The following is a 144,179-nucleotide window of genomic DNA, read 5'->3' as shown; positions in this document are numbered from 1 at the left end:
GTCCCTTCCAACCCAAACCTGTCTCTCCCTCCGGCTCTCACTATTCAAGACTGAAATAATTTTATACCTCTCTCTTCTTCATGCTCTATGGTTTGTCTGTATCTTTAAAAATGTTTAAAAGCAGAAGTCCATTCCATACACGGGATCTGCACTTCTTGTGTCTAGAATACTTTCTATTTGCACTAGATCTAAAATTGGAGACTAACGACTACTTTTTGCTTCCCTACTAAAGTGATGCTTGATGTTTTGTAAGGTAAAATGCTAAACTGTCATGTAATAATCCCTGAATCATTTGGGTTTGAAGAGACTGTGCTGGTCATTTAGCCCGATTCTGCTCAAAGCAAGGCTGATGTGTTTTATTTTCCTAGTTGATTTATTTTCTTACTCTGTGAGCTTTTTTGTTGGCCCTAATTCCATTTTAAATCTTAACCATGGTATGGGTAGCAGTGGCACCACAAGAAAGGGAAAAAATAAAAGCTATTAAGTTTTACTGTGTACTTTTAGAGAAAGAATTAGTTGCATTTGAAGTCTTGAGATTAGGGGAGATATTTTAAAATCTGAGGAATTAATCTCAGGAGGCCAACAGCACCCTGGCTTGTATCAGAAATAATGTGGACAGCAGGATCAGGAAAGTGATCATGGCCCTATGCTCAGCGCTGGTGAGGCTGCACCATGAGTACTGTGTTCAGTTTTGGGGCACTCACTGCAAGAAGGGCATTGAGGTGCTGGAGCGTGGCCAAAGACGGGCAACAAAGTGGGTGAAGCTTCATCAAGTCCAACCATCATCCCAGCACCTCCATGTCTAGTAAACCATGTCCCAAAGTACAAAGTCTGCCTATTTTTTGAGCACCTCCAGGGATGGTGACTCCACTACCTCTCTAGGCGGCTTGTTCCAGTGCTTGACGGCTCTTTCGGTGAAGAATTTTTTCTTAATGTTCAATCTAAACCTCCTTGATACAACTTGAGGAAATTCCTCTTGTCCTTTCAAATGGTTGTGCTTGATGATCTTAAAGGGGCTTTCTAGCCTGAATGACTCTGTGATTCTAGGTACTAATTTTGAGTTGGCTTTAGGATAGAAAAATCATTCATTTTGAAAGTTTTTATGTTAGAAAAGGACTTCAAACACCTTTTCTGGTATAATCTGCTAAAGCTAATGACAAAGACACAATTCATTAGAGTCTTGTGACTGTGTAGAAGAGCTTTTATGTAGTAAGTGTATTAATCCTATGAAAACCAAATGGAACAAATACTTTAATTTTTACAACAAGATGACTAGTTACAGCATTTTACTACCTATAGCTGTGCTCTGTTTTCTGGAACCAAATCTTGTGTAACTGTATCTTTGTTAGCGTAATTCCCAAACAAAAACAAATATAGAAAATAATTACTTACAGCAGGACTTAGTCCAGCAGAGCTGTACCAGTTCACCAGTGACACTGTAATAAGCTTGTGTGGATAAGTATTTAAAGCATTTAAATGTATATGCTGAAATCTCTGTTGTGAAGATAAGGTTGATTTAATAGTTGTGTATTCTATTGCTTTGCTTCTTTTGCCTTCTAGACACGTCCCTTTGACTTCTCAACAGTTCTTGTTATAGTGTTGAGTACTTTTCATTAAGCTGTGTAACATTTTTGCTGTCTCAGGATTTTATGTTCTTTCTTGGACTTCACAGTCTTAATAAGCACACCAGCATTTCCACTGAGAGAGATGCATGCTTTAGAACAGCTTTTGAGGACATCGGTGACTTTCAACAGGCGAATTACTAGTTTATTTGGGTTTTTGTCTGCTGGCCTGCTTAAATCCTGACTATTGGAATGAATAAACTGATTTGAGAGAGCTAGTAGAAGTTAAATGCAAATTTCGTAAGCCAAATAGACTATTAAGTAGTGCTCAAACATGGTGATGTGTCTAGCTGCTGGATCAGACAAATAATTGTTAATCTTATTTTAAATATGAAAAAATAACCTGAGTGATTAAGATATTTGCTATAGTTTTTCAGGAAATCTGTCACATTCTCTGAGACCAGGCCCATGCCATTTGCTGTAAGGTTCTACTGTTCAAGAAATAATTAATTTTGAAATATGTTTTTGCTGATTCTCCTAAGCATTGATCTGCAAATTTATTACATACTGATACATAGTTCAAGAAATAATTTAACCAAAGAAAGTACTTTACTGGACCTGAATGTTAAGTAATCAAGGAAGCAGTAACCAAAAATAGTTAATTGGTGTTTCATGTTCTGCTCTCCGTTATGAGTGCTTTATATACTGAATGCATGTATTTAAGTATATTTGGAGCAGCTAAGAATCTTATGCAGATTTTGCTGATTGCTATAATTTACATGAATTTGAGGATTTATTTAAATGGAAGTTTTATGAGTTCATACACAGTTACAGTTTTAGTCTGTCAATAAGTTCATTGCTTGCTGGTACATTTTCAAATCTTCTAGGTTGTTCATACAGCTGTGGGTTTTTTACTTAGTGAGATTTACCTTTTTGTAGACGAGTAGCCAAAGTACCTCTATTCTTCCTCCAAGTATAGTCCTTGAAAACATATATGATTAACTTGATGAGAGTATGCTTGCATAGTCCAACGTTGCTTTTACAGCAATACTAGCTTTGAAGATAGACCATATTTAACTTCAACTACAAGAAAAAAATTATAGGTGATACATAGAATAAAAATTTAGCTCCAGCTACAAGAAAAAATGTAAACAATGTATAGAATAGAATAGTTCTGCTGGAAGTGACCTATAATAATCACCTAGTCCAACTGCAATAGCTAGCCTTCATTTATTTTAATCTGAATTTAAGAGGTTCTACCTGTGTTTATCTAGGAGTATTTTTAACACATGCACTGTCAACAGTATTTGCTGTTAGTGGTTCTATTCTCTGTCCTTTTTCTGTGAACTAATTACGTATAGGACAGATCTCAAAGTAGTGTTATGATTGGGTTCCATTTAGGTAACTGCTGGTAACAGGCCAGAAAGATGAAACCTCTGAATTGATCAAATATTTTTCAAGTGTATTATGTTCCTTTAAAATTCGTTCACTGCTAAGCTTCAGGGCTTAAATCAGGAACATTTAAGCAATTGTTGTTTTTACTGGATGTGACTTGGATTAATTTTGTTCCAGTAATCATTAAGACTAATAACGAAAATGTCTTATGCAGCAAATTTGCCTCCTTTGGTTTACATGGAAAAATCTTTTAGCATCTTTCATGCACAGGATTGTCTCTGATAAGATGAGTCAAAAGGCAAGAATCACGAATCATAAAGACTGTACACTTAACAGATCTTACTTAATTCTCATGTTTTTCCTTGACATAATTATACTTAAAATTAATTTCTCGGACTGGCATCTGGTCTTCATCTTGTATCACTGGCGTCAGTGGCAGTTTTAGTATTTGCTTTACTTGGTATGACACTGAAGCCATAGAGAATATTTTATTGTTTTTACCATAAAGGACTATATTTAATGATTATTTTTAAAAATTAAATAATTTTCATTGAAATAGTTCTTTGAATTTAGGGATTCCTGTTCTCTGCAGTATTTGAGTAACTGGGCAAGATGGGAACCGACATTCACTCCCCTCCATCTTTGAAGGATCTTTTGTTACATGTTATCTGTCCTTCAGGGTTAGACCAAAGTAAGAAAGTTTATATTTGTTACAAAATGTGTTTCTGAAGATCTGAAAGCCAAAAATGCAATTTAGTTTTGTGTTGATTGTTAAAAGTGCAGCCAAGAAACAAGCTGCAGCAGATTCTTTACTAAATACAGAGACTCTTGATGTGGAAGACCAGTGTGCCCAGGCTGGAAAGGAAGGCATTCAGGTGGGGGCTCCGAAGCATTGAAAATGTCTCTTGTTGCAGTTACACAGTTATTTACATTACAAATGCTATATTGTACTGAAACTATAGCTTGTATAGTCTTTCAAATTTAAAAAGAGTCTAACACAAAAAGAAAAGAAAAAATGAAAAATTGAGATCACGACTCTCTGCTTTAGTGGGTACCTAACTTGTACATACATCTTTTTTTAACATCCTTGCTTTACATAGGTATATATGTAGTCTCAAATTGCATTTCTTTTAAACTTTATTGTCACTGATTCATAACAGAGTTTTTATTCTTAAAACTAAAAAATTACTTTCTACTTCATGTAAATGCAAAAAATTAAAATTAATTTTTAATTTTTTAATTAATTTAATTAAAAAAATTAATTAATTTTTTAAATTTTTTTCATCTTGATCAAAAGACTCAAATATTGCAACCAGGTCTGAGATTCTTGCCCTCCTGTTTAACCATGGGATATTTCTCCACGGCAGACTTCACTCAAAGTTGTGTGTGTTTTATTTCAGTTTTGTTCTGTCAGTGCACAGAAACTTCTGCTTTGGTTTTGGATGCGCTTTGTAACAGTTTTTGTGGGTGAGGTTTAAGCTTGGGCTCTGCTTTAACTCAGACAGTAACTTGTTCATTTTGCAGTGAGAATTGTACAGATCTTTTTCTAGAACACTCTTTTCTTCCAAAGTCAACACATAAATCTTCCCTTTTGACCATTTCTTTCTTATGTGCTGGAATTTATCTGGTAATTTATATATACATTTATTTAGCATTTGAACTTAACATTCTTTCTGCTATGCTGTATTTATATTCAGTATTTTAAGAGGTCTTGAATACAGACACTGCATAGAGAATACTCCTGTTTGTGTGTTGCTTGAGTCAAGATTCTGGTAGACTACCACTGTGACAGCTGGTAGGAGAAAGATTAGTGACATTTATGTGAACGTGGAATATTTCTGAAAACATTTCCAGGAGATTGGCAGAGGAGGGCAGGGGGTTGTTAGGTGGATTTTTCAGTACAGGAAAATAATGAAAAACCTGAAAGCAGTTCAATAGCAGGTGTGATGGTATCACATCTTTACAGCCTTTCCACATTTTCACTGTGGTATAAAGGTGTAGATTTACATGTCAGCCGTTATTTCCCTTAATTCCTTCACCCAATCTTCCCCATGATAATTGCCTCTGAAGCAATACAATCTTGTGTTTGCTCTTGCATAGTGCAGGCAGCAGCATGCAAGAAGTGTTGGTATCAGACCACTTTTGAGATCTAATTTTCAACCAGCTGATGAAACACTTAATATCTACCATATTTATAATTAAACCTTCTTCTGGCAGGTGTGCTAACATCAGGATATAGTTTCACGAACTATAGCAGTAGGTGAAGGTCCCCTAAAATAGCAGGGCCCAAGTGGTCCATTGCCAAACCCATAGAGTGGAAGCATTAAGGTTGTTTTCTGACTAAACTTGTAGATGGTGTCTCTCTTCAGACTTCTGGCAATACGTGCTGCTGATTCATCTCTCCTTAATATCTATGAACATGTCTATGTTCAGCCAAACCTTGCATAACACTGGGTGCCCTTTGTAGCTGAGGTATCCATTTGCTACTGTGGTAGCCTTGGGGTCATTTGTTAAGGCACTGCCCTCAAAGCAGGTGCAGAAGAAATGTTTGCTGTCTGAGGTTAACCCTCAATATCACACTGATTCTTATGCAGATATTCTGGAGGCATTGTTAATCATCCTGTGTCTGCATGATGATGTGGTCCCAGCTCTTTGCTAGTCACTCTGAAACGGAATCAGGAAACCAGCTTTATATTGGATAAATTTTGTTCTGAGATCTGCTGCTGTTTTGGCAGAGCACTGTTACAGTGCTACTGTCTACAGCTTGCTTTTTTTGAGAATATAGCCAGAAGCAAACCCAACAGATGAATTTATTATAGACAGGTCTGTGATTTGTTCCTATCAGCTGTACCCAGCACCAGCCAAACTGCACACGGAGCAGGAAATGGTTGGTTAAATGTGTTGACAGTATATGGTAATTCAGAGACAAGCAGCCAAATTCTTCTTTTGTACACTGCAAAATATTTCCGTGAATGACTCAGGCTAGTGGAGTGGTAAAAGCTCTGGGATACACTGCCAGAAATCTGAGCAGCAGTGGAGATGTAATTACACAGAGTAGTGTGTAGTGTGTAGCTGTACGCTGGGGAGGATGGGAGGCAGGCATGGCAGCCTCAGGTGTCTTGAAACATGGTGACACTTTAAATTCCTTCAAAATATTACATCAGTGCTCATATATACAGTTTAAAATCAGCATCTTCTGAATCCACCCACAAACAAGGTTTGAATGGGTGTTCAAGTTCATACTTAGGGTACAAACTTCTGTAAAATGTAAGGATTGCTCTGTTACTATTGATTTACAGATAATGTATTAATAAATTCTTCATCTTGATGTTCTTCAGCTCAGCTTTAAAATCTAAATGGAAGTTTCTCTGTGCCTGATCATTACTCTCAGAAAGTGTTTATTCACAACTTTTGAGGTAAAAATAAATCACAGAATCACAGAATTGTAGGGGTTGGAAGGGACCTTGAGAGATCATCGGGTCCAACCCCCCTGCCAAAGCAGCTCTCTAGCTCATATTGCACAGACAGGCATCCAGACAGGTCTTGAATGATGGAGACTCCACCACCTCCCCGGGCAGCCTGTCCCAGGGCTCTGTCACCCTCACTGTGCGGAACTTCCTGTGCTCCAATTTGCAGCCATTGCCCCTTGTCCTGTCTCCACAGACCACTGGAAAGGGGCTGGCCATTTCCCCCTGCATTCCGTGCTTAAGACATTTATAAACATTAATTAGGTCCCCCCTTAGTCTTCTTTTCTCTAGACTGAACAGTCCCAGCTCACTCAGCCTTTCCTCATAGGGGAGATGCTCCAGGCCTTTAATCATCTTCATAGCCCTTCTCTCGACTCTCTCCAGGAGTTCCCTGTCTTTTTTTATACCAGGGAGCCCAGAACTGGACACAATATTCCAGGTGGAGCCTGACCAGGGCAGAGTAGAGGGGGAGGATCACCTCCTTTGACCTGCTGGCCACACTCCTCCGGATGCACCCCAGGATCCCATTGGCTCTCTTAGCCACCAGGGCACACTGCTGGCTCATGGCCAACCTGTCATCAACCAGGACCCCCAGGTCCTTCTCCACAGAGCTTCTCTCCAGTAGGTCATCCCCCAGCCTGTACTGAAACGAATGGTTATTCCTTCCCAGGTGCAAGACTCTCCACTTGCTTTTGTTGAATTGCATCTGGTTTCTCCCTGCCCAGCTCTCCAGCCTGTCCAGGTCTCTCTGGATGGCAGCGCAGTGTTCCTGCGTGTCAGCCACTCCTCCCAGCTTTGTATCATTGGCGTACTTGCTGAGGGTGGATGCTATTCCCTATAAATAAATTCTTTCCCATGCATATATTCAATTTGTTTCCAGTCAGAAGCAATATAGGCAGACTGTATCTCTAAGTATACAGTACTATACAGGATTTAATTTAGCTGATGCTATAATTGTAAAAGATAAAAAAGAGTTTAGAGTTAACCAGAGTTAGAATCTGGTTTTCAAAGAGGAACCCTTTGCCATTTCCTAAGGCAAGGCATCATTTCAGGAGTAAGGTGTTGTTACAAGCATTCCATGTCTGTTTGCTGAATTCCACTATGCCGGTTGTTCGTAAGTCAGGATTTTGTGGTATATAATCATAATTTAATTCAATTATACCTCAACATGATTGCTGCCTTTTAAAACAATACTCTCCAGAGGTTTCGTAACTCTTATTCAATAAAATTTCTGTGTGTGTGTGTTACAGTTTCATAATGATCTCTTTCCTGGAAAATTTCATTTTATAGGTGATGTTTTCCTTTTTTCCTTTGTGTGTAGAAACTATTGTTCTTTTCACCTGGTCCATTTCTCTACCAGAGAAATATTTTGCTATTACCAAATTACGCTCAAAGTAGGTATTCTCAAACTAACTGTGAAGTTTGCTGTTTCTATTCCAAACCTGAAAAAGATTACATGTCCCCAGAGTGTGTCTGTAGTATTACTTGGTCTAACAAAAAATTTTGCTCTGTGCAGCCAGTTTAAATTAATGAATAAATTAAATGAATAGTCAGGGTTCTTCTTCAAGTCATCACTTGGGAATCTTCCTTTCCTTGGGATATTATCTTCTGCTTACAGATGCTCAGATCATAATGAACTCTGATTTTATTTAGTGCAAGTACCCTATAGCTCCAGAGCTCACCTGCTAATAATTTGCTGATAGGCACTTTGAAGAGGTAGCTCTAGATTTAGGGATATATAGAGAGAACATGTGCGTGTTCTGATTTTTTGATTACTTGACTCGTAAATACTTTGAAGAAGAAATGGAATCTATTGATTTCAATGGTTTCTATGGTGAAATTGAACTTGAACTTGATCTTGTCCTGTGGCAAGCTTCCCACTCAGTTTAATATCAGGCTCTTTGATACTGAAGTGAGTTGTTTGCAGTCAAAATTGATAATAGTGAATTTATGCTCATTAAAAGAGAGAGATGTTTCTAATTACAGAGAAGAGGAACAGGAAATTAACAGGAGCTTGTTGGTTTGATTATTCAGGGACAGATATGACGCATCCAAGGGACATCGGAACAATGCGATCTCAGTTATGTTGATCTGTATCTTCAAGCTGGTGTTCAGTTAAACTGCCCTATGTTATGTGCATAAGTGTCTTCTGTTTGGGGGACAGCGGGGGAGTTGTATTTTCCTACTTTCTTTGAACAGAACAGTTCTACGTTATCGCTATTAACAGTGAATCACCTGTGGCTCTCTTTAAGTTTTTATTATGGTTTGCCTTTATTTTCTCACTGTAAACATAATCCATATGTTCTCTTAGAGCATACAAATGGTTTGGATTATGTCTGTATCATTGCTTGTTAGAAAGGCTTCTATTATCCATTTATTGCATTACCTTTTAATGCCAGCTGAGAAAACTATTCTCCTAAAACTTTTGTGTAATTTCAGTCACAGTAGTATACTTTCATGGAAATAAAGTTTCTTATTGAAAAAACCCAAACTGATTTATGTTATAATAGGTTGAATAATTGCTTTTATTCTTACAACTGTTGAAATCTGTTTTCTGCTTTAGAACATGCAGTTTGTCATAATCACAGGATCTTCCTCCAGTAGCCTTCTAGAGAGTGAGCACTTTTCTACTGTTTGTACTTTTCACTTTACTGCTCTTGAACTGCTGTTTGTGGAATATATAGAAAGAATAGTTTCTTTCTCAAAGAGTAGAAAGAAAAGCAACCTAGAAATGAAACTAAGATACTAAGCCTATTATCTGATTTGTCCATCCTTGGTCACAACTAATGGAAAGGAATGTCATTGTGTCAAAGTACAAATTGCATGGTTTGCAAGTGGAATTCTACTCAGGATTTAGCACCTTTGACATAGGTGTGATTGCAGTGAGGACTATATTAATTTTCCTTCTGTCTTTGTATGAATTCCTCTTGTTTTGCTCAAACTGAATCCTGAATTTCTGCTTAAAGAGAACTGATGGCAGCAGCCTGACATATATATATGTAAAAGTCAGAAGCAGAAATATAATAAACGTACAGATGGTTTTGCTCCTATAGTTAGGAAGTATCACATATATAACTACTGTGCTTAGAACATACAAATAGGGAAAAATTATATGAATGATTACAAATAATTAACACTAGCCTTCTAGCAGTATTTTAATGGTTTTACTTGTAAAATTTCCTTTTCATTTTTTAAAAGTGAACTCCCTGTTTTTCATACCAAAAAAATATGGTGAACTCCCTGTTTTTCATACTAAAAAAATATGGAATCAACCTCTTTCTAATGTAGCAAAGACCAACATAATACGATTCAGTAGAGAAAAGCACCTGAAAAAGTTTTCCAAGGTACTCTTGAAACATTTTTCTATACACACACAAAGATGCACACTCAATTTTCATACTTATATACTTGAAATCTGTTTACTCAGTACAGCTTTTATACCTGTGTGACATGAATAGAAATTCTTAGTATTATAGTAATAAAGGTTATATTAATCTGAAATTAATCTGTTGGTAGAAGGACTCCTTAATAAATCCTTTAGAAAAGAAAACAGAAATGAGTAATTCTTGATACATTGTTTTTTGAGGTTGTGACAAGCTTAGGCAGAGTAGTATCTTGAAGCAGGCATTCTATGTTTTTCTCCTGTTACTCTTTTGTTAGACAAAAGGAGGCCTTTCTTTTCCCATCTGTATCAGCAATGATTAAGCCAACTCCTAAGTCCTTTTTTAAAGCTAGGCAGAGGTTATCTTGTATGGATAAATAAAAGCAGTGCTTGCTATTTAAAAGATTATCTTCTCTGGCTCTTTATCAGAAGAGTAAGCAAAGCTATCAATTCCAGCTTTAAACAACTTGCAAATGAATAATCAGGGTTCTCATTTTCTTCTACTAGTTGTAGCGTTAACTTGATGTTGTTGAGCACTTCTTGAGTAATACAGTTTACTGCAGCAGCTATTTCTTGTGAGGATTGTATCCTGTTTTAACTAATAGTAAAATCCACTCTACAAGTTAATCTAAGGACCTGGTCTTTCTTTGAAGCACAGATAGTTATCTATTTCCTGAAGAATGTAAACTGACAATACAAAGCTAGAAGACTTCTGGGTGAGACTGGTTAGAGAGTTTTATAGCAGAAACAGGGAAGTACAGATCAGTTTCTGGCATGAAAAAAGATAAAAGTTTTATACACAAAAAAGAAACAAAAAAGTAGTCCAGAAAAAAAGCCTAGTATAGAACAGACAAAGAAGAAGAGAGAAAGAAAAGGACAAAAAGAAGTATGAGTAGACTTTTGTGCAGAGTGTAAATCATGGAAGGTGGTGAAGATGAGAATGAGCTTACTAGATGACCTTTAAAGGTCCCTTCCAACCTAATGCATCCTGTGATGCTATGATTCTATGTTAACTGGATATTGTAATGGAGGAGTTGAATTCTTGAGAATGCAGCCCTAAGCCTCAACAGAACTCTTAAGCATGGGGTCAATGAGGCACTGTGACTTGAGGGAGCAAATGGGTGGTAGTGGGTGTTTGTGTTATGCCTTTCATATCATCCTCTTTCCGAGACAGGGCTGGTTGTGACAGTGACAGATTAGTCCATATATGCAAAGCACTGTGCAAATATACAACCTCTGTAATATAAAGTGAAAACTATTTTTTGCATTCTTTTTATTTTAGTGTAAGCTTATTTTCTGTTGCAAAGTCAAGAACAGTGCAAATGAGCTTTTGGAGCTTTTTGTTATGAAACAGTTCACAATTGTTCTGCACAGATTGGCATAGAAAACAGGATTGGAGTCTTACGTAGAATCAAAGCAAGCAGGACTGAAGAGAAGCCCAGAAGCTCACTGTGCTCATTTGCTGCCCAAAACAGGATTGACATGTCAATATGGTGTTCTTAACTGTCCTTTTTCCAATCTTTCTTTCAGGACTTTGTGACAGAGATTTCTTGGTATCTGCAGATACTATATAGAAATACTTTACTATCCCTGAAGTTGTACCTGTTCCCTACTATGTAACTAGGGTATTGCTTGTTGCAAATTAAGTCCATTGCTACTTGCCCATGTCAGTCTAGATACAGCAACAATTACTTTTTGCTCTTTCAGAAGCCTTTTATGTATTTGAAAATTCCACATCAGGTTCTGTTGGCCTAAAGGCTTTATTTAGGGCTGCTATAATTTTATATTTATGTAGAATATATTAAGAAAAGGCAATTTTGAAGTAAAAGATCTGGAGTGTACCTCCACTGTGTGTTCAAAAAAATCTCTGAAAATAGTTTTGAAGATAGTTTCCTCCTGAGAGGGAAGGAGACTGCAGAATATACTACTATGATTGTTTATACTTTTAAGTGATTCTTGAAAAATTATTGTTCAGAGAACCTGTTCTAAATTTAACTAGTCAGAAGTCTCATACTCGTTCTGGAATCATTGTGTTGATGTTTCAGGCTTCCCACATGGTCTTACAAAGCTTGTCTTCTTCTGTCTTAGGAACAGTTTTATTTTTCAAGGGGCATCACTGCTGGGATATTATGAAACTACCGTGAATCTTTTGCAATAATGGATAAAGCATGCATACTCCCAAATCCATGCATTTTCCCAGGGGAATGAAGAATGTTTTGTAACTTCAGACACTTGGTTTCACTATGCAGTGAGCTCAGATAAGTTGAATCTTACAGCAGGAGGAATACAAAGAAAAATGCTGACCAAATGGGTTTATGTGATCCTTATTCATTATTTCTTGTGACAGTAGAGTCTTGATGCCCCAGTCAAGGCCTGCAGCCCCTCTGTGCTGTGGCCTCATATGGAGGCAAAACAGGCCCACACTCTGCCCAGATGAGCTTTTTATTTGAAGTTCTGACAAGACTACAGGTGACTGAACCAGGCATTTGGGTAACTCGGGAAACAAGCATCTTTTGTCAGTTAGCTTAACAGTCTCAGAAGCCCCAGTCACCAGCTATCAAGCTAACATCCCATGCCATTTTATAGATGTATGCAAAGAGACCCCAACTAAAAGAACATGTTTAAATATAAAGTTGTTAGTGCCGCAGAATAAATGAATAAACAGTTTAATGGTACAAAAAGAACACACTGTTTTGCTTTTGCACAGCTTGGTCCAAGAGTGAAAAGGCAAAACCTAATAAATGTTTTGTTTGTTTTGTTTTAGAACGTCAAGCGTGTACATCTATGGCTGGCTCCAGCCTCCTTCCCTCCAATGTGGCTGGTATCAGCAAAGAACTGATTGAACTGCAACACCTCATCCAGTTCCCCGAGGAGGTTGCCAGCATTCTGACTGAGCAGGAGCAGGAGCTCTACCGAAAAGTCTTACCCATTGACTACCTCTGCTTTTTAACCAGGGATTTGGGTAATGCTGAATGTCAGAGCAAGCTGCCGTCGATTAAAGCTTCCATATCTGCTACTATTCTTTCTTCCCCCAACGGTGAACATAATGCTATAGAAGATCTTGTGACGAGGTTTAATGAGGTAAGACAAAACTTTTCATAAGGATTATTACCTGATTTGTGGGTTAGTTATTTCCTTTATCTCCCAGGGCTGAATTTAATGGCAAATTTTTAAAATGTAAGTTAAGATGAGCAGAGGATTTAGCTGAATAACTTACACTGAATGTAATAGGAGTTATGTGACCCATTTGCTCAGTGAGTTTGGAAAACTGCAACCCGAGTTTATCTTGCATACTGTAAAGTAAACAGGAAGAAAAAAAATTACTGACTTGTATTTCTTTGTATTTATGCTGACAGCATGGGGTATACTTTCAAGTAAGTTTATTATTTTGTTTGGGAGCTGGAGTTTTATTTATTTGTTTTGGATTTTTGTAGACTAAGCATGATCTTAGGAATCAGCACAGATGTATTATAAACTAGAAGTTTATACCTTATTCTGTATAATATAACTAAATTAATCTGCAGTATTTATATACAAAGACATGTCATTCAGTGCGATACGTTTCCATAAGTCAAATTGTGAGTTCTTTACTAAGATTTCACTTTATTTTCAGTAAGGGAATCATCTGATAAGTTTAATAGAAAATAAATATTAAGAGCTGTAAAAAAAATCTACCCCAAGAAAACAACCCAAAACAAACCCAACAACTCTCCTCTGCCCCTGCCCTCCCCCCGCCTCCCCAATATAACCATGGGTTTAGCTGCAGAAAAATGGAACACTTTTTTTTCTTTCCTTTTCTTGTGTGAAACATGTAATGTTAGCATTATCTAGATTTGTAGAAGTGGACTAAAATGAAGATTGTCTTCACTTATGCTCTTTTAGATTGTTATCCACTGCATCCTTATGCTTTAATAAGAGATGAAAGTTGTGCAGATATTAAAAAGACAGCACAAAATTAACTAGATAGAGCAGAATATGTATTAACTCCTGGTGAACGTCCTGCTTCCTGGGTAAATAAGTCAGTGACTGAATATTTGGCATATTTGAAGTGTTCCTCTTTCTTGCATGTTATTGAGATTTAGAAACTCTAATAGTGTAAATATATTGGCTTCCCTCACCCATTGCTATTATGGGAACATAAATAAATATTACAATTGCAGTATTCAGTCTGTAGACAGAGCCTAGGAATTGTTTAAATTAGCCCTAGTTACTGTTATTAGGAAAACACTGTGGCTGGTGCCTAGCTGGAGAGGAATCTAGCTCCTGACCCAGCTAGGGTCCATGTTCATTCTCTTAGGATGAGCACCATACTGAGAGCAGTGGGAAAAACTAGTATGACCTGTTGAGACACAATAGCAGAGGAGTTTGTTTGGAGATTTTGCATTTACCTGTACAAATTGTGTGTTCTGACACTGAACAGTTACAGGATCAAAGGGCAAGTAGACATTGAAGAAGTGTTGTCAGAAATGAACGAGACTATTCTACGTCAATGAGAATTTTAACATTAAAATTGCCTTTTGGATAATAATCAACATTATCTTTTCATGTCAGGGGTTTGTGACTTTGCAGTTTTTTTAGTCAAGGATTACTTGTTTGGTAATGCTACAGGATAACTTTTCATATAATTTGAATTAAGTTCTGAATGTCTGGTGCATAGAATATATATTTAGTGCAGCGGGTTATTTTCAGTATAATCTGAAATAACTCTTTTTAAACATAGATGTTATATGTTTAAATGCAGTTATTGTAAAATATTTACTGCTTGTAGTAAATCACTATTTTGCTATCTGCTTTATCTTATGGTGTATATCAGTTGCCATAGCCAGTCACAAGCGTGAACTTTCAAAATGTCTTTGTTTACAAATGACAAGAAAATTCTTGTGCAAAGAGTCATGCTTTTGTTGACAAAAGTCAGTGAGCACTTGCTGATTTTTTTTGGCATTGCCTATAGAAATACTGAAGTGTATTTATAATGTGGGAGCCAGAATGACTTTTAGGATGACAGGCTGCTGATACGTAATGGGAAAAAAATCATTTCATGCCATTGTTCTGTTAAATGAGCAATTATAGTATATGGAGGTTTTTTCATAGCAAAATACATTTTAGTAATTTTTCTTACACTTAATACATATTAATGAGAAACCGTTTATCACCCTTGTTTAAAATGACAGTCAATAATTTCTGGTTTGTGACTCAAAGGAACTTCTTGAATAGAAAAATACTGTCATTTTGATGAGATCTTTGATTGAATGAGGGCTGCAGGAGTATTATAAAATATTAAAATAATGAAGATTAAAATGTTTTCAAATTAGTAAAGTATCTTATAAAAAGTGTGTTTAAGTGGAAAAGCAGGTGGAACATTTGGTCTTAGTGATGTAAATTTTACCAGCATTATTTACTGTGTGAATTCCAGTAACTCACAGAAAACGTTCATGAACTGAAGTTGTAAAATTCCATTGACTGCAGACTGCAAGATGAAGTGGTAGATATTGGGAAACTCCCCATGGTTCTCTTTAAATATTTTTGCTGTTACAAAATTGCTTTTATACTACATGTGAATGATTTAAATATTTTTACTGATGAGGTACGTAGAGTATGATTATCTTCTAGTCACTTCTTTAAACCTTTATTACTGATCAGTGTTGCGTAACAGGAGTTGCAGTATTTAGACCTCAATGGGTCAAAAAAAGTGAGTGGTTAGCCTTAAGCTTTTGTCATCAAAGTGGTCTGTGAAGAACTGCAGAACTGAATCAGAAATTATTTACACTCCGCAGTGGATAAAATCAATTCTTGTAGGCAATTAACATGCCTGAATGTGCAATAAATAACTGCTGTTATTTTTCTTACTCAGTTCTCATTTGTGCAAAAGAGTAATAGCAGGCATACTGTTTAGCACTGGATGAAGCCTGTAATGTGCATTTTCTTTTGCAAGAAATGTCTTGCAAGATTTCTGAAAATTACTGGGTCTCTTAGTGTGACAGTGGAAATATGTTTCTGTCAGATACTCTTGTTCTGAGATCACAACACTGTGAGCCTGATGAAGGCAGCTGAAAAGTGTACAAATAATTAAAGTAAATTGGGAAACCAAGTTAAGAAGCATAAAGCGAGAAATCTGCATCGCTAGTAACATGCAAGGAGAAAAGTTGTGGTTGTGCTTCAGGCTGAAAGGACTTTGCATTGAAGTGGGATGAGTGAGCCCATTCCTCGATGAAGGTTGAATAGATTTTTGGCCAGCCAAACATTACCCAGTATCTTAGTGTACCTAGTGACAATGCTAAAATTAAGCAAGGATAGGTGGTATAAATTTAATTTGTGGACCTTGCCTGATTTTTTAAATAAGAGTTGTGGCCCTGCTTTAAGGCAAAGTAACTAAAAGGTTGAGAAGCACTTCTCTTTTACTGTCTTTGTGGCAGAGTTGCCGCAGCCTGCTTGCATCTTGCCTCAAGAGCCACACAATTTGTTTTTAAGCTGCAACAATCTGAACATAATTGTCATGTCAGTGTCTGCTCTGGGTATCAGTGAACCGAGTCCTCTGTCTTATGGAAGAGGCACAATTAATTTACCTGTGGGACCTGTGATAGCCCCTCACCTTGTCCCTTTTTGTGTAGCTCTAGTGGGTACTTTGACCTTAACTGCAGGGGTACAGCACAGAACTCAACTGCAGCTGGAGGGACCTTTATTTGTCACAGATGCTGGATGAAAGTAATCACTGAGTGACTTTTGTTTCTGGTATATGAAGTTCTTTAATAAACAATGAAGATTGGAGACAGAGACTACCCTTATTAATATTCACAATAGATGGAAATGATAGCACTCCAGATTATCCTCATGTATATGTTTTGTTTTCTTTACACTGTCAAGAATGGTAGGGGAAAAAAAGGAGGAGTAAGTAGTGTAGAGACATGAAAGATGGATAGCATGGATTAAAGCTACTGTCAAGCACTCCACAAATAGTAGCAGAAACATGCGACTGGCAAATCCTGTGCTGCTGAGGCTGGGAAACAGAAACTGCCTTTGTCTAAGAGAGCACAGTAATGGCTTAGACCCGACATGAAGTTGCTGGAGGGGATTGAGGCATAATGTATTTCCCTGTGTCTTTTCTTGTCATGGGTTTCCATGTATTGGGTTATTCCCTGCAGTGTTAATCAAGGTGACTAACATGACAGGGAGCTTGAACACTCAATAACATGTTTCAAAAACATGTTCTGAGAAGGGACAGTAAGGGATGATCTTCTTCAGTCCCACAAAATGGAATGGAATACATTCTCAGCTTGTGTTTTCATTTGTATTTTAAAAGTTTTGGGTCATTCCAGTTCTCAAGTCTGTACAGAAATTCATAGGAAAATAAATGTTCATGTGATATATAGTCCAGTCACAATAGATTTGTAATATTTACATATATTGACATGATTACTCAGACTTCATTTCCCTAGAGGTACTATGGAAAGATGATAGTCGTGGTAGAGATTGCCACTGAAGTTTAAATAACTTCTATAATACTAATGTTTAAGAAATAGTTCATAAAACTAAAATTAAAAAAAATAATCAAAGAATTAGAGGACTCTTCAACATATGGAGTAGACTTATAGGAATAACCACAGAAGAAATGCAGATGAAAGGTATTACCAAATCACTATGATTACATACTATGCTGCAGAAAGAATATAGATTACTGTGCAGTAATCATCAGGTATTTAATGGGGAGAACAGAATGGAGAGAAATGATGCCATGATCCAAATGGATTTGAAAAAAGGGTATTTCGGAATTAATGAAAATAAATAAATAACTTTGTCTTCTGAAGAAGAAATTAATCCTGGTGTTCTGCAATTAGCAAAGTGCTATTTCCCGTGGAAAGAACAGATCCAGTCAGTCACTTTGTTGCAGTAATATAATTGTGGGCTCAAACACTGAAAACCAGAAAAATAATTTCGTCGTATTTAGAAAAGTTAAATTGTGTTCACCTGCATCTGCAGTTCTTCTAGGCATGCACTACCTTACACATCTAAATGTGGCTAAAATTAAAACTGCATTTTTTGGCAATGTTCTTTTGTAATACTGTGATTAAAACACAGCCTTTTTCAGTCGTTCCTTAATCCTGAAGTTTAGATCAGATTTAACAAATATACAAAGTCCAAGGAGAAATTAAATTACTAAGAGGAAAAGTTTAACTACTATGTTTTTAGCCTCCGAATATGATACGTTCCTAAACGTTTGCTGCTCCAGTGGTCATCCTGATTTCCTGGGATGGCAGACTGTACTCTCAGCTGTAATAAAGTTTCTGTGTTTTGATCTCTTGTCTCGTAAAGGATAAACTGAAAAAGTAGGAAGTAGTACTGGTTTTTATGTATTGTAGAGGTTTGGGCTCTAGAATGAACGGATCCCATTGGTTTTCCTGTCACTTTCTTCTCAGAGAAGGGAAATATTTTTGTCCCTTTAACCTATTTGACCTATTTGTGTTATATATCTTGTTCCTAGGGGTTGTCTGTTTCTTTACCTGTTAGTTTCAGTAGTTCTGTTACTTCTTTATAAATATTTTGAAGAAAATATTGTTTCAGATATTCTGAATGCATTTGGTTCAAAGTTTCAGCAGCAGGTCACTAACAGAAATTTTTATGAAATAGGATTGGTAGAATTTATTCCAGTTCTGGTTTTATTGCCAGAAGACAGTAAGACAAGGCTTCTTGAAAACTATGAATTTTTCCTGTTGTTTTAAAAGTGTACAGCTCCAAACTTGGAAGTGTTGTAAGATAGGAATTATCATATCTTTAAACCTTTTTCAGGTAGAGAAGAATCTTTCTGTATACTTTAAGGATGCATAGTATCCCTATACAAATAAAGATAAACATTTTGCTAAGCCAGTTGTATTTGAGACAAAAACTGTGGGTCTATTGCATCTGTGAATTTATACCATGTAACTTGGATTCAGTAATTAATTCAGATTTATGAGAGTGGAAGAAGCAAATCCACCTGTAGATATTTCAAATATTCTGAATATTTTAGCTTTTTAGTTTGTTGAGTTTTGTTTCATTTTGGTTTGTTTTTTCTTTTACTGCTAGCAGGATTTAAAGCTGTAAGCTATATTGTAGCCCATGCCACATGTAAGCAGATAATTAAAGAAGGTATTTTGCTATTTGGGTTTTATTTCTAGTGAAGAATGTGGCCTACATGCATTCAGCACTGCCAGCTATAAATAAAAGTTATAGTCTTTAAGAGTTTGATTAAAACTGTAGTTATATGACAGTGTAGACTCAGGCACAACATGTACTCATCAACGAGGCACGGCATTTGCTTGTAGTAATATCAAATTGATCATGGAGTCTTGTAAGAGCAATGCAGTGGATCAAGGTAAAGGCAGTTATTCTTTCCTGATACTAAGTGTAATTAAACAATGTGAGTTTAGTGGCTAGTGTGTGAGGAGGCAATTGAAATATAGTAACATCTAGCTTTCCAAAACTATTGGCTTTTGGATTCTTTAAGGCTGTGCACACAAAACCAACAATAATAATATATTTTCCTGGTTTGATGGAGCACTGACTACCAGAAGTTTAGTTTTAATGGGTGTATAGAACTGTGGGAGAAAACTACTGAGGAGATTCTGCAGTTGGCAGTGCCCTGGTAGCTGGAAAGAGATTAGGAAAATGGCACCTGAGTGTGTTTGAGGACTCTGAGAACTGCCACAACATACTTTTTTCCATCTCTCCTTGTTGCCTGCTGTGCCTTTCTTTTCTCATCTAGCTCTTTTCTGAGATTCCTGTTTGGTATTCTGAGTTCACCCTGCTTCTTTAGCTCGAGCACCATGTGGTCCTGACTTGGCATCGTACCGTAATGATCTTCCAGTCTTCCTGGATACCTGTTTCTTTCTCTGTATCTTTACCCTTACAGACTCTTGAATGTTTTGGGGTTTTTTTTAAACGCCCAGCCACTCTCCTGCCTCTCACCAGCCAAGCAACCACAGAAACACAAGTTGAATATAAATGTTGTAATCATTTATGTTTATGTACACATTTGAAATAATTTCAAGCATTGCTTTATATAAAAACGAAAAGAGATGTCTTAGATTGGGAGTTGCACCATACTGGAGGATCATTCAAACAGCTGTCTGAAGGTAGTCAAATTATGGAACTGAAAATGCAAAATAAGAACTTCAATATATAAGGGGATTTTTTTTTCTTTTTTGAAAGACTGAGTTGCCAAAAAATAAGTGAAGAAGGTAAAAATGTTTGAACTGCTCCAGCATAGCACTGCTACTGCAGAGGTTTCATCATTCACTAGGTCAGTCTATTCAGTAAAGTTAATTAAAAATACAACTATTTAGGACACTAAATGAGAATGGTGGCTTTATTTTTCGTGGTTTAAATTTGTAAGTTTTCCTCATTGTTCATTCAAAACACAAATTTAAACCCTTGCTAGCAAAACAGAGACATATCATTTTACTGAAATAATGGAATGTAAATAAATATTGCTCTCTGTCTCTTAGTTCAGCATTTTTTTGCAATGCCTAAATGGGTTTGCATAATACTTTTAAAAAGATTGTGCTTGCACAAATATCAAACTGTTTCCAGTCCTTGTTTGGAATAGTGTTTAATCAGATTTAAAATGGTAAATGTTCTTTGTAAGGTTATATAATTTCACTCTACCATGTAAAGTGAACCATCTGCTCATAAGATAATGCAATTTAAAATACATTCAAAAAAGAAAGGATCAGAAAATTATATTGCATACTATATAAAAAGCCTAAAAATCTTCATAATGAAACTTTAGTGAAACCCATGTGAAATAAACCAAAATTGTGTTATATGGTGTGATCCTGATCAGTATGCACGGGTGGGTTTGTGAAGTTAGCAGTGCAAAGGAACTCATGGTAGGCAGCTATTGGTGCTCGTGCTGCATACTGCTAGTGTTTTTAAAAGCCTCACAAATATCAATCTGCTCCTTATAGCTTTATAAGAATAATATCCCTCTGCAATACTTGTCTGGAAAGACCTTGAAATGTGAAAGATGGATTTAACTTTTTAAAAATTATATTTAACTTTATTTTTTAAGAGGCATAAATCACAGCACACTGATAGACCAAGAATTTTGCTTTTAAACAAGACAATGGGTTTTTCCTTCTTGCCATAAATACTGCATCCTATCTGTTGAGGGTTATTGTTTTGCACGGATTATTTGTGTTCTTCAGATTTTCTCTAAATTTCTTGAATTTGTAAAAAAAAAAAAAGATCATTCACAAAAGAGTGGCTTCCATTGGATACCTGTGTAGTATCAAAACAACCTGAAAAAGCAGCTTGTTTTTGTCTTCAGAGACTTCTCATACACAAACTTTATTTTGACAGTATTAAAATCACTTGCTTTCTTGCTACAGTGTAGGCAGTAGTTAAATCACATTTATTATAGGAAGATATCCATGGCTAATTTATATACATTAGGTGTTAGAGAAGGCGTGTACTGTAATCTACTTTTGTGGTAAGCCAAAGGATTTTATTCTACTTGCTGGCAATGGTAAGTGTAAAACTTCATGTAGACAGCTGTGTTTGCTGATTTACCTCTGAAAGCTTCATCTCTCAAGTATTATGGAGTTCTTAAAGAATGTAATATAAAAATAGAAGACATAATTTCTTCCATGCAGAGTAACCCACTGAGGTATGTAGCTTGGGAATTGCTTAAAAGCCTTGTAAACATAAGAGTGGGGGGAATAAGCGTAAAGCAATACAAATAACAAAACCCTGGGCTTTGCAGGTGGAGATTCTTAATCATTTCCTCCCTCAATACCACTCCTGTGTTTTCATTCTGAGAAAAGATAAACAATAAATTCATTCCCATTCAAAAATACAGAACACATTTTCTAGCATCTATATAAAGAATAGTAAGCAATTTATATATTTATTATTATAATTTTGTGTATTAGAAGACTAAAAGATGAAAAGGAGTAGAGTAAATCTGTGGCAAATTTAGGGATACAGTTAATAATTCAACATGCATTATGCACTGTTCCATCCTGTGAGCTGTATGGAGCAGGATTCCCATATGGTAAACAATTCCTGTAGTTCATACTTGTAAGGGCCTTAAGGTTATGTGCCATACTTTGAGGGTCAAGTTCCATCACGGGTGTCTCTCTTACATCTTTCGTATTCAATTAGTAAAAGCAGTAATAAGCTGTATCCTGCTCCTGACAAATTGGGAGATTTTTGCCTTCATATAAACGTGACATCAGTGGTAGTTCAGTGATTAGGTGGTCAAAAACGTAGTCTTCTGGTAAATCTTGAACGACTGATATAGATTACCCAAGTTTAAAAGTTTAGGGCAGGTTTATTTTTTGTTAATAATTTTTGTTTTAACTTAAAAAAAATATTCCTACAATTAATTCTGTCTGTTGAGTTGTAGGAACGTTTCTGTCTGTTTAATTGCCTTTTTTAAAAAAACACAAATGAAAAGGAAATTCTGAACATCAGAAATCTCTGGAGCCTTTAGTAATGCCATGTCCTCTAAAAGGAAGGTTTGTCTATTTTAAATAAAGGTCTGTCACTGCTACAGTTGTGGAAAATTCCAAATTAATTGAATTAAAACATTAAATGAGACTTAGTCACTGACTTTAAAATATTCACACTATATTTGAAGATTAATGCTGAGTTACAAATGCCTTTCCCAAATTCATTAGCAATATTGCACTTGAATTAATTTGAAAGCTTAATCAAATTAAAATAAGCATAAAAACCTTTTAAAAATGTTGTTGTAAACAAAGGGTTTAGTGCAGTTTAAATAGGAAGAAGTGATATAAATGTAATTTAAAAAAAGCTAAAATTATGCAGATCTTAATGTACTACTGTGCTTGAAATCATTGCTCAGCTGAAAACTGCACTGCCAAGATATCTGCTGTAGATCCCATGTGCTTTAGAGTAAGATTTTGAGGAGGCTCCTGTGCCCCTGAAAATTTCCAAATGAAGCTACTTTACAATATATTCAAAATTAATTTGACACAACTTTGTCAGAGCTTGTCTGTATCAGGTCACTACAAGATATTTAAATCTCAACTAAAGATCTGCTTGACTTGATTTTGTTTGTTTACTACTTAATAAATCCTGAAGGACGCTGAATGAGAAGACAGATGTTGTTACCAACTTGAGTGGACCATGTTTCAATTGATGACTTTTCTTGTGTCTTGCAATCTTGTGGATTGTAGTAGTGAAGCCAGGACACATTTTCTCATACTTTTCAGACTCATCAGCAGCGCAGCGGAAATCTAATTATAGGTTTGCTGTGATGATTTCTGTTCTGAAAGGAGTTTGCAACGAGTTACATAAACAGAACTATGTAAGTCGAGTGTGAAAAGAAATAAGTGAAGGAAATAGTGATTAGCATGTTGATGTGTAGATTGCAATCTCATGTTAAAATGTTACCTAACACAAAAACTTGGTCCAAAAAGTGTCAGGCTCATGCTGACGAATACTGGCAATGTATTTTGATCTTCTTGGCAAGGCTACTACTGTGCACTCTTTTGGCTGGGAAGTTCTGTCTCTGATCCCAGATCTAGCTCGTTCAGCAGCAAAACCCTCACGCTGATGTAGTGGCAGTCTGGTAACTAGGCAGCTGACTACCTGAGGGTACTTCATCCTTGGGTTGGTGTTCCTCAAGTGTGATCCAGCTGGGGAGGTAGCTCTGCAAGCCACCCATGAATGAACTGCCGGAAGAGAACGTGCCATTCTGCATCCAGCTGGGTGAAGTATCCAGAAGTCAGCAACAGCTTCTGGCCAGGAGCATGGAGCCTCCCTTGTTCTGTTAACACTGCTGGAAACCCCATCCTGGAGGTAGAGATCACACCTGGGTTTAGTGACAGGGAAACTGTGCCTACTCCAGAAGACTGTCTGTGCTACTTGCTTGCCAAAGTGCAAACCTCGGTTTTCAGTTCCCTTTCCAGGTGATTTCCATAGTCATCAATAAATATAAATGCAGAATTGTTCTCTGCTTTTGTGTGCAGTGCATCTAGTTCAGGTGCGAACTGACCACAGACACCACCTGAGGAATCCCAGTCTGAGCTTTTATTTGAATGAAGGTCTTGAAAACTTTTCATTTACTGAACACCATCTGTGCAGAGGAAGCTTTATGCATCCCAGGCACCGGCAATGTAGTACATACATTGTCAGGTATTTTGGGGATCCAGTGGCAGCTCTACATCTACAGTCTTCTGAGAACATTGATGATTCCTATGGAGGCTGTCCTTTGAGGATGCACTCTGGACTGTTCATATCTTTATCAGTAAATCACAAAATTCTTGAGTATGCTTAGTGAGTGTTGTTTAACGACTGTGTACATCTTAATTAACTTGTTTCCTCTAAGCTGTTGTACATGACACTTATCCCGAAGATTGCAATACTTTCAACTTACCTGCACTTGAGTGTTCTTTGTACACTGTTCATTTTAGCTATGGCCATTATGAACAACCATCTGAAATTAATGCCATACCCAAACTAATTCAGTATGCATTTATTTAAAAGCTTCAGAATAATGTTCTTCATGATAAAATTCTTGGATCCATCAGTTCAGTGTATCTGGGCAGAATAAAATCTTCAGGGAGTTCAGAGTGACCTCAGTCAGCAGAAGTTCAGCTTTGATTTTCTTAGATTTTTTTTCTTTAGATTCTTCTCCCTTTCTAGCTGTCTTCAGTAAAAAGCTAGGAGTAGAAACGTTTTGCAGATGTTAGGCACAGCACTCAGCAATAACTTCACTGAATGAAAGGAGACAGCCTTTGTTGACTGCTCCTTTCCTCTGCTCCAAATGTTCCGATCATACTGTTGGATTTTAATCATCCCTGTTCTAGTCTCAGACTGATGAAACCTTCCAAGAGACAAATTTTGGGGTACCAGGCTATTATGCTTCTTGAGAAGCCCATAATCCCCCTTTCTGGGAGCTCTATGATGCATTCAGATTAACCAACAGTGTCTGAATAATTCATAGAACAAATTTATGAAGACATGATGCTATTCAGACCCACCAGAAAGATCAATTTATACTCCTGGCTACTGCTGGGTAGGACACAAAAGAACCATACGTGGGAACAGTCTGTAGTCTGTAGCATATGTTTAGGAACAATTACGTTTCATTATAATTTTGTCAACACATAAAATTATGTGAATGACATTTTCCATTATCTGCATCTGACTGAAATATCCCAGCAAGCTCCTCACATTTTTCCTGATCTCGAGGAAATCTGAAAATACCAACGTTCTTAAAGCAGGCAAGTTCGTTATTTTGCAGGACCGGGTTGTGTCTTTAGGTGCTCGGCTCTGTCCCCTGGTTCTACCCAATGCATTATATCTGCCATTGCTCATCCTGTTTTAATATTTAGGGATTCAGACATACTTCTTTTTTTCTTCCTGTAAATCTGTTCTTGTCCTGCAGAAGGAGTGAGCTTAAACTTCATGGGAGACATCTGCCTTTTGCACCCTTACTTTGCTCTTATATATACATCTGCCATCTCAAGACTGCAAAGTCTTGTTGATGCTGACCTCTATGATTTTTTGTTTGCTTTTACATAGTGTTTGTGAGAGTTCTTTGTAACTGTTCATAGCAGTCCTAAACTCTCTATTAAATAAAATTTCAACAAGTGGCTGTCATAGTTTCAAGGTGCGGGTAGCTTCAAAGGCTTCATAGCAGGGAGTCTGAATTCAGTATCAATGAATTCTTTATCAATTTCAATACTGTTTTCTTCTGACAATTACATCTTTACTACTTCAGATTAAAATAAAATTGCTTTATATTATTCTTTAAAATATTTGAACATGTTTTAATCAAACTGTATTAATCAAACTGCCACACTTGGTATTTCATAACAAACAAATACTATTGTTTAATGTGAGATTGCATGTTTAGCCATTTGCATTCCCTAAGTGGGGAATGGGAATGGTATCCAAACCCAATACATACTTTGGTTCTGGCATACACAAACCAACCTATGCTCATCTTGAATCACAGATTCAAACAAACTGGTTTGTTTCACAATTTGTGATATTTTGGTGCATTTACTTTACTACCTTTTTTTCTGTATTTGCCCTCACTTGACCCCCATGTCATGCACTGCTCTGTTTGATTTTCTTTTAATTTTCCACTCCTTCATAGTGTTCAGCATTTTGTTGCTTCACTTTTTACCTACTTGGAACAATCAATGGAGAACTTCAAATAAATTTCAGCTAAATTCAAATTCTCATTCAGAGCTGTTGCAGTGATTAGATATATCTTGTGTAGGGCATCCAATATGAATAGTCGTTATTTATTTGTTTGTTTGTTTGTTTGTTTGTTTTTGTACTGTGGCCTCTACAGCAACAGTGCATGAAGGCTGGGAAAGCTGCTTGAGCATGGTGTACAGCTTTGGTCTCCGATACTTGTTCTACCGTTTTTGGAAGCTCTGCACCCATTATTGCTCTTACTGTCTTCTGTGGTTACATGTTGGCATAAAAACACATGGGAATTACTGAAACAGTCATTAACATGATTTCTTACACTTACATTGTGTTGCTTCCAGCTCTTGCCTTCCATACCTAAATTGTTCAATGAGGGCTAGAACAAGTGGAACACTGATTCTTCACAGGTCCATTGTCCTCTGATGCTCACATCCCATCAGAGCATCCCTATCCCCTTGGTGCACACTCCTGAGTATGGCCTCATTGCATGAAAGACACAATGATTTTATAACCTCTTCAGAGATTCAATCTTAAAAATCTGATATTTTTTTTTTACACATATATATTCATTGCAGATATTGGAGCTATGGCTTGTCTGCTCATCCTTTTGTTTGTAATTGATTAAAATCAGAAAAAAAAATTAAATCGTAACTTAGATTTTTTTGTATTCTTTACCTGTTTTCCTTCAGAAGCAAGAGGCTCAGAACACTGTGTCTGTATAGACTTGTGTGAATAGAAGCCCTATATATTTTTAGTGGATTTTTTTCTGTTAGCACTAAAGCATTTATATCTTGTTTCTCATGCTTCATTTTTTAAATAAAAGTCTGTGCCCCTGAGGGGTGAAATAACATTTTCTGATTTTTCTAAGGCTCTCCTCACACTGGTATTGTCTGTAAACACTTGAATCCTTCAGGACCAAAGAATGGAACTCAGTGTCAGTAAACAAATCACGTTTATTGCTTCTTAAGTGTTTACACAATGACAAAAATCAGAACCCCAGGGAATCATATTGTAAAAAGGAACATTTGGTTTAAATTAGGTTTCCATGTGAAATATAGCTACTTTTTATGGATGTTGTGGGAATATAAACTAGAAAGAAAATCTGCAAGCTGATAAAATGAAGAGAGTTTGAGGGGGGGTTGTTGTTTGTATTTTTTTTAATACAAACAGAATCATGGTGTAATTTCTGATTCTGGCATTAATCATAAAAGAAGTTGATAGTATAGTCACACTTAAGAAGATGGGATATTTATTGGTTTTACTTAATTTGTGGTCTTCCAAATAGATAATGTGATTTATTCTAAATGTTCAGTGCAGATAGGAATTAGTAAACTTGTATATTAAATATGACCACCAACTATGTGAAATTAAGCAAAAATAAAAATTCCAAGTTATCAACTTTCACTGACTGTATTGCAAGAATAAGGATTATTCAGTGTGAGGCTGAGATTTGTTAGCTATGTTAGTGAGAATTTCCATTGCAGACCTCTGGCAGCTTTAGAAATCAGCACTAGTTTAAGCTGTCCAGTTTCTTCCATGGCCTGAATGACTATTGAGTATATCTTCTAATAAGATACAGTAGGTTTTGTTTAATATGAGTATTTTTAGAGTAGTTAATGATTTAATTGTTGTAACTTGGTTGTGTCTGTAAGTTGTGTGTGCAGCTCATATGTGATACGACCACGATTTTGACCAGTACTCTCCAGATGGACAAAAATAAACTCCTGGCATTGTCCATCAAGTATGCATGAATGCTCCAGGTGACGTTGCTTTGGCTGACTGTGCTGTCCATTTTATTTTGCAAGGTGAGCTCGTGGGTTACCTGGCTGATCCTGACTGCAGGTTCTATGGAGGAGAAACGAGAAGTCTTCTCATATTTAGTACATGTGGCAAAATGCTGCTGGAATATGGGCAACTACAATGCTGTAATGGAATTTCTGGCAGGGCTAAGGTACTGGCAACTCTTTTTTTAAAAAAAATAGATTTTCGGTGATAGATTGCACTGCACCTTCTATTAAGCAGATGTCTCTGGAGAACAATGGACTAAACAGAAATCTGTGGCTAAATCACATCATCTCACTCTGTGACACTCTAATAATCCTTTTTGGAAAAATGAAGAATGCTAAAAGCGTTTTTTTCTAAATGCTCTGGAGACACCATTGGTTTTCCTGGTACATGCTAAATAAGTTACATTAGAAAAAGTTGCAATGTAATTCTGGTAACATTCTGAAAGAGTCAGTCTTAAACGGTTTAAAAACCCTACCAACCCAAGCCAACAAAAAACCCTAACAAAACCAACAGTACCTTCTGAGGTACTGACAGGCTGAATCCTGTTCTTACCTCTGCCATCAGATTGGTTCTAAAGAATGTTTATCAATATGGTGATAGGCACTTTATATATATAAATATATATATATTTTAAATATATATACCTCTTTTTTATTTTTTTACCCCCTCCAATTTACTTATACTGACTGATGTTGGGACCTTCTGCTGTCATGGTCTTTATCGCCAGTCCTGCAGTGTCTCCAGGAGAAAGAGGGAGTATGGGGTTTAGGACTGCAGGAAAGCAGTGCCTTTGCATGGGCAGTTTCGGGGGCAGGAAAGTGGACTGAACAGGCAAGGGTTAAGATCAGATTTCCAATCTCTTAGCTTTGGCCCTCTTTATATATCTTGTTTGTGTAACAAAGTTTTAAAGTGTTCTTATTGTCACTCTTTGTGGTTTAGTGGAGATTCTCAATCAGCGATTTGTTTACATTTTTGGTATATAAAGCACATTTGAAACACTCATAGGCGCAGGGAGTCTTTTTGAGCACAATGCATCCACAGTCTCCAAGCCAAGCCAACTAAGTTGTGAAGGAAAATGCAAAGCCAATTAAGGGCTTAAATTTATCTCTAACGCACATCACAGGAGAGAGAAAGGAGAGGAAGGCTAGCAATGATTAGCAGTGTTTCTGGGACAGGGACAGAAGCTGTACAACAGAAGTTGTACTGTTAGCATTTCTACAGACCTTTTGGTGTGGCTAGGGCCAGGGCTGAGAAGAAGGGCCATACCTTCACATAGACAAACAGCTCAGAAGGTGAGAGACCTCCCAGCAGTACTCACAGCCCTCAGGGAGCAACAGGGGCTATTTCTTTTCATCTACAGCACTGCATTTGTGCCTCAGAACTGGAACATGCTCCTGATTTATTTCCATGAAAATGAATAACTTATTTTGTGAGTGAAATGGGGGGGAATCAATGTAAATTTTTAAACATAAATTTAATTTAAAAAAAAAGGAAGAAAACCCAAAACCCATACCCCCCTTTTGCTTAGTTATGGATTGTTCATAACACAGCTAAAGGAATTTGTAATAAACTGCCTGGTTATCTTTATGCCATTTCCTTAATCTTCTCTTATTTCTTCCCATGCCCTTTTAAATTTAAGGCAATGACACAATGAGAATGCTAGAAAGCCTGCTTGTATGCCCTGTGTGGCTGGGCTTTTATTGAAATGTCAAATGCTACTCCAGTAGATCAGACTGCCTGTTTCTCCTTTTCAGCTTTGTTCCTTAATAATTCAAAGGAGGGGAAATGGTCCACAAACCAAAATTTTCATAAAACTAATGATCTTGATTTCATTTCCAAGTAATGATGATGATTTCCTCTATTAAATGTATGCTGCAAGCATTGAACTTAAATTTAAAAGAAAAAATGAATTCAATAAATTCTGTGATCTCTTTGCAATAGGTCAAGAAAAGTTTTAAAAATGTGGCAATTTATGGACCAGTCTGATATTGAAACCATGCGAAGTCTCAAAGATGCTATGGCACAACATGAATCATCATCTGAGTACAGGAAAGTGGTCAACCGGGCACTCAATATCCCAGGCTGTAAAGTTGTTCCTTTCTGTGGGGTATTTTTAAAAGAACTTTGTGAAGTTTTGGATGGAACATCAAGCCTTATCAGACTCTGTCCACGATACAACTCCCAGAATGAAACATTAGAGGTAAATGAGATTGCTGTTCTGAGAGGTTATGTCCATAGACATCCAGTATTTTATGTTACTTATCATTTTAGACAAAGGCATTATCTAATTAAAGTTTTATAAACCAGACTGTAACCAAACTGGTCAGTTACGTGGATCTCAATTCAATTCCCATACTTACTGTAACAATTTAGATTCAGTTGTTTATAACTAGTTCAGTATTGGAGTACTGAAAAATAAACTTTCGTACCAAAAGATCATGTTTATACTTCAAGTTAAGTAAGGATGTAAGTCCTTAAGGATGTAACCATTTTCTGTTAAGTGATCTGACCTTCCACTTAACTCACTGGGAATTGAAAGATTTTAAGTTCCTTAAAACAGAATTCAGACATTCAGTAGATGAAGCTTTTCCTCTGAAAAGAAGCACTTTATTTGAGTTTTATCATTTCATTCTAAAATAAAAAGTCCGTGTTACATGAAAAGAAAAAGACTGAGGCTTTTTAAATTTTGTGGGAGTTATTCTAACAATATGATTTCCTTTATGCAGTGATTTGGTCTGTTTATGATTGGAAGTAGGTACAGGTTCCCATTAGAAGGTAATAGGAAATACATGCTAAATATTCTTAATTTTTGTTAAAATTTCTCCAGTGGGAGGTAGATGACACAATATTCTATTTGTTGCTATGCTAATCTTTCAAATATCTCTAGTTTGTTTCAGATTACAGCGGACAAGATAATTTCTTGCAACGAGTAGGCCAAGATGGTTTAAATAATCCAGAAAAGGAATCAACAGCAAACAATATCTTCCAAACTATTCGGAGCTGCAATCGCAGTTTGGAGTCTGAAGAGAGTGAAGATAATTTTAGTGAAGGGAGCAATTCAAGAAAAAACTCTTTGAAGGACAAAACCCGATATCAGTATGTCTCATTTTGTTTTCTATCACCACCTGTATGTGTCATCTTTTTAATCTTTAATTTCCGTTTACTAAGGCTCACTTTTAGAAATAAGTGTGACTTTAACATCTTCCTTTTTATTTGTGTTCTTACAATTTGGAATGTTTCCCCACTAGAGATATTCTAACTATCTCATACTCAAGTGCTTGGAAAGTCTCTGTATAGTTATATTTTCCCTCATGATGCAATTACTTCCTCTCACGATAAGGGTAAATCCTTTTCGTCTTACACACAGAGCTTTAAAAATCCACAGTTACGATTACAATTTTGATCTGCAGTGACAGGAATAGCATCAGGACATATCTGTTATCAGAGCTCAGAACATTATATTCTGCACACTCAGGCAGTGTTCTGCCCTCGTCAAAATAGAGGTTATTTATTATCCTTCAAAAGACTTCTTCTTTTAAGGACGTGTTCATTTGGGGCATTTAAATTCTGCCCAGAAGCATTTGAAAATGAGTACACATGTTGAATTTTCAGGTTGCTGTAGTCCTGCTATTTTGTGTAGAACTTTACTTAATGGTGCCCCATGAAAAAGCCCACTTTGTTCATCTCATATTGTAACTTCAGAGACCTGGTATATTCTATGTGATTCACCAGCAAGGAATATGGTAAATGCAGAATTTAGGACATCACTTGACCTTCTAGAGCATTGCTTTGCAGTGAAGTTGCAACCCATATAGAGGTAGAAGGGTCAGCTTTAAACTAACCATGTTAGAGTGACATCAAAGTAAGCGACAGCACTGTACTGTTCAGAGGTGAAGTGCTGTAAGCTTACATGGGGGTTTGCATAAAAAAGCATGCTTAGGTCACTGCTTGAGGTATTTTGTTGCTAATGTTTATCAGAAACATCCATATGTTCATAAGTATCCAACATATTTCAGCTACTTAGACAAAATCTAATAAGTAACTGCCTGAGAAGGAACTAACATCTTCCTGTTTTAAATGCATTTATTTCATTAACATGCATTTCCAAATTTCATTTCAAATAAATAATCATTATTTCCTGAAAGAATGGTTTCTAATAGAATTATTCACATCTGGCTTTAGTTGCTGCTGGAAAGTGGAGTAGTAAATTAAGCCAAGAAAGACAGTCCCACTTCTCTGTCCATTTATGTTGTGTCTTGAATTACTTCAGTTCAAAAGCTTTCTTCCAGGAATTATTTTTGTTAATTAATACGCTTTGAAATCTGCCTGCATCTCACAGTCACAATCAACATTTTACTTGGATGAACAAAATAGAATTTAAATACAGGACAACAATATGGTGAAAATTAAGTTCTCTTTGTTATCTGTTTATGAAATCAATTATTGGTAAATGCATTAGTTATGCTTCATATTGAAATATACTCTAGTAAATTCTACTCTAATTAAAGTTGAAATTAAATAGAAAATTTTAAAAAAAAAAGCCTCTAGTACTTCTGAAAGTTAATTTAGCTCAAGTACCCCAGACTTTGGAAATTCCTTTTTCACCTGCTCTTTCTTCCATGTGTGTTCAGAGGGCTGGGTGAGGCACAGGATCAAATTGCTGCAGAGGCAGAAGGGCCATTTTCTGTTGTTCCCATTATATGGAGGCTGTGACGTTAGCCTGACTGATTTTTGATGCTAGGAACAACTGCAGAATTCCAAGTAAGAAATTTGGGTCTCCTTGTCAGACCTAAGTCATATATGCATACAGTATTATAAAATACAAGTTATATGATAATTGTACATTACCCAACAATTGTAGTACTGTGGTCATAAAGGCAGAAAAGCACACTGTGTAACATGTTGCTCTTTACTTTAAAATTGCAAGGAAGACTTTCAGTTAGTTTGGCTTTTGCTGATTTGGCTTAGTCTTGTGGAACATGAACTCACCAAAGCTAGTCAGTTAGCTTCACTTCAAGATAATGAAAGGCGTCTAATAAAATCAGTGGGTCGTGGGTGTATTTTCCTAATTCTGTTAGCAAATAAACTCTTATCACTCTGTAGTCAGTAACCTGTCTGATCACCTTGAATTTCTGTACATGCCAGAAAAAGATCAAACTTTAATCTTTATTAGAACTCTGTCTCGACAGTTCTCAAATAAATATAGATGGGAAAAGGCACAAATTTCACGTTTGAAGTACAGTTTTTATAGAATTGTTAATGAAATGACCTATTAAGAGACTCTAAGCTTTGATGTGTTGCTTTATTAGCTTGATCTCATCTTCACTTTTAAGCTTTCCTAATTACAGTAAATAAATAATAATATCCAATGCAATTTTCCCCTTTAAAACTGCAATCTGTTTTAATGTTTCCTTTATCCTTTCCGTTTCCTTGCATCTCAGTGCAGCACATGTACAGAAAGCTTCTGATTCCACCCGAGTTCTGTAAGTGTGTTCTCAATAATTGATAGCCGTGTCACTTCTGGCAGCTCAACTCAGAGGCTGCGTTTCTGTATATGTGTGCTTGGCTTACCTGCTGCTCATACATTTTAATCTGCAGCATGCCAGTGCTTTCAAATGTGAAATAAGGCATAAATGAAGCTTTGCTATTTCTGTCTCCACTATATTAGACTCCTCCAGCCATGCACATCCAGTCTCAGATTACATTTTCTAGAATTTTTGCAGACTTACTTGTTTTGAGGGCATGGGTGGAAAAGAGCTGCATTAGTTGTTTGTTTAATTTTGAATATCTTAATCTTCTATAATGCAGGTGAATAATTTAATGTACCTGGATCTGGTAAGATTCTGGTGAAACAGCTTATACCAGCTCAGTTATAATGCATGGCTTTTATTTTTAGGAAGATTTCTTAAGGAAATAGAGCTACATTAAAGGCTGATAGTTTTTCTGCCTTTGTCATTCTCCTCACCACAAGCCATAAATCCTCAGCTTGCTGGCCACTCCTTGATAAATTTGGCAGAGAGGTGGAGATCTCACAGATTAATAAATTCATAGAAGAATTATTAGGTTTGATTTATGGAATAAGGAAAGAATTCAAATTAATTAGTGCACTCAGTAGAGATGAAATAGAGGAAAAGCTGTGGTTATCTGTGCTGTTTAGCTTAGGGATACAGTATATGTGTCTTGGGACAAGTCACAACATGAATCATCTTTTGCTCATCTGGTGCGACATGAGTGGGAGCTGAAAGTACCATAGCAACGTCCAGGGGAGGCACTGAGGTTATTAGGGCAAGATGGCCCTGAAGAAAATGCAGAGAAAGCTGGTTTGGATTTTATTGGCTGGATATCCTTAGGAAAATGTGCTTCATCAGTTCTGCTGCACGAGAACAGTTTGCTCTTTTTTGTGTTCCTTAAAGCAGCATCAAAATATTGAATATCAGTGCATTCATACGTGTTAGAAGCTTCTGCAGGGAAGAAACTTTATTTAAATTACCTCATTTATTAGTTCAGCATTGTTGCTCTGTATCTACTGTGTCTAATTATGGTAAAATATTTCAAAAATTTTGGTTGCTGCGTGCAAGTTTCATGTTAATATTTTTCTTAAGTAAAATTGAATTTTCTAATGGAAAGTATCTGATAAAATTCTTGCTGCATTCTTATGAGGAAGGTATGTATTTTAACCATTACTTTACAAGAGAATTATTTAGTATGAAAACTCTGCACATTAAATAAGTGAACAGAGATTAGAAGTCCTGTATTCAGTGAACTCAATCCTTCTAACAGTTTCCACATACTTGATATCTCAACTGAAGTGATCTCTTGCTGTGGATTTAGAAACTGGAATCACTTGTCTTTAAGACCCAGATGGACATTTTTATTATTAACCTAATATTTGGCAAGTTTTAAGAAAATATAATTGTGTTGTTACAGGAGTTAGAATTAATCATAGCAGCAGCTATTATTTCATTTTAAATATTGATAACATAAACTGTAATACTATAAAAGCTGCAGATGTTCCTGTAGGTCCAAATTATGTAGTGATTATAGTCTTCTTTTTAATTAAACTGCGGCAGGAAATACACTCGTCAATTGTAGCATAAATCAGCACATGTATCACTAAATACAGGTGTCTCTGTTCCCATACAGATTTATAATTGGAGATCTTTCAGATTCTGAAAGTGATATATTTGAGCAGCTGAAGGAGTGGGACACAAATTCAACGGAAGAGCAGCAGAAGGCGTTCTGCCATGGGATAGAACTCATTCCCTGGTATGTGTTATCTATCAGGGCTGATGTCCATCAGTTCCTGCAGCAAGGCGCAACCGTCATTCATTACGACCAGGAGACACGTCTCTCGGCACGTTGCTTTCTCCAGCTTCAGCCTGACAATAGCACTTTGACTTGGACAAAACCCACAACGGTTTGCCCTGCAAATGCCAAGGCAAAACTGAGTGTGCTCAGTAACACTGCTGAGCTTGGTAAATACCAGTTTCTTGGTAATCCTGGACTAGTGGAAGGTTTTTTGGACCTGTTTTCAGCCAAGGCTGTATATATGGGACACTCTGGTATTGATATGCACACCGTGTGTGTTCAAAATAAACTTTGTAATATGTCCCATGAAGAAAATGGTATAACACTACTTTATGGACTTCAAACTACTGATAATAAGTTGCTGCACTTTGTTGCTCCAAAATATACTGCCAGAATGCTGTACGATGGATTGCTGGAATTGACTAAAGCTGTAAGAAAAATGAGGAGATTCCCTGATCAAAGACTACAGTGGCTACGGAAACAGTATGTGAGCCTTTACCAGGTAAAAGATGTCAACAACTTAATGCAATGCAATTAGTTTTTAAGTAAGCTAAGATTAGAGATGATCACCAAATCTCCAACTCTCTAACACGGCTTAAGCCAATAAGATCTAATTGTCCACATAATGTTCTGTCAAACCTTCCATGTTTTCAATACACTGAAGTTAAATCCTTTTTTTATTATTAATATCTCCATATATTTTTAGTTTTGGAAAAAGTATTGTATTAAAGAAAAAGCAATAATTGTACTTGAAAAGGGTGTTGAAACACTGAGTGATGAGAACTAGGGCCAAAAACCCCCCAAAATAGCAAACAAAATAGCCCTTTGGTATTCAAGCAATAATTAAAAATTGCCTCGTCTTGATGTTTTGTCTTTCACAGGTTCCTTAGAGATGTCTATATTATTGCTTAAGGGATTGTGTCTGTTCTTATTCTCGTTGTTTTGTTAACACTGAGAATTTTTGTAGGAGGATGGAAGGTTTGAAGGCCCAACCTTGGCTCAGGCTGTTGAACTGTTTGGAGGCAGACGATGGAGTGCAAGAAATACAAGCACGGGAACGCTCACCAAAAGCATTGAGAAACCTAGTGTACAGAGAAACAACACTCTGGGAATAAGTGCAGCTAAGAAAAAGAAGAAAGTACTTATGAGGGTAGAATATTTTGTTATTCATGCATTTTGTTGCTTTTCTGGCTATCTCCTTCTTAGTTACTGTGTAGCTAATTGTATTCTGAACCAGAGAAAATAAGTCAGATGATAATTTTAAAACTGCTTATTGCAGTTTCAGCTTTTGGGCTTATTGTTTGCCAATAGTTTGGGTTTCTTTTCTCATACTTGAAGATTCTCAGGACATGTGGGTGCTGGGGCTAGCAGAAGGGGACAGAATCGTATGACACCTTTAGGACCTACCTCGGTATAAAGGTAAAATATTAGCAATAATAAAAATATTAACATGCAAAGTGATGTTTGGAGGCTGGTGTGAGTTTCTCTGCTCTTTTTTGTTTTCATGTTCCCAAAACCATCACCACAGTTATTCGGCCTCAGGTTATTACATGCTTTCATCTTATGCGGGTGACACAAACAGTAGATTTCATCTGGCAGTCTCCTCTCTTTCCCTCGGCTCGACCAGTTTTAGCAATAACCAGGAGAGAGGAGAATGTGGGGACTAGGAGCTCTATGCTATTCTCATGTTCTAGTGGGCAGGTAGGGGAGGTCCTCAAATGACAAGATCCATCCTCTGTAGTGCTCCTGTGCACCAGCAGAATAGTGTAAGCTGCACCACTTCAAAGAGGTGTGATCATTGTCATCTTCTGTGTGATGCCTGAAGTAACACCTAATGGTCCCACACTTAATTACATATCCTGTCTCTTTTCTGTTGGTATTGGCCTTACAAGAATCTGTCTGTAAGGGATGGCTGACTTATATTGCATATGGCACTGATAAAGAATGGGAAAAGTGGTGTGTTCAGGATGTTTATTGTGGTGCTCATTTTTTCTAGGGTGAAAGTGGAGAGGCCACTGATGATGAAATGGCAACTCGGAAGGCAAAAAGCTGTAAGGAGTATCGTAATAGAAGTGGTTCGGATCCTCAAGATATTGATGAACAAGAAGAAGCAGGTAGAGAAAAAGCTTCAGTATTAAAAGTCCCTAAAGGGTTTTCCTCAGTCTTTTTATACAGACATTTTTTTATGGTGTTAAAAATATATTCATAATATAAAACTACTTGAAACTCCAAATTCTGTAAACTTCTAAATTAATTTCTGTAGCTGTTGATGATTGTTATTTTCATTTAGTTTCAGTAGCACTTCCTTTCAGTTCAGATTAACTTGGTATAAGCATTGCTCCGAATGCCTTGGGACAACTGTAGAATCCCTTTAGTGTCTTACTACACATTAATAAATTATCATATGGGTCTCTTGGAAAAAAGTATTTTTATTGGGCCAGATGTTCTAATTGTGCTGCAAACCTTTGTTTTCTCCGTAGATCAAAACATTATGAGTAATGCTTCTCCATCTAACAACCTGCCATCAAGAAGAGCTCACTCTCTGACAGCATCTGGATCTCCTAATTTAGGAACTACATCATCTTCACCAGCAAGACCAGTCTCCTCTCCTGTAATGTCTTCAAGCAAGAGTCAGTCTAGGTAAGGATTAAATCAGTGCTTTGATTTAAAAAGAAGGAAAAAAAAAGTTACTGTTAGTTAAATTTTATCAAACATAGTTTTGTGACAAACTGATAAAATCTGATAAAAACAATGCCAGCAATATCATTAGCCTTTTGATACACATCAAAACCATATTGTAGACCAAGATAGAACATTTAAGCTGAAATACCATGAATCTGAGGATGGCTTTGTGGCAAGTCCCTGAGTAGCGTGCTTCAGTTTATGTCTGTTACAGAACCAGATTGGAATGCTGTTTCAAAACTACAGAAATATGGAGTTAACTCTTTCTCTGTATCTTCTCCAAAACATAGTTATAGATGTCTTCTCTATATTGAAAATCAACAGAAAAGTTCCACATGCGAGTGGGAATTCTGAGGTTTCTCAGCACAAATCATTTTTATGTGGGGCATATTAACTTTTGCTGATGTTCCTGGTGAAGATTGCAGGAAAATTGAGGAACAGATTTGAAATCTTTATATTACAGTCCTCTCCTCTGTGAACATTATTGGGTTTTTTGTCACTTAGGCAGTGCAAAAGGTCATGCTGTGGTTGTGCAGTGACATAGTGCAGTAATGTTTTCTTTCTGTGAATGGTAATAATCGTGGTGGTGATTGTTGTAATAATAATAATATAAAAATGATAATATGTCAGGGATATGGATGGTACTTCAGAACATGCAAGGAGACAGTCTCAACAGGGGCCTCCCAGTGCCTCTTAACAGAATGAATACTGAGGTATGGTTATAAGTATGAAACTTGGGGTTTCCAGAACAGCAATGGAAGAGATTACTGCTGCTGGTAGAATGTTATTTTTGAAGAGTTGTGCCTTATGTAATGGTTTACGTTGTTTATTTCTTGGGGATTTTTTTTTTTTTGCGCTTAAAACGGTGGGGTTTGGCAGTAGATGTGAGTAGTAGAGCCACCCGTGGACATCTGCATTTCTCTGTTTTCCTTTTAACATGGCTTTCTGTGACTTCTATGATGTTCTTTACTTTTTGTTCTTTGATGTCATTCACAACCACAGGATTAGCATGCCAGACCAGGATTTATCTCTGTAGGACGTTTCTTTATTTATTTATTACATATCAGAACACCTTTCTTTTACATTAAACTGAAGAAATACTGCTTTACTACCTCAGGAAAATACTTCTCTGTTTTGCAAATCCACTTTTTTGCTTTTATGCCAAAATAATTATTGTTCTCTAAATGAGATTAAAAGGCTCAACGGAGAACTTGAATTCCTGGGGAAAGGACAGCTAATGTTCCTTTAAATCCTCTCAGCCCTGGGTTTCTGTACAGATCCGTGCACAGCTTAGCACTGTGGGCCTCCCCAAGTTATGGCAGGTTTTCCCTGGCAAAGTTGTCTGGAAATTCCACAGCATTGCTTGGTAGAGCCCTCCCCAAGTTGATATGACCCTTCCTGCTAGAATTTGCTCAGGATACAGCTGTACAGCTGTTTTATCTTTTTCAGTCTTCCTCAGACCAGTTACATGTTTTAGCCACTATTTTGACCCAATTTTCATGAGCCATTAAGAGACTTTAAGCAGTGAAGAGTTTTATTCTTGGTATTTACCCTTTGGACCTTTGACAGATCTGCATTGTGTTTGCCAGTTCTCATGTGTGTGGACACTTTGTGTGTGCTAAAAGAAATATCAATGGTGCCTCAACTGTGGACAGTAACAGAGGATGCTCTGCTTTGCTGCAGAGTCCTGTGGTCATCCACCCTGTATGATTCCCTCCTGGGATCTCTTTTAGACGAAACCAGCTGGTTGCCTGCAAGATGGAATTTAGGTGAAGTTCTGGGAATATTTGCTTCAGAGACTTCTGTGATCAGATATCATTCATGCAGAGCTTAGTCTCAAACCATGTACGATACGCTGTCTTACCGGACACACTCCCAGCAAGGACTGTACCTTCAGACAATCCACCTGCAATCATGGCATGGCCAGTTACTTGGTGCCACATGAAATAAACAGCAGTCTGTCAGGCAATACAATGCGCCATGGAATAGTTCAACCACTTCATATACAACATGCACTTGTCTTAGAGACTGGCAAGCACTATGGGGGAACCAAACCAGACCGGTACCAATGCTGGAGCAGTGCAGAGAAACATGAACATGAGCCTTTCTGCCCCACTCAGAAGTGGCAGGAGGGATGCCTTTAGTACAGATGTAACTGATGGAGGAGCAGACTGGGGCAGTGATCCACAAACTGTGGTATGTAGAGCCTGGGAGCTCTAAGGTTCTTCCTGGAATCAGCCAGCTGTAACAGCAGAGATACACAGGAAAAGTAAGTTTCGGAACCCACACAGGCTGAACACAGACATCTTTTGTTTCTTTTTGCGCCATTTTTGTTGTTCATTCTACAGTCTCATAACAATCAAGTTATATATTTAGTTATGCCCAACCATTTTTGTCAGTAGCATCATAAAGATAAAATGAAGTATCTGTTTTCCAAAGTAACAGAAATTTGGAATGACCTAGAAAATGTAATAAACTACAGGATCCACTGGGAGTGCTTGAATGTACTTTTATTGCTCTGCACAGATTAGATCCATCAGACTTTATTAATTAGACTCAAACACTGACAAGGCTTTGTAGTTGGAGGCAGTGTTGGACATGAGTTCGTTGTGCATGTTAAGTGAGGGCATGATCACAGAACCCCGCACTTAGGAGAGGAGGGAGCAGAGGGTCACACAAGGCAGCACAGAAAGCTGAGCTGGTGGCAAGTGATTGTTAGCTGCAGTGTAGCAGCTAGGAGGAGAACAGCAATAGAGATTTCTAGTTCTTTTTCTGTTTCTCTTGCCATACAATATGTGCGTTAACTTTACCTGACTGGTAAATTAGATCATCTCCACCAAATGAGAAGTGCTAAATAAAGTAAAATTTCTTAAACTGAAAAAATAAATACCTGAATGTAATGATAACAGTTTAAAAAAGGAGGACCTGGCTGTCTTTGTTGTACATTTTAAATAATAGTAATTCTTATAGGTAGAGAATGAAAATCAGTATTTTTACAGATCGAACTCACAACTGTAGCATTCCTGACCTCCTTACAAATATTTTATCCTCGTACAATCCAGAGGCCCAGACAATTTTCAAACACAGGTAGTCTACAGCTGCCATCTTTTATTCTTGCAAAGCAGATGTGCATCCAGCAAATCCCCAAGTTCTTTGGAAATCTAGTGCTGCCTGTAAGGTGGAGGAAGCAAAGGAAAGGGTGTAACACCACTGGAAAACAGATTACAGGACATGGGAAGTTAGAGATGGGGCCTTTTTTTGAGAAGAGAGAGTAAACTGCCTCTCATTAACTGTATTATGGGTATAATTCAGACTGCTACTAATTAAAGTTTTGGTTGTGGGTTGTATGGGGTTTTGGGGGGAAGTTTTGCCTTTTTAACAACCTGTATTTATTGCACATGGAACAATTGTGGAAGATACTCAAGTGATCAGATACAGTGAAATGCTGAGCATTTTCATCTGCTGATGTCTTCCATTTGGTATGCTACAGTTCCAGTCTGTTTTCTAGAGTTGAAAGACTTTCCTCATCATGGTTTATTTTTCTTGTCTGATAAAAATGTTAGGAATTGTATTAGCCAAAAAGATACATGCACTATATCAGTACTTGCCATAGTGATGTCAAACAAATTGAACATTTTCAGCTAAAGTAGATGGTATTTTTTTAATACTTTATGTCACATTCTGTTTTCACTTGCATGCATCCATCTCGGGCCAGGAGTGAATTGAGGAACCTGGTTCTAGTTTGTTTATGTAAAAAAGTCGCCTGTGTGCAGCAGATGACTGCAAATGTATTTACAGACCCTGGGCAACAAGCTGGTCCTGTTTTTCCATCACAGCTGTTGGAACTATTTGTACTGAACCTGATGGCAGAATTCGTAGATTAATGAGTTTCTAGCTTTGAGCATTACAGAGCAATAAAGTCTGATGCACTATCACCTAGTCTGGTATTTTGAAACAAATACTGGCTTCTGGAGTTAGTTATGGGCAATTTGTGATATCTGTGCTGGCTGCTTAGATCTCTCCCTTTTCAGGATGCTGGTGCTAGTGGATCTCATTTCTGCAGTGTGTGTTCAGTGGTGTTTAGGCCCAGGAAGGGTGTCAAGAGCTCATCATTGCAAATCAGTGCATGAAATTCCCTAAGGACTTGTTTGTACTGCTGAAAGGATAGCTCACTTTCTAGTGTAAATCCCATAGCTACCTAAAGATTTTGGGATGTGGCTTTTGGAAATGTAGTGATTCTGCTTCAAAAACTTTGTTCAGCTGCACAACTTGGATTAACAATTGCAGTTACAATGAAATTACCTGGGCTTGGTATTACTCTAAAATAATAAGCACCAAACAGCTCGTCGTTTCTGTGATCATTTTCTGCCTTTGCTCTCAAGAAAAGCCAGTCTGCTTTCCTTCCCTCAGCCCACAAAGCTGAAAGGAGGAAAACATTAGAATCTCATTTCTAGAAGGAAATGGCCTCTAGAGGCTACTGTCCAAGCCTAAAAGAAGAGGACTGTACCTTGACCTGTCTTTGAAGGTTGAGTGCCAGGAAAGGGGAAGGATTATGCTTCTTAAAATCTGCACCTTTAATGCTCCCAGGTACAGGAAACCCCAGGTGCATAAGGAAAGTACTTGCTTTTCTCACCTATCCGGTCAGAGTATTGCTGGTTTATGTTGACAGCGCAAAGCTTTAAGGAATTCTACAGCCGTTCTATTTTTTTCCCTTAGCAAATCTTCAACAAATCTCATAAACAGACCCCACTACAAGAATACTGCCATTGTTTTCTTTAAAAGGAACATAAGAGTGCTTTCATTCATGCCTTTTGCATCAGGCCTTTTTGTACATGGGAAAGTTTTAAATAGCATGCATATACATTGTCTATTTGGCAAACTCTGCACTTGTCTTGAGGGAAAAGAATAGCTGCTGTAAACCAAGAAGGTACAAGCTGTTATGCATCTTATAAGATACTGCTTTACATGCTTCTTCCAGATATTGGTAATAAATGCTTCAAGGAAAGCATAAATAAAGTGTTAATGCAGTAATGTGTAATATTTCAACTAGCAAAAATTTACCTTAACCAAACTACAGCAGTCTCTTTCTGATTTAGCACATGGAGCAGCAGTAGCTGGCATGGCCGTGTTAAAGGAGGAATGAAGGGGTTTCAGAACTTCATGGTGTCTGATAGTAACATGACTTTTGTGGAATTTGTAGAGCTCTTCAAATCTTTCAGGTAAAATATGGGGGTTTTATTTTCCTGATCTTGTTCATCCAAGCTTATAAAAAGAGCAGAAATGTAACTTTTCAACATTTTTCACAGTGTCCGTAGCCGCAAGGACCTGAAAGACCTTTTCGATGTCTATGCTGTGCCTTGCAATCGATCTGGTTTAGAGCCTGCTCCACTTTACACTAATTTGAAGATTGATGAAAACAGCAGCGGACTCCAGCCTGATTTAGGTTTGTTAAAGGGCCAAATACAGCTGTTAGACTGCTGAACAGCTTCAGTTATTGGTCTTAAGAAAAACGTCCCAGTCAGTCTCATAAATAACTATCGACTATAACTTGAAGTAGAGGGTTGCTGCCCTACCTCCACTAATACCTAGTTAGCAGGATGTAAGACAAGTTTTTAGGTCAGAAATGAAGGGGAGAAAAATTATTCCTGCTTTACTTTAGCCAGATATATTTGTAACTGGTATGGCAGAGGTATAAAATTTGTTGCTGAGCAGCTGGGCCCAACATGGGGATGTGTATCTGATTGCAGGAGCTCTGGCATCTGCTGCAAGGATAAAGCAGTGAGCAAATGTAAGGAGGAGAAATGAGGAAGCTGTGCCCGGTGTCTCATTTGGTTGTTTTTTCCCTGTCTGGCTTCCTAGTAGATCTGCTTTATGTAGGACAAGGAGGAAGGAAACCTCTGTCCCCCTTTACATTACCCAGTTACTGTTATCTAAGGCTGGAGCTTTGCCCATGTTTAAAGAAAACAGCCTTCCTGTGAAGCAGCCTGTGGGGAGGGTAAAGTATGATTGGCATATGGGACTGGAAGAAGATAAATGGTGACAGCACAGGAAGGGTTTTGGGATGTACACAGCAAAGGAAAGGCTTTGAGGCTGTAGGTGGTTGGTGGTGAGAGGAAGCAGGAGGGTCCTGGGTGTCAGTGTGTGAGAGCGTGTGAATCCATGGAAGAAGTTCCAGGATTTTGTGTGTGGTAATTAAACACTTAAAAGTCTGCTCCCACAGTTTTCATACACGCTTGATACTCTTTCTTCTATTAACGAACGGTTTTAATTTACTATGTCAGTGCTACAATATTCAGTCAGATATTCATGTATATTATATATTACATTATATTCTATATGGTATATAGAATACACATATAGCTTATATTTATATTTCCTTTGTTTTCTTCTAAGATTTGTTGACTAGGAATGTTTCAGACCTTGGTTTGTTCATTAAGAGCAGGCAGCAACTATCAGACAACCAGAGACAAATATCTGATGCTATTGCTGCTGCCAGTATTGTAACCAATGGTACAGGAGTGGAAAGCACATCACTGGGAATATTTGGAGTGGGAATCCAGCAGCTAAACGACTTCCTAGTGAATTGCCAAGGAGAGCACTGCACCTATGATGAAATCCTCAGTATTATCCAGGTCTGTAAATACAAACATCTTGCAATTCCTTTTACTTGATCTCTTACTAGTTCCATTTTCCCCACCGGCGTTGCCTGCCTTACAGTCAGAATAGCGTGTCTGTGTGGACATCTCCTTTCACACTGATGTTGTTGCTACAGTTTACTTGAATCTAAAATGCAATACTATCTTTTTTCTGGTGTATACAATTGTGCAGTTGTCCAGAAATATGTACACAAAAAGGAAACAATAAATATTGCGAATAACAGTTCTACTGATTGTGTGTGCTTTATCTGGAAAGGGATGTCACCACTTGGGAAAAGTATTCATGACCATGTCCTTGTCTGTGACTACCTTTCTTAGAGTTATCCCTAATTTGGAACTTAAAACCTTACTACTTCCATATAGTTTTATTTTGTTACAAAAAAAATTTCCAGGGGAAAGATGGATGTTTTATTCTTTTACCTACAATGGGTGAAGTGATTAGCAAGTATGCAGAAAAATTTCAATCCCTTCAAATGTGCATAAATAATAGACTCCAAAGTCAGGCCCCCACTTAGCAGTTAACAGTAGCTAAAAACTGTATATTTCATCTATCAACATGTCATATAAAGCTCTAAAAGACAGAAATTCTAAAGAAACATCAAGTTAGCATCCACAAATCTCTCTAATTTGAGATAGTGGTATGCTCTGTTAAAGCACAAGAGGTAGGAGAAGGATGCCTAATTATAGATCCTTTATAATTTCAGCATAAGTACTACCTCTGCTTTGAACAGGAGGTTGGCTTAGAGGACCTCCCAACATCCTCTCCAAGTGGGATGATTCTGTGGTTTACAATTATGAGCATGCTTGTTTAGTGATATGTAAAACAAACACGAGCATACTGTAGTACCTAATTTCTTTTCCACAAAGAGAATAGTTTTAGGTACTAACTGATTAGCTCAATGAGCAGACTACACTATGAAAATATGAAAAAAGCCATGTTTCTGAGAAATATTATATATTTCTTTAATTTCTTCTTCTTTATAGAAATTTGAACCCAGTGTGAATATGTGCCAGCAGGGGCTGCTATCTTTTGAAGGATTTGCAAGGTAATTATGTGGTATTATATTTTTATATGTGTATATATATACACATATATGTATTGAATATGTATTTAAAAAATTACACCAGTGTATTGATGTTTGCATGACAGTCACAGTATATTCAACACAGCATAAAATACCCTTGCATCTTTCCACCTCTAGATTTTTGATGGATAAAGACAACTTTGCCTCTAGAAATGATGAGTCACAAGAGAATGCTGAGGACTTGCACTTCCCACTGTCATATTACTACATTGAATCTTCACACAATACTTACCTTACTGGCCATCAGCTTAAAGGGGAGTCCTCAGTAGAGCTCTACAGCCAGGTATGCAGAATGGGATCCCTGTGTAGTTTTCAACTGAACTTGTTTGTTTAACTGGCAAGTCACAGAAACATGACCTTTTTGCTTTGAAAATCTAAATGTCCTAAACCCCTGCTTGCAAAATGTTGGAAAACATGATGTGTGGGAAAGCTGCCTGTAAGCACAGTTGTGCTCAAATGCCTTTTCTAAGGCAAAAAAATGGGTTTAGTTTGAGATTCATAGCATTTAGACACCAGTCGGTCTGACCCAACCTACTAAAATTAGACTTTCCCACAGGAAAGACTGATCTAATATTTTAGTTCATTCAGATGTCAGAAACACTACTCAAATACTGTACATTGCACTACAAAGATAAATTTCAAATGGAACTCTAAAAACATAACTTCTAGGAATATTCTACGGATTTTAAGACTTTATGCCTGGTTGGTGGTTAACAGGAAAAGAAGACTTTCTCTCTAGGGCTTTTGGTTCTCTGTGTGTTTGCATATATATATATTTGTGTGACTGTGTGTTTACCAAATGCTAGAGAAAGTATCGAACTTCCTGTGAGTAATATTTTCATTACTCTAAATATTAATGTCTTGCCATTGAGAAGGGCTCATCTGGCATCCCATGTGCTACTTTGCTTGGGGTTATAAGACAGAGAGGTGAGGCTGTGTTAGGAAAGCCCAAGTAACATCATTGCATTAAATAATGCAGTCGCAAAGGATGTTCCAGTAGTAGCACTGCACAGTATGTCAGTATTGAGTGGGTAATAGATGGGAAGTCAGATGGAGTGGCTCCAACATTTGCATGATGCAGAAAAGCTTATTCCTGTCCTTAAAGTAGTTCTCACCAGAAGAGAAGGGGCACTTTGTTCTGACTCAGGCTGTCTGGCTCTCACAGAAGTGGTTTTGTGCCAGCTGTGGACACAACTGTCTGATATCTAATTACTGGCGTTTGAATAGGAGAAGTGATTTTTTTCCTCGTTCATAAATATTTTTGCTGGAAATGGTTCTGATTGTCAAGATCTTTGTTTTCAGTAAAAAAAAAATGATTGCAGTACAGATAACTCTTTCAATGATAGGCATGCTAAATATTGATATCAATAATAACCTGGGCTACCAACGGATGAGTTAGCTTATGTTTCCCTCCATCCTTCCTCTTTGCTTTCTTCCATGGTCTTCCAGCAAGTAGGGCTTTTTAATATAAAGAAATGAATAAATGATGGCTGGCTGGCTGTAAATTAGCTTAATACCAGTAAATAAGATGGTCTGGCACATTTCTAACTATACTCGTTGAAGTTGTTTATGTGACATTATATTCAGACCTCTATGTAAATAGTGCTAGCAACAACAAAAAGAACCAACAAAGAAACTGCAGGTGCCATGACCATAAGTTGTTGTGGTAGCAACCCAGAATAAATTGCTCTTACTTTATACCTGCTTTTGCAGGTAGAAACAGGGAAATTTTTCTCTCCCTCAGAACACTAAGCTATACATTAAGAACCTCTTTCTGCAAACACATTCCACATCCTGTAAGGTACCACAAATTTCAAAGCTTTATGGTACTTCTCCTAAGAACGTAAATGCTTTCTTAATTTTCCACTGTTTCTCAACCTAGGGAATGCAGTTAGCTGGGGACTGGAGCTCATGTGAGCTATGTTTGCTCCACAGAGATTAGTCTCTTCAGCACTTTTGCTGAATCACTGGGCTTTTGTTTAGATCTGCAATGACTGTCTTCTGCTTTGATGGCATATGAGACTGTGGCTTACACTGTTCAATTGCATTGTAGGTTCTTTTACAAGGCTGCAGAAGTGTAGAATTAGACTGCTGGGATGGCGATGATGGGATGCCTATCATTTATCATGGGCACACTCTTACCACTAAGATCTCTTTTAAGGTATGTTGGTAATTGCACATAGAAAGAAAAAATTAAAATGAAGTAACTGTTACCAGTTCAGTTGTACCAAGATGCTGAGTTGGTCTGTAGAAGCCTGTCTTGAAAGTAAATTGTGGAAGAGGGGAAAACAGATGCCTGCCTTTCTTCCCTTTCTGCTCAATAATTTAACTGAATGCTGCAACATAGTCATATGTTCTTTCTATGACCTTTCTTTCTCACAGGAGGTAGTTGAGGCTATTGATCGCAATGCGTTTATCACCTCTGACATGCCGATTATCATATCAATAGAAAACCACTGTTCATTGCCTCAGCAACGAAAGATGGCTGAAATTTTCAAGGTAGGCCATAAACTCTGGTAAAATGCTTTAAACACATACCTTGGGTTTCTCCATAATATATCACATGTTCTCAATATTTCAGAATGTATTTGGAGATAAGCTGGTAACAAAGTTTTTATTTGAGAGTGACTTTTCTGATGATCCCATGCTTCCTTCACCTGGCCAACTGAAAAGAAAAATCCTGCTTAAAAACAAGAAGCTAAAAGCCCATCAAACACCAGTGGATATATTGAAACAGAAGGTAAAGACCATCCTTAATAGCAGGGAGCCCTAAATTTTGTTAGAAATAATTCATTTTTCATTTGATGTTTCTGCCATTCCAATATGTACAGTACAGTGTCTAATGCTTGGAAGACATAGTGGTTTGCAACACTTTAAGTAGACATGACATATAGTAAAGTATAGATACAGCATTACAAAATGTCAGAGTATTTTAATTTTACAATACTTCATAATATTATGAATTAACCCTATGTGATAAATGTAAATGAAGTTTGAGTCTGAGACTATAACATCTACTATTTGTGTTTGTTGGGAAATAGTGATATGCATTGAGTATGTGTGTGTATATATGCACTTTGTAGTAATTTGTAGTAGAATTCTGCTTTGTTTCTTTTTTTCATGCTCAAGCCTGCCAAATACTCTCTTTCTTATTCCCTTTTGGGGGGGAACTCTACTATTCAAGTAATGTTATACCTAGATGAGATTTTTTTTGTTTTCTAAAAATTAGGGCTGCATCTTTGGTAACCTCAATTTAACAAAGTCTGTGGTTAGTCAGCAATTTGATTAAATCCTTGGAAACTAATTGCTTTTACCCAAAATTTAAACACAATTGAATTAGAATTGGATTCTTGCATAAGAGTATGTAAATCATACTGATCCTACCAGTATATGGAAATTCTCCATCCTTTAAAGAAGTTTTAAACTGTTTCCAAACCAGCATAACCTCAGACTGGAATAAGGCATTCTTGCTCTCAGTAATGTGTAAAGTAGACGTTTTCCCATAATTAATCAGTTTTCATATCTTACTGGGTGTTTTTCTACCAATACAAGTTTTCTTTATATTCAAACCCTTAAAATCTTATTTTAGGTTGATCTTAACAATCTCACATCTCATTTTATATATATACAGTACTTTCATATAAATAAAATAAGATGCAAACAATTGTGAAAACACTTTTGCTTTTTGAAAAATGCTGGTAATGTAATAAGTGGTTCTGTTGCTGTAGGCTCACCAGTTAGCACATATGCAAGCACAAGCTAGCAATGGTCCTAGCAACCCCACACCTACCAATGAAGAGGAAGAAGATGAAGAGGATGAATATGACTATGACTATGAATCTCTTTCTGATGGTAACAACATTTATTTATTTGGTTTTTGTTTGTTTGTTTATTACAGTGTTGTTGTTATAACTGTAGCAATAAGGCATGTAAATATTGTGGTTCAGGAGTGATGTAGGTAAGTTGATCTTGGAGAGGAAGATGTAGTAAATGCCCAGTGGCACTTTGGCACAGTAGTCTGTAATACTGTGAAGAGTTTGACTGTGTAGAGGACTTGAGTGTGACCTTAACTGCAACCAATAGATGTTTTAACTGTGCAGTCCATGATAAATTGTAGTGTTTCGAAATTCTATTTTGTTTTATTTATATTATGCAAAAAATTACTGTGTTCATATTGTACTTTTATCTCCTTTTGACTGTATGGTCTTTCCTAAGGAGTTTAGATACCTTGAAAGCTCAAGCTTCACAGCATGGTTATTCACCCTTGCATCTGCGTGACTGTCTAAGATGCAGATTCTCCCAAGTCCTCCTTAGCTGCAGTCTGTAGTTGCTATCTAATCCTGGAGACCCTTGAAGTACCTATTTTAGTTACACTTTCAGCACCAGCTGTTCATTTCATGCATAAAGGTAGAGAAGCCACGGAGTGCCTGGCTTGTACAATAAAGATGGATTTGTTAAAGCTTTACCTGCGTGGTGAAAAAATGGCAGGGCATTGCCTTACTGACCTGCTGTCTACACTTCAGCTATTCTAGCCTTCAGGAACTGTCTGTTCAACACACACCACGTTTGTCAAAACTTTCATGCATGGATTGAACAAGCTAGATGCATCTAAATGGGTTACTCATTATTTTTCATTGGAATTTTTCCGAGAATGTATCAAAGTAGATCACAGCACATCTACCCAACAACGCAGCAGTGAGAGTACCAGTGATACCAAGCTCTTAGGGTAGTTAAAGGCTGCACCGTTATTAAACTCCATTAATGGGGCACATAACTGTCCAAAGGGACAAAAAAGATGCACTTCAGCTTAATACATTTAGGGGAAAAAACTTAAACCTCGCTTATGTAAGTCTAAGCTCAACAAAGCCAGGAATGATTTGGGAGATTGTGGAATTAGTTTAAATTCACTGAAATTCTCAGCTCAGTGTGCGTCCCAAAAGATGGGGATCAGAAGGAACAGAATGGTTTTACTTCTGTATAAAACTATAATGTGTGACAGCTTGAGTTGTGTGTCCAGTTCCTGCCTTCAGATCTCAAGAAGCATATGATGAAGTTGAGGAAGTTAGAGAGAAGGGCAACCAAACAAGTAAAGGGAGTGTGGTGGTGGCCTTGTTTGAGTCTGAAAAAACTGTTCTCCAGCTGATACAGAAGTGAACTGAGGAGTGAATTTGAAGTAGGTTTAGTAAATCATAAAGTGGTGGATAAGAGTAGTACAGAACTGTTAGTCATTAGATCAAGGAGGTGCTCAGTACAACAAGTGGGAAGATCACTATGAAACAGGCAAAATATTTCTGCCTGCAGCTGGTTGTAGACTTCTGGAGTTAGCTGCCATGGGAAATTGTGGAGGTAAATGCTGTCAGCAGATTGAAAAAAGGGATTGGACAAAGCAAGGGACAGGTTTATAAGAAAATGTTACAGATAGAAATGTACGATTCAACATCCCTCGCATTTGGCAGTTGAGGATGTTGAGGTGGTGCAAGGGAAGTGGGTCATGACTACTGGATGGATACTCTCTTTCAGCAACTTTTCCCATTGCCAGTCTCTGAAAAAGAATGCCAAGCTAAAGGCACCACTGGTCTGACGCATGTTCTCTTAGGTAAAGTCCTTCACTCATTGAGCCTTTAAGCCTAATGGGTACCTGTTTCAGCTCTAAGTTCAGAGAAGATGTAAGGCTCAAGCATGCCCTGCAGCACAGGACTTCTTTCCAGCTGGTCTCTTACATGACTTGTTTTTGTGTTAATGACACTGCTTGTGGACTAGCAGTATTATTCATGTTAATAGGAAAATTTATGAGTTTGGTACCAGTGATGCCTTCAGTTTTGTTTTCCTAGAAAGTTGGTCTAACTGGCTACTTGAGAAAACTCCTTGTGTGGGTCAGAGTGGACATAGTTTAGAAGTCAATTACTGTGAAAAACTTTATTCTTTGTTAACAGACTTGCCGAGTAAATATTGCAAGCTAACTGCAGTGATGTCTGAGCAATATTCTAGTTAAGAGAAGGTTTGAGAAATCTGAACCTAACAAGAAACATTCACACCTTCCAGTACACAAAGGGATCTGTGGCATGGTTTACTGCTTTATTATAATGATTATTCTTTGGGATCTTTAAGTACGTTAATATTTTTGCAAAACTAATCTAAATAATGGTCTGTAAATTTTCTAAAAGATTTTAAGTTTTATTTTCCTTACTGATACATTAGGTTTGCATAAGGCTAATAGTTTTACAACTGACACTTAATTTTCATTTCTCTGGCTGTAAATCTTAATTTCCTTTACTCTTATTCCCTCTCTGACTCCGTTTCCCTGTAGCTGATGTCCTTAATGCTTCTCCTGCTCCTAACAGCCAGGAAGGTAAAGGCCATTTGGTTGAGCATTTTAACTGCATGAAATCAGCACTGCATCTGCAGCCTGTTAAATGTGGCAGTGTGGATATATGGTGTCTACTTCATATTAAAAATGCAATCAGATGTTTTTATGTGGCATTGTTTACTGGTCAGGAACAATTAGAAGGCTGCATGGGGGACACTGATTATGCATAAAAAGAACATGGTCAAAGCATTAGGACTATCAGGAATGAAATAAAACCATTCCTTTTGTGACAGTTACAATGTCTTGGTCCACAAAGATCAAATTAGCAGGGGAATTATTCTCTGGTAAATATGGACCTTTGAAGAGGAATTTCTGTGGATGTAAAAAACATTTGGTGAATGTAAGGAGAGGAAGCCAGAACTTGCTGTACAAAGATGTGTACGTGTTTGATGCGGTTAACTGTGTTTGGGCTTGAGCAGTTCTCTGCTGTTCAGGAAGATCATTGCTTTCAGATGCCAAACTTCATTCATGAGATTATTTTGTTTTAAACGTCTTCTGAGCACAAAAGGATGGGCTTTAAAAGGAGTGCAACAAATTAACCAAAGCCAAGCATTAGATTTTTAAATTTTTAATTTTTCTACTAAAAGAGAATGCTTTGACCAATAAACGCTTTATTTTGGCATCTGGTTATCCAGATAACCTTTACAGCATTGTCCACAAATATTGGTAATTCAAATTAAATATCCAGTTGAAAATTTTTGGCTTTATGTTTATTAAAATCCCATTAATTTTTAGATAACATTCTTGAAGACCGACCTGAGAATAAATTATCAAGTGATAAACTGCAGTTTGAATATAATGAAGAGACTGCCAAACGAATAAAGAAGGCTGATTGTGCTACTTACAATAATAAAGGAAAGGTAGTTCTGCTTTTTCCCCCCTTTCTTCTCAGCCACACTTTGATATATAACCAGCTTCAAAAGGATTTGAGTAGCTTAGGTAATTGAGGCATCAGATAGCAAATGTGCTTTAATGAAGACAAGTAGTAGAAAGCATGGAAACACACCAGAGAAAATAGATTAAATAGAACAAACACTCAACACACTGTTCTAAAAAAAGTCCTCTGAGATTATTGTATATACAGGCTGTTTGGCTGAAAATTTTAACTGTTGTTGCTCTCAATGAAAGAATTCATTGAAGCTAGATCCAGAAGTTTATTTAGGTGTCTGATTTCCATTAACATTGATGGAACTGAAGATTTCATCTGAATCTTCATTTAAATAACTTTAAAATACCACATTACCTTTTATTAAATCATCTGACAACTGAACCAGTGCACTGCTGTTTAGTGAACTGTAGCTTCTCTGGAACATGGATGCTTTTTGTCTTAATTTCTGTAGAACTGACTCTGATTGAGGCCTCTGCACGCTACCGCAGAATCAGTGACAAGTATTGATGCATAAACCTGCACACTGAGACGTGTAAGGTGAAGAGAGTGAACTATATAGAAAGAATGATAGAAAGGATTTTAAGGACATAAGTATGACACACAAGAGTAGTTTCTCATTTAGTAATTTTATTATTATGTTCTCGGAATTGTCACTTAGGTTTATGACATGGAGCTGGGTGAGGAATTCTACCTTCCGCAAAATAAGAAGGAAAGCAGACAGATAGCCCCAGAACTATCAGATCTTGTCATTTACTGTCAAGCTGTGAAGTTCCCAGGTGAGTAGGCTGCCTTGTTTTATTGCTTTAAGCTTTCTAATTCTTGGAGACATTATGTATATGTTTTGAATTAGCTAGTTACAAGCGTTTTCAAATTGAAGTAGTTGAGGAGCTTTTCTCTTGATGATTTGCTGCTCTACATAGTAATAGCTCCTGGCTGAGAAGTAGTATTCATAAATTATGCGAAGACACATTGTTTGTCATATTAAAATGTTTACAACAGTGAAATTTGCCAGTCTTCACAGCTTAGGCAACTGCTTCGTTGCCAGATGACAGCCGACAGAAAGCTTTCTCTTAAGAGCTCCCAGTTTCCATGTAAGGACCTACTGAATTAGGAAGGAAAATACTCTTCACTTCAAGCCTTCCAGGAAAAGCTTGTCACATTTCTTTATGTGACCTTAGTTCAGTGTTTCGTCTTTGCCTACAGCTGCATCTTCCATTCTTTTCTAAGCAGATAGGAGGGGAAGGAGCTTCTGGAGGGGTAAGGCAGCCTTTTTGCGGGGCAGGTGGGGACAGCTAGTTGCACACTTACTCTTTTATTTGAAAGATATCTCATTGCAGATTTCATTAAAAAAAGTATCAGATCTGAATTTTTAGAAGTTATTATTTTTACAAGTGACACCTACAATTCTTAAAGTTATAGAAGATTATAAAAGAATGTCTCTCCATTTTTGTTTATGGAAGGGGTTGAGGAAATAGGAGGGTCTTCTTTTGGACAGTAGGAGGAATGATGTTTGCTGAGTAGAAGGAAAGGGAGTGACTGAGGATCACTGATGGTTTCTTCTTCAGTACTGAAACGTGAGGTTAAGTATGTTTTGGCTCATGAAGTGTACATAAATACTTTTAAATTGAGAATTTATTATGTGTTTAATGTTTTGAATGAAAAATCTGCTTTTTAATGGAATGGTTCTCTGTGGAAAAGTTAGCAATTCTGCCAAATCGTGATCTTATACAAATAGAACTATAATCAGATTAGAGAAGCTAACCAAACATAAAATAGTGTCAAATAGGCAAGATAAACATGCTGAAAAATGGAGAGACATTCTTTTATAATCTTCTATAACTTTAAGAATTGTAGGTGTCACTTGTAAAAATAATAACTTCTAAAAATTCAGATCTGATACTCTTTTTAATGAAATATGCAATGAGATATCTTTCAAATAAAATATTTTCTTTTAAAGATTGATATTCCAGATTAAACAGAGATAGTTTAAGCTGATCCAAGTATTTTGACACAGAAAGAAGTTCTGGTGTTCGAAGAAAGTTTAAAATATTTCAGGTTTTTTATGTAATTTCAGTTATAAAAGAAATACCTGCTTTCCTTATCTGATATATTTTTCTTGCTTTAAAGAGGATGTGACTAGAACAATGAGGAAAATTCATTCTTTTCACAGATGAACACATGAAACTATAGAAATTAGTTTTCCAACATTTTTTTCCCTTTGAGAGAAGTACTGCAAGATCTGTATCTTGGCCATCGTGCTGCTGATTGGATTCCTCTGCTCAGCCAGGGGGCACAGACACGGTGCACTTCATACCTCAGCGTGGTCCATTAATAATGAGAGCAAGGCTGGTAGATACATGACTGTGTAGCTCTGTTGACCAGTTTCCTAACCAACTCAGAAAATGCAAGAGTTTTGGAAAAAGGGAAGACAGAATTCATATCAGTGGCTGATCAATGGTGCAAATAGTCTACCTCTCCTGTCTTCACATATTTCTCTTCAGTGTTTACGATTGCCTGTATCCCTGAATGTCGGTCACTGATTTGTGACTATAAAAAGGACAAGACCCCTTGTGTTCACTTATCCTAGCTTACTGAGTAACACAGACTTCCCTAAGTGGTTCCTGGTCAAAACAGAATCTATCATGTGGAGAAAATAATATTTCTTGTTTATAAAATCTCTGGTACCAGGGAACCCACCACTGCTCTTGTTGTTTAAGTGGGTTTTGACCCTTACAGTCCTTGCCTTAATTTCAGTTTCAGTTGGATATCATCATTCTGTTACCCAAGAGAGTGAAGGTCTGTTCTTTCACGTCACCCAGGAGGGGACAGTCATGAAGCATACCTGAGCACAGTACTGCTGTAACCCACTGGCACATGGCTTGTTGTTCTGGTGCTGAGAAGGCTTACACAATGAGCATAGAAAGTCAAGTATATAAAACCCAGATCTGCACAATCAAGTGCAGAGAGCAGAGAGTCACTTGAGCTAACCACCATGAAATTCAATAACCATCTCCCTTGTATCAGACTACCTGCCTGTGTGGTATCACTTTTCAAGACATTACAGTGAACATAAAAAGGGCACCATACATACAAAGGCACCGCAATTTCTTTCTGAAGGTCTGCAAACCCACAGGCTGTTGATCAGAAACACACGGTGAGAAGGTGACAATTATAGTTGAACCTGTTGCTTTAGAGTAGGAAGGGCAGGAAAGTTTGCCATCCTCTGAATTAAAAATCTAGAAGCAGTAAAGCAGCGTGGTTTTATCTAACACAAGAGACAGGCACTAAATCCTGTAGCTTGAAGGATATAGCTTAGGGATTGTGGGGAAATACAAAACATTTACTCTGTTGTTGTGGTAGTATGATAGGATTGCGTGCAGTGTTGTGGGATCTAAGCTGGTCCTGCTTTGACCAGAGAATTGGACCAGATGACTTCCTGATCCATACCACACTCCACTATGTTAGGGAAGCATGATTCTGTGAATAGGTGGTGCTGTATTTTTGAGGTAAGGTTAGATTGGGGTGGAAAATGGAGCTTGCCTTGGGGAGGAGGTGTGTCACGTGCAGAGCACGGCCATGGGAAAGGCTGAAGGAAAACTCCCAGCTGGAGTTATGTTGTGGTCATCACATGGGCTCAGTTAACCTTGGTGTTTTGTATCGCACTCTGGTGATTTATGGGGTTAGTGTGTTTCCTCAGTGACTGTCTCCACAACAGGATTCTGAAACCTGGATCTTGCTTGCCAAGTCCATTTGATCCATTGAAAACTGGAATTAAATAGTTCTGGAAGCACATGGGAAATAACTCCTCATTTTTCTAGTCAGGTCATACTCCTTGATCTCAGCTTCTACCATCTTCTGTGGTTTATGTAGTTTGCTTTCACCCAAAGAGACAGTATGTCTCCAATGTTGAAAACATTTATGTATATCCTAAATTTTACTAACCCAAGCAGTTCCATTGAAACTATCAGCATAATTCTACTAAGTACATGTAGACGTGCTGTAAAGAACGAGAGCTGAAAGTTCACAGCTGTGGACAGACTTCAGCAGAAAATAGCCCAATGTATTGTATCCTCCCTGTGATTTACATCTCTGGCTAAAATACTAGCATTAAATCCAGAACTGTCTTCAGGCAGGTGTGAATTGATGTGAGTTCCTGGTGGTTGTTTTATGAGTCACAGTGAGGCAAGTAACAGTGTGCTTCTTTTGTTTATATTTTACATCACAAGCACATCTTACCCCTCACCTCAGTGCTGGGGGCGTCAGACTAGCTAGAGTGCATTCTGACTTGAATTTTGGTCTGCCATGTGCTCTCTCCAAGTCAACAGAAAGAACCTGACTTTAAGGAGGATTAAGTCTGCTTACTTCACTGGGATTTAGGTCATGTTTTTAATGATTATTTTGCTAGAATGAATGTTTGAATAATAGCTATACTGGAGTTTTCCAGCTCTGCTTCTAGTACATATTGGCCATTAAATGCTTAATGCATTTTGCACACCTACCATGTTTCCCATCATTGAAATATAAATTCTAACCAGAAGATAACTCTGAAAATATCTTGAGGTTAAGCTGTTTAACCAACAGCCTGTAGGCTTTTTCCTTTTCATTATATCTTTAAATCATATTCTTGCATTTATTTAATTATGGAAGTATCCTATCCTAGATAAATTCCATATTACTCACTACTATATGGGTTTCTTGCTTCTGTGGAAAGGATTTTTAAAAATTCTTATTTACAAATTGTTCTATGGATGAATACATTGGGACTGTTACTCCAGGTTTTTTTGGTATTAATTCGGACCATTTGGTAATCTGAAATAGAGCCACTCCCTTCCCGAAGCCAAAAAGTAGTAGCTCAGAGAGAAAACTGTATATTGTATTGCTTTATCTAAGTTTTTATGTATATTATATATAAATGTACATCATATATACCTATATACAAACATATATAAATGCAAAGATGTTAAAATTAAATTCTGGAGAAAAATATACTGCTTGCCCTGTGTACTATATAACAGGAGTATTCATGCCTTCAAAAATAATGTAAAATATGATGGAAAATGTCATGCCCTCTTGGTCATGTTTTTTGGCTCATTTATTTTACATTTATGGGAACAGGCTTGTCAACTCTAAACCCATCTGGCTCTAGCAGAGGAAAAGAAAGAAAAAGCAGGAAGTCCATTTTTGGCAACAATCCTGGCAGGCTGAGCCCTGGGGAGTCAGCTACTCTTGCCAAAGCATCTGGAAAAGGTAAAGTTAGCATCTTCTTTCACCAGTCACGTGGAATGACTCTGTGATCCAACACATGTACCAGACCAAGTTGTTAAAGATCAAATACTTTACAGTGTGTAAGACGTTGAACTTTGGAGTGGTTTTTTGTTAGAACGGCAGCTATTACAGTAACACTATTATAACTGAAGTGTTGAGTGTGGAATGTTAAAATAGGATTATTTGGTCAGGAATATGAAGACCCTAATCCATGAAGGATTCAAAACTAACCTACGCTTTAAGTCATGTACCTTAAAGTTTGTTTTTTAAAAGGTATGAAGGAATATTTTCAAAGCACAAATGGAAGACAGAACTGTTGGGCTGGATCCAGAAAAGGATTTTCAGTGTCTGAAGTAGGACTTAGTTGCCTAAAATTCAGCCAAGTCCAAACGTGTAATCGTGCAAACACGCATGTTCCACCTTGGGGAGGTATTTAGACTCTGCAGGTGATTCAGTTTATGAACTTGGAAATTGTACATCTGTGTGTGAACAGATGTGGAAAAAATACAAAGAAAGTGCACAAAAGGTTCTGCAGCAGGGATGAGACCCTTTCAGGTGAATGCCATAAAGAGGAAGTTAGAGAGTTGTTACCCTTCCTTGTGCTTATTTTCTGAGTCAAAAGATGTCATTTCAGCCCAAGGGCATGGCTGCAGCAGACAGGGTAGATTCCCTTCTGGAGGTCAGTGTCCTGACCTACAGATGAAGAAGTGTAGTACCTATTTCTCAAGGATATAAATATTTTTCTGGCTTTGTCCCCTAACTCCTCTGGCCTCTGTAGACTGTGTGTTTGGAGACTGAACAGATGGGTTTCAACCCCCTTTCCTCGTGTAAAAAGAGAAGAATGGAATTCCATTCCTTTATTTCACTCAAGCAAATGTCAATTAAGTATGTTTCCTTTCATGCATTGTTCTTACTGTCTGAAAAAGGAATGTGACACAGCAAGTAGGATCCTTTTCCAAGATCCCCTTTTTCTACCATAACCAAAGTATGCACACATACTTCATTAGAAAACGGGGAATTTTTGGAGGCTCTGGATCTGCTGCTGTGACGTGAGGGGGTACTGTTTATTTTCCAGGTCCTTTTGATGTGATGCGACAGACCTGGGAAGATCCTTCCTCTCCTTACAACTCTCCAGCTTCTCTCAGTTCTATCATAAGGACGCCCAAGTGCTACCATATCTCCTCCCTGAACGAGAACGCGGCCAAGCGGCTGTGCCGGCGGTACTCGCAGAAGCTGATCCAGCACACCACCTGCCAGCTCCTGAGGACCTACCCCGCTGCCACGCGCATCGACTCCTCAAATCCCCACCCACTGATCTTCTGGCTCCATGGTGTACAGCTCGTGGCTCTTAACTACCAAACAGATGGTATGGGTACAGAAACGCACATTTAATGCTTTTGAAATGTGAAAGAAAGTCCTTAGACTGTGAGTTAGTATTTGATGTCTGGTTTTATGTGCTGTTATGGGGGGTGTACCTGTACGTGTGGCCCAGCACAAGCAGGTTCCATACCATGACAATCTGGTCCTTGAGAGCAGCAATCCCAGAGTTTGGGAGCTTTATGCCAGTGCAACCAGATCCCCTGATAGCATAGAAGTGCCTGGACAGCAACACCTTCCTTTTTTTTTTTTAATTATTGTCATTGTTATTATTTGTTGCTGAAGGTTGAGTTCCCCCCACCCCTCACCCCCCACCCACCCAGTTCCAGTAGCTGTTATCCCTTTCTGATCATTTCAAATATAAAATAATACTGAACTGTTTCTTGCGTAGAAGTGCCACCTTGGATGCTGTTTTAATGTTGATTGAAGTATTTTGGGGCCATTTTCTATCCTAACTTGTGTTCCTTCACATTTTGTATGGGGGATCCATTAAGTCATCTACAAAGCTACATAGTCAGTGCTTTTTCATTCTGCAGTTCAGGGCAGGTACCTAGAACCTTGTCACAGAATAGGTGTAAGCAAGCCCTACAGTTGGATAAAGACAATGGAAAGTATAGATTGGATATGTAAATTACAGCTATCTCTGAAAACCAAGAATGAATTGATAGTACACTAATTAAAAGCAAAAAAGATAATTAGAATATGTCTTTGTCTTTACTGTTACAATTTCTCTATTGTACAATTGCTCAGTGTCAGTTTTGGCTGCCTTACATTTACAGATCTTCCTCTGCAACTTAATGCAGCGATGTTTGAGGCTAACGGTGGCTGTGGATATGTTTTGAAACCTCCTGTTCTGTGGGATAAAAATTGTTCAATGTACCAGCAGTTTTGTCCATTAGAAAGAGATCTTGATAATAAAGAGCCAGCTATATATTCTTTAACAGTAAGTACATTAAAATTTCATGCAGCCAAATGGATAGAAGTAGACAACGTTAAAACACAGTAACCAGTATTACAGTCATGTTTCTGTATGGAAAGACTGAACCTTTAATTGTTGCTTGTACTTCTGAAGATCAGCATAACTATCAAATTGGAAGGGGAAGGAGCAAATAATTGTATTTTCTTTTATTGGCTGGGTTGTATCCATAGTAGGTTCCACTGTTGCCTCCACAATCTTTGTTGAAACACATCCTGAAAGCATTTTCCCTGGGACTACACAGCTACATATACATTATACATGTGCCTGGATGTTGCACAGGTTTATGGACACTTGAGGGGAAAAAAAGCCATTATGAAAAGCTGCATTGAATTGTAATATTTTTAAAAGTTATAGAACAAGATTTATAATTTGTGGATTTATGGCCAAAAAAAATATGTGTTCTAAGAAGCTAGTCCCTTCCAGGAAGTGTTTCAGAAAAGTGAGATTCCTAAGAATCAAAATTCTCCCGGCTGTGGTAATTGCACACCTCATTGTTGTGTTGTGCATGCCAAAGCAAGCCAGAGGTCAGTGCCATCGCTGCAAAGTAATGGAGAAGAAAATTTGATCCTCTTCGACTATGTTACTGGTACATTCCTTTTGGATTAACATTCAGACGCTTTGAATGGTTATGCTCATGATGTATAGTGTATTCTTTTCAAAGGAAAGATATTGTAGCAATGGCATTGGGGGAAGGGGGGGGGATGTTGGAGCAACTCTGCTTCTGAAATTACTGCCCTGGCAATTACAAAAGTAGGGAAGTGTTGTAATTAAATCAGCATGTTACCAAACTCTCCTTAGGAGAGTGCTAAACAATAGTTAGCTCAGAATCGTGACAGTTAAAGAGTGACTCCATTAATTGGTTTCCCTGTGTATTCCTCGGCTTCAGATCGTGTCCGGACAGAATGTCTGCCCTAGCAATAGCATGGGCAGTCCGTGCATTGAAATCGATGTGCTGGGGATGCCTCTGGACAGCTGCCACTTCCGGACGAAGCCCATTCATCGCAACACTCTCAATCCCATGTGGAATGAACAGTTCCTTTTCCGGGTTCACTTCGAAGATCTGGTCTTTCTTCGGTTCGCAGTTGTTGAAAATAACAGCTCAGCTGTAACAGCTCAGAGGATCATTCCCCTAAAAGCCCTAAAAAGAGGTACAGTATATAGTGGCACCCTGTGCTGAAATGGTCTGGCAGATTCCTGGACTGAATCCTGCCAGGGGGATATTTTTAATCAGCTGGTCACATTTTTCTAGAGGAGACGGGAGCAAGTATCAGACAGCATACTTTGCCCTGGCAGTCCAATGCAGATCTAATCGACTCCTTGGGAGCTGGAGGCTGCCCAGGGACTTGTCGTATCTTGTGCTGTTGGGGAGGCTGGGGCATCTGGTACATGGGTACTCGGATCCTGAACTGCAGCTGCTTGAGTCCCCCAAGGCTTGCTGCTCCCTTAGGCAGTGGGGAGTGGTTTCACTCCCTGCCATAACTGGCCTTTGCCCGTGAAACTGCTGCACTGGTAATCACTGGGCAGAGGGGAATTGCACTTGGAAGAGGTGAAGAAAGGGTGAAAAAAAGGGTGAGGAAGGATCATTCATTCTGTGACCCCAGAGGGAGGGAGTTGGCTTTGTGCCACTGTAACATGCAACAGGCCTAGCATATGAGGGGATCTGGCCCTAGACATGCATTTTCCCAGTGAGAATTTGTCCATATTTCATTCATGTTCCAATATTTAGCTGTTTCATGTTTCAACACAGTGAATATGATGTCAAAAGAGAGGTAGGCAGCTCTGTGAGCAGTCCATAGCATTTGGGTTAGGCTGTTGTACAAAGAGTGCTAATGCAGTGTTATTGCAGGCCTTTAAATACTACAGGTGCAGCAAATTGTAGCTGTAGGCATAGCAAATCTGAGTTTACTATTGAGACCTGAGGCAAAGTACTTACAGAAGGGTTTTTCTCTCTTTAGGCTACAGACATGTCCAGCTCCATAACCTGCACAATGAGGCATTAGAAATTTCTACTTTATTCATAAACAGTCGGAGAATGGAAGAAAGTCCCTCTGGAAACACTCTGCCTGCATCGATGGTAATTTACTTACTTACCTTTTTGTGAAGGCCAGGTATTCTTGTTTGAATTACTGCCACAGTCTCAAGGCTTCTAGAACTGAACTGTTCAAAGATCTTAGCCCCTAAACGTGCATATTTTTGGAAGCACATTGATACATCCAATTCTTTTGGGCTTTGGTGGAAGTTCCCCCACCTGACTTGAAACTGTAGGAGGGTAAATCTTTTCAAAGTCTGGCTTTTGGTGTATTGAGCTATAGCATGAGAACGCCTGTGCTGGAGGAGGGAAGCTGACCAGTAAGGTTCAGAGCTGTCTCATGCATTTCTTTATGCATGACTCATAACCAATGTATTTGGGCCAAAAAGAAAAAGATGCAAATTACCAAAGACTTTGGAATGATGTAATTGGATTTCAATTTTACTTTCATGAAAAGATGGAGCATTTGCATAAATGCATACATATTTATATATATGTGTGTGTGCATGCATATATATATATATGCTTCTATGTGCAGCAGTGTTGCAGATGTTATCCTCCTGTAGACGGATACAAGCCGTATCTTGGTGAATTACTAGGGCAGCAAGGACAAACATAAATCGTTTGGTGGGTAAAATGAAGGTATATAAATTGTCATCCAGTGATTTGTGTGCCCTAAATCAAAGTACTCTGAGCTCAGCTAGAATGCAGCTAGACCAGTGAAGGTCTGCCCTTTGTTCAGTGGGCAAACCATGACAGTACTCTCACTGGAAAACTTCCTTTCTCTCTTCAGCTTCAAGGTAGGGTGAGGTGGGGGTAGTTGGTGGGGGGGTGGTTTGGTGGTTTGTTTTGGGTTTTTTTTTTTAATTACTTGATTTGTAGTGGGAATAGCTTTGTCTCTCAGAGTCCTTACAACCTCTGTGTACAGTTTCTTGTAAGCAACCTAAAAATAACATGCCTGTGTGAAAACATTCAGTGACCTGTTGAATGTTGTCTGAACAGTTGTTTGGCGTGGGGGAAAGGAAAGCTGCTGCAACTTACAAAGTGACAATTCATGGAATTCCAGGCCCAGAGCCTTTCACTGTTTTCAATGTAAGCGGGGGGACCACAGCCGCACAGCTTCTCCATCAGGTAAGCTGCCCACTGAATTGCAAGAGTCCACCCCAACATCATTCTGGGCATTCATCTCCCTGCATCTCTCAAATGCAGGCTCTGTGTAGTTCATTCATCACAGCAAGGAGCTGCTTTGGAAATGTGTTACTGTAGTATTAGTTACATGGCAAGCACAGGGTAGCAGCAGTGAATTTTTCCCAATCCTGGCTCCAGAGAATGGGTTTATAATCTTGAGACATATTCCCTACTCGCATTTGAATATCTGGGCATATGCAGATGAGAAAAACACTCTTTCTGGCCACAGAGGCAGTGGGCTGTCTGTACAACAAGGACAAACATTTCTGCCCAGTTCTTTGAAGTTGAGCACCACAGGAATACTGAGTAAAAGTTCGAGGGCTAAGTTCATGAGTAGAAAAACCAGTTAACTCAACAGGGTTTGTTATTCTAGCAGTGGGAAAAAGACTGTACTGTCCTGGGATTATGAATAAATTGTCTGGCCAGCCAAACAGGACAGAAATAAGCTTAAATAGTACTGCCTTGTCTGGAACAGTTGAACTGCGTGGCTAGGCTGCAGAGAACAGTACATTACCCTGGAGTAAAATATCTGAATAATAAATAGCACATCAGAAATCTTGCCTACACTATCAGAATAGTTATTGATTCCTGAACCTTCTTTATTCATTCTCATTTCTAACTACTATTTATGCTGTGTTTATATTTAGCGTTTTAATTGCTGTGTGTTTATTGCGGTCTGTCTTAGCTCGTGGCTACCACAAAAGGCACCGAGTCATGTGCTGCAGACTATTTCCTGATGGAAGAAAAAAGTTTTATATCTAAAGAAAAGAGTGAATGCAGAAAACCACCGTTCCAGAGAGTAATCGGTCCTGAAGAAGGGTTAGTGCAGCTTCTGAACAGTTGGTTCCCAGAAGAAGGCTATGTTGGAAGGATTATCTTTAAAACCCGAGAGGAAGTAAGTCTGGTTTTGGATAAATTGTTATTTACAAAGGTAGCTAAAAATAGCATTTTGGACCAGGAAACAAGAGGGTGCAGTACTTGTTTCGCTACTTGGGGAGTAACGTCAATGCTGTGTACATCAGTTAAAGACAAACGTAACTCCTGCGTGAGCACAACCAGACTTCACACACCTGTGTGACACTGACTTCACTCAGCTCTCCCATCAGCTCTGTGGTGTTTAATCATTAACGCATACTCAGTGGTTTGATGCTCCTAGCTACTGTTTTGATCAATGGTTCTTATTTATTGTAAATCTAGATTTTGGTGTGCTAATAATATAAAAAAGGATAAGTTCATACCAAAGGATAACAGAACTCCAGACTACATTACCAGTTCAGATGTCAGCAACTTTGCTGTTCAGAAAAATCAAAAAGGATTCTAATATTAAGGAAATTCAAAAACTTCATAGGATGATTAAATTATCAATGATAGCCCAAATTAATTAAATGGAGGATCTGTTCTTTTAAAGGAGGAAGTGGAGTGATTAGTTCAGTTTAAACTATGAGCAAAACATCCACAGCTTGAAAATATGCTGGTGGCCAGGCTCATGAGAGAAACAAAAGCAAGATAAAGACACTTAAGGATCTCACTCTGAGGCATGCACTTCCGTCCGTCCAGTGTGGAATGCTTGCTCAGTCTGACAGAGTACAAATGTTAATAACATGCACAGATTTTAGGTACACAAATGACAGAGCTCCTTCAAAATTAAAAAAAAAATATTTTTTTTTAACTGATTATTTTGATACAACTTTGGATAAAGCTTCTATTATCATTACATTGCACAAACCTGTACTTTGTTTTCCTACATTTCTAATATTTGGAACAAAAATCACTAGATACAAATCTGTTTGTGGAAACAGTAGCCTACTTAGTGGAGTTTATCCAACACTTAATTTTTAAGTGTAAGTGACCACAAACGTGTCCCTGCCAAACCCCGTTCTTTCAGAAAACGTGGGTTAAGATCTGTCGTAGCACATGTGAAAATAACAGTGTAGCTTTGAGCTGTGATGGTAGTACCTCAAAGCAGCAGCTGTGCTTTTGAGCCTTTCTGCAGATAGCAGCCTCAGATCCTGGCGCTAGATCTTTGCCTGGAAAAACAAGGAGGGGCTTTTCTTGTGGGGTGCGATGCACAGCCCATGGTTGCAGCTTAGGAATTCAAGCTGTGTCACGAGGGGTTGGAGAGAAATGCATTACCTGAGAGAAGGTGAGCTCTGCCTGTGTCATACAGCCTGGAAAAGGACAAGGAAGCAGTCTTCTGCCTCTAAATGGGACAACGTCAACTCAGACTTCCTGCTCCCTGATTTCTTTCAGCGTTAGCGGAAGGACAAGGGACAGAACACCACACTTTACCCACTTCACCCACCACATGACAAAACAATTTTGCATACATAAGGAAATAAAGGATTTAAGTGATCATCTGTGAATAATGTCTCCATTCCTTGCCTACTAGAAAGGGATTCCAGACACTGACTTTAGAAAAGCTATTTATTGTTAGTGACTTGTCAGAACTCTTAGGTAAACAACACGCATTTAATGAAATGGAGTATCCAGTTTTCAAGTGCTAAAAGCCTGTTGTGACCACCAGCTATTTGTGACCTCTCTCAAGTAAATTAATTTGGCTTTCCTTTTTCCTATAGAATTTAAATGAGAGAAACTCCTTTCAAGAAGCAAAAGAAGATGCAGCCATCAGCTCTGAGGATGACAGTTTCTTTGTTCAGGTACATGATGTTTCCCCAGAGCAACCACGCACCGTCATCAAAGCGCCCCGCTTCAGCACAGCCCAGGATGTCATACAGCAGGTAAGCAACACGTTTCCATCCCATAGGTCTGTCACGTGCAGGGTGGAGGCTGGTTTCACACAAGGTAAGGTGGGGTTTGCTCTCAGCACTAGCTGAGGAATCCATTCAGTAACCTGGATCTGAGCAAATGCCTTCTTTTTTTGTCTACTTTTCCACCTAAACAGACTCTTTGCAAAGCCAAATACTCCTACAGCATTTTGAGCAATCCAAATCCGAGCGATTACGTGCTCTTGGAAGAGGTGACGAAAGAGCCAGCAAACAAAAAGTCCTCGACATCTAAACCATCTCAGAGGATTCTCTCTGATCAGGAGTGTGTGTTTCAGGCCCAAAGCAAGTGGAAGGGAGCAGGAAAATTTATCCTTAAACTCAAAGAACAGGTCCAGGTAAAAGGTTAAATACTTCTCAGCAGGCGTTTCTACTAGATGGCGTATGACCAGTTTAAGGGAACCTACTTCCAGTGGGAGGGAGACACAACTGGCATGAGGCTGGGTTGGGAGAAGAGCTAAGAGCAGAAAGCAGATTCCTCTTTTCTCTGCACTTCCCTTAGTGTTTTTCTTTGCAAAAGTGCACCAGATAAATCCAGCAACACAATTCCCTCAAGTGCAAATCCTGTCACCACCTTTATCTTTTGCTACCAGCTTTCTCTTTCTCTTTTTTCAAAATCTTCACAGTAAGGGGGGGAGGGCTATTCACAGGGGCAGAACTTAAACTACTGGAACAAAATCCCCTTTACTCCTGTCCTGTGAAAATGTCACTCCATTGCTTTATCTCGGGCTTGGGAAAGTGGTGGGAATTAAGTAGGTGCCTGCTAGAAGAAATAGCTGTGTTCTCCCTTTCCCAGCTGGTAACACCAACACAGAGTACTTGTTGCTTTAAAGTAACTGTCACAAGTAGAGCTTCTTGTACAGGTTAATCCCAAATTTGCTAAACATACCTTTGAGGGTACAGAGCTTTCAACTGATTTGTTCAGAACAATGGGAAGAATGTGCCTGGCTATGACAGCACAGCCACGGCGCGTGGCAGAAGGGAGCCCTGCTTAGACCTAGGTTAGCTGGTTCCACATTAATTCTGTATTTCGGAGCTAACAAACAGCCTGTCACACCACTCCTGCCATCTGACACACCTTTGTTACAGGCAGCACGAGATGACAAAAGGAAAGGCATTTCCTTTACCAGTGAACTCAAGAAGTTAACCAAGTCAAGCAAGCAGTACCGGGGATTCATATCACCACCTCTGCACGCCTTGCCCGACAGCCCACAGAGCAAGGATGAAAGGTCTGCCAGTGGTCTGACTTTTGGTGATGTTGTGGAGTAACACCCACCACTGCCTACAGGACAGTCTGGTCAGGTACGAGATACTGATTCTACTGCTCAGCAATCATTTAATACATGATTTACAGAGTATCTTTTTCTAAGCTGTAGTAGGTTAAACCACAGCCAGGTATAAAGGACTGACAGAAAAATCCATGAAAAGCTTTTTCTTTCACATGCACCTAATTACTGAAGTACTGTTAGTAGCATTGCCATGTTACTGCAAAATCATTACATGAACAGAATTCAGAAAACATTTTCACTTGCAAAATATTTCAAATATGAAGGGACAAACGTGATACCTTCTTTCAAGGCTACTGTAAAACCCTTAAAACATCAAAACAATCCGAATTAAAGAAAAGCAAAGTAAATTAAAAAGATCCCTGTCACATTCCTTCCTCTTCTGCATTTGCTTTTTCGTTGTTTTGAGAACTGGAATTTACATCACTGCATCCTTCCACAGTGTCTTTAAAGGAACCTGCTGCGGTGTGACTGGTCAGCCATCGTGTCCCTGGGCTAGGGATGCTTAACGCAGGCAGTGGGTTACCCAGATTCTGGACCTTATCCCAGGTGGGGTGTTGCAGATGGGAGAGATGCCTGCCAGCTCTCGGAAGAGTCTCCTCTTCCCGTATCTTCACATCTGCAGAGTCTCGATGGGCGGATGAAGTTTTCTTGGACTGTCTCTTGTAAACAAACATGTGTCTTCGACCTCCCCGTTTTAAACAAAAGATAATTTTAGCTAGATGCTTCCAGGGAAACTGAAGGCAGAGAACCAGAGCGTTCTTTTACGTGTATTATATTAAAATAATGCACTTTTACCTGAAGATTTCTGTTAAACACTGTGTTAAGTGACTGTAAAGAGATTTAAATATACTGTAACTTCCTTCACATACCTGTTTAACTTTGGTGAATATACACAAACTGCTCCAATTATTTATGGTTTATCAACCGTAACAAAGTAGTGTACAGTAGCTCAATACACCTGACTGGTAGAGATACTCTGACAAGGAACAACATTTTCTTCTTACCAATTCTAGTTTTCCAGGCTTGTGCTTAAAGAAAGAATATTTATTAACAAGTTCCAAAGTACATGCCATTGTATAATATATTTATCATATATCACTTTTTAGAAAAATGCAAAATTTTTACCTCTCTCTGGACTTAAAATTGTTTGGACTTTCCTGGTTGTTTCTTTTCAGTACAAGATCTTTAATACCCAAACCTGACCAAACTCAAAACAATGCATTGATAAATATAATTAATGTTTCAAAAGTTTCAATTCACACTATGTTTTTCCATACAGTCAGGAAAATTTCTTTTTACTTGTCTGTTAAACCCAGAGAGTATAAAGAACTCTTATGCTATAACTCTTGACATTTTTGTTTACATAGAAACACTGTTGTAAAGATTTGTGTTTGCTGAATTCATCTTTTGATATTTAAGTTAGCTGTGGTTGTCTCTTTTTTTTTCTTCTTCTTTTTTCCCTCCCATGGGAGTTATTCATGTGCTTAGTTAGTTACAACAATCCATACCAACTTACAGGGGCACAACTGAATCAAACCATCCCTTTGAGTTCCCACAAGAAGTGTATCTGTGGTGAGTAAATTGCTCTGCACACGTTTTGTCTCCCCAGAGCAATCCCTTAAGAAAGCATTTCAGTTACCTGGTGTGAGTACATCAAGAAATCCACGATTACAGGGAATACTGTTACTCAACATCAGCTTCAGCACTGGAGCGCAAAATGCTGCTGCTCCTGAGAGAGAAGCTGCATCAAGCAAAGGGTAACACAACAGTGCAACTAAAAGGAGGTTTATTTCTGCTAGTGCAAGGATGAAGGGGAAAGAAGTTACAGGCATCCAAACCCCCACCCCCAAAGAATTAGAAAATGAAATAAAAGAAAGCAAAGTATTTAATTGGCATGTGAACAAGTGGACAGAACCTGCATTCTGTCACCAGAAGCTATTAAGTCTTGCGCTAGACACTGCAGAAGATTCCAATAAAGTACCATTACCAAAGCAAGAAGGTGCCCTCTTGAGGCCATTCCCAGCTTCTGGGGAAGTCACCACAGACACACACAGAAGTCCAGTTTCTCTGGGGCATTTCCTCCCAGAGACCATGCCCTTCCCACTGCTTATCTTCGCAAGTAAGTGGCAAACCCACATTTTTTAAATAAGTAGCAGAAACGCAATTCAGCAATCATGATCCAACTACAAACCTCAACCACACCATAGCTCAGACTCTTTGCTGAAGTACTGCCACTCCTGACTCACAGCCAGCCCCCATAAGCCAGTGTTTTATATCCACAGTTGCTTTGGAATACTTGGGAATTCCTGGGAGATACTTACATCACCCTACTGCACAATGCAACTAATGCAACTTTTTTTCTTTTTAATGTTGGCTTCAGTCTCTCTTGTTTCCACACTGCAGCAGTGTCACAGCACCAAGATTTTTTTTTCTTGTGATGTTTCTATGGCATTTTAGAAACAATACTTACTTTTCTATAGTTTGCCCTTGCCTGCTTGGCTTTTCTTTCTCTTTTGCTATATTTTGCAGCACTGAAAATAAAATTCCTACCATCACCTGTATTGTCATAGTTGTCTGGAAGACACACTTGGTAATGTGTTAGATTCCACGTAGAAAGTTCTTGCACCCATGCTATCGTCCACCAGTGGTTTTCTGTGAAGTAGATTTGAAAAGACAAAGAAACACTTGGGACATCAGCCGTGTCACTAAACACAGCCGTGTAACACAGGCCTAATGCTTGTCTGAAGGCTAGTGGCAGTTTAAAACCAGTAGTTTTATACTGTTTCTACAGTATTTTTCTTGGTGTGGGCATAGCTTATTAATGTATCTTCCTCAGAAATCTAAGGCTAAAGCTGCTTTTGCTGCTGTTTATCACAGTGAAAGAGGAGCAAAATAGTTGGTGTTCTAGTAAAAAATCCCCAACTTTACAGACATGTAGACATCCAGATTTGTGTAAGGCTACTCATTCTGGTATCTATTACAGTATTTTTGTTATACACATGTATCCCCTAATTTCAAGTTTAGGTAAACATCAGAGTAAGCTTTTGTTGGTGAAATGTGGTCCATTTTGAGGTGAAGTTGGAAAGGAATATAGTCAGTATCCTTCCCTTTGTGTTGGTTCCAACTATCCTAATAATGAAAACACTTAAGCATTAAACAGGGGTTTTTTGTTAACTTCTGCAGAAGCCTGGTTAAACAGATTTCCTGTGCAGAGTTGTTACTCTAATAGGAAAGTTTCTCTTGGTTAGCTGTGGATTCGGTGTCTGCAGGAATACCTGCCCACACATTCCTATGACAAGACTGATAAAAATAACTTTGTCCCTTTCTGTGCTTTTGGCTGGGTATGGACATCAATTAGGAAAACACATTTGTTTTTACATTGCAAACTATTTACAGGAAGCAGTTTCCAGGATAAAGCTGGAAAGAAAGGAATGTAAATAATCAACACCTTCCAGAAACATGCACTCTCTGAGTGGTAGCAGGCCTCAAGCTGAACACTTTACAGGTGGAAATCTCATGCTGTCTTGCCTATCGACAAAAATACAGAGGTATTTTATTTTATATTATTTTAAAACCACTCTATTTTCTACCAGTTTCTTGGTTTTATCCTTGCATACCACGTGCTGCTTGCAGTGGTGTGACTGAACGGGACACAAGTTGGGCAGCCATGGATCCTGGCCTCACTGCAGTAGAGCTTGGTTTGCTGGGTCTGGGACATAGCAGGAGGGTACTTTCTAACGCCTGAAGGTTCCTGGTCTATCTTACTGATCCCAAATCAAGCAGTTTGAAGAATAAAAAGTACTTTGTCAGTTTTCATTTTTAAAACCTAGTCACATTTTTGTTACTACAAATATTAGTAGATGAAGTATTTCAATAGTGATCTTTAGAAAGCCATCTGCTTCTAGAAGTCATGTGCTTTCAAGAATTTAAGACTTTAATATGGAAATACCTAAGTATTTCAAGAGCACGTTCTCTTACATTCATAGTTTGTCTTTAAAAAAGGATTTGCTGGTAGCTTTATATTTCAGTGAAAGGTTGAGTCTGCAGCTTCTGATACCAAACTATTCTACTCTAGCTCTGCAAGTGCTTCAGCTAACATTTGGGTTTTAATCACTGTTACTATTCCACTATAAAACTCAGTTTACTTTTAGGGTAGCCCACTAAATGTAACAATGGTGGCTTTTAATGCTTTCCTGTCTGTGATTAAGTAATTTGTAACTTCAATAGTGATAGACATTTGGCAGAGTTAGCAAATGAAACACAAAAATGAATAGCATTAAATAGATTTTGCTCCAGTACACACATAGGATATTTCAGAATGACTCTAGTTGTACAGTTGTCTTCCTCTGCCTCCTAAAGCATGTCAAAGTATTCTGACAATGCAACACCACTGTCTGCCAGTCTATACATTGTTTGGAAACTATGTAAAATGAACAATTGAAAAAGTGACTTTCCCACCTGGACTATTTTCTCTCTGCTGACTTGAAGAATAAACTTGTATTTGTATATGTTGTAAAAAAATAAATGGTTTCAGATGTTGACTCTTTCCTTTTGCCTTCCTGAACAGACAAGGTACTGGCAAAGGTCCCACCTAGAATTTCTTAGAATTTAAATCACAACCATATTTGCAATCACAACCATATTTGCAATCACTTAGCAAAACTACTCAAAAGCTATGGGAATGGCCACCTAAACAGACAGAAACGTGTATTACCATCAGTATTAGATAGGCAGTTTTGTAATGTACAGAGTAAACCATGTATTTCCTAATCCATTAATTGATGTCTACTCCAAAAATGTTTGTGAATCTGTGTTTAACTAGTTGAGATTTGGTGAACCAGTCTAATTAATACTACAAACGTATTAAAATAAAAATGATTCCTTTTGAAAGTATCTAATAACCACAGATCAGGGTAAAGGACTAAATGCCTTAGAGAGAAAGAAGTGTTTTCTTATTACTCTAAGGACATGAGCCACTTGAACAAAAGCTTTGCAAAACTTCTAAGTATCATCATCACATCAGAGACTAAACACTACAAAATGTATTAGCTGCCAGCCAAGGACAGCCCACCACACTCCCCTGCAGAATGGAGTTTACATAAAGCCAATACTTATTTTTAAATTAGTTCATACCTTTCACTTACTGTTCAGGAAACGAACATGCAGCTGGAAAATGGATTCTAAACCAAGCAGGCAAGTACTATTATTTGGGGAACAGAGAGCAAATGCCTTCCAAGATAATAAAAGTTCAATTCTTACCTTGAATTTGTCTGATATTCTTGACAGTGATGGTTTATTGAAGACAGTGTCGTAGACCATTCAATGATGATGGTAGTTCAGAACTGGAATTCAGTAATCTCAACTTGACAAGACCAAGATTTCAAAGGAAAATAAAACCCACCCAAAGCAAAAATTTTCAGATGAGATAAATGGTTAGGAGACATCAGGAGAAAAACAATAAAAATGCAATACACATTTCAAAACTCTAGGTATCTTAAACATCAAAGCAGTCAATTTTATGTTAAAAATTCAAAAATATTTATTAATTTATCAGCACAACACAGTTATTTTTCAGAAACACTTGTGTCTACATGCTGTTCTAAAAATCAGAAAATCTATAAACAAAGTGAGTATAATGCACAGTTGCAAACAATTTAAAACAACCTGGGTTTGGACCTTCATGAATTACTGACGTGACTGTTCATGGTGGTTCTCAAGCCCCAAGAACACAGGCTTGGTGAAGTGGAGAGGCCTTGTAACTGTGAGAAGCTGCTGTTGGGTTTTTTAGCGTTTCTGTATCTAAACACAAGGGCTACTTGAGCTCCTTTAATGATGAGTGGAAAGTTCTTCTTTCTTTTCCATAATTAAGCCGCCAACTAAACACGACTTGATAGATTTACAACAAGGATGATTCCTTCAAGTGTTTAGCAAAATCCAAACATTTGTGAACAACAGTCTCACTGATGTGTTGTTGAAGCTGCTTGTTCAGCTCTTCATCTATAAATGAATCCGTTCTTGAGAATGTATCCTGAAAAATGACAACATTTTATTTGCATTACTCAGCAAGGTATGTATGTGCCATGCACAACTTCTTAAATCAGCAGTCCTCTCTCGCTTTGTCCTATCCCTCCCCTCATGCCCCAGCTATCTGGACCAGACCTACAGTCCACCCACCACATGTACCTGCCCTGCCAATGTCACTTGGCTAACAACAAAGCCACATGTCAGTCCTGGGTTTGGTGAGGATCTGTTGTAAACTAGGCTTTAGAAAAATACCTACAACACAGAGCCACAGCTTCCAGCTCTGAAGGAGCTTACCCACTGCTTCCTGTTCAAGACACCTTGTAAAAACAAATCAAATGTCTGATCAAAAGGCCAGTGAACGTAATCCTGCTGGGACCTGCCCAGGCCCTGCCTCACGAGATCCCTTCTGACTCCACTCCTTCCTGGTGCTCAGATGAGGAAGGGCATGCACATAATTTATACCTCCCTGTTAACCTTTTAATGCTGGCACAGTGGAGCACTTAGTGTGCTCATGTAGCAATGAGAACCTTCTTCCCTGATGTACAGGGGAGAGAAAACAACTCAGAGCTTCTGCCAACAGCAGGGACGTGCTGAGAGACCATGGCAGCATGGTACTCAGAAAAACATGCAAGACAAATAGGGTAAAACTTACCATGCTGCCAGAATTTGGTAAAGTGAGGCAAACAGGCAGTAGGCAAGACCCCAAGGTTTCCCAGTTACATCCATTATAAACACCTAAAGACTTTTTTTCTCTCTACCTTCCTCTTCCTTTGGTTCTGCTACCTTTAAGAGCTTGTGCACTTCCTCATTCAAACACTACACAATCTCTCTCCTATCTGTTGCTCCCAGCCTTATTCTGAAAGAGCTGCTGATGTAACACTCTAGCAGGACAGACACATCACAGGGTCACTGTACAAGGACAGAGTAAGTAGAAGTACACTTGCAGAAGTTGCTTCTTTAATACGGGAAAAAATTGTACTCTCAAGGCTTTAACTGACGTTACTAAGTTACAAATTGGAGGCACTAACAAGGTTAATAGATTACAATGTTTTCATTAGGAAGAAAGAAAATTAATGACCACTTTTCAAAGGACACACCACTGACTGGACACTTAATGGAGGCTGGCATCTGGAACACATCTGGTGCCGAGGATCTAAAAAGTGTTCACCCATTTCTCCCTTGCTCCCTTCAAATTTACACTTTAAAGCTATGAAGTGACACTAAAGGAGATTGGAATCCTTCTACATACTGAATCAAAGGCTCTGGAAATCCAGCTGTCCTGCCAACTACCCACACAGGGGAAAGAGAGCTAGCATTTTATTTCTGCTTTTTGGACAAAAACATCACTATAGAAAAGTGCAAAAGGGACAGGGAATCTGCACTGAACACTGCTAGGTGCAAAAGAGAAGTAAAATAACAGCTACTACGTTTGTCTTCCTACATTAACCGGTGCTAGAGGAGGTGGAACTATTCATACAGCTTTTCTTCCTTCTTTATAACCAGTACTTTCTTATGCCTGTTAAAAAAAAGCCACAACAAAACCTGACACAAAGTACAGCAACCAGAAAGGCAAACTAAGTGTGCTAATGCCTTGGGCACTGCATAGTCAGCCAGCAGATATATCGGTCTATTATGTGGTTAACAAAGGACACAGAGAGGCGGGATGGTACCTTTCTTCTGGGTGTTACTGATGCAACAGGAGGATTAAAGGTCATTCCTCGTATGCTGTATGCCTCAAAGAGTTCTGCTGCAGGCCTACAGCAAAAAAAACACAGTGAAAGAAATAAGGCATTAGATAAATTTCTAAATAATGTATCACCAAACCAAGAGCAGCTCCTCCCCCGCACACACCCCTGTTCCTTGCTGTACTCAGAATGAGCTGCCTGTGAAGAACTGCAGAGAGACTGCATGAGATGGTAAGGAAAATGGCAAATGAAATGTAGCAGGGGAAAAAATGAAACCAAAATTTTGCTTTACATAAAAACAACAGGCTCTGAGCTGACCACTGCCACTTAAGGAAAAAAACCTTGTTGTTATGACAGATACTTGGATGGGATTGTTCCCTTAATGCTGTTTGGAGCTGAAAAGAAACAATTAACAATAGAAAATAATTAATAAAGTGTATAGATTCATAGATCACCCATATCTCAAATACTGCATCTGAGCCTCCAATTTCCTTATCTTGAAATACTGGAATTGGTAAAAGTTCAGGAGATGGCAACAATGATGATGAAACAAAAACTCTGCTCCTCTCCGGGCTGGATCCCTCCAGGCAGAAGGGATGGTGGATGGAGGGACAATATGACAGAGGTCTACCAAGTCACACGAGGCACAGAGAGAGTGTGTTAGAGCAGACTGTTCATTCTACCTCCCAGGGCAAGAACCAGGGACTGTTAAATGATGCATGCTGGCATCAGGTCATCAGGTTCAAAACAAAAGAAGGTAGGTCTTAACATGCAGTCAGGGAACCCTTACCAAACAATCCTGTATTTGCAAAGTGTGTGCTTTAGCTCATGGGACACTGAACAGTTTCAAAAACACCTCCATGAAGAGGTAACTAAATGGAGAATGGTATCAGGTTCAGGAAATCCACCAGTTGGAGGCTAGGATACTGCTCAAAGCATGTCTTATATGCTTGCCCTGATTTTACTCTTCCTGAGTGCTTCCAGCCACTGTTGCAGAAAGGATGCTGAATTAGATCCATGGTCTGAACCTGGATGTCTGCTTTTATGTTTTAACATACTATGGACCACATGCTGCAACTTGGTTTCCAGTTGACTTTGGACAGCCATGGTCCAGTGATCCTGATCCATATTCAGATCAAGGCTGCCGGGGAGGAAATGCAGATACATTTGCAGCCATGGGAAGAGAGAACACTGCGGTTTGAGATTTTTATCCCTGTCACAGCCTGGCAACAAGCCTCAAAAGGGAAAAAAAAGGGAAAAAAAAGATAGAAAATAGGCAGCCAACATTCTGTACTGGCAGAAGTACAAAGCAAATCAGTTTGAAGAACAGAATCTTAATTTTATGGATAATAATTTTTACTGATTCCTTTAATAAGGTATGAGCAGCAGCTACTTTTCAGGGCACTATTTTTAAAACCAGAACTCACTGATAACTCACCTTTGGCTCAAATCAAGTGAAAGAGCTCCTGAGCCTTCAGTTGGAGCTCCAACGATAAGGTGAGCTGCGAATTTCTGCACTGTTGGATGATAATGTCTCTGAAAGAAAGAAGAAAGAAGGCAGTTGCCTGAGGGGTAAGGGATTATGTTTTTAATCTATGGAATACTGCATTTAGTTCCACTTCAGTAAGATGGAAGGCTCTTCTTTCTTTTTAGATAAACTGAGCACCCCATAATCAGTCAGTTTCTGTGGTTAAGTGAATGAGAACACCCAGTCATACATTTATTCACTAGTATGTCATGCTGTGAGAGTAACTGTCAAAGTTAGTCTAACTCCTACTCCCAGATGGCAAGAGAAAGGGAAGAGGAAGCCCTCCTCAAGCCCCAATCTCTAAACGTGGGTAGAATGACAGATCGAGGTGTCAGTTGCTCCCTAGGGAAGGGCTGGACTCCAAGGAAACTCTAAAGATTGAAAAAGCCTCCAAAGGAGTCTTCTTAGGAAATGTGCAGTAAGAGCTCATTGCTTTCCTGTACCACTGTACTGCTCTTTTCCTTTGTATGGAATAGGCTCATGTGGGCAAGATTTGGTTGATAAACTTGAATGAAGACCTCTGCTCTCTATCTGGGTAAAGCCTATCAACATTTAGCAGCTATTTACTGATGATTTTACTTACAAAATAACTCATCACCAACCTGCAGTAAGTGCAGCTCCCACAGAGCTGTGTTCTGAGCATTGCAATGCTCTGGCTCATCTAGCTCTGGGAGATAAACTCCACTGCCTTGAGAGTCATTGTCCAATAGGAGGTCCATCTTTGGAAATGTCTACAACACACACAAAAAGACTGAGCTGCTTATATTACACATCCAATTACAATAATGTTAAATTCAGGGTTGATTCCCTGTTATTCAGTCTCAGCAGGATTTAAGAATACTGTTTTAATCATTTTTGTTTACAAAGTAATTGCTTCACAATACTTTGAATAAAAACAATTTGCCCAAAAAAACCCAAACAACCCAGTAACCTTTAACCAGTAAGTTAAAAATTCCAAAAAGTAAAACTTACCTGCATGAATATCCTGTTTGTTGCCAAGATCCCAACACTGGAGTTTGGAAGTACATGAAGAGCAAGTGTGGAAAGTCGCTTTAGGAAAGCAAGAGCTCGCTGCTGGGAGACCTGCTTCCTCCGCCTGGCAAACATGACATCCAGGCACTGGAGCACAATCCCTATGTCATCATTGGTACCACCTCAAAAGTAGAATTTCATACAAAGAGTAAATACCATTTTGAGGAACATACAGCTAAATAGTCTGCTACCGACTGGACACAGAAACCTGAGAAACAGCATGAAAGCTAAGAGAGTCAAGCACAGCACTAATGGGATACAGACATAAGCATCCAGCCTTTTTTGGTAAAAAACAGTTCAGCTTTGAACAGAAAAAAAATGTAGCACTGTTTCTGTGCTCCCTTCTAAGAAGGTATTTGTTGCATCAAAAATTAGCCTAAACACAAGCAGCAGTTAGTGTTTTAAGCCTAAGTGCATTCATTATACCCATCTATCCATATATCTATCCATATAGATATTCATTAGTCTTTTACCTATCCAGCACTGTAGAATGTTTTTGTCCATCTTTCCTCCTTAGTGAAGACAAATTTATGAAGTTAATTAAATTTATGCTAACTTCAAACTAACTCAGTATCTTTTTTCATAAACCATTCAGCTTCTCAGAAATGTTAGAAAATTCAGATTAGAAAATTAGAATGTCAGAATTATAAATATCAGAAATAACCAAAATACTTTACAAAAAAATTAAATGGAAATGATTTAAGAATTTATATTAGAAAAACTAGAGACTTTCCTCTATTAGGGAAAGAATTTGAGAAAAATAGACAATATTTAAAGTGTCATTGAAAGAAACAAACATAAGGAACCCAAAAGCCTTAAACTAAGGACAAGACAAATGCTTATCCAGGATCACACACTCAGCATTCCCTACTGAGGTGACACAGCTAGAACCTGTTACCATGTATTGCAATAATACTGCTAGTGGGTGTACTGCAGTAGTGCAGTGTGCAACTTGTGAAAAAAGTAGATGAACACAGACAATACTCTTCAGAACCTGGATACTTTAAAACAACTGAAGTTTAATAACACAATAAATAATAAGGCTATGATACCAAGAAACAGAGTAAAAGTGATCTAGGTAAAGACTGAAAAAAAGAATCTGGAGTTACCTGCGTGTAGGCTGAACAGTGTCTTGTACAGATGCGTGTAGAACTTCATCGGGTCGATGTTAAGAACGTCACCTATTAATATAACCCCAAATAAATGCATTTACTCCACTAATTTTTCAGACCATATTAAGCAAAAGTTTGGTTTTAAAGATCTCTTACCTTGACCAGAGAGGATATGAAAAGCACTGAGAACGCAATGAAGACTCTCACGATAGCTTAAACCCTAAGAATATATAAAACTGATTGAGTATCCAAAAGAATGTGATTTTTAAGAAAAATGTAATAAAATCAAGTTCAACTTACCCCAGATGTAATGAGAGAATGAAGGACAATCAACAGGTCATCAAAAAATTCCACATTTATGAGATGAGCAAACCTTCAATCAAAGAGATTCTTAAGTTACAGACATTATCTGCAAACTCAGTTCAATATATTACGAATTACTACAATCCACACCTTAAAAGCAAAGCTAAATACATGCTGAACATCTCTTATCTTCACATAGATGAATGACTCAGCCCCAAATGCTAATCACAGCTTCCCTACAGCACTAGAGGCATGCTCCTATTGTTCAGGGGGTCGTCAGACAGAACAATGGAATGGCACTGCATCACATCAATTCTATCATGGGATAGTTCACATCACACTGAAATGTTTTTAGAAGTAGGTGAAAACTTCAGCACAAAAAATAAAAGAATGTCAATTGGCAAGGATGGTCTTCTCTCACTGCTTATAAATCCCTTTCAAAGTCAAAAATCCTTTTGGTGCTTTATGTCTTTTCTCACAAACACAGACCAAGGTGGAGCTCTTACTTTGCAAGACCTTCTAGCACAGCCGGCAAGAGTGGAGACTTCTGAGCTCTCTTCAGAATTCTGAAGTATGTTACAAACACAATATTCAAGGTCTCTGTGTGCTGAAGAAAAAAAATAAAACTGAGTCATCTTGTGCTGGTTTTGGCTGGGAAAGAGTAAATTTTTTTACAGTAGCTTGTAGGGGCTGTGTTTTGGATTTGTGCTGAAAACAGCATTGTAACAGAGGGATGTTTTCATTCCTGCTGAGCACTGCTTACACAGAGCCAAGGCCTTTGCTGCTTCTCACCCCACCCTACCTGCGAGTAGCTGGGGTGCACAAGGAGTTGGGAGAGGACACAGCCAGGACAGCTGACCCCAACTGAGTCATGCTCAGCATATAAAGCTGGGGGAAGGAGGAAAGGGTGACACATTCAGAGTGATGATGTTTGTCTTCCTAAGTAACTGTTATACATGATGGAGCCCTGCTTTCTTGGAGATGGCTGACCACCTGCCTGCAATGGGCAGTGGATGGGAATGAATCCCTGGTTCTGCTTTGCTTGCATGCATTGCTTTCACTTTACTTATCAAACTGTCTTTATCTCAACCCACGAGTTCTCTCACTTTACCTTTCTGGTTCTCTCCCCACCCCAGGGGGGAGGAGTGAGCAAATGGCTCAGTTGTTGGCTGGGGTTAATCCACAGCACATACATTACAGGAACAGGGCACAAATGTTAATGGGTTCAAATACATTTTTGTGCAGAGAACAGAAGGAAACAGGAATGGCTGAGGTGGCTTTCCTAGGTAAAGGGCTTGGTTTCCTACAAGCCAGACCTCTGGCACAGGCAAATGTCTGTAAGCTGCCAATATTACCCAGAGGTGTGGAATGCTGACAGGTTGCAATGGAGGGGAGACACTTGGTTGCAAAAGGGTTAGGAGCTGCCACTTTGCAAAAATAGAAAAATAATCTCTAAATTACTTACTAGCTTCAGCTTTTTTTCTTTACTTTCTGATGCTTCCGCTTCCAGGAGTTCTCGTTCCAGTTTCTCTTCTGCTTTCCTCCACTGAAAACATACATTTGATTTTAGATCAACAGATTAAATGTTTCCAACCAACCAGGATATAGCCATGTTCCAAAGACAGCCAGAAAGCAAAACTTCCATGCTTGGTGAGTTGCTTAAGTTACCCTTCACGCTGTGATGCTACTGGATAAACAACTTAAGATACATTCCTTCCTAAAGGCTAACCAAAGGTATTATCAACACCAGAAAAAAAGTTAGGAAGGTAATTACATGCTCTGTAACCTTATAAATGTTCAAGTACAATGCAAACACTAATCCCTGATGCTGAGAGTTAACAGTGGAAACAGAAGTGCAATCATTGCTAGAACAATAAGCTACATAGTTACTGAAGTAGAGCATGAGAAAACACACATCATACCTTTCTTTGCATTCTGGAAAGATTTTTTCTTTTCTCTTTGTAAGTCATGAACTTTTTCTTTGGTGCAATGTCTTCAGAATCTTTTTGTAATTCTACTTCCTTAATTCTTAAGTGAAGAAATACTTTTAATACCTATTGAAAAATAAATTCAATGAAAGGTGATCCACAACAGAAGAACAGAGGGCAAGAAATTCTGAATCCCATTCTAGCCAGTGGGCTTTGCTGGTCAAAGATCCTTCTGTTTACATCCCTCCTGTTATTTCATGCCTGTATCTCTCATCTCTGCTCCCAGCATTTTCTGCAGCACTGTCCATTTCTACTCTTTCCTCCATGGGCCTCTCTTGCTTCAAGTTTCCCCACCTGACTTAAACCAGTACTTCTGTCAGGATCTGATCTCCTTCTCCCATACTTGTTCCCCTGCCCCATACCAATCCTAAATCTGTCTCAGCCCAATCCTAAGATGCATGTGTTCGGTCAGAGAGAGGAAATTCTGCTTGTCTGTAGCCAGAGCTGCACTAATTTGAAGCCACTGACAGAAGAAAATTGTGTAGTACAAGAGACAGACTCTTACCTCAGGTCTGACATTGTAATTTCTACCCTTCACAAGACCAGAAATGACCTTAACTACACCGAGTGAAGCATAGCCCAACTTGTCTTGTTTGAAGAGCTTCTTAACTGCCTCAATGCATAGCTGAGAAATCTGAAAAGTGAATTCAAACAAATTCTTCTGTAAAGCCAAGTCCACAGTAACAGCTAACTGACAATACTGATGGTAGTTACTAACTAGAAAGTGGACACAATATGTAAAACAGTGAAAATATATGGCCACGGAACTGGATATTGTGCAGTAAAGCTCTGAAACAGATCAGTTTTCAAGCAAACCAAGAGCCATAATAAGAAAATCACTTACCATTTTTGATGCATCATTCATGAGTGGAACAATGAGAACAATAATGTTATTGTGGAAATTGAAGTGGGGTAGGGCCACAAGCAGCTCACACAGACACTTCACCGCAATCTCTGCCAGACCTTTATAGGCTTTTAAAGAAATTACATTGCTTTTCTTCACCTTCCTTTGCTTCCAATCTGCACAAAACATTATTTTCAGTGATTACTGTTCAGTGTGTAGGAGAGCTGCTAAATATTTACAATTTTAGTTCTTGCAGGCATTCTCCTGCGTAATCCATTCAAGTACTATTTCAAAGACAACAAGTAGCACTCCATCTGAGGAGGTAAACTGTGATGCTGCAAACCATTTTGCATTTACTACAAAAAACAAGAAGTGCTGACTGTACCTTTAATTGTTTGTTCCAGATTTTCCAAGTAAAATTTATACTGGCTTACAAGTCCTTCTTCAAATTCTCTCAATTTCTGAGTTTCTTTTTTAACCTGTAAGCATAATATAAATAAAATTTTATTGGGAGATACTGAAATTAGTCAGTGGCAGGGGGAAAAGTTTTCAAACAAGTATCAGATACATGTTCTTGTGCTCAGAGGGCCTTTTCCAACCAGGCCTACCTCATTTATAGGGGCTGAAGTGAAATTTCTAACTAAATGCTACTTTAAAGCCATGACTCTAAACAGCACTACCTATATTCAAGAAAACTTGTAAAGAATTGGTTAAAAACAAACTCCAGAAAACAAGTTACTCTGCATTTGTTCAGATTATTGTGCCAATTAGGTGACAATGTTGCATCATTTGCCTTATTTCTAGTTCCTTTCAGTGTGACACAAAGCACTGTCTTATTGCAAGGTTTATGAAGAAAGGTTTTTATACTCAGCTTTGGTATACTACTTTACCCTCAACTACTACCAGCATGCCACCTACTTATTAAAGGAAGTAGGTAATTGAATTGAAGGTTCAAAACAAAGATCTCTGCCCCCAAAAATGTCAGAGCTTCAGAATTCCCACAAGCACTTGAGTATTTGTCACCCTTTGTTTAAAACTATAAATTCATGCTAAGCAAATCAGTGTTAGCACCTGGCACAACTCGAGAAAATCTGACCTGCCCACACCACTTTAAAAAGGAATTTGATGTTTCACCTTGGTAGCCTTTTCTGCTTCAGTGAGCGGCCGGATTTTGTAAGAAGGCACAATATCTTTGAATATCTCCATCAAAGAAACCATGACCAGCTTCCGAACAATCACAGCCACATTAGGATCCTGTTCCATCAGCATGGCACGCAGTTCCTTCAACTTTTTAATCTGATTAAGAAAAAAGGCAGAAGTCAGTAGAAGATCACCCACAAACTACTGTACAAGCACAACCTACATTAGATCACAAGCGCCACAAGAAACACGCCTCATTGTTACATACTGGAAAGCCATTATCTCAGCAGTTACTCAGACTCTACTTAGCACTGCATTAAGACCCAAGAAATGCTAGATACCCCAACAAAATTTTTATCATGGGAATGTTCAAACTACTCTGCTATTACAAACTTGCACAGAATTACAAAATATTCCTAAAACCACAAGTGTCCAGAGGGACAACTCCTTAACACCAAATGCAGCCACCTGGATCTTCACCTGATTCAAATCCTTTACACTAACCTATAGCACCTGTTTGCCACTCCCTGAGAAGTGACACCACACTGACCTTTTTTTTGCTGTTCTACTCATGTGTTTTTCTGCTTCTGCTATTGTTTGGTCACTTCAGATGTTTATTTATTGGCCTACTGTGCAACACAGGCACACATACATGCTTGTCAAGTAAATGTTCCACCTACATTGTTGTCTGGCTCAGAGAGAATGGCGGATGCTAAGGCAGCTATGTGCATCTTCCTTTCCTGTAGCTTTTGTCTCCTTTGAGCAGCCATTTCTTCAGGAGTGACAACAGGCAGGGGTTCTTCGTTAAAGTCTAGCACAAAGCGTGGCAGTTAGGAAAGCAGATCACTAGGGAAGACCTTAAACAAACAGCACGTTTCAAACTGCAGTTCTAGGTACTGCATTTCAGATGAGTACCACAACAACCTCGTGTGCAGTTCCAAAGGAAAGCAAGCTTTAAGGATGACCTTGCTAGACCTTTTATTAAGCCAAAGATTAATTTTTGCTCCACTCCCAAATCTTATGATTGCAAAAAGAAATGGACAAAATGTTTTTGAATCTGAAAGTAGTATTCTCTAAGTACAGTGGGAATATATAAACTCAACATACGACTCCCAATTGGGGCAAGAAACTATAGTGCTCTGTGATTTGCAGCAATATAATCACCATTCACTTTTTCTTTTAAAAATACAATTGTTTTATTTGAGTTTTCAGTGTGTTATTTTGCCTCAATTAACTTCAGATTATTTTTAGAGAATAATTACCCAGAGTTACAACTGTTATTCAAATATGACTCTTAACTGGATAGCAAATTGCAAATTAAAACCTGAATTTACTGGTATTCTGCTGCTTTAAGTAAAAATTTTTAAGACAAAATCAAACACTCAAAAGTCTACACAAGTCCTCGTCTTGAACTGCATTTCAAAATTATCTCAGAGTAATCAAACTGAAACCACAGCATATATTCTTTAAGACAGACCAAGGCTTCCCTTCTAACTAGCAAAGATGACACACCTGACATAAGGAACCTCCTGCAAACATCAGTTCCAGGTGAAAATTATAACAATTTTAAGGAAGAGATTCTGAAGCCTGCTGTTCCTCAGGTAAGAAAGCAAGGGACAACACGGTAATGAACATAGTCAAAACCACTCTAAATAAAATACACTTAAATTACAAACTTCCTTAGAGAACAGCCAAGTACTCTTTAGATACAAGTGATTTTGAAAAAAAAAACCCAACCAAAACAAACCAACAAAAAGCAAGCATACTGTTCTATTACCCTCTGCTTCTTCCATTTCTTCTGTATCCTCTTCATCATCCTGTGTATCACTTGTAACTGCAGAAACAGAGTGTCTAGCATCAGGCATGTAATAAACACTGAGGGATTTTAAAATAATAAATCATATACATCTTGGCTGCTGTGCTGATTCTGGAACCTGTGACTTACCTGGCTTTTCCATGCTTTGAGGAATAATGCCACCCTTGTCTTTGATGGGGAGCAGATGGATGAGTTCTTTTTCTGGCTCAGTCTGCATGCGTCTTGGCACCTTCTCATATTTGTCAATCACATCTTCGTGTTTTCGTTTTCTTATGTGAACGGGTTCACTGAAAAATACAAGGCAAACTAAATGAACTAGCCATCTAATTAGACATGAACATGTATGACACACATTAGCTGGATTAAGCATGTGCACTTAGAAAAATAAACAATGGATGATGTTACTAATTGGAATGTTTGAGTGTGTTCACCACTGACAGCATCAGTCACCACTCATTCAAGCAATATTAATGTGGATCTGTACAAGATCTCTGAATTCAGGACCATACAGTGCTTCCCATTTCCTTTTTATAGGCAACTAAGTGTGAAATGAGAAACAACAAAATGAGATTTAGTTAAATGAATTTAGTTGGCAGGTCAGCCTGCTTTGTGAATTTGGAAATGTTGGCATATGAGTGTAAACACCGATGTATGCAAAATTCTTGCTATGATTTTGAATTTTCAAAAGATAATTAATTGGTGTGATTGCTTATAGTACAGGCACACTGTGAAGTATGTTATCCATTTATCTTATTAAAAAAACTAAAAGCTAGGGATATAGAATCACGATACTGAAGCCACATGCTCTGTCTTACAACCACAATACTGCTTTTGTTCTTGTAAAGGCCAGAGTTTCAACTATCAATACCTGAAGGACTCTGAAAGCTCTGAATTTAGACACTGCTTGGCCTCAGAAAGTTCAAATCACTTGTATGAGAAGCAGTTTCACATCCCAGATTCGAGCCAGATTCCCTGTACACACGACACAGTCACCCTACACATGTATTGTAAGGACAGTGCACTGGCCTTGGTCTCACTGAGACCAAACCTTTCCTCTGCACCCAGATCCTACCCAACAAGCACAGGAATTCTATACACCTCCTACTGATCTGCTGAACATGAAGAGAATACTACTGCTGTGAAAACAAGAGAAATTCTGTCATACCAGACGTCTGGAAACCCTACTACTAGCAGATGTGTTTTGAGATGGCACTGCTCTCATTCATGCAGCAGTAGGGGAGTCAGGGACCCTTCAAAGTACAGCAACAGTGAACAAATCAAATGCAGCTTGTAAAGGCCAACATCCTTCAGAAATGTGATTGCAGCCCTAAAATAATAAAAATTTTGGGAAGGAGTACTAGAGATACAAAGATGCAAAATAAAAACTTTGAAGGTCTCAGCACAGCCTCTCTCACCCAGGCCAGAGTACTGTTTCATGTGCCTCTCTCCCCACTGTGCTCCCCCGGCGTGAGCAGGTGCCCTGGCGACAGCTGAAGCCCATTACAAACTTCACCCCAAGCAAACATGAAGAACTCTGTCAGCAATCAAACAGGACTAGGACCCTCTCACTGGACATCCCACAGCCCTGCTCTCCTCTCCCCGCATTGACTTCCCAAATAATCTACAAAAAACCCAAAACCAAAACAACTCTGCATACAGATTGTCCATTTTTTTTCAGTTTGAGGAATGCTACTCATCTCACAGCCAGGGACCTCACGGGGGGCAGTGTGCAGAAACAGCATCCTGAAGGTCAAGCAGAGCAGGTGAATGTACCGATACACATCAATACATTAATACTGAACGTCCTGGCAGATTAAGGAAACACTAAACTGGAACTGCAAAGAAACACCAGACCTCATGATATATGCAGCACATTACAAATTAATTACACATTAAGCACTCAAACATAAATTAGTATGAAAAGCAGACATCACTGCATTACTCACTTAGAAGAAAGATCTCTGGTTAAAAAAGATGCCTTCTGAGCCAAATCTTTCATCAATTTCATGTCATCTTCATCCATCATGTCCAGTGGAAGAGCATCTTCTTCCTCTTCTTCCTCCCATTTTTCAGCTATTTTAGAAGATGTGTACAGATTAAGATCCTGTACATATACTCAAACTTCAAAACCTAACTGTGCCTGCACCTGAGGCCACTTTACACCTTACTTCAACGTGAGCTCATCGACCTTCATAGATGCGGCTTGTGTTATCCCAGAAAACTGCCCATTTATTGTGGCACAGAATGATTAGACCAAGCACATTTCTGCCATCTCCAACTGCCAGATCTTGTTGCCTGAATGGCTAACATTTTATATTTATCATACCACCACCTTTCTTTCCTTTAAACAAAACCAGAAATTATTTGTACATGGAAAACGAAACGTTTTCTCAATACTAAATATCCTACTGCTTCACATTTTAAGATTATGGGACCTCCATAGCTCTTCATTTAGAAAAACAACTCTGAGCAAACACTTACCAACTTTTTTCTTGCATTCCTCCAATGGAAAAGGTTTTCTAGAGATGGCATCTCTGACAGCCTCCCTTAACTTTTTTTGTTCTTTGCGATACTTCTTAGCAGCACTTTGCTGCTTGTACTGTTTATTCTTTAACTTGTTGTCAAGTTTTATTTTACTAGTTCTCAGTAACTTCCGAAAGCTTGGAACTCGTTTTGTGTTTTTTCTCTAGGAAACAAGCAGAAAACTACAAGTAAGTGACACGTTCATTGGCTTTGGGAAATTTATCCTATTGTTTCATATCTCAGCACGTTTATATCTCTATCAATGCTCAACAATGTGTTTCTTCCAAATACTTATCAGTTAGCTCCCAATTTACCCACCTGTGTTAAATTTGAGACACATGAAGAATGTTTTACAAAAAACAGCCCCTGACAATTATCTTTTTAATTAAATGCTGTGTCCATCACTTTTAGACACGTGAACGTTCATGTAAACAGATTGTTAGGCACAGTTATTTGCCCCGTGTACTCCAAAGCACTCTGCCTCCTGCGCTCTTCAGCATGCTGTGTGCTGTTCTTCCCCTGCACACAGCAAGGTTACAAGTTCTGGTTCCATGCCACAACCTCAGGCAAATGTCCTCCTGCAGCACCCCTCCTCTGCTGAGCTTTGGCTCGCTCCTGCCTGGGGCTCTCCCTGACTGGCAGCTTCATGGACTCGAGGAGGCTGCCCACTGCAAGGCTCAGAACATGCATGATGTATGAGTTGTGTCCCTGTTATGGGTGCCAAAGCTCAGGCAGCCACAGTGCTCATAACAGTAGGGGCTGAGGGAAAGCCCAGAGGTACAGGCACCCTGTACCAAATCTGCAGAACGCTGCGGGCTGTGCTCCTGCCAGACAGCACCGCTCCCTACCGGGGGCACGGGAGGGCAGGGGCTTCACATCGGAGTCCTGGTAGGGGGGGATGTGTCCCTTCAGCAAGGGACAAGTGGCTGGACCGGCGTGCCACTCCTCAAACACGGAATTTTTGCCACTTCTCCTTCCCTTTTCAGTTCCGAGTGCTGGGATAGCACTAAAGAGACAGAAGCAACGCTGACGCGTGTCCCTGCACCATACACCGTGAGCTACAACAGCTGCAGCCGGCGAGGGCTAGAGGCGGCTGGGCTCTGCCTCCCCTCCTCTGACGCCGCCACGCAGCGGACACCCCGCTCTCCACCGCAACGCCGCACGCCTCAGTATGACGAAGAGCAGCCCCATGCCTGAGATTCGGCGGAGCCACCTCCGAGAGGCGAGAGGCCACGGCAGGCTGTGCCGGGAAGGCACCGGTGACCAGCGGCCCCACGACGGGCGCAGCGGCCCCGGACAAACCCGCTCGGCCCGAAGGGAGGCGGAGCCAGCCCAGGAAAGCAGCCCCCCCCCCCCCCCCCCCCAATACCTCCGAGAGCCCGCGGCGGAGACCGAGAGGCCGCCCCCCGCGCCAGCCCAGACAGACGCGACCCGCGCGAAGCCCGGCCGCCCCTCCCCGCCCAGCCCCGCCGCCTCCCCCCTCCACGCCACCCTACCGGCTTCATGGTGGCGGCCGGCAGCGCGTGCTGTGCCGGCGACGAGCAGCGGAAACTGCGGGGCGGGGCCCCGCCAAGACCTCCCCAGCAGCGCGCGGCCGCAGCGCCGCCTGGCGGCAGGGGGGACCGCGGCCCGGCGCAGCGGGAGGCGCAGCAGAGCCCGCAGCTGCTGTACGCTTTATTTACACCGGCGTGGGCGCAGTGGTCTTAAAGGCAGGCTCAGGCCTTCTATTTACAGTTATTTACAGATTTATAGTTGAAAAGTAAGAAAACTGTACAAGATAACACAAAAATATAAGACAAATTCGATCCCATTAAAGGAGTGAATACATAAGTTAAGAAAAATCTGACATTTAAATTTCAAATTGTAATGTTATGAGTAGTATAGATATAGTTTTTAAACCAGATAGCAACGTAAGTTACACACCACACTAAATCTTTACCCCAATTATGCACTCTGCTTTTAAACACCAGACAACTGGAAGCCTCCTGCACTTAAAAATACATAATGATAATTTTGACTTGATTTCCACAGAGGGACCAGTTACAAAAACCCACATGTAAGGAATTTATTTACATTAAATATTAGCAAAAATGGACCGAGAGTGCAGGTGTTCCTCACCTGCAGTGCTATCCATTTTAAGTTTCCATCCCCTACAGTCCCAAGTTCTTGTACAGCATCTTCAAGAATAGGAAACGTTTGAAAAACACCTGCCTCGACACAGATGGTATGACCTCATGTCTCACAGTTAAAAGATGTTGAAGCATTAAGTATCACTAAACCAGATGCCTTTTGGATTTCAGTATTGCACACTATTAAAAGATGTGTCCACATTATTCCAAAGCGCTTAAAAGTGGCTGCCCCTTTGACAACACCAAGTCTGCACATAATTTTGTCTGTTGCTAGTGTTCACCATTACATACAATTATTTCTCAGTTGGAAATGGCTCAACAAAATAAAACTTCTGGTGGCAAACCCCTTTCACAGAATACCCACTCCATTTTTAGTAAGCTGCATAACCAATACACCAAAACAAATGCTAAACACCACTCACTTTGAAGGCTGTACACTCTGAAAATAGCAGCCTCGGTCTTACCACTGTTTAAGATTCAGATGATTTTTGCTCTAACAGGTTTGGGCACAATACTTCCACAGTTCCTGAGTTAATTACAATTGCCCAGACTGAAGAATGAAGCTGCAACTTAAAAAAAACAAACAAAACCCAAACAAGTAAATAAGACAATGCCCCTTCCCAAATGTTAACCATCTTGTGCACAACCATACCAAACAACTATATTTGGTCCTCAATACTTTCAAATGTTTAATTTTGGAGGTAATATTTGTACCAAAGCATTTGGTTTGGATAGCAGTTTTGGGGCCTTTAAGATTTAGTATTTCCCTCATCCCCCCAAAAAGTGCGTTTGTGGTATTTGTAAAAAAAGTTATGCCTTTTTTTTAAGTACCAACAGAAGTTATTACAAATGTTTATTGCATTGAGCTGATTCTTTTAAAGTATTAAATACGAACTCCCCCCACTTCTCAGTTTCATAGGTTTTAGTATTCTGTGTGAAAACAAATCTTCCCACAACAAAAGCTAATACTGGCAAAAGGGTGAAGATTCATCAGTTCATTACTCCACTGAGAGCTGTGTTGGTTTTCCATCTCATTTTCACATTTTCTATAGTGCTTTTCCACATAGAAGTGATGTGAAAACTCCTTTGTCATCAAGTGGTTATCCATATTTTCAGTTGACCTCATCATTAACATTACACAATTAGCTTTTTGGTGCCGGGCTATGGTTCTTGTCAACTTCCTTGTTGTCCTTCATCAGTGAGGCAAATACCTGGGAAAATAAATTATTTCATGAATGTAAAAAAAAGCTATTCTCACTTAAAAAAAAAAAACAAACCAAACAACATTAACTACCAAAATGTGGAGATTTCTAGAATGAGACACTAGAAAGGAAGTGCTCATTCCTCTAAGAAACTCACCTGTGCCCATTTTTTGTTACTGTTCTGCATCTGAATAGCTGCAATACAACTAAAAAGCTTTTCTGATGTAATGTCTTCTGGAAGTTTTGTTAGAAACTGTGCTATATGAATAAAGTCCATCTGGAGGAGAATATCTTCATACAACCGAAGGATTCCTAACCCTGTCCTGAACAGAAATTCTTCTCCATCTCTACAGAAAACATCCCAGACACGACAGGCCAGATCAAGTGGTAATGACTTGCTGTAGAGTGTAAAAATCCTACAATTAAAGAAAAAAGGTATTACTTCACATTTTTAATTTTCTGAAGTAGGTTAAACCCCTTTAATTCTCAGTTATGTTCAGTAACTACATTTCCATGATACATTTTGAATTTTTATTCATGCTGAAAGTAGCCAAAAAATCTAAAGACAGTCACTGTTCTGTTCTTAGTGGGAGAAGTCCACTTGCACTTATTGCAAAGTTTATTTTTAAAAAGCATTCATTGTATGTGGGCAGAAAGTTCAATCTGCTCTACGTAACATATTGTAAAACTCCTGCCATAAATTTTTAATGGTTCCTTTGATACAAAGTACAGAATTCTTCATTTCCCCATTTTTTTTTCCTACTAGGAAGGTGTTCAGGAACCTCAGAACACTCCCTACTGTAGAGTACCATGACCTCTTCTACTCTGCCTCTATAAGATGGGCTCACCATCCCAAGAACATCTTTGGAATGCATGCAGGAATAACAATCTTCATTTCTCAGTTAACTGGAATCATAATATTCTAGTACTTTATACAGCAGTGCTATTTCCACAACATATATACCTCTCTCAAGCTGCCTTGACTCTCAGGACTGTAGCCCGCTTCTGACTCAAACCTGCTTCTGCTGAGACTAACTGCTTACTGGTAAGCTGCACCTTGTAGCCAAAGTTCTTCATTCCCACACACTCCAATGATGTGACATTGTTATATTACTTAATTCTACCCAATTCAAATTTACTCTATTAGAAACTCCTAACCCATATAATAATCCTACATTCCTTATTCACACACACACTTAGAAATAGACATTCCGCTTCTGGCAGTGCTAGACACACTTCCAAGGATGCTTGCATTACTGCCTTCCATTACAGGCACATAACATAGTTTGGTACTCTCTGCTTTAGAACATTTATTGCTTCAAAACAATCACTTTATTTCCAAGTTTATCCCTTCCCAAACTAGGTCCTAGTGTTCATCCTCCTGCTCTGAAGTCTATATTATATTCCTGTATTTATATTTTTTGTCAGTAGCTGATTATGTTCATTTCATCAATTTACTTAAAATCAGTCATAAGGCAACTACAGTGTAATAGGCTTCTCCCCACTACTGACATTAGACATAGCCAAGTCCTACCTGGAGCAAAAAGAAAAGGAGACACAGAAGACCCCTGTGTGTCTCCTTTTCTATCTGAATAAATATTACTCCTAATCCTAGTTCATAAAGTTTGAATCCTGCCAGAGGAACTGTGGTTGCACAAACCAGTTCACCGCTATTTCACAAGACCTAGGAAGGTGAGGTACAGGAACACCTATCAAGTGTTTTTTTACGCTGTATTTCTAGGGCTGGAAAACCTGTAACAAAATGCAAAGTGTTCCAGCAGTTGTAAGGTTGAATTAGTTATGTTTTCTGAACTCACCAGTCTATCAAATATATGTCTGGAGTAAGACTGTATGATTTGAAATGAAGAAACAATTTGGGAAGATTTTCTTCAAAGAATACTTCAAAGGCTGCAAAGTATTTCAGCATCTGTAGAGACAGGAAAGCAGCTCATAAGCAGTCATCAAAGCAATGTTAAACTGTAGAATAACAAACCCCACCAAGAATTGAGTATGTCAACATAGTACTATGTGACTTCTTAGAATAAGAATAATGATTAAGTGTTTCTAGAGAAAAAAAAATCAAAACAGTAGGACATATCCTATGTATAAGTAGCTGATATTCTCAGTATTGTAACTACACATTAAAGTTCTCCATTACTCAGAAGCATGAGAAGTTGTTGTCATCAATTAACCAACTATGCTTCAAGTCAAAAGAATGTTATGGTTCAAAACCAGAAAACTCTGTGCATACCATGCTGTGATCCACACGGAAAAAGGCCAGCTGGCATGGCTTGTTTAGAAGGTTAGCAAAGGCAATGAAAGCATCTGCCTCTTCCAGATTGAGAATGAGTACAGCAGCAATGAAGGACATCCCTTGCACCTTCAAGTGGGAAAAGCATCAGGCAAATATAGGTAAATAGGTTCAGTACATCTTACATCTTTGGAAATGCAAATCTTTACAGCCTCCAATATATCAAATACCACTGCATACCATTTCCTGATGAATGGGAACAATACAGATCAAATGTACTACATGCATAAAAATTATTTCAGCAAGACAGACTGTTTCTTCAGATGCCAGTTTTAGGTGCTTGATAGAAGTTGTGGGAGGTCTCATGGTCACAAGTCCTTAGGACTTGGAATGCAATAAAGTTAAAACCACACAGGCTAGACACAGAGCTCCTAAGAGACAAAATGTGGCCTAAAGTTCATTAAGCTACAGAAAAAGCAGACATGGTGGAAAACCTCACATATGGGACAGTTTAGACCCAGACAGATATGCTGGAATTCAGACAAAATTCATTTTCAGAACAATCAATACATATCTTTCCATTTGCCAACAATATTTGTTCACACACAAAGTTACTACTTTTAAGTGGTTAGCTGCAATGCAAGTTTACATTTTCCCATGATTACTATCTCAAAGACACTTAGCCCACAATAAAAATGAACAGTATTATTCTTGTAGTTGTTAAATGATGATCTGAATACTCTTTATTACAAAAAAGAGAATATTCTTCTTATAAAAAAATTATGTTACCAATTTCAACTAGAATGGTGGTGATTATTCTGCTGTCTCTAAGCATTCATGCTGCCTACTCCTCATTCAAAAAAAAATTCACTGAGTATCTAACGAACTAGAGAATAAAATACTGATATAGATGTCAAAACCAGTCCTGCACTGTTCTGTTTTTGTGTGATAGATGGGCGTGGAAGTAAAGTTATATTAAATTTACTGCCTATTAACATTTAAAAAAATTATAAATCTATCATCAGCAATATCCAGGCTGGCTGTGTTCCTAATGAAAAAGAGAAGGCCAATGCGTGAAAAATTATTTATTTGCCTTTTAAAACTCCACCCTGGGAACAAGCTGTCTCAGAACTCACTCAGGTTATAGTCTCTTCTAAAGAGTATGGGACTGTCTCCAAGAATGAGGTCACAGATGACAGAATTCAGGGCTAAAAACACTTCAACATTAAAAAACAGCTAGATATTGATGCAGAGTCTCAAGCATGTCTGATTTAGAGAGGAAAACACACCCTGTGCTAAATAATGCTTTGGCACATAAATCGGACTTAAAACTGAGTTCTTTTTAACCCAGAAATGATGAGAGCTTATGAAAGGTGGTCCTACCCACCCCCAGTTATTTCACTGGTTCTGTAAACTGACACTGTTCTGAGAGATGTTATATTTAGTTGGTTTGTTTATGGTTTTTTGGCAATATTTTATGTTTGGGTTTTTTGGTTTTGGTTGGTTTTTGTTTGGTTGGTTTTGATGTTTTTTTAAACACAGTAATGTTTGCTGCAAACAATCTTATCTTCACTGAACTCAGATGGAGCAATTAACCTTTGGCAACGAGACACCAATACAGAGTTTCTGGATTTTAGGAGGTGCAGTAGTGAGGCAGAGAAAATCTTTATGGAAATAGCAGCAGTGGGAGCAACACTAGGACAGAACAGACCAACTAACTCACTTAAGTCTTCCAGTGTTTTGGATTTTTTTCTGCAGATCCTGTGGGTCTGTCAGAACTACACCTTGTGAATATATTCACTTAAAACTTTCCATGCAAGGCAGATAGCATACTCATCCTTGGCATCCAGTCCATTTTCAGCTATTTAATTATCTCTAAGAATTACCAACACTGCAACTGCTGTGAAATGAAAAAGTGCCAAAGTTATTTGATTTTTTTTCTAAGTGCTAGTGGCATAAAGTGTAGAGAACCTATTTACTTAATACACTCCATTACATGACATCTTAAGCTTATTTGCCATGCTATAAACACTGTATAGCAAAATACTTACATATCCCACATCCGGTCTGTAACATGTATATGCTCCCAAAACACTATGCAGGAGATCATGATAAGGACCACCCTAGTGCAAGGGGAGGGAGGAAGGAGGAAAGAAAAGGGGTTTTTTTTCAAAATCACTTTATAAGTATAGGAAAGTAACTAGCCAGGGTTTTAAGATGTGAGACAATGAATTATCACTTTGTTCACATCAGTTTTTACTCTAAGCATTAACATCTCAAAAGCATACGTGGTAAAGAGAAAGCAACAGATCAATAATGCTATGAAATAATTCAGTGGAAATTGTACACAATGGAAGATGAGGATATCAGGTACATATCCAGGGTTGTTTTTTCCTTCTCAGTAATAGTGGATGTTTTAATTCCTAGTAATACAAGTTATTGTATTAAAACAGTGCATGCTATTTTATATACATGTAGATACATACATTATACCCATATAAGTCATAAAACCTGAAAATGCATACTAAAGGCATCAAGATTTCTGTAGAAGCTGTTAGAAATTTTTGCATGTAATGTCATAAATATAAATAGAAATCATATGTAATTTCTCCTTTCAGTCCATTGTTAGCTGTCCCTACTTTACTCTCATTAAAAAATACTGTTTGCTGTTGTATCTAGAAAATAACTACTTTTGCTTTTGTTTTTTTATACAAACAACTTCTAAACCCTATTCCATATTTAGCCTGATACATTTCTTTTTTTGTTTAGCTATTGAGCAGTTTAAAGTTTTCATAGTTAAAGTTACAGAAATCTCACCTTCTGGAAAATATACAGGGATGGAAATGTGCGTGATATATCCAGCTTAATCAGCTCCAGACTGGCCTCACGATCAGCAACAGATGCGCCTGCATCTGCAAGAAAAGCCAACACTTACTTACATTTCTGAGACTCTAGAACAACACTGCCATAAGCACAAACAGACTTTTAGGATCTAAGGAAAAATGTTACCTAGTCCTAATTCTTGCAGTGCACTTCTATGGCACTAACCTGCAAGAGCTAGAACTGTCCATTGATACCTGGCATATGCCACTGACTCCAGAAAGTGTGGGAAGCTATCATAATTATTACATGTCTACTCATTCTTTTTCAAGCCATACATTTCTACATCACTCAGACTTAAAAATAAAGATTCTGTCTAGCACTACTCAGGCCCAGACTGGCCCTGCATTCACTAGAATTCGAACTTTGCCCAGCCCAGTCCTCAAAGCACTGTTTTCTTTCTTATCTTCTACTGTGGCTTCAGTTACTGAGTTTGAGCACAGAGCAAGCACACTGCTCTTGATCTAAGTGTGATCCAGTGGGATCTCTTGAAATTTTTCATTCCTGATCAGCTCATTTGGTGGGTCATTTCAGCCAGCAGCATTGAAATATACTCTCTACACTAGAAGAAAATGAATGACATCACGATCATAAGCAGCCAGCACTTTGCCACCTGCAAAGTCAAGCAATAGGTTTTAAAGCTATGCTTTTCTCACGTCCAACTGAAGGTAACTAAAATGTATCAGATTCTCAAATTTCCAGATCTGACCACACAGTTATGACCTGCAGAAGCTTTAATACTTCTAAGCTCTTGTTAGACTCAGAATTTTTGCATCCTTAGGATCAGCATTCCTCAAACAGCCCAAAAGAAGGCAGCATCACTTAAGAACCTCCACCAGAAATTCACCCAGTCCTTGAGTTCTTTCTATCCTGTCCTCTACATAGGCACATGATGCAAATACTGAGAATCACAGGGAGAAAAATACAAATAGCGCTCAGGGAAAAGGCTCTTTTGGAGGGTTTAAACCAGTTAAGAGCCATCCTGGAAATGGAAGATTGAAGATTTTGATGAATTGGCTAAACAGAACTTGCTCTGCTGAAGCCTAGAAAGCAACATTTCCTTCCAGTCCTAAAACTATGATAGTTGCATTGAGGAGCAAGTCAGACTGCTGCAGGCTGTGTTAGAGAAGTTTGCGAGAAGGAAGGCAAATAAAGTTACAGAGAAAGTACACAGATAATCTAAAATAAAAAGTTCAAGAACTGCTTGAACTCCTCCCTCTTTTCTCTTTCAAAAGAAACAGATATTTTATCAGTTAGCTTGGGATCATTTCATTTGGGACAGGATCTGTTCAGTGTTCCCAAGAAGATTATAAACTACAGCACAGAACATAAGAAACTCAGGATTTCTACAAGAAACTCAGTTCAACTCCAAAAGGGGAGTCACTGAGGGCCTTTCAAACAGATCTGACAGACAATACATCTGTTGCTGAATGTCTTGTCTCCAAGACACAGAAAGATACTTTTCATGCTTTAACCTTTATCTGCCAAAATTAGGTATTGAAGGTATTTGGACAATAAAAATCTTCCGAACTAAAATATGTCAAATGAGGCTAAAATAACTGATCTTCCAGACTCTGCTACCAAAGATTAGTAATAAGCACAGAGGCCTGGCTTGCTTTTCAACAAGAGATGAAAATCATATTACTTTAAGTTTTCCTTTATTACTACATTTCCCAGAAATCAGACATGAAATTAGACCCTTCCCCCTTTATTTCCATCCAGAACTACCTTTCAAAATAGCAAAGTTACTTAAATCTTCCCCCACACTCAACCCTCCTAACAACAGAGCAAACCAACCACTACTCCACAAACCAAGGGGCATTGCAAACGAGTTTCCAAGGCTAAGCAAATTTACTGTCATGTACACACAAACTTTGTTTTTATAAACAGTTTGTCTCACAACAAATTTCAGATGAGTCACAGGAGTAAGGAAGTAACTTAAGGAAGACCCAAACAATTTATAGTTCAAGTAGCCAGTTAGTCAAATCTGGCTATGGCAAGTGCAAACAAAAAAGTACTGCTTGCATTACAACTCAAAAAGTTGCAGTTGGTAGTGACATAAGACAACATTTAAATAAATAACTTAACAGCACAAGGAAGGAGGGAGTTAATTACAACAAGGATATATCCACCATTAAAAATATCATCGATGCTATTTTTAACAGAAAGAATGTTCACAGGAGACCGCAGTATGCCAGTGATAAAACTCCATTATATATAAAAGTGTGCTAACACCCCCACTTAATAGATTTGGGAAAAGCAGCCACCTGGGCAGCAAAGAAAACACAAGTGGGTTCCAAAATGTGTCATGTTACATATTCTTCACTTCTCAGTTCCATAACCGGAAAATAGAGAATTTATTTTTTTCTTTCCTGAAATTGTAGATGGAATAGCAACATAAGAACCAGCTAAGTAGAGATAAGCAGTGACACATACTGTAATTTAGGTTCCATTTCTTGTTTTGGTACTTAATCTAGAATTTTCCATGAGGGATTAGGCCTGGTATTTCAGGAATTCAGAGGAAAACACATTCATTTGAAAGCGAACTAGCACATGAAGTATTTTAATGAATCTTTCATTGATACAGTATATTCTGTTAAGCCCCTCACTCACTTGGTATAGGAAAAGAAACATTAAAGTAGGTAATTACTTGTAATGCTTTTAATAAGTATTCCTAATGCTGCAATTGCAGCTGATCTTGTGAGACTTTCTGGGTTTGTAAGAGGGAACAGGAGGCTGTCTATGCATTCAGAAGATCTCACCTTCTACGTCATTCTCAGAACTTGTCTCACTGAAACTTTTCCATCGTTCCTTCGCCCTTGACAAGAAGATTTCATAAAGTTCTGCAAGAAAACAAAACCAAACCAACGACAAATAGGCAGAGATGAGTAAGAAAAGCACCCATTCAAAGTAAAAGCACACAAACCTTTGGTTATGTTGCTTGGTTTCATCTTAACCACTGGGGGCAGGGGAGAATCTATTACATGGTTACTGCTAACCACTGGAGTACCATTATACACTGTTTCACAGTGTGCACAGTCTTGTGACTTCTGTGGTGAACATGCAAATTACAAGAGGGAAAACATGTCTTACATAATTCAGATTTTTATTTTTGTGAATAGCTTAGATCACTTCCAGTTCATCAAAATCATTAGTTATAGTAAATAAAACAAATGTTCTTTCCACCCCTGTAAGAAAGCAAAATCACAAATATATTGTTAAAAAAATACCTTTTTGAGGTGGGGAGGATGATTATGACCTCATCACTTCTAAGAGATATATTTTTGTAAGGAGGACTTGAACCTTGTTCCCATAATTTACCAAGCTATTATGTCTAGTTGTAAGAAACATCTGTTCCTAAGGTTATGACATACAGTTCTTGAAAAAGCAAATACATCCTGTTTTGTACTACATTTTTAAAAGTTTGAATTTTTCTTTGAAAATAACCAACTTAATTTTGTATTAAAGTCTGATCAGTTAAGACATACCAGGAGTGATATTTAATTCATTTCCCACAGCTAGACTCCAAACCTTCCCACGTACACTTGGGGGTAATCCCTGCCACCACAGCTCTCGAACTCTTCGGGTAGCACGCCTACAGTAGGGAAGCAGAGAAGAAAGGCACATATTGCACATCTTGTTTTCTAAAATCATAGGGCAACTTACAAGCAAAACAACATACTACTTCCCAAATCAACATTCAAGGATCTCTGCTTATGCTAAAGCCCCATTTAAAACCCCCAAAACATTAAGGTCCCAAAAAGCGCATTTCATGTTGCTCTGTAATGACCTCACGCTATCTCACCACAACAAAACCTGACTTCTTGACAAAACAGAAAGGAAGAGGAAAACAAGGTATGTGGGTCCTCTGTTTCCAGAGGAGAAAGCCAGCCTTGCCTTGTTTACACAACAGAACTTTACTCACATGCCTTCCCAGTTAGGTAGTATTTCATTGACCCAAATCACCATAGCACTAGCGATATTCTCTTCTTGCTTGAAACGCTCTCTCATTATTTTTTTCCTTTTATGTGCTTCTTTAATTTCTGTTAAGTGTAATGTTAATAATTCTGCATTAGTGTATATAAGTTAAATAAATTTGCTATTATCTAATTATTTAGATGATGTCTGAAAACTCAAGGGTAAATTTCAGTTGCACAAGAGCTAGCTGGTACTACTTCTGTCGATTGTAGGTGTATTTATCTGTAATTTTTTTAATTTAAGCTAAATTATCTATAATAAAAAAACAATTTAGACAAGGAAAACTGTCTAGAACACTGGAAGCACTCTTTTCTGCAGGACACAGAATAACTTAAAAGAAGGCACATCTTCAGCATTGTTTTTCCTATAATGAATTTCATACCACATTCTACCAAAACTTTACTTATTACTTAGGCTACTCAGCAGCAGTTATAGATATAATTATTTTACTGAAAGTTCTCCACCTAGAAGGGTTATGCATTTTCTTTTCTGGAAAGAGGACCTAAGGATCTGAGACAAAGCTACCATGCTGAACAGGAGAGAAGTATTCTGCCTTTTGTTAAAAAAGGATTTTTCTTATTTAAAAGGTAGAAGAACGATAGAGCAGTTCTTCCTGCAATTTCACAGTGGTTCTTAGTGATGTCAAGATAGGAAGACATTTTCTATTTATGCATGCATTAGACACATCAATGGAGTAAACCTGCCATCCCCAGTACACTGATACAGCTGATGAGCTTCAATAACTTTTTACTGAAGCTTCATCTGTAGCAACAGTTAACGAATACTAGGGCACACATACTAAAAAACTACACCCCAAAGATGCAGTTAGAGAACACGGACCACATATCACACCTTACAACACGCGAGCCACAAGAGAGGAGTGAAATGAGTTGTCAAACGCCTTGGATTTCTTATTACATCTTTCAGAGCAAGCTGCCAGAGATCCATAGAGGCTCAATCAGTTCAGAAGCTTGTATCTCTGACAACAGCCCAAGTAAAACATGCAGCACAGAATCTTAAAATAGCTTATTCCCTGAATACTAGGCAAGAGTCTACAGAAGTCCTTTTAACAACTGTTCATAGATTGACACAGTACCAGATGCTACAGATCTGTTGAATTTAAAAAACAGATCTAGTGGGAGTACGAAGGTTCACACAGGTACAGCTGGTTGGAAAAAAAAAAAAAAAGACAAACAACATGTTTTCATCTGTCTTCATATTGGAATCAATCTCAAATTCCTGATAAAGCAGACCTTTAAGCACTCATCTTTATTATAATTTGGCTTTCAGTGGCAACTGCAGCAACACAGCTTAAAAAAAAAATTCCAAGTACTCAAAGTTTCTAGCTGATCACATTACAAGTAGTTTAAGAAAAAAAAACAAAACAAAAAACCATCTAGTTTCTACTCAGAAATTAAAGAGAAGGTTGAACTGACTTCTGAGTCCCGTTACACTCATGATGGTGGAAAAGAAAGCAATTTGATAATTGAATTCTGTTTTAAACTATGTGTGCACATCTGCCTGAGAATAACCTAGATATTAAACGAGGTTGTTCTTTACTATGCCTACTATACTAGTCTACAAGCCAGAAGTCACAGTTAAAAAGTATTGTAGTGATTATTGGCTATTAACATACCTCGTTTTTTTGCCTCTGCCACCATCTCATCATATTCTTGTCGGTGACGTAAAGCCTCCTCCATTGATTTGGCAGGAAGATTTCTGAAAACAAGTTGTTCCTGAATTCAATACACACAAATGACATTTTGAACCATTTCAAAACAAGTTTTAATTTGGCTTCTCTCTAAGGTGAGCTTCGGTGTTTCAGTAACAGCAGCAGAGGACTTATCTATTCAGAACTTACTGCTTCTGTCTATTAGCTCTCCTACAGCTTCCTCTAAAGCAGGGTTATTAGATTTGCTGAACATCTGGAAATGCTCAAAGTCTGCATGAAGTGACAAAAGGGGAACACAGATATTCCATATGAAGTTATTTATTCCAATGCATTTCAGCACATGCATACTTTAATCGTCAGATATACCTGCATATAGAAACTCATTTTGTTCATACAAAGTCTACAATGATGTATTTTCAGTAATGTATTTTTATTAATTGAAAACTCCCACAAAAGAAGACAGATTTACCAAAGGAGGAATCAACACATCCCCATTTATGTCAGAGCTAAAGCTAAGGAAGTTTGCTGCAGATCTACAAGTTTCACCAGCTTAAAATGTGCTTGGGTTTTGGCTGCCTAGTGGTCCCCTAATTGCCAAACACACTTCCTTTTGACCAGACTCATTCCAAAACAAATCCAAACAGTGTTTGGTCTCAGCCTCTTACCCAATCTCTGGTCTACTTTGGTTCAAAACAAACAGAGGACAGTTTTGCCATTTTAATGTGGAAAAAAAAGATGTTTTCCACCTACTCTTATACAAGCAGAAAAGATCACTGTATTAATAATTTTCAACAGAAGTGAGAGCAGAATAAATTTTCAAGGATAAGATGTAGTAAGACATTATATATTTAGGATGGTACTTCCATTTGAAACAAGTGGACCTGTCATCTGTACTCCTGTAAGCTGTTTAATTGTGATATTTTGAAAGTACAGAAAACGCAAAGTTACTGTATTTCTTGCTCCCCACCATACAGTAAAAAAATAGTGCACTTACAAAAAGTAATCATAGCAATCCATACCTCCACTCAGGATACTTCTGTCTGTGCACTGAATAAGTTTTGTATACCACTTGAGAGAATCTTGAAGGAAACACACTGTATGTTCTATTTTCCATTCACTAATTTAAATTGGTTAGAGCAAACATTTAACAGTACCATAACAAGCTTTCTCAAGGTGCAATTTGAAAGCTTTGCTCCATTTGCTTTTCTTACAGCATGTACTCCTAGTCAGCAGATCCTCCTCTTTCCTTCAGGTTGCTGAAATACACTGACCAATTTCTTAGCTACTTCTCATTAGTAATCTTATTTATACTCAAAGAAAGATTTTTTTTTTTTTTTTGCATCTTCATCTGCTGTTTACTTGTCTCTAGCTGTAGTTTTAAGGATCCACAAAGACACAGCTGGAACAGGGGCAAGGAACAGTTTCAGTGAACACCATCTCAATACCAATGTAGCATTTAACTGTAGCTGCCAGGTACAAAATCAGCATTCAATGTTTGTAACAGGAAGGGATTTGATGTGTTTCAAAGCCAATCTATTCCCACTCCTACTGTTACCTGGTTGATTTTCTTTTTTTCCTTTTCCCCTTAAAAGACCCTCCTGACAAGCTAAGTCCAGGCTTGAAGTGACAACTGCCACTGTTAAAGTCTTCACAGCTCGTCTAGGAAATACAGTTTCCAGAATGGAAACTGGCTTTTCAGAAGAAGCGAGTGCACACTGAGATTGTGGGGAAGAAATCCATGAAAGCCTTTAGGAATCTTCCCAATTAAGGATGCCCATAATGCTGCCACAGGCAGCTGTGGTATACAGTAGATAGCAGACTGGTGGCCACATTACAGTAAGAAAGTATTCCTCATTTAGACCATAATAGACTTAAAGGTTCTTCTGGAGATGTTTGGAATAATCCAATGATATATATATCTTGTAAAGTTTAGCTCATCAGAAGCTTATCTAAAATTCTTTCATCATGAGTTCCACAGCAGAATCATACTTACGCCGGTCGATCCTCCAGAATCAGAGCAGTAGTTGAAAGTGGTTCAAATTCAATATTTTTACGTCTTGCTGATGGGGGTGGAGGTTTATACATTCTTCCTGTCCGTGCTTCATATTCCTAAACAACATTATTGACAATTAAATTTCAACTTTTGTGCTGACTTCTAATTAGCAAGCATAGTATTTCTTTTTTACACACACTATATAACATTAGAATATGTATCAGTAAATAATTTCAGATAGCAAAGAGCTAGCATTGCAAGCTGATATTATTTACAGCAAGACAGTGCAGCTTTCTAGGACTGCTAAGTAAGAAGAAACTGCATTCTCATTCATCTTATCAAGTTAATCTTCAATCTATTCTAGTTCAACATTACTAATGGGCATTCCAGGATCAGTTACAGTTTGGAGACTGGCATAATCTTCCCAAAATAACAGTGTGCAAGTATATTTAAGTAATATGGGAAAGTGGACAAAATTCCAACAAAAATGGTTAACCAAGAACACGTCTCTTCCATTTCTTTCCTTTTGATTCTAGGTACCCTTAAGATCCAGTACCTCTCATATTTCTGAAGCCTGTAGCAAGGCAATCAAACGCACATTATCCAGAGCTACCTACAGCATACTCAGTGATAATTTAACAAGATTTCTCATTACAAGACTTTCACATAATTTCTCAGAGTTTAAAACATACAATTTACACCAAAATATTTAGGAGCCTTTAACACAGAGAAGACTGAGGCAGAAAGAATCCCATTACTTTTTCCACAGAGCAACTCAACAAAACAGAAATATGAGACATGAGACAGTCTTTAGGAAAAAGGCTAGACAGAGCCAATTGAAACCCTCAAATCTCATGTTTCCTCTTTTTTAGCCTCTGTAAATAAAAACCTACTGCCAAGTAACTAGGAAACCTATGCTTATGATCCAGCAAGCCTTAAAACAGTTATCTGTGAGAAGACTTATTCCCAAACCAAGTCAGCTTGTGGGCTCACACTGTCCTTAGACATGAAGGCTAAATGCTAGTTTCTCTGCAGGTCTCCCACATGCTGGAATTCAAACACAGAATAGTAAGAGCTGAACACTTTTTTTTTTTTGTAAGATAACAAATTCAAGGTACCTTAGTAATAGACTTTCAATGACTGCACATCTATATTCCAAAGCACAGACGAGTGAGGTCTAACTTGTAAAAAGATTGCTGTGGGGTTTGGGTTGTTTTTAATGTAAAGACAGTCTGTTCTTGTACATCTACCACTTTAATAATTGTCTAAGTAAACTCAGTCTCAAATAAACATAAGATTTTGGTTAAAGTCATCCCCCAAAAAACTGATCAATTACTAATTAGGTCATGCACCTCCCCAATCAAATGTAACAATCTCCATAAACTACCCCCAAATTAATTTCACACCTCGCACACAGCTTTTTGTGCACATTAGTTCTCCCAGCCAGAAGGAGAGGGCTTTACCTATTGTGTTACAGCAGCATTAAAGAAAAAGGGCTGACAACTTTAAAGCTATTATACAGCGTAAGAGTTCAGTACACAGTTGAAGTCCTCTTACCAATCTTAACAATCCTGAAATTTCCAGAGACGACACAAAGTGTCTGTCCAACACTAAGGCAGCCAAAGCATGCTGCCAAACCTTACCCCATTCATTTACATCTTGGACAAAATTACTGTTCTTTCCATATTGGGCATAATATATTAAATTATCTAAGAAGTATAATCTCAATGTCATGTTAACCTCATCTCAAGAATAAATTACCACAGAATCACTGAGGTGGCAAGGTCACCTACATTACATGCAAGTCAAGCCTCCCTGCTCAAAGCAAGGTCAACCACAACAGGTTGTGTTCAGACCACAACAGGTTGTCTTGTTCAGACTTTTAATATCATCAAGGATGGAGACCTCACCTCACTCATACTAAGCAGAAGCTATGGCACCTGGTATTCCCAAAGGGGTTCCCATCCACATAGTCATGATACCCAACCTCTAAGCTTCAAAGATCAGAGGAGACAGGGTGTGTTCATAGCAGGAAGGCTATACCCATTATATACCACTACACTTTTCAGATCCTGAGGAGCTGTCCGAACTTCTTGCCCTTTATCTCATTTGTGGGAGTTAGAACAATACTGTAACTGATAACAAAAAGTGATTGCACCTCCACAAAACAAGACAAAGAATGTTTTTCAAAGATTCTCAGTATCTTTTGAAATGGCTTCCACTCCACCCAGTCCCTAAATCTTCAGCTATCCTTCCAGCTGTCCACCCATTAACCATTGTATCTTACTCTGGCATCTCATGGCAGTACTCCAAATAACTGATGTTGTTAGCATCCTGGAAAGAAAGGCACAAACCTAGGGCAACCAGCCTACTATTTCAAATAGAGAAGCAGCTCTCTTGCTTCTCCATCTTCAAGAAAAGCCCAAATATGCACCTTGTAAAGAAAGAGAGCGAGATACTTTGTGCTATTGTCATTTATATATATGTTCACACTAAAACCCTAAAGCTTTGTGAATACAGTGACTTAAAAGTTACTAGCCAACTGTTCTTAAATACAACTCAGTTCTAAACATTTCTACATCTCTGGCCAAGAAGAGCGCTTAAACAAATTTCCTTGAACATATTCCTCTCCTGAAGGGTAATTCCCAAGACAAATTTTGATTGAAAATAATAAGCATCTGACATTATCATTTGGCACGTTCAAACAAGTATCTTTAGACCTGGACATACAGGATTGGTACAGTTATGTTGTAGTTCACATAAGCATGAGGACGAAAAATAAATCAGAAAACCAACACACACTGTATGAATGAGAATACATATTCTTAAGCCCAAAGTTATTTCATTCTAATTAAACCTATAGAAATATTATAGGCATTCCTGACATGCTTTATGCCTCAGGCTACCCCACCATATTCACATGAGGAATGCATCCTATCATAGTACCCAGAGGTCAGAATCCAGGCTGGGATACAGCAGCAATGCCGTCCCTCATTTTTAGTATGAGTTCTGATTTATTTTCATACCCTTCCAGTATTTTGCAACAGAAGCTACAAGATCAAGTTCATTTAGTGGTCAGAGATGAGAAAGCTTGAATGGTACCAACTTCTTTAACATTCCTAAATACCTCATTTGTGTCCAAAATATACTTTTTTGAAAAGCATTGCAAGATGGACATTACAGAAGTACAGCCACTCTCACCTTTTAATAAAAGTAACACATTTGAATGGTGCTAGTGCTTCTGGCTATTGCACACTAAGAACTCATACACCATTGCCAAAGCAACAGAGAAAGGGGGGAAAAAAAAGGAAAAAAAGACGACTTCAACAGGGATTTCCACAAAAGGCAGAACTCATCACCCACCTGTGTCTCTGGAAGTACATACATTTTTATGAACAGTTGGTTTTTCCAAGAAAAACACACATACACAGAGAGGGAAAACTGTAAACATTACTATAAAGAGTCAAAACAGAGACCAAAACAGCTTCACAATATATTCCAAAGTATCAGAAATTCCCAATGAAAACTCATGCTCTAGGAAACTTATTTGAGGATTAGATCCCAGAACCATCAGCCATGCATGGAGCTCACTAACTTGTGCATCTAGGTTTTTTCTCTTTCATGGAATATTTTGTATGACTAGGTGAAAAAGAATCCAAGAATGCAATAGTCTTAACCATGCATTGATACAGAATCTAAAGTTCCTGGCATGGGATAAAAAGCATGCATAGAATTTCATTGCAAAAGACAAGAGCTGATACTAATACTCTTCCTTAACAAGGCAAAAATACAATTTAAAAAGTCAAATGTCTTGTCAAATGCTTAAAATGCAGGGCATATGCCAGAGGATAGTACAGCAGACAACTGAAATTCAAAACTGTAAAATCTGTTTATGAAAAACAAATAAGTCTGAAGTCTCACATGTATAGTTTTACTGTAAGGAATGTTGTTACAAGTTTTTAAATACACCATATCTGGTATTTATTAAATGATACAGAACAAGTCACAATTCCCCCTCACCACCACCACCCCCCCCCCCCCCCAAAAAAAAAAAAATTCAACTATAATAGCAAGTAAGAATAGTTATCTCCTCATCAAGACTGGAACTGCATCTTCCCCCATCTGCTGTCAATAATTAACTTGTTTAAAAGGCTAAAAGCATGTTTTTCCTGAAAAACACTGTGACAATATATTTAAGAGCTGTTTGACATGTGGAGGAACTTGTATTTCCAGTATTTATTCCTACAGAAATACAGATAAGCCTATTAACCTACAGACAGATAACAAGAATGGGGCATAGGGCTGGGGGGGGGGGGGGCAAGTGCTGGGGGAAGTCTTTTGCTTCTAAACCACCTTGGTGTTTAAATGATAAAGATATCCCAGATTGTAACTTTTTTTTTTTAAAGGGGAGTGGGTGGGACCTCAGCAACAAATCCCCCTGGTGTTTTAAACGAAAGAAAAATAACAATCCTGCCCACACCTTTTTGCTATCTACATGGAAAACAAAGGACACTGAAGTTCCTTTCATCTTTCCTCAGAAGAACCATACAGGACAGCTAGACCATTTGGAGCTATTTTGGATATCTCTAAAACAGTACCTGATTGCTCTGTGTAACATCTGCACAATTGCTCAAAGCTGCTTCTTCCAGCATCTAACCAAACTAACTTAGAGAAAGAGAAAACAGCTGCATCACAGCATTCCAAAAGCATTAGTTGACCTCAACTAGAGTATGCTTGTGGGGATAAAAATTTTAACTAAGTATGCACATAAGGATTCAATTTTAGAAGGCAAACTTGCATCTACAGTGCCCAAACTATAGAGTCTTAAGGAGTAAATATCAACCATGAAATTTAACATGCATCTCGCTGGGATAAGTTTTGATCTACCTAGGATCCGACAACAAAAGCTGAACTCCTGGAAATGAGTGACAAAACCATGGATTACAAGGATTGTAAAAGTCTTCAGAGTCCTGAAAGCACCAATTATACAGATTAAGCACCACAATCCAATTATGTTTTATGTATGCTAGAGGGAGAGTGACCTGACAGGCAACACTGATTTAACTTCCACTATGCTAAGGATTGCCACTATTTAAAGTGGATGTCAAGGCATAATACTCCAATTAAACAAAGCATGCACCCTCTGTATTACAGGGTTTTTTAACATGCTTCCAAAGTTCTAAGGCTGATGCTGAAACAGATTTTATTCAATAAATCATGACTTCCGTTGAGAAATCAATGGGGAATCACCATGTATTCTGCAACTGGTTTTAAAACTCACTCCCCTCCATCCACACATATGGAGCATACGAGCTTCTAAAACATCTATAGGATCATTTTCACAATATTGCACAACTAACTAGAATTAGCATCAGAAAGATTGTTTTGCTTCCTTTTTAAAAGAGTTGATCATGCAAGCATGGAAGCATTAATAGAATTGCTTAGAATCACTTTAATTAAAGTAATATTGACTTCTGCTAATGCAGGAGGATTCCCTCCTGTGTCATCACTTGTGCCTCCCTCCCCTCCCCCCCCCAAATGTTAAAATTGCTGAGCTAAAACTGATTACAAGATTATTAAAAACCAAAGAAATGCTTATAGCAAGAGCAGATGTCACTGAAAATTTCCGAGTCATAAAGACATTTTCCCAGATTTAACAATACCAGGTGCTATCAGGACAGACAGAACTGTACATTCTTTCCTAACTTACAGGCAATATAGGAAGAACCTATACTGAAGGAAGGAAAAATACTAATCTTCACACAGTGCAAGAGAACAACCAGACACTGAAGAGTTTCTTGGTCAACCTTCCAAAATAATGCCATCCACCACCAGTTGTTCATTCACTTTATTTTTTCCTCAATGGGGTAGTTAAACTGCATCAAATTTCACGTTTTGCTGTTAGAGCAGGATGAAGCCAGGGGCTTCCTGGGCCCAATGAAGAAGAGCTGAGAATGGCTGGACCCTGTAACATGAACTGCAGGCATCATGTATCAACTAGCACTTACATTAGTGCACTATCTCACAGAGCCAGAGTAACAGATCCACACAGCTAAAAAAAAAATCTAACTTGTACAAGTCCTATTTAACACAGGGTGTGAGATTACATAGAAACTTTTCAAAGTAACAGGAATGTCCATTGGACCAAATTCAGGATACCAGTCACAGCAAGTAGAAGACATAATAGCATAAACCAAACGTTTATATAGTTGCACTTTTCTAGGTTTCCAATTTCATACTGAAAACAGTGATTAAAAGCATCTGGATATCTGAAGTGCCATAGCCTGTGTGACTTAGTTGACAGGAAAAATATTATTCTAGGCTACCAATTTTCAAAGCTAATACAAGGTGTTCAAAAATCCTGAGTCAAGCCTTTTACCAACTTTACCATTAAGCAAGGAGGCACATCAAATAAAGTAAGCTACTGTCAAACTTTAGCATTACCTATCGCCTGTTATTCAAGAACATGCAATATAAACAACCAACAATAATACTCTATTAGTTAAAGTTGTTAGTGAGATTCACATGTGAAGTTTATTTGTTTATTTTACTAATGGTATATGAGTTGATGGTTAGTGCCATAAGATATTCATGCTACTGTGAAAATGTGATGCTTGTTCTATTTTAATGAGTGCTACATAGTCCCATGCATGGCATTAATTACAACTAGAAAGAATATATATTTAAATTTCATACCCCTGTGTTTAATAGACTGAGAGCAGATATTGACGCAAGACTGCCAGAACTGTCATCCTAATGAGAGAAACAGAAGCAAAACCTTAGTGAATAGATGAAGAAAAAGACCATTAAAATACAGCAACAAGAAAGCTGAAATTTAAATTCACATGTAGAGTATTTATCTTTGAAGAACACAGATGTGGCTGTTCCTCCTTCTCCAGCCCTCAAAACATAGAAAAGAACACAGACTGCCCACTTGTGCGGGATGTGTACAGACATCTATGGACTACTTTGCTGGTTTAATTGAAGATTGATATCTTCTACAATCGGCACCTTTGCCCAAAGGAAGATCTTTTTCCACAGCATTTCTCAGGTACATGATGAAAGACACCTCTCCCTAGTCCAATTCACCCATAAAGTTGCACTTACTTAAGCACTAGCCTTGGAAGATACACTGTTAAAAAGGAAAGAACAAAACATTGTCTATAGGCTGACACAAAACCCCAGAAATTGTTTGCTCTGAAAACGAATCTTGAAGAACCCACCTTTGTTCAGGTCATGTCAGACTGCATCTCACACCCAGTTACATCTTTGCCTATAAACTAGTTAGCTTTAAAGCTGAAAACAAATACACAAGAACAGTACCTGCACTATGGAGAAAGAAAAAAGAAACATTAACTGGACTTGGACAAGCATTAGGCAAGGAACCACGTGCTTAGGGTAACTTTCAAACTGAACATGTTTGGATTTTTCTATTTAACGTGAGATGGGTAGAAAACATTACTTAGAGCGGGCCTTCAAACCCCCCATGTCCCCTGGTGTCAAATTATAATTAGTATTTCTAAACGGAAAGCTCAAAAGTGGAATAGACCTCAGTCTCACTGGTGAGCTGATGAGAACTAAAATACATTTGTAAAGCTTCAAAACAATCATTTCAATAGAAAAGTCATTAGAATATTACTGCAGCAACCTGAAGCCCCTCACACTGGTGAGAGACAGTTAGGTTAAAAGCATGCCCAACTACAGGAGACCCTGTACAACCACAGCTCTGCAGGTTTCCATTCAAAAGCCAAAGCTGGTTTGCTAATGAAAAAACCAAGCTAAAAGACAGAGGGGTGGAGGCAGAAAAATAAACAAATTTAAAAAAAAAAAGTCACACCAATCACACCAGCATTGCTTTTAAGCATTGGATTACATCACTTGGAAGAAGGAAAATAAGTTTATCGTGCATACAACTTTATTTCTGAACATACTTGAACTGTTCTTGTACCATGCATTCCCTAGACTAATAAAAAACATTTTAAAGGCTTCCTTCTTCCTTGTCATACTATTTTCTCCTTTTCAGTACTTAAATACAAAGCCAGCCTCAGAAGAATAATGCTTGTAATAAAAAATATAAAAAAAAACAAACCACACTTTACCACCTGAATCTTTTTGCTAAATTCTATTTTTTTAAAATTTGACACAGGCTGCCTAGATGATGATTTTGCTATCACAGCACAAGCTCAGCAGCATGTCTGCTTGGCCTACAAAAGCTCACATTTTAAGAGAAAAAAACACAATTATTTTTACCTATGCCATCCATTGTTGAAACAATTCAAAGGCCTAATCGAGGGGGAAGCATCACATCAAAAAGATGATCCAGAAGTCCAAAAAAAAAAATCTAGTGTCCCACCAAATCAAAGTAAAAGAGGTTTAATCACTTTAACTCATTTGTATTCTTTGTTTCCCCAAAACTGAGCAACTTACAAGGAGAGAAATGAAAATATGTACAATGGTTATGCTTTCTTTTTCATACTTTAGGAGGAGAAAGTTTGTTTCAATACTCTTCATAGTTGACTCAAAAACTTTTCTTTAAAAACCACCACCAAAAACCCAGAAGAATTCAGTGAACACCTCTGTGGTATTTTCAAAACATTAGTCCCATGCTCACTGCAGAGTACTGCCCTGAAGACACATTTGTGTCACCAACATAGCACTGACAACATGAGAAGTTCTCCTAGATAAGTTTTCCCTCCTCAAAGCACCTGGGTAAGCCCTGTGTACTAGCAGCTGAACTGTATTTTACATCCTTTATACAAACAAAAGGAGAGAGGTTTTTCCTCACTGAGGTCCTACCATTTTACTGACAAGAAAATCATTGCAGAAGTCTAAAACACTAGGGAATATCTTTGAAAGACTTCAACACATATCAGTTTACCTCTACCATTTAATTTTACTAACAAAATGTGTGAGTCTGGAAAGATGGATGATTCTGGAGGATCTGACCACTACGCTGTCTACAGAGAACTGTCTACTGCTCAGCAGACCAATTGTTATTCTGGTGTTACATGTTCCTTGGAAGACCTAAATACCCCTGCTTATTGTTTGTCTTGGTTTCAAGGCAGTCTGTTATCAATGTATTTTTACTTAAAAGCTGCTGAACAGGCAGAAATCTTGTCTTTCTCTTCCCTTCAGCAGTGTGCAAGACAACTCAATGTGGCCTCTATCTAGATAACTAACAGCTTAAGAACTCATCTTATAAAAAAGGATCTTGCACAGTATTTACCTACTGCTTTCAGATACTAAAATCCTTAGTTTTTACAACAAACATGCCATATACACTTTTCCAACATTAGGAGCTTCAAGCATCATTAAACTGAAACAAAATTGAAAGGAGAGTTAATATTGCAAGTTAGAATGTCTGAGTACTATGAAAACCAATTCAAAACGCATCTGTTCATCTGATGAGAAACCTCTGACAACTTTTGTCCCTGGGAGACTGGGAGTTGTGCTGTGAGTAAATGCAATTTCTCAAGTGCTGCATTTTAATTTTTTCATTTCAGACCTATCAAAAACCAATACTTTCAGAGGTTAGGTGTAGAACAGTGACCCAGTCATTCAAACCAGAGTTAGTATTTAACAGACTATCCAAAATTAATACTTTCCATTACATACAAAGAGTGACAGCTTTTGGAAAAGATGGCTTTGTTCCACTCCTAAATAAGCAATTCTTTTTAAATCACTGCAAGCCTTTCATGGTGTGTCAGATTTAAATAAGGAGGGAAGCTTCTTTTCTAAGGCTGTCACTAACCGTACTTTGTTAAAACTGCTGATAAAGTGAATTTGGTGTATGCTTTATTTCTCTTTATCTTGCAGTGTGCACTTCCGTATTTTGAGTTTACTTTAATTTGGGCATATTAGGGAAAAAATCACCATGTTCCTTTAAACAAGTTAATAAAAAGCATTCAAGACTAATAGAAAACAAGAGCTAAACTTAGTGAGAGTAATTTTGCTCATATATTAAAAGCTCTTTAATTGTAAGCACAAAAAATGAAATTGGCCTTAGAGTTTTAAGCAGAACTTGCACTTCAGTCAATACACACCAAAGTATTACACAGCAGCCCACAAGTTGGTTTCTGCTTTAAATGCTTCTGTATTAAAATATTTCAGCAGTCTAATTTAAAGCAGATTTCTGTACAGACCAAAAAGAATTTATCTGATTGATCATTAATGATCACAGACTTCATATAATAGCCAGTTTTATTAGCTGCAGTTCATTAAAAACTGCACGCTTCCTAAAACCATCAAATGCATTCGACATTTGCAGTCCTAAGGAGCTGCTATTTTCCCTTTTTAAAAACAAAACAAAACCAGAAAAAAAGTGAAGGAAGGAAGCTCAGAGGAGGGAGGGAGATGTCCAGCAAAAGAGTTGGCCTCAATCACATCCTGCTTGGGCAGCTCTAAATCCAAAGAGAGGGGAGAGCGTGCCAGCAGCTGCGAGCGGGGAGATGCAGCTGCCAAGAACTTTCAACCTCTGCCCCAGTTTGAGCTAGAGCATCTCACCCAAAGCACAGTGATGGCACCAAAGCTGCAGGGGACTCTGCCACCTGCCCAGCCAGCAAACCCCACAAAAATATTTATTATCTTCTACATATGCTAAGAAACACACAGAGAGATTATTTATAGTAATATTCACTAGACAGTCTCTGAAAGCAGAGCTGGCTCGCATCGTTGTCTGAAAAATGTCTGAAACAGTATCCCAAGCTAAGTTCCCAGATTTTCTTGGAAGTTATTCAAGCCATTGAAATCACTACCTGACTTCTCTGGAGAGGCATGTATAGCAATGTCTAATTAATAGACAGTGACTGGGAGCCATAAGAATGCATTTAAATTTAATTATCAATTTACTGCATCTTCCTTACCAAAACAGAAATAACAAAGGAGGTTTCCATGATGGAAGGAGGTCATGTGAGCTCTATGACCCTTTTTAATATATATAACAGTACCATTTTTTTCTTGTTTTACTAATAGAATAGTACTTCAAGCTTTCAATATTGTCATAAAGCTTTGATGTATTACCTTTAACCAAAAGACTTCCTCCTTCTATTAATTATGAAGCTTTTCCTGTTGCAAGTTAATTTTTCCTGCAAAAAGGCTTCTTGAAGATCTCATTTTTCATCCAAAGGATGCTGACTCATCACTGAGTTTCCTTAACCAATGGTTTATTTGCACCCTCCCAAAGCTGGACGCTGGCATCAGTAAGGTCAGAGAACTTTGTGTTCAACCACAGAGAATGCCATAACTGTTCAGGAATGGCAAGATTTGTTGCCAATAATAAGCTACTGTAAACTCCCTCACAGGCAGCTTGCCTACAGCTTAATCTCATTCTATTGCATAGTCTTACACCTAACAAGATCACTTCACAAGAGCTGGCAAACAGTGAGTAGCCACCATTCTGACCATAGATGGCTAAGAACAATTTTGGGGGGGGGGGGGGGGGGAAGGGGGGAAGGCGACTAATCAGGTTTTTTACTTCAGATCACACTTGATCCCTTAACTTCATTTAGAAGGTCAATGTGGAAGTTTGTAGACACTCAGTGTAAGATATGACGTATCCTGCCACGTTCACAGAAATACTTGGGAACAGAACGCTTTAACCATATTTCTATCAACTTCTTAAAGGCCTGATAACTGCATCCTTGCCTATATTCTTCTCAGTCACATCTACTGCTTAGTGAGGAATTTAGCCTAGGGACTACAGTCAGCCATTCCAAAGTGAAGATACTATTTTCCACTCCTCTTCAATAACTAAGTGTGCCTATAATTCATTCTTTCCAGCTTAGCAGATTTTAACTTTTTGAAAAAAGAAACCATTGGCTTCTCTTCAATGACATATGCACAAGGAGCTATATTGCAAACTTTAAACACATATGCAAGACATTTGACATATGTTAAATATTCAGACATTAGGGTCACCTCAATTTAAAAAAAAAAAATTCTCAGGTATCGTGGATCTACCTCTGCATGAGTAATCAATCCAGATCCACCTTTGATAAAGCATCAGGAGCCAAGATATACAGTTATCAAAAAACCACACATGCTTTAGGTAAATTAAAAGCTAAAAATATTATCTATTTACTGACACTATTACTTAAGATTATAGGAATCCAATAGTGACCCTAATCTGGCAACCGTTGTAACACAACCCACATGACTAGTGACTAGTACCAACTCAATCATATGTAAAGGCAATAAATTGTTTTAATATATTTACTTTTCTGTCACTTTGGAGAAGTTAAAAAAATGGGAACACCACAGTTTAAAAGAAAAAACCCAGTCACTGAGGGACAACAGGGTAAGAAAATGAGACTATTTCTGCAGATTACGCCCTGGTCTCCAGAACAAACATTTTCATTACTAGAAAACGGGAAGCAGATGACTGGTAGCATTGTGCATGCTCTCAATTTCTCAGGATGGAAGAGACATCTGGATTTTTACCACAGTATTTTCACAGCACAAGGCATTCATCTGAAAGTAAACTAAGAACACTTGCCTTCTCCCACCCAAAAAGGGAAACCATTTAAATAAGGAAAACTGTATTTGAAGGCATTGAAAGAGTACTCCGTTTACTTCAGAATAAATCATAGAATGGTTTGAATTAGAAGAGGCCTTTAAAGGTCATCTAGTCCAACCCCCCAGGATTGCACTTTCTGGAATCTCATCATCTTCCAACAACATTTTTTTGTGGGACAAGTCCCATCGCATTGAAGTCCTACAAAAAGAACCTCTTGTTTTTCACTTTAGTTACTCCCAAAAAGCCCTTTTTTCCACCCTGAAGCTCTTTCTAGAAGAGGGCTGAATACTATGCTTCCTTCACAGCCATTTGCACCTGCCAAACACATCAGTTTATGTGGCATTTAAGAACGGAGACAGAGAAAGTGGCTCTCAAGAGTTACTGTTCACCAATACAAGGGAGCTTCATATTTCTTATGTCAACAGATCTTTCAACTTTAGGATCGTATGTTAACACAAAATGAATTATATATTACCAATTAGTCATCTTTAAAGACTATGCCATTTTAATATTATTTTATCAAATTAAAGACAGACTCTAAAATAATATATAGAAATCCAACATTTTATCAGGGGAAGAAAATCAGAAATACCTTTCTGTAGTACCCCAGTAACTCCAAAACAAGTTGTACTCACACTACTATTTTGAAACAAAAATACCTTGGGTGAGATTAAAAGTCTAAAAGAAGCAAAATTGTGTTTCAGAATTCAAAGCCATTTGTCACAAGTTACCCACATAGTAAGTCTTTCAGACAGGAACAACTCTGGAAAGATTAATTAGATTTTAAAAAACAAAAATTAAAATAAGTTTTGTAACACCAGCTTTAAGAGCATAAACTTAACAAGATATTTAGTTTGAAGATAAATTGAACATACAAGTAGGACTAATGTTTTATTGCACAAAACAGGCAAGAGTAACTAAGAACTGAGCTTCATAAAAGCAGCCTAGAATGTTTCACAATTACTACCATTAAAAAATTGTGACATATTAATTAATGCAAATTCTGATGTTTTGACCAAAAAAGCTTAAACACTTTTTGAATATGTATAAGCTTTTTACATAAGCACTGATATGCACTAAAGAATGTATTAGATAACCATAAAATGCACTATTTAGACAAAGCCCCAAGAGAGTCTTCCCAGAGCACTCTGTGGTTATATAGTAACAGCAGGGAGATAACAGCAGAGAGCTACAATACCTATGTATTAATTTTTACAAGCTTTGTACAAGAACCATGTGATATTTACTCACCTGCTGAATAATTTTGGAATCTTTTGGAAGGTTTTCCCTGGGCGGCACTTTTCCAAACAACTTCCAACCAGGAGCGCTTTGGACAGCAGGCTTGAGTTCCTTTGTCCTTTTAGTGAAAAAGTTTCTGCAAAGAAAGGAGGATTTTCTTTTTGTTATAAGCATATAAAGTTATATTTAAACCCACTTAGATTTCCTTAAGACAGGGTCACCACCGTAGAGATTTGCTGCTCAGGAAATGCATAGTGTGATACCTCAGCTTTCTCTTATAGTTCAAAATAATTAACTTGAAGTGGGGCAGCTTTCATTACTGGCTTTGAAGTCAGTATTTGTACTTAACACTCAGTTTTACCTCTGAATTCTAAGATACTTTTAGCTATACCAGACACTTTCTTAAATGTAAGCTAGAGACATGCAATAGCTCTAAAACAAATCCCAAACAAAAGTCAATGTACCTTATGAAGCTAGTTGGAGACTGAAAACACCTGGAAATCACTGGGGAATTTATAGATTCAGAAGAGTAAGTTATTACTTCTACTAACATTTTGTTCAATCTTCATACCTTCAACTTTCATAACATGGAATAGAAAACCAGGGAACATGCACACACCTTCAGTTTAGCAGATAACCTTTGCCAGTGCCTAAAGCAGTCACACTCAAAGAGGCAGCTGACTGCCTTGCTCTTTACTTCTTACAAAGCCAACCATCACAAGATCCCATTAGCAACCATTCGTCTAGATACAGGGCTGTCCTATTTGAGCCCGATCACAAGCTCCCACAGAGCATGCTGTGTATGAGTGCTTTGAAAATGAAAGACAACATTTATTCTGAATATTGTAAAGTTACTTTCCTGAAGCTCACGAATAAAACGGAGGGATTAAAAGTTCAGTAGTCTATAAGGTTAGTTCTCAGGATGCAAAGAACTGACCTCTGAGCAAACAGAATATAGAGCACTTTAGTGGGGAAGATGTTTTCATTCAGTGCTAACTAGCTAAACTTGTGTTTTCACCCCCTTCCTCTGGAAAGAGACTTAGTCTACACTTAAAGCATTTCATGTATTTTAAAAATATATTTCCTTCTCAAATTTAATGTATTCATGTTTGTGCAACAACTGCAAGCTGTCCAAAAAGTGCATGGTCACTCAAATTCCAGCACACTCAGGGTTTCTGACCATGCAGCAGTTTTACAATTAGGAACTGTTAGTGTAAGACATTGTATAGCTTTCAAATACAAGCTACTATTTCAGTTCACAGAATGATTTTGTTATTTGGGTAACAAGCAAATGCTGGTCACAAAAAACCCTTCTGTGCAAGTTTGCTTGAACAGACCCTACAGATACTTGTGTGTAGATGAAGATCTATCCACCAGAAAGCAGCAAGCTGGAGAGAAGGGTAAGAAGATGCTGTAAAAGCATAGAAGCCTCCAGGAGCCAGTAAGTAAGCTCAAGACTAGCGATCCTATGGAATCCAGGAGAACCGAGAAACTCAGAACACCAAGACTCCCTCTGAGGCCATCAGCAAACATCACCATCAACAACAGCTTGCTAAAAAAAAAAATATAATGAAGAGAGACAACAACTGCATTCAAGGAAGCAGCAGCTGCTAGAGGCAGGGTGAATGGGGTTGCATACACACCTGATGAAAGTGCACTGAGATTTTTTTTGTTGTTTTTTTTTTGAACAGCCACATAGAAGCTGTTGGTACATCAGCACAACCCAACCCTCTGTGGAGGTCACTAAGCTGCTGTTCCAACCCAGTAACTGACCAAGCACATCTGGGAATATCAGCTTGCACTGTATGGTTACCCGCTATTAATGGAATCAAGCTGTTGCTATTAATAATAGCTTAATTAAATACAAGGTGTTCTAGTAAGCACTGCTTATGATCCATGCATCCCACAAGTCTTATCTTAGTCCATCCCACTGGAAGCAAAGTAAGTGCCCAGAACACCAAACTAGTGGTTTCTAACACATGGAAGGAAGAGCTGATGAGAGCCGAGCCATGTTACCAATGTCGTTAAAAGACACTGTCCTCAGCCAATGCCAGGACTACAGACCATTAGTGAAATGAACAATTCCATCATTAAAAGAAAAAATTTGAAAACCACAAAAGCATGCTTACATCAATAGCAAAGGCTTATCTCACAACTACAGGACACTTCAGTGATTTACACTGTCTTCAGGAGGGGAGGAGTGTTCCAAGAGTCAGCAAGGAAACATGATGAAGTACTCTAAGAACAAGGTGTTACTAAGTACTACACTACAGCCTTGCCCTTGCAACTACTACAGCAGCTGTATTTGAACTTAATTGGAGGAGGGTTTGTTTGTTTTTTTTTTTTTCCCTAAAAAAGCATGTATGCAGGAAGATATATTCAGGAGTACTGTTCCTGGAATACAAAACAGCTCACACAATGTGACTCCACAAACAGCAATAGCCATCTGATAACTACACATACTATAGAGTACCACTAGGATTACTCAGCAGTTCAGCCCCACTGCTTCTAGCACTTGTGGAAGCTGAAAGATGTACACCTTTAACACCAATGGCAATCCAACACCATATCAAACCTCTTTATGATTAGCCAGGATGCTGGTAGATTTAAAAAGGAAAAATGTGTAAACAAAGTTTTAATTATTATTTCCATACAGAACATTTAACATGATCATGGCTCAAGGTTTGATTTTTAGTTTATTTTTTTAAAACATAACATTAAAACAAACCTTCCAGAACAAAGTCCCCACTATAATGAATTTTGGAGGAGGGAGGGACTGCATATGTATATATTCTTTAGTGTACTGAATTAAACAAGTGTTTGTTTCATGAGTAAAAATATACGCAATTTAACTTTTTTTGTTGGTAGATATTCATTCAAGTCTGCTTCTTATAAAGTTTGATCAGTTTGGGTTTTTTCCTCATTACATCCTGTCAGAATAAACCTCACACAGGAATTCTAACCCAGGATAAGGTAATAGCAAGTTTACAAATAAGCTTTGCTGAAGATGGAAGGGCACTTTTAATACATTGTTTTGGCAGCTAACAGTATCACATCTGATGCGTTGTTGACAACAGAAAAAGCCTCACAAAAGCCCTGTTAAGGAACAGCATCTGTGAGCTTACAAATTGCATTCACTGAATTGCAGGAAGTGTACTAGATTTGATAGGTTTGTTGCTGCTTAGAATATTCATGAGTTTCACTGATCCCAGGAAAAGTCGTCCATTGAGATGGACTGAGTTTTGGTACAGAATCTCAAAATCTACTTGAAAACTTCGAATTTCCTTAAAATTAACCTTCCATTTTAGAACTGAGTAATACTCTCTGTGGAAACGATCCTTAGGATAAAAATATTAAAATTATCTCACTGAATTAAGCTTTTAACTTTTCCACTGGGCTTGTTATAAACAAGTTGTTTTTCTCTCCCTGCTAGTTTTATATAACCACACTGGAACACACATTAACACTCACAAGCAATGCTCAGAAATGTTTCAGTGGGCACAATGAAGAGCTTGAAAAGTAACAGAAGCACCACAGAACAAGAAGCCGTTACTGGCACATACCAAGACATCTATTCCTAACATGGTTTGGATTGCACTACACAAAAACCTAGGGGCTCCGATCACACAGCTGCAACAGCTGTAGTAACAGCTATGAGTCACAAGTTTTCTTCCTTATTTAACAACATTGCTTCAACTACACAAGCACCATGCATGAGTTTCACCATACTGATGGTACAGCAATTCAAAGATGTTAACCATCTCCACAGGTGGCATGAAGGTGATGTGATGTTCTAATCATGTAATTGCTTTTCAAATCATTTTTTGTTGCTATATAAGATAAATTGGTGAAACTTAAATGCAGTTAGAATTGCCTCAGAAGGGGATAGGTGGAGCTTGATATTTTAATGGGGTGTTTTGGTTTTGGGGGTGGAATTTTATTTTTCTTTTACTTTGATGTTTTGTCTTTCCCCTACACCCCTTAAAGTCTGAACACAAACTTTTCCACTTTTCAAGCTTTTCCACAGCACTCACAAGCATGTATCTGCCCTTAGCCCTCTAGCTTTAACCCAAGATATAGATCCTGACTCATCTCTCCACTCCCTCTATAAGACTGTAACCTGTGGCCTTTGACCCCTACATTCATCAACACTCATGAAGTGCCAGCCCCAGCTTGGAATGCTACAGGACTAAAGGAAGTCATTCAGTAGCATGGCTATTCTAACCTGGTAGAAAAGCAAGAGCAAGGGCATGAGTTGTGCTAGAACCACAAAGCAAAAAGAAAATGGCAGTTTAGAGATCTGTGAAATGCACTGTAAGTTGAAAGATGGCAAACTAAAGTGCAGTCCTGGTGTGTGGCCTAGAAAGCCATCCCAACTGTTCAGCAAGTGAGTCCAGTATTGCAGTTTCAATCAGATTTTTCGAAGGCAAACTCAAAGATAACTAGTCAGCCAAAGCAGACAGGCATCCTAATAGGGATTTGCCTCCTCCTCCACAAAGGAAAGGTTGCAACATTGTTGAGCTTATTAGGCGTTAAAAAAATCAAATCATTGTAACTCACCTTCAGACCCAAGCTTCACCTGTTCTGCTGCTGCTATACAAATTTCAAGTGCAGAGGAGGGTTAGATCTTATACCTGTGCCATTTAAAATCAGCATCAGCATGAAGCATACGAAGATAAACCTATCTTACTCCAATTTGTTAATCCTGCTATAAAGAGCAGCAAAAAACAAGTGGTATCAACTACAGAGAATAGGATATGGTCTCAGAAGAGAGCATAAGGCACAGGATCATCATTACTGTTACAGCCGAGCAACCAAGCGTGCTTCCTCACGGTTCACTTCAGTATACCAATAAATCCAATTCGAAACCTTGCACTGTGTTAGACAACAAAACACTGTAGGCATCCCTGGAAAGCAATTCTTGCAAAACTTTAAGCATGGAACACCAAATAAACATTTTTTCCCCTAAATTAAATTAAGGGTTATCTTTGAAATAAATGAATACTATGTTTAAATGTTGAATGCTAGACAGCTATTCTCTAGTTTATTTTCATTGTAAGGTAACATTGACATTGGTCAAAATGTTTTCTCACTAATGTCCATATAAAATAGTTCCACAACAAGTGATCTCTTCAGCAATGTTTAGTAGTCTAATATAACTTTAAAAAAAGCTTACTGCTAGAACATTTTTCTTTTACACACAGAACAGTCTGGTTTACTGTCATTTTCAATCAATTATAATTTCTTCTCATTGCATCCGCCTCAAGAACTACCAACAGGGAAGCCCTTAGAAAACAAGGATTTGAAAGCCACAAGAACTGACAGAGGAAGTGAGTGTTAATTATACTTTACTTTTCAGTAAGCACCTAGTACCCATTATTAGGCACTGGGTAAGATAACTGTCTCATGTTAAATCCAGGGAAGCAAAACAAAACCCAAGGAATCTGCATCACATCAAGAGCATCCTCACTCTATCCTATATAACTACTTCTTCCAGAATCACAAAGGTTTAGAGGAGGAATCCAGCATGAAATTAATGCTACAAATGAGCACAGTCTCAGACAAAAAGCAGTTTAAGTTTTCTTTTTGTCTTAAATATAACAACAAAAAATGCATTTAAAACCCCTGCAAATTCCATTTCTCTGTAATAACTAAAGTATGACACAAATCCACTAATTCCAATAAAACCTTAGAATTTGTAAAAACAATAGGAGGTAAAAATACCCATTAAAAACTGTATATGTATTAAGATAAAATTGATTTTGCATCTCTAGAAAGACTAGAGCTCTGCTTGTTGTACACCCTGTCTGTTCCTTGTTCTACCCCATGCTAATTTTCAAGTAAGCTTCCCAGGCATACAAAGTAGGTCTATGTTTGAAATCTGTTTAAATTTGAATTAGCTGAAAGACAAACTGATAAGGAAATTACTTATGTACCTAATAATCTGTATCCAGAGCTGTATCGGTGAGTTGTCCTAGGAATGTATTTTTACTGGGATAGCTCTAAAGTGAATTATTTTAACTAAAACTCATTCTTTCCGAACAGCCTGCACAAATTCTGAAGACTCCTGCAAGCCTGTGATTCCCTATGCCTTCGTGACTATAACTGAGTACATAGCAAGAATTATTACATTCACATCGGCTTGTTTTTACCATGTGGAAAATGTAGAAGCTGCCAAAGAACACAACAGAATTTTTCTACATACTCAAGTCTTGTCCATTCTGTTAAGGTCTTATGTGCAACAATTTGGAAGTAACAGTAGAAAGCCAAACACTGCTTGATTATACACAATTAGTTTCTCTGCTTTAAACAAGCCTTTTCAATAATTTACATACAAAACAAGTAACTCAACTCTTAAGCATAAATAATGCATCATTAAAAGGAAATAAAACCTTTTTGGTTAGCCACTTACAAAGGCTGCAGAGCAACAAAAGTAGGATTCTATGTCTACATTTTAATGTGTTTACATACAATACCCCATCAGTAGGAATTGATAAAAAAGTGTCCAAGAAGTTACAACATATATCCAGATTGTACACAGTAATTCTTTCACAGACCAACGGACAAGATGTTGTTGCTTCACTGCTATTTTAGACTGGGATTACATGACACTGTCCAGGACCTATTTGCTCACTTCCACATGTTTTGTCACAATATTTGTTATGGCTGGAAAACTGACATGAATATAAAAATATTAAGAGTAAATACTTCCTACTTTACAAATACACTTTTCAACTCATTCCTTACCCTGACATTTCAACCTTAATCTGCAAATTAACATGCAAGTGTTCTAAGACTCAATTTCAAGTCCTTAACATGGAGATTCAGAACAACAACAACATCAGCCCATTTTCATTCAGTACATTTAAACAGTTGCTCCGAGCATGTTTCCAATCTCTGCCCTATACTGGAGGAGAAGCGGCCCAACCAATTTCACAGTTCACATCTCCCACCACCTTGGAACCAGGAGAAGCTAGACACCAGCTTGTCTTTAAACTCTGTTACCCCTGAACACAGATATATTACAGGAAGTTTCTAGTTTTTGCACCTTTTACAGCACAAAGTCATCTTCTTGCTCTCCATGCCATAATAACCCAACTATCCCAAATTACCCTCTCCAAAGGAATTCCAATGTTTGCATCTGTAACAATCTGAAACTACAGTCTTAAGTGCCACATGGGCAAGTTTTCGGTTTCTTCCTCCTTCCTCAAAAAATTAATAAGAAAAAAATTCTAACTAGGAGAACGTGCATATTCAGCAAGACCAAGCTTGCAGGACTTTTGTTTTGTTTAGGGTTGTTGGGTTTAATTAAACTATGACATTTCCATTGACATTACTGGTCAAGTAAAGCCTCATCTACAGTTAGGTATATCTGAAATCTAATGAAATGTCAAGGAGTAGCTACTAAGGATCAAGGGGTAGGGAAGAAGGAGGTTTCTGGCCTCAGAGGACCCAAAGATTAACAGAACTATTTGGGAATTGCACTGAAGTCACCAAATTAGATCAACCCTGTTGCTCAAGCTGCTAGTTGATACCAGTCCCAAAGTGGCTTTACAAACTCTGCTGGCAAAACAATTTTGCTACAAGTATATAAATACTGGTAAGTTAAGAGTTGAAAGCATTTAGCAATATTACAGAACACACTGTACAGAACACTTAGCAGTAAACAGTATTTTAACAGCCTACATACTACTCTTCACAAAGAGCTGTTCCACAGTTCAGCTTTACAAACAGGCTGAAGCATTCACAAACATGTAAACAAGCAGACACATATACAAAGTGACCAACATGGTTAAATTTCAGAGCGCTCAAGTACAGAAAGAGTAAAGGAAGATACGTGGTCTCACCTTTACTTCTCAGCATGAACTAGCAAAACAGAGCTCTATGACAAACTATTCTATAATCTTCACACTTCATCAGGCAGTTCAGCAGCTATTTAAACCAAATGTCACTTGCCCACATAATCTAAACCAAAATCCAAAAATCCTAGATTATAGCTGCAAGAAGTGGAGAATTTCTACCTGTTGACTACAGATGTTCTACTATTTTTTGCATGGCCAGGAGTATCTACTCCAGCAAAGCCACAGCCGGTTAACCAGCAACATACTCTAAGTAAAACAGTGGTAGAAGACTAAGACCCCTTCCTCCCACACAGGCACATAATGGTCCGGTTGTTTCAATCCAACTAAGGGGAAGTCCATTTCTCTTCCTTGCACCAGTACTGCCCAACACTCCCTTCTGCTGCATCAGTTTCAAGACCTTCCATATCTTGCAAGCCAACTGAACTCACAAATCCTACAGAAAGTCATCTACATTTTTTTTACTCTCTAGCTTAATAAGTAACAGCAGCTCACAGGGGATCAAACACCAGGAGGAGGGAAGAGACATTCCCTTTGTTGCCTGACAACAGCAAATTCTTCAATCAGCTCACCGCAGTATCTCACCACAGTACAACCTGAAGCAGCAAGCTACCTGAAACTATTCAAGAAGGACCTCACTTTCTAGTAGTGAAGGCAAAAGTCACCAGCTTTATCAGGGCAGTCACTATATCTACAGTCCAACTGTTCCTATACAAGACACGTTTTCAAGACAAAGGTGAGAAAGATTTCCAGCCTTTGGCACAGCCAATAACTCAGCAAACTAAGTTCAAACACAAGGTAGTGTTTTATTTTGAAGATTGTCCCAAGACTTGGTTATGCTCATTGGTCTGACCAGCCTGGTTAAGCGTCACAATATTTTTCCCTTCTGGTCCTAGACAGAATACCTATCCACTACTTGATGGTGTGATGTAGTACAACAAAGTATTACTGTACTGCTTTTGTAGTCACTCAGGATACCAGGTTTCTGCTGTGGTTAGCAATTCACAATATATTTTATGTCACTGCTTTAGTGACAAATTGCAGAAACACTACAAAGTGCAAGAATCCATCTTTGATCTGTTAGCTGATGTTAATATGTAAGAGCCTCATTCCTTTCAGTTTTTCCCTAATGTCTTTGTGTTTTACAAAGCAAGGAGGCAGTTCCCCGATCTCCTGCTCAGCTGCCTACAGAGTCCGAGGAACAGCAACTTGTAAAACACCCAAAGTTTACAACAACAAACAGCTAGACATACTTTGCGCTCTGGAATCTGTACTACTTCCCATTTCACAGCTACCAACCACACAAATACCTTTGGTAGTTTATGGTTCACTTGCTTTCTTAAAGCACTCTGGCACCCAGCATACAAATAGCTTCATTACTGACCAGCAGCAGGACAGACAAGCGCCTACATTAACAGATGCATTAGGCAACTGAAGCAACATAGATCAGACTGAGCTTTTCTGGGTCTGAGATATGGTCAGGGCCAAGCTTCCCCTGCTACAGAAAGCAGAGAAGCTGACCCCAACAACTTGGAGCACTAGTAAGGTGTGTGAAATACCACCATCCCTCTCCCATAGCATCTTCCTCTGCACATCAAAGGAGACCTCAGTGACCGAGGCAGCAGCAAGCCTGGCTCACAGACTTTGGATGTTTTGGTGCTTTCTCTGGTGCCTTTTCTCCTTTACGGCTAGACAATCACTTAAGTTGGCCTATTCCTATAACTAACTGGCCTTCAGGAAGTTTGTTTACATCAGAACTGCCCTAGGCAAGGGAAGCCAGCAAGGCAGTTTTTATTGTACAACCTGATCTAGAGACTCTTTCACTTGACAGCATATAAAATAAAAATTTCCAATATAACAGTGGAAACTGAACATGATTTCTCCTTAATAAAGGACTGCTTTTGGAGAAGAATAGAGAAAACCTGCAAATAGTTTCCTCCCATCATCTGCAGATACCATTTAAAGTTGGGAAGAAAGGAATCTACACAAACACCAGTCTGAGCCTTTGGCTCTCAGAAGTTCTGGAAGAACAAATGCATCCATCACCATCAAAACTGGTTTTCTACTAATTGAAGTTCACCCACACAACACCCATCGACCTCTCACACTGCTACCCCAGTAGTGGGCCAGAAGAAACACGTTCTGTAGGTGGCTTGCACAGCAGACTGGTTTCCGCAAATCCAGAGCCAACCTGATGGTCTGTCTTCCACAGGCTCTCCTTATGAGCAGCTTTCATTCAAAAACCTGCAGAACTTTTTATATTCAAGTCCTCTCCATCTCAGAGAGGCTTGACGGAACCTGGCTAACAGGATGTAATATTAGACAGATCAGGCAGCAACTGTATAAGCTTCACTTCTTTGGGAAGCAATTAATAATAAAAAGGCTGAGCACAGCAGAGGCTGAGGAGCTTACAGCAATGCCTACCACCCCATCTAACAAACCTAGTCCCTTCCCAGCTGAACAACCACCAACCAGTAAAGGATAAAAAAAGGACAAGCTTAACATCATAAATATCTCAGCAGTTCAGAGTACAAAGATTCAAAGAGCTCTCCTCCCAGAGAGAAATAAGTTTTTTGCATCCATGTGAAATGTGACCAAAAACTTAAAAGCTCTTTTTTATTCTTAAACAATCAAGACAAAATAGCCTAATGAATAATTGAACAGCCAGAAAAGCAAAAGCATAAAACTATCAATTTTCTTAGAGGCCAGCTGTGATTAAAGCGACCTCCTTTGGTGGTTGATTTCCATGTAAGGCATTCTCCTTTTAGTCATAGCCTATTCAGAAGGGAGGTCCCATTCACTTTGTCACACTACTATCAATATATTGAGCCTGTAAGTAATTCTGTGACACAAAGTAAGGAGAAGAGACCAAGGAATGAAGGCCACCTTCTGCAAAAGAAGGGAAGCAGGGAGAAAATACTCTCAGGTTAAGTTTGAATGCCTCTGCAAAACACTCCTTAGCAAACAAGTTACAACTCCAACAGTCTGTTGCACGCTAAATAGCAATTTCAGCTCTTTGGATTGAAAAAAGCCACCCACAAAACTCCCCATAAACTACAGCATTACTTTAAGGAGAACTTACTTTAGAAAATGTCCTACTAGTATTATAAGAGTCCCAATGTAAATATCTGTACCAACATATAATATTACACTGTCAACCAAAGTGAGTGGAGAAATTACTAGAAATACTTTGGGTAGTTTACCCTGAAAAAGATTATATATATGGCTGTAAGGTCTTAGCAGCAACACCTATTTAGTCAGATTTTTAGGGGAAAGAAAAAAAGAAAAAGACAGGCTGCAGCAGAAGTTGGAGCAATATAGTAATCTGATGCCTATCCAGAGTTAAATCAGCATACAGTTACTCCAGTTGTACACCTGAAGTTTAACTTTTGGCTAGGACGTCTGTGGCGTAGCAAACCAAATGACAACATGGATGCATGGCATCTTGCATAGTTATGATGAAAGACCCATTGGTGATGTTTTTTCAGAAGCACAAAACCCTTTAAAACCTATACATCATTAGCCCTGCAATTAAACTTTCTCAAAACAGGCATTTTCAACGTGTAGACCTTGCTTGCTTTCATGAGCTGCTTGGAACCAACTCACTAATTAAAACAAGGCTGTTGTCTCATATATGTAATTTGCTACAATGGGATCCACACTTAGAAAAAACCCAAACAACTTTCGATGTGCAGAGATATTTCCTTGATATTTTATGAATAAAAGTTACATATATTTATGTAAAATTCCATAGATATACAGTTATTTTTTAAAGTTGGGAACCAAAAAAGTAAATGCTGATCACCCACCTTCCAAGTTTGCTGTTTGTTTTACTCTGGAGATTGTTTACTTAAGTTGTCATTATATTTGTTATTCATGTGACAAAGTCAGAAACTGGGCAACATGTCAATACAACTTCACAAAATAAACCATTCTTAGCAAACAGTGAATGAAGCATCTACAGGCTTCTCACTCTGATAATATGAATGCTTTTCTGTATTCGCATCAAGTTCACTATGTCCCTAACAGGAAAAAAGAATACTGTTGGAAGTTGCATCATAGATTTGGGTCCAGGCTTTATTGCCTACTTCCTCCAGTCAGCTTTAATTGATATCAACTTAAAGTATCCACTTGTTCAATTAAATTGCAAGATTGCTTAGAGAAAACAAAAAACCTAGGTCTGACAAAGACAGAAGGGTAAAGGGTACCCCCACAATTTCTGGGCAGGGAAGCTTTGTTATATTCCCTTAGTTATCTCCATTTATCTTCCCAATACATTGTCAGTATATTTCCTTGAACTCTTAGAAGAACATCTGTACAGGTAAATCTGTACAGGAAAAACACAACCCCAAAAGCAAATGCTTGAGTCTTTCAGGATGTCTGCAAGAACTGACCACGAGGTAGGCACAGGCAATACAGGACTATAAACCAGGCACTCTGAAGTGTCCCCATCAATCTGTTCTTTCATCTTCCCACAACTAGAGGATTTAGAAGATCTGTTGCAACTAGGACAGCTCATTCCCCACTTGTCTCATTTTTGACCAAAGCCCCACAAAACAGATTTCTTCCCTATAGATGCACAGGGCATTCCCTAAAGTTTCACACTGATTCCTGAAACAGAAAAGCACTGTATTCAGAAACATTGATGCTGGTATTCAACATTCTCAAGATGCAATTTTCAACTAGGTATATGCCTACATAGCTCAAAGAGCTGCAAGTGCTACTTAGTAATAGATTGAAATATAAGCTATCCATCTAGACACATTTTTACATACACAAGTAACAATACTCAGGGAAGTGAGCCTCCCTGCAAGCTTCCACAGTCTCTGTCAAGGACATTTGTAGGAGCAAGTTGATTAGCAGCTCTTGAACTACCTACTTACTGATTCGAAGAACTGCATTTACTAACAGCAAGAGAAAGATGGGGGCTTCAGTGATTTATCAGGGGTTTATCAGGCATATACTGACTCCCTTCAACTTTCCATCATCTCCACAAACAGAGATTTTCCAAAACTAAGCACCACCATTCTGGGTGAGGAAGAAAGGATGATACTTAAGATGCTTTTTAGAAGCACATTTGCCAACTATTATGCCTATAGCCTCTTACACCTATTGCTCACAGCACATCCTGAAGACCTAGCAGAAATAGCAGTTATAAATTAAGCTCTTTGTGGCTTTATCAGGAAAACTTGTTAGATGAATTCTGGAAAACAAATATTTAGGAAAACATGGGTTTATTACAACAAAGTAAATATCACCCTTGGTGTTAACAGTAAACTAAATCCAGGAACAAGAAGCTTTGCCAACTGTCAGATACCTAAATTTATCTAGTAATTACACAGTTCAGAAAGCAACAATATCTACACAAACTGAGAAGGTACCTAGTAGATACTAGTAGAACCATGAAGTATAATTCATCTTTAAGAGTGGTTCAGAATTGCTGTTCCTTTCTCTCAGCCCTGGCATACTCACTGCTGCTAGCCCTTTTTGATTTACTGTTTTGTTCTGTATGTGCTGCTTTGGGAGGATAAAGCAAACTTCAAGGTAAGCAGCATTACTTTAATTCAACTGTCCACACAACACTCCAGTGCACTGAACCATTCTGTACCAACTGCAATCCACTGGGGCTACCCAAAAGTGATCCAGGAACGTAAGAAACAGAGTGTTGTGCTTGCAAGCTGCTATGTTAGACCACAAACCGTAAGAACAGTACCTATATGTGACTGTATTATGAATCACACACAGGAGTACAAAGCAGTGGCAGGTGACTTTCAAGAAAGCCACTTAATGCTCTGACCAAAACAGCAGCACAGCAGAGACAAATGACCACAGTCATGCAATTTTCCTTGCCACAGCACTCTGCTCCACATACCTCAGATTTACTTGAGGCATCCCAGTTCACATGCTGAGAGAAACAAAGTAGAAGAACAAAAAGACAGCAAAACTCATTATTTTTCAGTTAAAAGTTGCTAGGATTGATTTGACAGGCTTAATTGGGTACAAATACAATGTTAAGATCCCAGGGCCAAATATCACATCTAATACTTATCTGGAAAAAAAAATCAAAATCTTCAGTCATTGATGCAAACTTTCCTGTGATCTTAGTGATTATTACTGACAATCTTGAGGGCACAGCCACTGTTTCTGTTGCAAAGATAGGGTAAGATGCTGTGTTGACAGCTGCTCACTCCCCCCCCCCCCCCCCTTTCACCTCATCACTTTCTCCTCCAGTTCAGTGAAATGAAGACAGACAATTAACACAGATCATTTCAAAGAACTGCAAAGCAGGCCAGTCTGATAACTGAAAAGATGGAAACGAGCAGCTGGAAACAGCAGCCTCCTAACCCAGATCTGTCAGGACAGCACAGTTTGTCTGACTGGGCAATCACAACAATGGAGCTTTCACACTGAAGGCAGTAGAGCTTCTCCCTCACCATCTCTCAGTTTTTAACAGCAAGGAGTGTCCACTTTTTGAAAAGATTTATGTATAGCTGGGGGGGGTGGGGGGTAGAAGGGGGGAACTGCCAAATTTTAGACAGTTTGTAAACTACACAAAGAGCATTACAAGTGCTCCAGATGCATGTGCGTAAAAGATGCTCCAGACTGCTTCACAACCTTTGGTTAGCACTTCCAGTGCCTTTCCCCAGACACTGTGGGAACAGGTACACACTGACAAATCACCAGCAGGTTGTTCTCTCTCAGCAAGTACTTCTGATAGAACACAGCCACCCAATACAGCCTAAACTTGCAGGAGCAACATCATTTATGGTTCTGTGCTCATTCAAAAATACAAGCAACTATTTGCTGAGAAGGTTCACGAGGAGGTACAGTTGTTACCAACATTTAACCACAGGGCAGTTTTTAAAAAACTAAGTTCTCATTACTGAGAGTCAAAGCATTTTTTTTTTTCCTCTAAGTACTGGAAAAAATCCACTCACAATGGCAACTGTCAGCTTTGAATGAACCTGAGCAGTTTTAGAAAAAGTGAGAAGTATAAGCTTTTAAAGCATCAGAAATCATTCAGACAGAAGACAAGAACTAACTACTCTAAGTAATGATGAAAAGAAAGCTTTATTACCACTTTTCTGAGCAATGGAGACTACAAACTCTAACATGACTGTATCTAGAGACAAATTTATCAATGAAGAGAAGTTTGTTTGGTTTAGAAAACCATAATCTGTAAATGTGTTTTTTATAAGTAGATCTCATTTTGGCTGCTCGGATAAAACCAGCTGTAACCAAGACACTTTTATAAACACATAGGTAAAGCTGAAAGCAAAGTCTCTGAAGCAAATATTGCTCACCAGGCAAAATGTACAAATGGGTCAGCCAGCTCGGCCAGTCAGGGGCTATGAAACTGAGTCTCTGGCAAATCCTTTTTTTCCATCAAGGATTCAGCACTATAGTTGCTTCTATCCCAGAAAAAGCTAAGTTTTTCCATGAATTACCCAAGCCTTCACTTAAAACAGCAAACATCAGTGTATATTTACAACAACTTTTACTGCACATCAAGTTCAGACTTTTCTAAGAGGAAAATTCTCCAGAATTACTTTTAAGCTATCGCTCTGGGGCAAAAAGCAACAAGTACCAATGTTACTGGTCAAAGTGTTCAAGTAATGAGGCAAACATCCATGTACCATAGGGAAGCAAACACGGGCGCAGGAGAGGGAAACACTACCTTGACATAAAGCAGAGCCATCAAACTTACCCTGCAACCGCCACTATCCTTATCCTCCGGCAGGAATCCATCTCTCCCTTTCCTGAGGGTTGGCAGAAGGAGCCTATTTCTCAGTTTGGGATCCTGCCTCAAGATCAAACCTCTCCTCTAACAATTCTTCAGTCAATAGATTTAATCTTATTCTGTCTTTGCAAAATACTTAGAGACACACTGTGTTATCAGAGCGACTGCCACACAATAACTACAACCCCGGGGGTTCAGAGAATAAAAACTGTTACAAACTTGGAAGTTAAACTCCCCTCTCCAAACATAATAAGAGTAATACAGAATATGCTATAAACTGTTGCCGTCAAAATGCACCTCCTGTGTGGTATGTTAAGGCATGAGCAATGCTACAGAGTCCCCAGGTAATGAAGCAGGATGCCCTACAGGATTTTTGTTTGTGCTACTGCCCAATTAACCTGAGCACAAAGCCCAGTCCTTGAAGCTTGCCGCACCGCGCTTCAGAGTAGTTAAACTGTACCTATTCTATCAACAGGTAGCAAAAGCTTTATAGAGCCTTTGCTACTTTCAGGATGCTCCTGAGAATCACCTGAAAGTAGCTTCCAGTCCCAACAAGTTTCAGCTGACTCCACAAGCAGTTTAAGCAGCATTCATGCAGACGGAACAACGCTCTGTCGCAGGCAGCAAGTTCCAGTTTGAAGTCTGCACAGCCAGTGTATCACCCTCACGTCCAACGCAAAGCCTCCTTCTAACTGTAGCAATGTATTTACTGAGTGGCAACAGATCCCGCCGGGGTTGGGGCGGCCCATCACCGCAGCAGCAGCAAGACGGCGCTGACGCGGAGACACGGTCCTTCAGACCACCCCGCCGCCCCCCGCGAACTGTCCCGGCAGACCTCAACCCGCCTCTCCAGCGCGCCCGGCCTGCCCGACCCCGCGGGGCAGCCTCGCCGCCCCAGGCTTAGGACTGGGCGCTGCCGGGGGCACCGGTACCGGCCCCGCCGCCTGCTCCATTACCTGGTGAAGAACTCGGCAAAGCTGCTGCCGGCGCCGGCGATGCCCGCTCGCCGGGCCCTCTCCGCCGGCTCCTGCGGTGGCGCCAGGGCCGCGGGCGCCGTCCCTCCGTGGGGCAGGTGCTCCGGGGCGCTGCGGCGGCGGCTCACCTCGTAGGTGTTGCGGGAGTTCAGGTTCACGTCTGTGAAGCCGACGGGCGCCGGGGGCAAGGCAGCGGGCTCCGCCCGGCCCCGGGAGGTCCGCACGCCGGGGGCGGCCTGCGCCCGGCTGCCGGCGTCGTCCCCCGGGCCGAGGGGCGGCGGGGGGCTGCCGGCCGCCTCCGTACCCCCGCGCCGCTCCTCCTCGCCCCGCAGCCGGCAGCTCCTCAGCGGCTCTTCCAAGGCGGTTCCCGCGGGGACGCCGCAGGGCCCCGGGCCGGGCGAGCAGGGGAGGAAGCCCCCGTTCTGCAGTTTCGCTTCCTCCTGCCCCGGCCCGGGCTCATCCCGCCCCGGCTCGGCCCGTCCTGCCCGAGGGGGCGGCGACGGCGGCGGGTCCTCCGGCGGCGGCAGCAGCAGGAAGCCGACGTCCCCGTTGGTCATCCTCCCGGGGGGGCCCACGGCGTAGGCGGCCCCGTTGGCGGGCTTCTCCGGGCAGCGCTTCCCACCCGCCGCCGCGGGGCCGAGCGCCGCCAGGTACCGCTGCAGCAGCTGCTCCTGCCCCGGCCCGCCGCTCCTCCGACTCAAGCTCCGGCTCCCATCCCGCTCCCCGTCCTCCTCCTCCTCCGTCTCCTCCGCCGCCGCCGCCTCCTGCCGGCCCGCGGGAAGCACGGCTGCGCTGCCCGGAGCTCCGGCATCGTCCGGCCCCACCATTTGCCGCCGCGGAGCCCCGGGGATGCCAGCGGCGCAGCGGGGCGGGGGCGCGGCCCCCCCGGCGTGGCGGGGGCCGAGGGGGGGCGGGGCGCGCGCGTTCCTCCGCACCGGCGGCGCCGCGAGCGCTGGCAGCCGGCGCCGCTCAGCGCATCGGACAGCGGCCTCGGCGGGGGGGCAGCGGGCCCGGCTCACGCAGGCGCACCGCGGCCGCCCTTCCCCCCGGAAAGTCACCATCGAGAGGCAGGGCAGGAAGAGCGCGCCCGCCCTTCCCGGCGCGGCCACATCCGGGACCATAGAGATGCCAACTAGACAGGATCTTCCCCACCAGAACGGAGCCCCGGAGGCCGCTCCCCCGCCTCTATCGTATTCCAGCTGAAGGCGGAAAAGCGGGGCCCGGCTGCAAGCACCTCCCTCCGTCCCCCAGAGCCCAGTTCACACCCACCGCCCGAGCTGGCGCCCCGGGCCTCGTCGCCGGCCCGCTCGTGCTGGGATTAACCGAGCCTGCAGGACCCTCCCGCAGCCCCAGCACAGGCTCCGGACACGCCGCTTCCAGCCGCGCCCTGGGTCGGCAGTCAGGCGGGCGCGCTGCACCGACGCGCCCCGCGGTCACCTTACCCTGCCCCACGCTCCCACCCCGGCAAGGTCGCACGCGGGGCGCCGCGCCCCGCCGGCCCTGGGCGGCGGCAGTGGCAGGGGACCCGCAGGGCATTCGGTATTTCCACTGCTGACCTTATTTTCCGAAGGAGTAGCGATAAAAAGATGTTGAACAGCAGCGAGGGTGTTGCGGGGGACGCCTGGTACCATAGGTGTGCTCACGGGAGATGAGGCAGGACGGGGAAGGCGGCCGCATCACGGAGAGAGGTCCCCTGAGACCGGCGGGCGCCCGGGAGGGCTGCGGTGGCACGGCCCGGCAAGTGCAATCCCGGGCCTTGGAGCGGGCGGGCTCTGAGGACGACGGCGGGGGACCGGCGGAAGCCTGGCCCCGGTTTCTCCGCGGGGGCGAGTGGCAGCGGAGCTCCCCGCTGCGGAGAGGGCTCTGGGCTCTGTCGTTAGCCCCCTCAGAGCCGCGCCAAGGGCGCCGCCGGGCAAGGAGGGGGCGAGAGGGGGGCCGGGGCTGGAAGGATACCCGGCGCGTCAGGCAGGGTGCGGGGCAGCCGCACCCTGGGCCGGGGGAGGAAGGGCAGGGTCAGCTGTGCCTGGGGGAAAGAGCTGGGGACATCATCATTGCGTGTCTTCGGGCCGGCCGGGCACGGCATGGCCCCCACGCCGCGGAGCCACCGCCGGCCCGACGAGCAGTGGCGGTGGGGTCCGGGCGGGCAGGACAGCACCTCTGGCTTGGTTTTGAGGTGATAAGACGTCCCGGACCTTTTCTTTTTGGGAGGGGGTGGGAGAGGGAGAAAACAGAAGTAGGGCGGGTGCTTCAAAGTCCTAGCGTGAGTGCTCCCCACAGCAGAGCTGGGATCTCGGAACTCAGCTTACCACCAGGCAGGCGGATGGAGACAGGTACCAAGCACCTGCATTTCCTACCACATCTCTCAGAGGAAAGCCCACTATTGCAGTCCCACCTGCCTCATGGGGAAGCAAGGCTAGAAGCCACAGACAAAAGAACGGGCATAGGGGCTTAAAGTCCCCAGAGCAGCATAACAACACAGGCCCCAAGCAAGGTCCCATAGGCTACCATTCACCCTATACAAGCACCTCAACCCAACAGGTCACTTTTGCATTCCTACAGCAAGTACTCACAGTTGATAGCAGGGGAAGTACCATTCACTTGGAAATCCTTGGCCAGAGAACCCCTCCATTTCATTACCACACCTTCAAAGGTCCTGCAGCATTGCAGCAGCCTGTGGTTATAAAAGCAGAGCAAGTGGGGCATGCCCAGAGTGGGAGGCCTCACCCACCCCACTGAAATGGGGAAGGGGCAGCCATCCTTTTTTAATGGGGGGGGGGGAGGCGTTCTTTCAATTGTGGACATTTTAGAAAAAATGTTTGTATTCTGTTGTGTTATGATTTCTTGTTAGGACTTTGCAATATAAAGCATTGTAGGCTTTGTTTTAGTAAAGAATTTTTTTAAAAAGTTTGTGATTTTTTTCCTGTTTGTCATCTTGTAACAGTGCTTCTAAGATCAGACATCAAACACAGGTGTTTCACATGTAACAAGTAAGTCTGATCTCACCCCTTTTGACTTGAGTAGCTAGCAAATACTTGGTATCTCAGAGGTTTTGTTTTACTTTGCTTTGCCTGTCTTGAAAGCAAGGTGTGCAGCCTCACCTAGCTACAGCTGTGGCAGATAAAGGACCATCAGCCTCAGCTGCTTGCAAAAACGCACAGTAAAGGCTGCAAGGATTACCTATCCTTTAGGTATGCTGAACTGCTTGTGGGAGCACTTTGTAGGCCGCTTTGGTCAAAACCATTACCAAAGGTGAACTAATGAAGCTTTTTGATTAATGTTTTTGCTGTAATTAAGATGCTAGGTTTTCAGTTCTCTGCTGTGATGCAGGCCATCTCAAAAACGTAGGGTCTGATCCCTGTGCCTGTTGAGTGAGCATACACCCTGGGTTCTATAGAGGCTGGCTGTGCAAGGAGACTATGCAGCTCATGTGCAGTGTATGCCATGGACCCACTCATAGGCTATGGGTCTGGGCAGGTGGCTCATCCGTCCGCCTTGCACTTCTGTTGTATTTGAGTTAAACTGATGCAGTGAGCAGAATGTCCTAAAGAGCACTGGAGTAATTGGCAGCCACAGGGAGGGTAGGCACTGTGACTTCAAAAGAAATTTTTAGAAATGATCATCTTAAACGGATGACTTAATACACTGTAAGAAGAGATCAACTTAACAGCTACATAGTCACTGTTACCCTGGATAACAGGATATGAAGTGAATCATGGAAGCACAGCAGCATGCTATGCCTTGCAAGTAAGGAAAGGGTGGATGTAGTGTGAATCCATAGATTATCCAGGAGCTCATTCTGCACCAGGACAAAATGAGAGATATATCTGCCTTTATTTGTGAGGATTTTAGATTTAGGGACACACATAGAAATCCATAGAGTGTTTTGTGCTGTATTTCAACAAAGTGTTGAACATTTAACTAGGAACTCTTGAATAGACTTCTATGATTTAATTAATGCAGAACCTGCAAAGCAGTACCAGATGTTAAACAAGTTAAGCAAAATGAAGACTGGCACTGAGATTGTAACACAAGATTGGCTTATAGTGAACTAATTTCAGTCACTGCAGCTGCGATAGTTGGTAATTACGCCAGGAGTTCCAAAGGATAGTAGGTTGTTTTGCAAAAAATAAACCAATTTGGTTCACTTCATTTGCATTGATTTCCATCTCTAGGACTTGCTAGACCAGCAAATTAATTTGATAGATATATTGAAAAACAAAACACAAATTTCCAGATAGTATTTTGGATTTTTTTAACCACTTCTTTAGGATGGAGTTTAGAACTGAATGAGGATTTTGAAGCTTTGTATTGTATTTTCCAGAAAAGCTCAATCCCAAGGAACATCAATGAACTAAAGCATTAAAGATGTGATTAGCAGGAGTGTGTATTCTACTGTTCACACATAGCTCTTAATGAAACAGCTTTGAGAAAAGTGTCTGGAAGTCAAGACAATAATTGACAGAAATGTGTGTGCTCCCATGGGCAACTAGTTTCATCCTAGAGGGTCATTCTGATTTTTATGAGCATGTAACCTAGACTCTGCAGAAGGTTGTTAGCAATCCATGGGGAAGAAGTGGGATTGCAGTTCCATGTCACAATTATTACAGCAGATCTGTGAAGTCATCCAGTTCAGAGAATCAAATCACACATCATTTCACTGATTCAATTTGGGGCAAGGCCACCCAAACAATTGAATCATCACAAGTGAAAGAGACTTAAGTGGTGTCTGGAGGTAGAGAATGACTGGCCAGAGAGGGAACCTCTTATCTTCACCTTGACCTTGAAGACATTATAACATGGGATTCTACCCTAACCACAGCATACTATAACTGTGCTGTTGCCTGGTACTGTTACAAATTACATTATACTATGGTTCTGATCTGGCAGTGAGGTCCTTAGTACCCCATGTTTTAGGGATATTTACATGAGAAATAGCATAATTTATTAGTGAAAATAGCTTCTTAATAGAATATTGTGACTAATTTATTAGGCAGCGATTTTGTATTGTCCTCATATTCATTAGGGCAGTTTGCATGTAATAAGATCCTTTGTGTTCCTGGCTCTCTTAAGGTGACCCTTGCGAAGGAGGCAGCTTTCCCCCTCTACTCTGCCCTGGTCAGGCCCCACCTGGAGTATCATGTACAGTTCTGAGCTCCCTGGTATAAAAAAGACAGGGATGTCCTGAAGAGAGTCCAGAGAAGGGCTATGAAGATGAATAAAGGACTGGAGCATCTCCTCTATGAGGAAAGGCTGAAAGAACTGGGGCTGTTCAGCCTTGAGAAAAGGCGGCTAAGAGGGGATCTTGTTGATGTTTATCTCAAGTGTGGGACATGGGGAAATGGCCAGCCCCTTTTCAGTGGTCTGTGGAGACAGGACAAGGGACAATGGCTGCAAGTTGGGGCATAGGAAGTTACACACCAATATGAGGAAGAACTTTTTCACAGCGAGGGTGACAGAGCACTGAGACAGGCTGTCCAGGGAGGTGTGGAGTCTCCTTCTCTGGAGATATTCAAGACCTGTTTGGATGTCTGTCTGTGCAATATGAGCTAGGGAGCTGCTTTGGCAGGGGGGTTGGACCCAATGATCTCCTGAGATCCCTTCCAACCCCTACGATTCTGTGATTCTGTGAAATAAGATTCTGTGCAGAGAGAATGAGTCACATTACATAAATGTGAAGCCAAGCTCTTTTGCTAAAAACATTTCTGCAGTAACAAAGCCTCTAGCTCAATTTATAAAATATCTCAGCTGTGGAGAATAGGCATTTGGGATGACGGAACGAAGACAGCAGTATCCTTTCTACCTTAGAAGGCTGTCAGCTCTGAGTGCTATGCAAGTTTTGGGGTGGTAGCAAGAGAATGCAGATGAAACAGGAGCTAAGCAAGGGGAATCTGGCTAGTTTCTTCTTATTGTTAGTCACTGAAAGAGAAAGGAAACAATCTTCACTGGATTCATTATTCTGTGTTACAAGACGCACTTGCAGCTAAACAAATCCCCACTTACATAAATGGTGCATGTAGACTTTGCTCCAAAGAGTTTACGAGTATAATACCATGTAAAGAATGTCAGGCTTTCCAGTGCTCTTCACTTAAGGTGAGGACTGCAACGCTGTCCCTTGTTCCAAAGATTTATTGTCTGCTACAGTGACCCAGACTTAATGCCTGAGAAAGGCAGCTGCCTTGGTTGTTATATATACCAGCAACAAATGTCTGCATCCTCGACTGTTTCTGACAGCTGACCTTTCAATATCATCCCTCACTAGGAACAGCCCCCATCTATAACAGCACCCTTTCAAAAGTCCAAACACTTACCAAATGTCACACATCTCTCATATAATTAGCACAAGTTTAGGTAACCGTTTTCAGTTCTGGTTTCCATTTTGATCTGTGTTACTTCCTCCAGTTACGGATTTTAGTGATACAGCGTGGTTTTTGCTGCCAAGCTTAAAGCATAAGGAATACTCTGCACTAACATAAGCCAGGCAATTGTTTTCAAGGAGGTTGTGAACACAGGCAAAGGAATCTTGTAAATATTTATGACAAGGTATTCTCGACTTAGACAGTGCTACTGGCAGTACTGAGAAGGTCGTGAGGCATTCATTCAGGAACAAAAACGTGTTGCTGAAATGTAGAAGGTAGTGATCTGATTTCCTCACCAAACTAACATCTCCATGGAGGCTCAGGGCTAGTGTGAAATGTTAAACACCTTGAGCAAAAGTATCTGATAGTTAAGTTCAAAGGGCTGTCAGGACTGATGATGTCTACCAAAAAAACAACAATAAAAGCGCTGTGGCTACAAATCTCTTGACCGTCATTTTAGCACAGTGAGTTTAGATCACAAAGCCTGCAAACTAGTATCACCATAAACATTCTTACTTGGCAGTAACACCACATATTTACCTGACTGCTCATCAAACGCTGGTAGTCTCTTCAAGAGCAAGCCTTTGCCATAAATCAGGAACCATCTTTCCTCTTCGAGATTTTTTTGGACTAGCCCTAGCATTAATATATCCCAGTGCACATGCCATCCAGCTGTGGTATTGAATGAAACTTGAGAAAACCTATCTAAGAAAAATAAACACCTGAGTCTTTTCTTATGACTAGCACTTCGACATCAGGAAGATGATACAGCTTTGTATTTTGAATGCCTGCACACAAAGCCTAATAAACCAGTAAATTTTAGCATCAGAATGGCTATTGAAAGTGCTAAGCTTGAAATTGTTACAAATAATTTTGTTGATATGACAGGTCTGGTGATGTAAACAAAGAGAATGTCCTTATTCACTCCAAAATCATGACAACTGTTTTGGCCAGGGCTATCTACCACAGAAGATACAGTAGCCTACGCTCCAGCCAGTCTTCCTCTGTCCTGTATTTATGCTTCTTCAAGGAAAAAATAGCAAACAATTTGAGGAGACAGGTGGTCTGCTTCTGTTTTTCCTACAGAGTGGTGAGATATGCTTGCTTTTCCTTATGACTGCTCTGCAGAGACTTCAGGAAGTCTCAGTGCTGAGGTCAAGAGATGGAAAGTCCAAGGCCCAGACCATAGAGAATTTCTCTAAAGGGCAAGTTATCTGGCTTGACATAAATCTCACAAGCCCATCCACACTACCTACAGAAGGAGAGCACAAACAACACACAAGCAAGGGGTGTTCTCCTAGGAAAGAGTGAAAGAGGAAGTTTCATGGATGCAAAACATTTACAGGGATTGAAGAGGAATCAGGGTGTGTGCTTGGCTGAGAGATACAGCAAGGTACAGTCAGAGCAAAGCACTGTTCAGAGACCTTTCAGGGGCTCTCATCCACCATGCAAAGTTGAGGCAACTGATGTGGATCTGCATCTGCTTTTGCTTCCATGGAGACTCAGACATTTTCCTAGCTGAGGTAAGAGAGCCTCAGCCTCAGGTTTAGAGGCAGGATACTGGACTAAACAGACCAATAGTCTGATGGGAATGACTTTTCTTATGATCTTATGTAAGTTCTCAGCTCCGATTCCCATCTGCAGCTCATGAATCAGACACTCTGCAGTTCTGGAAATCATGAACGAGGAAACTGTCAATTTATAATTTGTTCTCAAGCACCCAGAAACAACACTACTCTGTAAAAAGACCAGAAACCAAACAACAAACTGTACAAAAAAATAAGCTGATACCCATCAGTAGGTTCTCCTTTTCAAAGGAACAACATAGAGAGGAGTCACATATTGGTTTACTTCTTGTGGCAGCCTATGCTGACAACTGCATTTAATAGTTACACACATAACCAATATATAGCTGATGGGTTCCCAGTGCTGTTTCATTATTTCTGTAATTAAAATATGGAATGGCTTTCTCAAATCAATGTATAAGAAGAACTGTACCCCAGGGCTCCCAAACCCTCAGATGTTCTTCCATTTCAATATAGTTGTGCTTTTTGGCAGTTCACTTCAGAAGCTCTCGTTTCTTTGGAAATGCTGTTTTGGCAAGAACATCTTTGCACCCCACTAATAGCAGTTTGTAATTTTAATGCACAGCCTTCTGGACAAGATCTCATCACAGAGTATAAGTAACAATTAATGAAGATGTTCAGAGACAAGATATTTGGCAGATTCCTGCACACTGCAAGCTTCTCCTTAGCAGACTCCCAGTCGTGCTGCAGTCCTAGAATTAAATTACACTGCTGTGGATCAAGCGTGCTGTGTACCTGTGTTAAATACAATTGAGCCTGTGTGGTTTGTTTGTGTGTACTTATGCTGGCTGTGGTTCAAACAGTGCCAGAACCTCCCTGAGCTCTGCAGGGTGGTAAGCTATATTTGCCATTGCTCTGCTAGGGGCCATCAGGCTTTCCAGGTTATTGGCAGCCACTGGAAGACTCCCTCTGTGTAACCTCCATGTTGCCCAGTGCCAGACTGGTCTGTGTAGATGACAGACCATTTTATAGACTTCTGTTACCCTCTGGATATCACTGCCAAGATCCTGAGAAGCTAAAGACTGCTAAAATATCCCAATACTCCTGGTTTAAATGTCACCAAATCTGTAGGGACAGAATGTTAGTTACGTAGACATCACCCTTACCTGAAACCAGGTAAGATAAAACCATATAGAAATATTTATTGCCACATCCAAAACAGAAATGTAATTACACTGATTTTTAATAGAACAAAAGAAAGAAATTGAAAAAAAATCTGCTTCTGCTTTGATCCAAAAGGATTTTTATTTTATTTTACTTTCCTCTTTCTGTCCAGCTAATCAATTAGACACACACCTAATCCACAGGATCTGTCCATCTGAGTGCCTGAAACCTCAGGTTGTTTTCCCAGACACTGCACGCAACGTTTCTCTTTCTTTTTGTTCAAACCCACCCTTTGGGATCCACCAAAGGAGTAGACACAAACTGGCGGAAAGAAGACAGGAATAGAGCAGAAGAAAAGGAACAGATATGGGTAAACAGGCAACACAGGATCTCACACTCCTCAGCCTAGGACCCTCACTTACTTGGGCAGTAACCCTGTATTAGTAGTGGAGGGGTATTTGGGGATGAAATTAAATGAAGGGGAGTCGCTATAATGAAGGAGAGATCTGAGCCCTTTTCTCTGTTCCCTGGGAATACTTTGTCCAGTTAGGCTCCAATTTGTTTAGGTTTTGGGGGGTTTTTTTAGGACTAACATCAGCTCTTCTTTTATTTATTTCATCTACTAGATACACTTTGAATTACTTATATTCATCCTCAACTCTTTCCTGTTTTCAAGCAGGATATCAGCATAGTCCTTAGACTACAGCAGTAGACATTTTAAAATCAACTGCATGGACTCTACTTTGCACTTTTCCTACCAACATTTATTGTCACATGCAATGAGAGAGTTTTATAATTTTTTTGTTTACTTTTCTAAAGTTAATGTGTAGTTGATAAAGATTTGTTAATTCTCCACCATGGTGATTACAACCTTATCACGAATTCCTGTCTCAGTCTTATGCTCTGTTTGCTCACTGTGTCACTAATAAACTCACTTCTATAGCTGATATAATACAGGCAGAAAAAAAATGGACTCTTGAGATTTTTTCTTTTAGTTTTTGACAAGCCATATTCAATTTCCATTCTTAAATTGAATTTTTTA

The 144,179-nt window shown here is 39.2% G+C and overlaps 3 protein-coding genes across 3 annotated transcripts in view; 1 reads left to right on the top strand and 2 right to left on the bottom strand.

Moving 5' to 3' along the window:
* The window catches only part of PLCE1 (phospholipase C epsilon 1), a 123,979-nt gene extending 55,861 nt beyond the window's left edge, over window positions 1-68,118 (top strand). The window contains exons 3-32 of the mRNA XM_084264921.1: window positions 12,571-12,887; window positions 27,785-27,930; window positions 29,709-29,967; window positions 30,655-30,863; window positions 34,911-35,577; window positions 36,043-36,225; window positions 37,072-37,189; window positions 37,556-37,715; window positions 42,854-42,976; window positions 43,064-43,200; window positions 44,151-44,389; window positions 45,398-45,459; window positions 45,616-45,781; window positions 47,552-47,659; window positions 47,881-47,997; window positions 48,080-48,238; window positions 49,227-49,350; window positions 52,601-52,725; window positions 53,413-53,530; window positions 57,870-58,001; window positions 59,095-59,385; window positions 60,176-60,339; window positions 61,262-61,523; window positions 62,331-62,449; window positions 63,407-63,535; window positions 64,278-64,487; window positions 66,169-66,330; window positions 66,495-66,713; window positions 67,465-67,677; window positions 68,104-68,118. Of these exons, the coding sequence (XP_084121047.1) occupies window positions 12,571-12,887; window positions 27,785-27,930; window positions 29,709-29,967; window positions 30,655-30,863; window positions 34,911-35,577; window positions 36,043-36,225; window positions 37,072-37,189; window positions 37,556-37,715; window positions 42,854-42,976; window positions 43,064-43,200; window positions 44,151-44,389; window positions 45,398-45,459; window positions 45,616-45,781; window positions 47,552-47,659; window positions 47,881-47,997; window positions 48,080-48,238; window positions 49,227-49,350; window positions 52,601-52,725; window positions 53,413-53,530; window positions 57,870-58,001; window positions 59,095-59,385; window positions 60,176-60,339; window positions 61,262-61,523; window positions 62,331-62,449; window positions 63,407-63,535; window positions 64,278-64,487; window positions 66,169-66,330; window positions 66,495-66,713; window positions 67,465-67,644 (5,405 nt within the window). The 3' untranslated portion in view covers window positions 67,645-67,677; window positions 68,104-68,118. The remainder of the gene's footprint in view (window positions 1-12,570; window positions 12,888-27,784; window positions 27,931-29,708; window positions 29,968-30,654; window positions 30,864-34,910; window positions 35,578-36,042; window positions 36,226-37,071; window positions 37,190-37,555; window positions 37,716-42,853; window positions 42,977-43,063; window positions 43,201-44,150; window positions 44,390-45,397; window positions 45,460-45,615; window positions 45,782-47,551; window positions 47,660-47,880; window positions 47,998-48,079; window positions 48,239-49,226; window positions 49,351-52,600; window positions 52,726-53,412; window positions 53,531-57,869; window positions 58,002-59,094; window positions 59,386-60,175; window positions 60,340-61,261; window positions 61,524-62,330; window positions 62,450-63,406; window positions 63,536-64,277; window positions 64,488-66,168; window positions 66,331-66,494; window positions 66,714-67,464; window positions 67,678-68,103) is intronic.
* Window positions 68,119-73,178: 5,060 nt separating this feature from the next.
* Window positions 73,179-89,165, bottom strand: NOC3L (NOC3 like DNA replication regulator). The gene is made up of 21 exons (XM_084265150.1): window positions 89,156-89,165; window positions 87,618-87,822; window positions 87,083-87,209; window positions 85,266-85,423; window positions 85,098-85,154; window positions 84,001-84,131; window positions 83,315-83,476; window positions 82,566-82,659; window positions 82,181-82,356; window positions 81,842-81,970; window positions 81,271-81,402; window positions 80,814-80,894; window positions 79,855-79,955; window positions 79,346-79,418; window positions 79,202-79,265; window positions 79,043-79,114; window positions 77,874-78,055; window positions 77,504-77,632; window positions 76,812-76,909; window positions 75,359-75,443; window positions 73,179-73,692 (listed from the first exon to the last, which is right to left on the bottom strand). The coding sequence occupies exons 1-21, from the start codon at window positions 89,162-89,164 to the stop codon at window positions 73,561-73,563; spliced, it is 2,397 nt and encodes a 798-aa protein (XP_084121276.1). The 5' UTR covers window position 89,165; the 3' UTR covers window positions 73,179-73,560.
* A 190-nt stretch (window positions 89,166-89,355) lies between these two features.
* TBC1D12 (TBC1 domain family member 12) lies at window positions 89,356-135,056 on the bottom strand. The gene is made up of 13 exons (XM_084264485.1): window positions 134,074-135,056; window positions 117,530-117,653; window positions 103,765-103,880; window positions 101,736-101,818; window positions 100,047-100,164; window positions 99,610-99,716; window positions 98,884-98,964; window positions 96,059-96,153; window positions 95,293-95,364; window positions 93,242-93,370; window positions 92,808-92,917; window positions 91,148-91,406; window positions 89,356-90,999 (listed from the first exon to the last, which is right to left on the bottom strand). Exons 1-13 carry the CDS (start codon window positions 134,916-134,918, stop codon window positions 90,931-90,933), a joined length of 2,208 nt encoding a protein of 735 aa, XP_084120611.1. The 5' UTR covers window positions 134,919-135,056; the 3' UTR covers window positions 89,356-90,930.
* Between the last annotated feature and the right edge of the window lie 9,123 nt (window positions 135,057-144,179).

The sequence above is a fragment of the Gallinula chloropus genome, assembly GCF_964237585.1.
Source record: "Gallinula chloropus genome assembly, chromosome: 5".
In the NCBI taxonomy this organism is placed as follows: Eukaryota; Metazoa; Chordata; class Aves; order Gruiformes; family Rallidae; genus Gallinula; species Gallinula chloropus.
The sequence above is the reverse complement of the archived record's forward strand: the minus strand, read 5'-3'. Positions and strand labels throughout refer to the sequence as shown.

What these genes read in the sequence shown, in the direction of transcription:
- NOC3L (XM_084265150.1), bottom strand. An exon ending in GGAATGCAAGAAAAAAGTTG is followed by an intron (nt 87,210 to 87,617) that starts GTAAGTGTTTGC and finishes CTTCTAAAATAG; the next exon opens with CTGAAAAATGGGAGGAAGAA. An exon ending in CAGTAACACCCAGAAGAAAG is followed by an intron (nt 73,693 to 75,358) that starts GTACCATCCCGC and finishes GTCATTTTTCAG; the next exon opens with GATACATTCTCAAGAACGGA.
- TBC1D12 (XM_084264485.1), bottom strand. Translation starts at nt 134,918, where the DNA reads ATGGTGGGGCCGGACGATGCCGGAGCTCCGGGCAGCGCAGCCGTGCTT. An exon ending in TTCTGAGAATGACGTAGAAG is followed by an intron (nt 96,154 to 98,883) that starts GTGAGATCTTCT and finishes CTTTTCTTGCAG; the next exon opens with ATGCAGGCGCATCTGTTGCT. An exon ending in GACATATATTTGATAGACTG is followed by an intron (nt 91,407 to 92,807) that starts GTGAGTTCAGAA and finishes CTTTAATTGTAG; the next exon opens with GATTTTTACACTCTACAGCA.